This window comes from Mobula birostris, chromosome 6 (assembly GCF_030028105.1).
Source record: "Mobula birostris isolate sMobBir1 chromosome 6, sMobBir1.hap1, whole genome shotgun sequence".
Classification (NCBI taxonomy): domain Eukaryota; kingdom Metazoa; phylum Chordata; class Chondrichthyes; order Myliobatiformes; family Myliobatidae; genus Mobula; species Mobula birostris.
In genome coordinates, this window is record NC_092375.1 from 22,299,692 (window position 1) to 22,443,870 (window position 144,179).

At 43.5% G+C, this 144,179-nt stretch overlaps 1 protein-coding gene across 2 annotated transcripts; it reads left to right on the forward strand.

The window, feature by feature from the left end:
• Nucleotides 1-530: 530 nt before the first annotated feature.
• LOC140199732 (immunoglobulin superfamily member 5-like) lies at nt 531-77,151 on the forward strand. 2 transcript variants are annotated; one of them, XM_072262209.1, is made up of 9 exons: nt 531-914; nt 8,605-8,683; nt 10,390-10,704; nt 14,333-14,632; nt 19,934-20,065; nt 21,059-21,083; nt 30,682-30,779; nt 38,043-38,104; nt 75,311-77,151. In XM_072262209.1, the coding sequence occupies exons 2-9, from the start codon at nt 8,638-8,640 to the stop codon at nt 75,416-75,418; spliced, it is 1,086 nt and encodes a 361-aa protein (XP_072118310.1). In that variant the 5' UTR covers nt 531-914; nt 8,605-8,637; the 3' UTR covers nt 75,419-77,151. The 2 variants fall into 2 exon arrangements, with proteins under 2 accessions (XP_072118310.1, XP_072118311.1); XM_072262210.1 differs by having other exon boundaries at nt 19,949-20,065.
• Nucleotides 77,152-144,179: the final 67,028 nt, after the last annotated feature.

The window sequence follows — 144,179 nt, forward strand, 5'->3', positions numbered from 1 at the left end:
ATGATCACAATGAATGACAGTGCTGGCTCGAAGGGCCAAATGGCCTACTCCTGCACCTATTGTCTATTGTTTATTGTGTATCTTCTCTGGCAGCTCATTCCGGATAACCACCACTCGCTGGTGAAAACCATCTCTCAGATCTACATTAACTTTCTTCCCTCTTGCCTGAAACTTTCATTGCATTAAAGAGCAAAGCTGAGGATTTCATAACTGTTAAGGATGTTTTGATTTATCTTAAGACCAACAGTCATGTTTGAATGTAGTCATTGTGATACTGGAAGGAAGTTGTGAAGGTTGTTGACAGTAACTGAAATTTCTTTCATAATCTGTATCCTTGGCAACAGCACATTTGAAAAGCACTCAGTCCTTGGTTTTTCCTTTGTGGATTTCTAGTTAAAATTAAAGACATTATTGCATTTATCCCATTTTACAGCATTGGGAGGGGTTGCATTGACAGTCAGTAATGACGTGTGTGAGTGGATATTAAACATTAACGCACGATTGAGTTTCTGCAGACTTTGCCCTTTCACTTGGCCGTACAAATAATCCTTGGCTTATATCACGTCATGATAAGATTCAGTTTTTATACATCATCGGAGAAGCCTGCTAACCTAATACTTTAAAATTCTTTCCTGGTACAGAGTCTTGTTTGATTCCTTCTGTATGATATTTGTTTTTACGTGAAATTACCTTTGTTTATTCTGCGGGCTTCCTACTGTTGCTTTTACTTGCGAAGGTTGTTCTTTGGAAAACACAGGGCTTCTACTCAAGGTGCGTGGTTTATCATTCCTCGCTGCAAAGCCGGGAGGGCACTGGAAAGCTCTCGAATGAGTTGATGGAATTTCCTGTCCACGCTTCTTTGCAAATTGAGGAAAAGAACATTTTCTCTTCTGCTTAGGAAGACTATTAAACAGGTCAGAAGTACACTTCTCTCATGAGCTTGTCTCTGTTTGGAATATTGTTAACTCTTTAAAAAGAATGGATGGAACGTTGAGCCAGATATTTCTCGGGCCTTGGATGAATTTTGCCTGATTAACTATTGATCTGTGCCCAAAGCATCTGCTATTTTACAGCAGGCCTCAACACTACGAAGGCTTCACTTATTCACCTCTGGTTTATACTTTAATATTCAAAAAATGTGCAAATAGTAACAAGCATAAAACCAAAAGTAATTTAAATAGAGTTGTAGAGCACTATAGCACAGAAATAGCCCTTTGGCGCAGTGAGTCCATCAAATGTATAATAACAAACAACTAAACAAGGCAAAGCTCTGACCCTTTCCACTGGGGTTTGCCAATTCTTTCAAATGAATGGTTAAGTGCTTGTTAGCCAGTTTGAAAAATGAGGGGTGAATGTGTCGAACAAGAATGCTTAATCAAACTATATATATATATATATAAAACATACAACGTACATTTTATATATAATATGGATGGATCTATATATATTGTGCAATATAGATGGAACAGTCCCCGGTATTGCTCCCCAACTCTTCCTGCGCTACATTGACGACTGCATTGGTGCTGCTTCCTGCACCCATGTTGAGCTCATCAATTTCATTAACTTTGCCCCCAACTTCCATCCTGCCCTTACATTCACTTGCCCATTTCTGACACCTTCTTCTCCTTTCTTGATCTCTGTCTCCATCTCTGGAGACAAACTGTCAACCAATGTCTTTTATAAACCTGTTGATTCCCACGGTTATCTTGACTATACCTCTTCCCAACCTATCTCCTGTAAAAATGCTGCTCCCTTTTCTCAGTTCCTTTGCCTCTGCCACATCTGTTCCCAGGATGTGACCTTCCTTTCCAGGACATCTGAGAAGTCTTCCTTCTTCAAAGAGCAGGGCTTCCCTCCCTCTTGAATTGATGCCACCCTCACCTGCATCTCCTCCATTTCCCGAACATCCGTGCTCACCCCATGTTCCTGTTGCCTTGTCCTTGAGTCCCCCACATCCAACACATCATCCTCCGCAACTGCCGCCATCTCCAAAGGGATCCTAGCACTAAACGTATCTTTAGTTTACACTTCCTGCAGGGAATGCTCCTTCTGTGATTTCCTTGTCCATTCGTCCCTCCCCACAAATCTCCCTCCTGGCACTTACTCCTGCAAGCAGTCTAAATTCTACAGCTGCCCGTTCACCTCCTCCCTCGCCTCTCTTCAGGGCCCCAAACAGTCCTTCCAAGTGAGACTACGCTTCACCAGTAAAGCTCCTGGGGTCATCTATTGTATCTGGAGCTCCTGATGTGGCCTCCTTTACATTGGTGAGACCTGTCGTAAATTTTATTTAAATTCTGAGGGACTTATAGAAATGAACTTCTCTTTGACAAGGATTCCAGGCTGAACGTAACTGGTGACTTCATTTCCTCAGGCGGTGTCTCACTGAACTCCCTCCCCCACTACAGACATATCAGACTACAGACCAGAGACTGGATTGAGTTGCTTCAAACAGTCAAGTTCACCACTGCCCTTAACTTTTAGACTCTTTCCAAGGTTTAGCAGTGAGCGACAATTCCCATTTCTTCATTTCCTCAGGTGGTGAACCACCACCTGACAAAATGAAGTCACCAGTTACTCTTGGCCTGGAATTTTTGTCAGAGGGAAGGAATTAGAAACATAGAAACACAGAAAACCTACAGCACAATACAGGCCCTTTGGCCCACAAAGCTGTGCCGAACATGTCCTTACCTTAGAATTACCTAGGCTTTACCCATAGCCCTCTATTTTTCTAAGCTCCATGTACCTATCCAGGAGTCTCTTAAAAGACCCTATCGTTTCTGCCTCCACCACCGTCACTGGCAGCCCATTCCACACACTCACCATTCTGTGTAAAAAACTTACCCCTGACATTTCCTCTGTACCTATTTCTAAGCACCTTAAAACTGTGCCCTCTCGTGCTAGCCATTCCAGCCTGGGAAAAAGCCTCTGACTATCTCATGCTCAATGACTCTCATCATCTTATACACCTCTGTCAGGTCACCTCTCATCCTCCGTCGCTCCAAGGAGCAAAGGCCGAGTTCACTCAACCTATTCTCATAAGGCATGCTTCCCAATCCAGGCAACATCCTCGTAAGTCTCCTCTGCACCCTTTCTATGGTTTCCATGTCCTTCCTGTAGTGAGACGACCAGAAATGAGCACAGTACTCCAAGTGGAATCTGACCAGGCTCCTATATAGCTGCAACATTACCTCTCGGCTCTTAAACTCAATCCCACGATTGATGAAGGCCAGTGCACCATATGCCTTCTTAATCACACAGTCAACCTGCGCAGCAGCTTTGAGTGTCCTATTGACTCGGACCCCAAGATCCCTTTGATCCTGCACACTGCCAAGAGTCTTATCATTAATACTAAGTTCTGCCATCATGTTTGACCTACCAAAATGAAGCACCTCACACTTATCTGGGTTGAACTCCATCTGCCACTTCTCAGCCCAGTTTTACATCCTATCAATAACCTGCTGTAACCTCTGACAGCCCTCCACACTATCCACAACACCCACAACCTTTGTGTCATCAGCAAATTTACTAACCCATCCCTCCACTTCCTCATCCAGGTCATTTATAAAAATCACGAAAAGAAGGGGTCCCAGAACAGATCCCTGAGGCACACCACTGGTCACTGACCTCCATGTAGAATATGACCCGTCTACAACCACTTTTTGCCTTCTGTGGGCAAGCCAGTTCTAGATTCACAAAGCAATGTCCCCGTGGATCCCATGCCTCCTTTCTTTCTCAATAAGCCTTGCATGGGGTACCTTATCAAATGCCTTGCTGAAATCCATATGCACTGCATCCACAGCTCTACCTTCACCAATGTGTTTAGTCACATCCTTGAAAACTTCAATCAGGCTCGTAAGGCACGACATGTCTTTGACAAAGCCATGCTGACTATTCCTAATCATATTATACCTCTCCAAATGTTCATAAATCCTGCCACTCAGGATCTTCTCCATCAATTTACCAACCACTGAAGTAAGAGTTACTGGTCTATAATTCCTGGGCTATCCCTACTCCCTTTCTTGAACAAGGGAACAACATCCACAACCCTCCAATCCTCCGGAACCTCTCCCATCCCCATTGATGATGCAAAGATCATCGCCAGAGGCTCAGCAATCTCCTCCCTCGCCTCCCACAGTAGCCTGGGGTACATCCCGTCCGGTCCCGGTGACTTATCCAACTTGATGCTTTCCAGAAGCTCCAGCACATCCTCTTCCTTAATATCTACATGCTCAAGCTTTTCAGTCCATTGCAAGTCATCCTTACAAACGCCAATATCCTTTTCCTTAGTGAATACTGAAACAAAGTATTCATTAAGTACCTCTGCCATCTCCTCCGGTTCTATACACACTTTTCGACTGTCACTCTTGATTGGTCCTATTCTCTCATGTTGCTCTTCACATACTTATAGAATGCCTTGGTGTTTTCCTTAATCCTGTCTGCCAAGTCCTTCTCATGGCCCCTTCTGGCTCTCCTAATTTCATTCTTAAGCTCCTTCCTGCTAGTCTGATAATCTTCTAGATCTTTATCATTACCTAGTTTTTTGAACCTTTCATAAGCTCTTTTCTTCTTGACTAGATTTATAACAGCTTTTGTACACCATGATTTCTGTACGCTACTATGCTTTCCTTGTCTCATTGGAATGTATCTATGCAGAACCCCACGTAAATATCCCCCGAACATTTGGCACATTTCTTCCATACGTTTCCCTGAGAACATCTGTTTCCAATTTATGCTTCCAAGTCCCTGCCTGATAGCATCATATTTCTCCTTACTCCAATTAAATGACTTCCTAACTTGTCTGTTCCTATCCCTCTGCCATGCTATGGTAAAAGAGAAAGAATTGTGATCACTATCTCCAAAATGCTCTCCTACTGAGAGACCTGACAACTGACCAGGTTCATTTCCCAATACCAGATCATGTACAATTTCTCCTCTTGTAGGTTTATCTAAATATTGTGTTAAGAAACCTTCCTGAACACACCTAACAAACTCTACCCCATCTAAATCCCTCACTCGAGGGAAATGCCAATCAATATTTGGAAAATTAAATTCTCCCACAACAAAAACCCTGTTATTATTACTCCTTTCCAGAATCTGTCTCCCTATCTGCTCCTCGATTTCCCTGTTACTATTGGGTGGTCTATAAAAAACACCCAGTAGAGTTAATGACCCCTGCCTGTTTCTAACTTCCACCCACAGAGACTCTGTAGACAACCCCTCCATCACTTCCTCCTTTTCTGCAGCCGTGACACTATCTCTGATCAACAGTGCCATGCCCGCACCTCTTTTGTCTCCTTCACTGTCCTTCCTGAAGCATCTAAAGCCTGGCACTTGAAGTAGCCATTCCTGCCCCTGCACCATCCAAGTCTCTGTAATGGCCACAACATCATAGCTCCAAGTGCTGATCCACGCTCTAAGCTCATCCATTTTATTCATAATACTCCTCACATTAAAATAGACACATCTCAAACCATTGGTCTGAATGCGTCCCTTCTCTATCACCTGCTTATCCTCCCTCTCACACTGTCTCCAAGCTTTCTCTATTTGTGAGCCAACCTCCCTTTCCTCCGTCACTTCAGTTCGGTTCCCACCCCACCCCCAGCAATTCCAGTTTAAACTCTCCCCAATAGCCTTTGCAAACCTCCCCACCAGGATATTGGTCCCCCTCAGATTCAAGTGCAACCTATCCTTTTTGTACAGGTCACTCCTGCCCCAGAAGAGGTCCCATTCATCCAGATATCTGAATTCCTGCCTCCTGCTGCAATCCCTCAGCTACGCATTTATCCTCCACCTCATTCTATTCCTATACTCACTGTCACATGGCACAGGCAGCAATCCTGAGATTACTGCATTTGTGGTCCTGCTTCTCAACTTCCTTCCTAATTCCCTGTTGTCTGTTTGAGGACCTCCTCCCTATGTCATTGGTACCAAAATGTACCACGACCTCTGGCTGTTCTCCTTCCCACTTCAAGATATTGTGGACGCGAACAGAAACATCTCGGACCCTGACACCTGGGAGGCAAACTACCATCCGTGTTTCTTTCCTGCTTCCACAGAATCGCCTGTCTGACCCCCTAACTATAGAGTCCCCTATCACTGCTGCCATCCTCTTCCTTTCCCTACCCTTCTGAACCACAGGGCCAGACTCTGTGCCAGAGGTGCGGCCACTGTTGCTTCCCCCAGGTAGGTCGCTCCCCCCAACAGTACTCAAACAGGAGTACTTATTGTTAAGGGGGACAGCCACTGGGGTATTCTCTAGCATTTGCTTCTTGCCCTTCTCTCTCCTGACTGTTACCCACTTATCTGTCTCCTGAGGCCCCGGTGTGACGACCTGCCTATAGCTCCTCTCCATCACGTCCTCATTCTCCCTGATCGGATGAAGGTCATCGAGCTGCATCTCTAGTTCCCTTACCCGGTCCCTAAGGAGCTGCAGCTCAATGCACTTGGTGCAGATGTGGCCGTCCGGGGGTCTGGGAGTCTCCAGGACTTACCACATCTGACACCGAGCGCAGAAAACTGGCCTCACATACATACTTTCTGTCTGTATTGTAAACAGATAACTTACCTTGCCTCGACCCATTATCGCGGAAGCCCCATTGAGCCAAAGCCTTCCTACTCTGTCCCCCTCTGCTCGAATGCCGGCTCCTCTGGCATCCGCTCTGTAAAGCTGTCTTCTTTTAAAACTCTTCCCACTGTTCTCACTGGCCGATGTCCACGCACTTGCACAGTCGTGCCCCATTCAAACTGCTGAAGAAATAACCGTCACCTTTTCAATTCTGCTCGGTTTTAAACTCTTCACGCTGTTCTCACTGGCCAACCTCCATGCGCTTGCACAGTCGTGCCCCGTTCAAACCACTGAAGAATTCATCTTCTGGAAGTCCCCCAGAATTTAAATGATATTAAATACCCCTCATGATACGACAAAGTATTAAATACCCATTTACACTACACAAAGACCAGTGAGGGGGAGGGTGGTGGCCCACTAGGTCAGCAAGTCCTTCCTGGTCCATAGGTTCTGGGATTGGATATCCATGCAAGCAGGAATCGTGAGAGCAGGTGACGCCCTCAGTATGCCAGTCATCGAGTTCAAAGTTTGAGTCCTGGAATTTAGGGAATTTAGGGTAAGGAACGAGATGCCTGTAGGACACCAAATTAGATGCTTTTGTTCAAGAAGGGCAACAGGATTATGCCACTGATTGCGGGGCCAGCAAATTAAATTAATTAACTGCCTCTCATGATCACCTCTCACTCTCCTACACTCCCAAGGTATGAGCCTGTCCAGCCTCTCCCCATAACTCAGTCCTGGCAACATCCATGTAAATCTTTTCTGCACGCTTTCCACCTTTCCTACAGCAGGGTGGCCAAAACTGAACACAATTCTCCAAGAGTGGTCTCACCATCATCTTGCACAACCGTACCGTGACATCCCATCTTTTGTACCCGATGGCCTAACTGACAGTTTTCAAGAGAAATCATTATTTCTGTTAGTCTAAATGCTGCCTTACCTGCTGAACGTTTCCACTACTTTCTGTTTTACTTACGTTGATTGTGACATTATATGCTGTCAGCTACCGTGTTGGATGGGTGCCATGGTTTGGCGTTGGCTAGTGTGACGCTATTACAGATCAGTGCATTCCAGAGTTCAGGGTTCAATTCCGGCATCATCTGTAAAGAGTTTGTCTGCCCTCCCTGTGAACAGTGTGGGTTTCCCCCGGGTTCTCCACTTTCCTCCCACAGTCCAATGATTTACCGGTTAGAAAGTTAATTGGTTATTGTAAATTATCCTGTAATTAGGCAAGGGCTAAATAGGTGGGTCACTGGGTGGTACGGCTTGTTAGGCTGGAAAGGCGTGTTCCGCACTGTATTGCTAAATAAATAAATTTCCACACACTTGTTATTCCCTGTGTGGCCAAGCAGCAGAATCAATCCCTTTTCCCGTCTATTGTAAGGAGACTTGCGTCCACTGTTCCATATTTGTCTCCCACTCTATTTGTGGAGTGGCGTTTGTCCTGTCAGATTAACATTGGGTCATACGTACCCAGAACAGTTCTTGCGAGCACTTATTTATTTAGAGGTCCAGCAGGTTCAGCACGAGCCTGCACTGCCCAATTGTGTCTATGTGACCAACTAACCTGCTAACCCTTCTGGCTTTTGAATGTGGCAGGAAACTGAAGCACCCGGAGGAAACCCACACGCTCATGGGGAGAATGTACAACAGGAATTGAACCCTGGTTACTGGCGCTGTAATAGAGTTACGCTAACCATTATGCTACCCTACTGCCTATTTCAGTAAATACAAAATACTCTGCAGATGCAGGGGTCAAAGTAACACTCACAACACGCTGGAGGAACTCAGTAGGTCGGGCAGCATCCGTGGAAACAATCAGTCAATGTTTCGGGGCCGGACTTCATCAGGACTGAAGAGGGAAGGGGCAGAGGCCCTATAAAGAAGGTAGGGGGGAGGGTGGGAAGGAGAAGGCTGGTAGGTTCAAATTTTTTTCAGCTTTTTTCAGTAATATCACCAGTCAGAAATATTATGTAATTGAGCATTACTGTAAGTTACTGCAATAATTATTTTAACAATCCATATGTTTATTATTTCAGGCATCACATTTAACGTAAAATTCCTGGTACACCATGGTGGCGGTTACAACACATCTAGTACTGTTTAGCTTGTCATTAGGTGAGTATCCTGTCTATAGAGTTGTTTTCATAATACACTGCCGTAGTGAAATAGATCCCACCCACCCCTGAATGAAAAGAGTGGAGTTTTGACAACCATAGACTCAATTGGGTTTGTGCAGCGATCAAGGTTAGGAGGAGAGTGCTGGACACCAGCGTGTTGAAGGAGGAGGGGATGAATGAGAAGACATCATGGCAGAAGAGGGATCTGAGCTCTGTAGGTCAGGTGTGGGAGAAGTAGACAGAGGAATTAGGATCAGAATTAACAATGAAAGGAAATAGCTGGGTTGGGATGGAGGCAGCTTAGTGTAGCCCACAATGAATGTGACTCAATCCAGTGTTGCACTGGCGCCACCCTGTTGTTCCAGGAGTAACTAATAAAACTGGTCTACAAATGTTACTGGATCAGATCATCAGAACATTTGTGGGAGCTTGCCATGCAAAAATTGACTGCTGTAAATTTTGCCTTCATTGATCCAGTTTGCTTTGCATTTCATTGGCTGTGCTTTGGGATGACTTGAAAGTGACATGGAAATTGTCAGAATGCAACTGGATTCTTCAGAGTATCTCCTACCATCAAGTGCAGCAACACTAATCCTGTTCTTTGCTTATGACTGAGATATCATTTCCCTTCTGTTCTACATACTGGAATGCACCATTTCTTAACAGTTCTGTTTAAATTCAAAGCCATTATTTTTAAATAGAAAAATGAAGTTTAAGTTTCCCTCTTGCAACAGAACTAATGACCTAAATTGATTTGTGCAACACCCTTTCTTCAGGTGCTATTCAGACTCTAAGGATACAAAATGTCAGAAAGAAAGTCCACAAATATTGGGCAGATTATTTGCCATATTTTTCAATGGGGTAAGGACAGGCAGAAGGATTATTGTCCTGATACATGACCCAGATATTGATCTCTGAGGATCCATACAGGCAAGCCACTGTAATCCAGTCAGAGATGAAGACTTGAAGTCTAAATCACCAGCTTCTCTGGCAACACTGAGAATGAGAGAGGAGGATCATGGGAAGTGTGAGTCTTGCCCTTGAGGAGAGTGGTAGGTCTGGATTGGTTCAGAGTTCAACAGGTACATCCGAACAGCAGGAATTTGGCCACAGGCCCAATTCCAGGCCTCTGTATTTAAATAAGTCCAAAGTTCAATGTATATTTATTATTAAAGTATGTGTGCAGTATACAACCCTGAAATTTGTTTTCCCCACAGACAGTCCCAAAACAAAGAAGTTCCATGGAACTAACCCGTTCAAAGAAAAGCATCGAATGTCAAACCCCCTCCTCTCACATGCATAAAAAATGGCAACAACAAAAAAATTGAAAACACAGAATATGAAACACACAAAGCACATTTCTGTGCAGTTCAGATCAGTGTTCATTATCTGCAGGCTGCCTGATTCAAAAATCACCTAATAGTAGTAGCAAAAGTTTCTATTTTATTAGAAGTAGACAGCCATCCATCTGACATTGGCACCACTTCACAGGAGGCACACACTAGTAGAGTCAGATTCGCATTGCTTTTGAAGTCTCTATTGTATGATATCCAGATGCTGAGGAAAGCTTATTCATGCAATTGTACTGTTACAGGCTTGAAAGCCAAGAGGACATTGATTGCCAACTTTTTCCTTTCTTAAAAAATTTTTACAGCCATTTTTCTCGATGGTACATTTATGCTATATCAACTGTTTATCTTTTAGGTGTGTGTTTATCTACTACAATCATAGCAGGTCCAAAAGATGCCTTTGTTTTGCTTAACGCCGATGCTGCGTTCAACTGCACAGTGTCAGTACCTTGGAGTGTTATCATCTGGTTAATGGACTCGAGACCCATCCTTACTGTTGTAGGAGAAGGACCAATTATAACAGATCCTCAATTTGGGCAACAGAATTACTCAACTGAGACCACTTTTACTTCAGAACTTATCATCTCATCAGTGACCATGAAAGAAAACATGACCGTGAGGTGCAGTATCCAAACCGACGGATATAAAGAGGCATTTTTGTTTGTACAGGGTCAGTACTAATGCTTTAAAAATTCTGAACTTCATTCATGATTTGGAATCTGAGGTTGTTCTCTGCTGAGTAGAGATAATTAAAAGTTAAGAGACAATAGTGTAGTGGTTAACACAAGACTTTACAGAGCAGTAGAATAGGGTTGAATTCCTGTTGCTGTCTGTAAGGATTTGTTCTCCCTGTGACCATGGGGGTTTCCTCTGGGTGCTTCAGTTTCCTCCCACAGACCAAAGACGTACCAGTTGGAATATTAATTGGCCATTGTAAATTGTCCCATGATCAGGTTAGAATCAAATTGGGAGATTGCTGGGCGATGTAGGTTGAACATCTGGAAGAGCCTATTCTGTGTTATAGTTCAGTAAACGAATAAATAATAATAAATAAATATTCAACTCCCTTTGTTCAAATTGTGAGTGTCCTCAACAGGGATGATATGGAGGGCATCAATGATGACTATATTGGCGAGGGGATAGGAACAAAATGTTTATTTCGAGGCAGTGAATTGTTTGATCTGAAAAGCACCACCTGAAAGAGCTCTGGGGGAAGATTGTTGATGCAGGAGAAAATAGCACAGTAAAGGAAAATGATAAAAAGAGATAAATAAAAGACCAAAAGGTGTATTCAGAGAAGGTGTGAATGGTTAAATAAACATTGCAGTGTGTCCAGAAAGGCAGGCAAAGGTTGGAAATGTATAATTTTCTAATTTTGATGGTCAGTCCTCAACCTGAAATACTGCCTCCACATCCCTTTCCACTGAGTATATTTTCCCTTTTGTACTTCATTCTAATCTCTGTCATTTTCCTCTTTTTTGTTATTAAATACAAACATATGAATATGGAGCAGAAGATTCTCAGACTCTCCAGCCATTTTATAACATTGTGCACAGACTAACAGAAAACCACACTACGTGGGAATTCTGCATGACCAAGATTACCTTTGTGGTTTTAAAAGTACCTTTGAAACATTTTAAATGGTTTACAAAATATTCTCTCTTCCTTCAACTTACTATTAATCTCTAATACAATTTTGGTTCTTGCGTTCTTAACCCTTTATAAAATATTTTGACCTCTGCTTTAAGCCTTTGCTACATCTAATGGTTACTAGTGTCAGGATGGTTGAAAGACAATTGGCAGAATGAGCCTTGTGCCAGCCATTTGAGGTTCTGGTTTTGCGCTGTGACCAACTGCAGTCAATATTGTAAGCTGATGATCAAACCACTCTGTCATCTAATAGGATCAGAAGCTTCGAGCAGGAGATGTGGAAGGGAAGAGAGTCAAGACAGGGGTTACAAAGGCTATCTGACAGATCAAAAGAAATGCATCTTTACGGTTTTCTGTACATTTCAACTACTGGACCGAAGGCAATTCTTTCCAGTCTCGTCCTTGGTTTCTTTTCATCTTGTGTGCTTTGATTTTTGTCTGTTTCAGTTGTTCACACTCTTCAAGCATGCGAGGAAATGTTTTATCTTGCTTAGTCCTTTTTATTCACCTCTGCATAAAGTCACAATCATGCCTTTCCCAGAGGAGTAGATATGCAGTAGATATTTATGTTTCCAATGCTAGCTTGCATTGATGTATTATCTATAATGCAGCAAGGTGCTCAAGGAGCTTTGCGTGAATATTTTTAAGCACATGAACACTCAGCTGTACCAGAGTACATAAAGCTTGGTTAAGGAAATGAGCTAGTATTGAATTATGCTTGGAAATTTACTTTGATTCATTTTTCATTCATTGTAGACCTATAGTTCTCCACTATTTCTTGAAGGTTTATTACATCTTCTTTCATGAACATAAGCACAAAATGTGTTTTGGGACCAATTTTCTTATTGAATTTACTTTGTGTTATAGGTATATACACTCAGTGTTTACTTTATTAGGTACAGCTCATCGTTAATGCAAATATCTAATCAGTCAATCATGTGGCAGCAACTGAATATACAAAAGCATGCAGACATGGTCAAGAGGTTCAGTTGTTCAGACCAAATATCAGAATGGGGAGGAAATGTGATCTAAGTGACTTTGATGGTGGAATGATTGTTGGCACCAGACGCCGTGGTCGTAATATCTCAGTAACTGCTGATCTCATGGGACGTTCATGAGCAACAAGCAGACTTGAGTTTACAGAGAATGGTGGATAAACAAAAAAAAATCCAGCCAGCAGCTGTTTTAAGGGCAAAAAAAATGCCTTGTTAATGAGAGAGGTCAGAGGAGAGTGGCCAGACTGGTTCAGGCTGACATGAAGGCGACAGTAACTCAGATAACCATATATTATAAAGGTGGTGTGCAGAAGAGCATCTCTGAATGCACAACACATCGAACCTTGAAGTGGATGGTCTACAGCAGCAGAAAACCATGTATATACACTCGGTAGACACTTTGTTAGGTACCTCCTGTAACATGCGGCGGCAGGGTGGAAATATGTCTCTGCCAAAGGAGGTGTAAGGTGCTCTTTCCCTCCGTTAGCTTGAAGGCCACCCTTGGTCAAAGTGTAGCACCTGCTTAGTCACCCCATCTCCCCCCCCCCGCCCCCGATCAAGGTCACGTGAGGCCGGGGCAGCAGGTAGCGGATGGTCTGTATGAGCAGCCGGTGCATATCACAAGTCCTGGTTATGCAACCTCTGACATCAGGCAGACAATCACCGAAGAGCATTGGCAATGGTTGGGGTCACCTGTCTTGTAAGATACTACCCAGAAAGAGGCAATGGCAAACCACTTCTGTGGAAAAATTTGTCAAGAACAAACATTGCAATGGAAAGACCATGAACGCCCCACGTAATATCACATGACACATAATAATAATAATAATAATAATAATGTGTACTTTATTGATCCGGAGTGGGAAATTCTTTCATTACAGCAACAATATTTAAAACACACACTTAGCAGTGTGCAAACTTAACTAAAAATAAAGTACAAAACAATAATATACACCTCTGTCCACTTGGATGGTCTTGAAGCTGGGTATGGCAGCACTATGATGATAATGACGATGATATACCCAATAAAGCGGTCTCTGAGAGTATATAACTTATGAGTAAACTATGTATTAGTCCTTTAAGTACTGCTAGAGCTATAACAGAGAATGCGGCCATTTGACTCATCCCACAGCGCATTCCCACTGGTTCCATTCAATTATTCCTCTGCAGACTTGCACCTTATTCTTTTTCGCTTGCTTTCCAACTCCCCTTTCAGTTTTTTTTTGCCACTTTCTGTACCTACTCTCAGGGTAATTCAGCCTCCAAGTGCGCCTTTAGAACGTGGGTGGAAACTGGAATGTGTGTGGTCAAACCTCCAGACGAGAGTCAGTTTTGTTTTACACAAGGAGTGCTGGATGCATGGCGTGCACTGCTCTGCATGGTGGAAGAGGCAGATACATTAGGGACATTTAAGAGATGCTTTGATAGGCACTTGGACGAAAGAAGCATAGAAGGCTATGTGGGAGGGAAGGGTTAAATTGATCTTGGAGTAGATGAAAAAGTCTGCACGACATCCTAGGCCAAGGACGCCTGCACTGTGCTGTACTGCTCTATCTTCAGTGTTCTATATATATATTTGTTAAACTGAATGGCAAGTTCATCACTGTTAAGACAACACACAAACCAAAATCCCTGCTCTTATTCTACTCACAGTTGACGGATCTCTATATTTTGAGAAGATGATCTCATCTGTTGTGGTAAACCATGCCACGGATGTCGTCTGTAAGGCAGAAGGCTGGAATCCTGCACCGACCATTAGTTGGAAAAATAATGGAACAATGGTTGATTCGAAAATGTACAACACTACCATTCAACAGTCTTCAGAAAATCTCTACAATACCATGAGCATTTTAAACCTGACTCTTAGTGCTAATGCCAAGATCATCTGTCTGGCTGAGATCAAAGCTCTTCCTCAGCCTAAATCTGCTGAACTATCCATCACTGTGAAACCATGTAAGTATAGTGCTTTGTGCATTGGGGTGAAGAAGGGCTTATTTAATACTGTGATTTACTGTTAGTCTCAGAGATAAGAGTTATTTCAATCCTAGTCTATGGGAAGGTACTGCAGATGGATAACTGTCGTATAGGGAATGGAGTATTGCAAGGTATATCTCAACTTTGTTTCCTGGAGAATATGGTACTAGATGTATCTGCTGGTGAGAAAAAAAAACAATATTGTTTACCATACTGGCCTGGACCAAGGATGTGAAAGCCATTAATCATTCCTCGATTCTGATTAAATGTTTTGTGGGGGCACAATAAATAAAGACAGGATTAGGTTCAAACTTCCTGACATTTATCTGCTGAGTCCTCTTCTGAGGAATGGCTTCTGAAAGGGACCACTGGTAGTTCACAAGAATCCACAGAATGACTTTGGTGGCAAAGAAGATAATTGTATAAACTTATTTTTTAACTTTAGCCTTATTTATAGGGAAGCAGACTTAACCACATAATGTAGAGAATAGAACCATGTTTATTAAATGTACAATGCAGAAACGCTACTGGGTATGTAACCAGTAGTGATTTTTATCCTATGATGTTTGGTATTGATACCTTGAAGGATTCTAAAACCAATTTTTAATTGGTATAATTGGGAGCTGTGCACCACCAGAGGTGATGAAAGTCAGTTTAATCTATTGACTTTCTTTAAAATCAAGAGGTCATATAAAACTATCTATGTCACATCCCCATCAAATAACTATCTTCTTCCCCACTGAATTTATCACACAAGCAGCTCTCTCTCCAGTACAATGGCAATGGTGAACAGAGACAATTTTTCCAAGGTTCCTATGTTTATGCATTAGAAATTTGCAATATTAAGGTTTGTCCCCCCTTTTCCAAATTTAAAATCAATTAATGGCATTTAACAATTTGCTAGCTTTCCAATAGTGTTTAAAGCCAATACATTCTAATGAAATACAGTCATGGAGTCATAGAGAAGTACAGCACCAAAACAGGTTCTTTGGCTCATCTAGTCTGTGCCGAACCATTTAAACTGCTACTCCCATCGACTTGCCCCATAACCCTCCATACCCCTGCCATCTTCGTACCTATCCAAACCATAGAAACTACAGCACAGAAACAGGCCTTTTGGCCCTTCTTGGCTGTGCCGAACCTTTTTCTGCCTAGTCCCATTGACCTGCACACGGACCATATCCCTCCATACACCTCCCATCCATGTATCTGTCCAATTTATTCTTAAATGTTAAAAAAGAACCCGCATTTACCACCTCGTCTGGCAGCTCATTCCATACTCCCACCACTCTCTGTGTGAAGAAGCCCCCCCTAATGTTCCCTTTAAACTTTTCCCCCCTCACCCTTAACCCATATCCTCTGGTTTTTTTCTCCCCTTGCCTCAGTGGAAAAAGCCTGCTTGCATTCACTCTATCAATACCCATCATAATTTTATATACCTCTATCAAATCTCCCCTCTTAAATATTGAAATCAAGCTTGCATACACCACTTGTAGCTCATTCCACATTCTCATCACCCTCTGAGTGAAGAAGTTTACCCTCATATTCCCTTTAAACTTTTCACCTTTCATCCTTAACCCATGACCTCTAGTCCCACCCAACCTTAGTAGTAAAAGTCTGCTTGGATTTACCGTATCGATATCCCACATATTTTTATATACTTTTATCAAATCTCCCCTCAGTGTTCCAAGAGAAAAAGTTCTAACCTATTCAATATTTCCTTATAACTCAGGTCCTTCAGCCCTGGCAACATCCTTGTAAATTTTCTCTGTACACTTTCAACCTTATTTACAACATTCCTGTAGGAAGGTGACCAAAACTGTACACACTACTCCAAATGAAGCCTCAGTGATTCTTATACAACTTCTTCCTGTACTCAATACTTTGATTAATGAAGGCCAATATGCCAAAAGCTTTCTTTATGACCCTCTCTATCTGTGACACCACTTTCAATGAATTATAGACCTGTATTCCCAGATCCCTTTTTTTTCTACAACACTTTTCAGTGCCCTACCATTTACTGTGTAAGACCTACCTTGGTTGGTCCTACCAAAGTGCAACACCTCACTCTTGTCTGCATTAAATTCCATCTGCTATTTTTTAGCCTATTTTTCCAGCTGGTCCCAGTCCCGCTGCAAACTCTGGTAGTCTTCCTCACTGTCCTCTACACCCCCAATCTTGGTGTCATCCAAAAATTTGCTGATCCAGTTAGTCATATTATTATCCAGATCGTTGCTATAGATGACAAACAGTAATGGACCCAGTCCCGGTCCCTGCGGTACTCCACTAATCACAGGCCTCCAGTCAGAGAGGTAACCATCAATTACGCACTCTAGTTTCTTCACAAAGCCAATGTCTAATTTAATTTACTACCTCATCTTGAATGCCAAGCGACTGAACCTTTCTGACCAACCTTCAATGTGGGGCCTTGTCAAGTGCTTTACTAAAGTTCATGTACACAACATCCACTGCCTTGCCTTCATCAGCCTTCCTGGTAACTTCCTCAAAAAACTCTTAAGATTGGTTAGCCGTGACCTACCATGCACAAAGCCATGTTAACGATCCTTAATCAGTCCCTGTCAATCCAAGTACTCCTCTATCCAGTCCCTTAGAATACCTATCAATAATTTTCAGACTACAGATGTCAGGCTTACCAGCCTATAATTCTCTCGCTTATTTGTAGAGCCTTCCTTAAACAGCAGAACAATGTTAGCTATCCTCCTGTCCTCCATTACCTCACCTGTCGCTAAGGATGATTTAAATATCTCCGCTAGGTCCCGGCAATTTCTTCACTTGCCTCCCATAGGGTCCGAGGGAACTCCTTGTCAGGTCCTGGGGATTTATCCACCCTAATTTACCGCAAGAGAGCAAACACCTCCTCCTCTGTAATCTGTGTTGAGTCCATGAAGTTGATGCTGTTTTGCCTCACTTCTATAGACTTTGTGTCCATCTGAGTAAATACAGATGCAAAAAAAAAATGCATTTAAGATCTCCCCCATCTCTTTTGGCTCCATGCATGAATTACCATTCTGATTTCCAAGAGGACCAAATTGGTCCCTTGCAACTCTTTGGTCTTAACAGATCTGTAGGATCCCTTAGGATTCTTCTTTGCCTGGTCTGCTAAGGCAACCACATACCTTCTTTTAGGAGAATTTTAGGGGAAAGTCCAATATCCCTCTGATAAAAAGTTATCAACACATTTGAGAGTTAGATCAATTAATAACTTAGCCCTTTTTAAAAAATTTGCTAATGTTATAACTTACTTTGACGGACAAATCTCGATATCGTTGCCCTCTAAAGTAACAAAGATACTACAGTACACACACAAAATTCTTTAAGAACTCAGCAGGTCAGTCAGGGCAATGCACAGTCAATGTTTCGAGCTCAGACCCTACAGCAGAACTGTTCATTTCCCTCCATAGATGTTGCCTGACCTGCTGATTTCCTCGGTCATTTTGAGTGTGTTGCTGCAGATTTCCAGCATCTACAGAATCTCTTGTGTCATAGATACCACAGAATGTTTTACAGAGAGGCATATCCAGCTGTAGTTTCCAGTGACGAAAATAAAATAAGTATTATATTTGTACAATGCCTTTGAAGAATTCAGACATTTCAAAGCACTTTGTAGCTATTGTTGAAATTTAGGATATTTTGGGTGTCCATTATAAGTTATTAAACTGGATAATATTAACTCTTCCAATAGCTCAGCCTTCCTGGATTCAGTTTGATAGTCTGTGATGAGCCAACTTATGCCAGACGTGTGATAGTGAAGGTACAAGAATTGATCTTAATTTCCTTAAATGGAAAAGTGGAAACCAGTCTGGCAATTTACTAACATGAAAGCTGTGGGTGTACACTCAGTATTCATTTTATTAGGTACTCCCTATGCCTAATGAAGTGGCCACTGAGTTTACAGTATGTTCAGGGTCTTCTGCTGCTGTAGCCCATCCACTTCAGAATTTTATGTGTTGTGCATTCAGAAATGCTCTTCTACACACCACTGTTGTAATGTGTGGTTATTTGATTTACTGTTGCCTTCCTCTCAGCTTGAACCAGTCTAGCCTCTGTCCTCTGACCTTTCTCATTAGCAAGATGTTTTCGCCCACAGAACTGCCATTCACTGAATATTTTAAAAAATTTTCTCATCATTCTCTATAAACTCTAGAGACTGTTGTGTGTGAAAATCTCAGGAGATCAGCAGTTTCTGAGATACTCAAACCACCCTGTCTGGCACCAACAATCATTGCATGGCCATAGTCACTTAGATCACATTTCTTCCTCATTCTGATGTTTGGTCCAAGCAACCATTGAACCTCTTGACCATGTCTGCATGCTTTTATGCAGTGAGTTGCTGCCACATGATTGGCTGATTAGATAGTTGCATTAATGAGGTGCACAGGTGTACCTAATAAAGTGGCACTGAGTGTAGATATGTGGTGACAACAGGGCTGAATTCTACCATTGTAAACTCCAAGTCAAACAGTTTCCTAACACTTGGGCTCAGATAAAGGTGGACAAATGAGAAAGCCAGCATCTACGAACCACATCCAAGTCAGAGGCAATATTTTGGGTTAGGTAGAGAGCAAATTTGGGATTGACTTAAAGTGTATTCTCATGTTTACTGGTACTGCCTGATTATTACCCCGTTTACCCTGTTTACATTTCATCTACTTCTCTCAAAATGATTCTATAATTAGGAAATGTTCAAAGTTCAAAGTAAATTTATTATCAAAGTGTGTATATGTTACCACATACTGCCCTGAGATTCATTTTCTTGCCAGCATTTACAGTAGAACAAAAAGATACAATATAATCAATGAAAAACTACTCTCAAACAAAGACTGACAAAAGATATGCAAAAGAAGACATGTTGTGCAAATGCAAAAGAATAATAATCAATAATAAGCAAATAAATAACACTGAGAACGTGAGTTATAGAGTCCTTGAAAGTGAGTCCGCAGGCTGTGGAATTAGCCCTGTGTTGAGGTGAGTGAGACTATCCATGCTGGATCAGGAGATTGATGGTTGAAAGGTCACAACTGTTCCTGAACCTGGTAATGTGGAACCTAAGGCTCCTGAACGACCTCCCTGAAGGCAACAGTAAGTAGAGAGCAGCACACACAAAATGCTGGAGGAACTCAGCAGGCCAGGTAGCATCTATGGAAAATGGCCTGGCTAGTGGGGGTCCTTGACGATGGATGCTGCTTTCTTGTGTCTGCACTCTTTCCACGTGTGCTCAGCAGTGGGGAATGTTCTCAAATGTGTGCTAATCCTCCGCAGTTTTGACTTTTACAGCTGGTATGGATCAGACCTGGCTAATTATTGCCATTGTGGTGCCAATCGTTGTGGCCATCCTGCTTATCATACTCATCATTGTGATTGTTATCTGCATAAGGCGAAGAAAGCAAGATGGTTAGTTTCAATTTTCTCTTAGTCCTTTAGAAGATGAAGAACTTATGTATGTACAGCTTTACTTTCATTTTGTTGTGCGTGCTCTTTAGATACCAAACTTTGTACTATATTTATGAATGTGCATAGTGGATTGGTATACTGTATACCCTGGGGTCTTACTACACAGCATGCCTGATGGATTTTATCTGCGCTAGCAGAGCCTTTGACAGTCGTCCTATTCAAGTGAGCTGGAGTGATCTATATTATTTGACGTTAACATAGTAAATTAATTTCTAACAATGATAGTGACAAATGAAGGCATGGGGGAGGAAAAAGCCTTGAAGAAAGAATTCTCAATTGATCCCTTTGCTAAATAGCTACCTTGAATTAGTCAAGGACAAATAGTTGCCAATGTTAGTCATTTATTTGCAGACAATATGTTCCACATATTCACTGCTCTCTGTGTAAAATAATGAAGGGTAGATTATTGTCTGAAACCCTTGATTCCAGATAACTCAGTGATTCATATCTAGGTCTGTCAAAACATGGTTTAAACTGGGTTTCAGATGTTCTCCCAAGTTGGAGCAAAAAGGACTGAACTAACTTCTGTGTAGCACATTGACATGGTTATATTGTTCAAAAGCCTCAATAATGGACACTGGAATGCCTTCTCAGATGTGTTTTGTCCCTTTATGTGGACCTTTAGCTGAACAGGCCTTTTGGCCCTTCAAGCTACGCCGCCCAGCAATCGCCGATTTAATCAGAGCCTAATAATAGGATAATTTACAATAACCAATTAACCTACTAACCAGTGCGTCTTTGGACTGAGGGAGGAAACTGGAGTATACGGAGGAAACCCACGCAGTCAATGGGAGAACGTACAAACTCCTTACAGACAGCAGCGGGAATTGAAACTGGGTCTCATGTACTGTAAAGCATTGTGCTAACCATTACACTATCATGCCATCCAAATTAATTTGCTCCTTTATAATTGCATTTTTCTTTTCTTTTTAGAAACAAGCTACCAGAATGAGTTAAAGTAAGTAGGCGTGCATTAATTTTTTTGTATGGAATGTGCGTGGAAGGTCAGGGCTTAGAGGCCTATGGGCTGAAAGCAGGAAATTGAGACTAGCTGGGAGGGCATATGGTTAGTATGGACTTGTTGAGCCAACATGAACCCAGCCATACAAACCCTCTGAGATTGCTACTCTCCTCCCATTTAAGGTGAAAAGGGAGAGATTTCACAGGAACTTGAGGGGCAATTTTATTGCCCAGAGTGGTCAGAGGAAGTTATTGAAGCAAGAATATTCCAATCTCAGGATGAGGCTTTTCAATCCAGGACGAGGGAGATGTCCTTCTTTTTTAAAGAAAGGGGCTTCCCTTCCTCCACTATCAACCCTGCTCTCAAACGCATCTCCCCCTTTTCACGCACATCTGCTCTCACTCCATCCTCCCGCCACCCCACTAGGAATAGGGTTTCCCTGGTCCTCACCTACTACCCCACCAGCCTCCAGGTCCAACATATTATTCTCCGTAACTTCCGCCACCTCCACGGGATCCCACCACTAAGCACATCTTTCCCTCCCCACTTCTCTCTGCTTTCCGCAGGGATCGCTCCCTACGCGACTCCCTTGTCCATTCGTCCCCCCCATCCCTCCCCACTGATCTCCCTCCTGGCACTTATCCTTGTAAGCGGAACAAGTGTTACACATGCCCTTACACTTCTTCCCTTACGACCATTCAGGGCCCCAGGCAGTCCTTCTAGGTGAGGCGACACTTCACCTGTGAGTCGGCTGGGGTGATATACTGCGTTCGGTGCTCCTGATGTGGCCTTCTATATATTGGCGAGACCCGACGCAGACTGAGAGACCGCTTTGCTGAACACCTACGCTCTGTCCGCCAGAGAAAGCAGGATCTCCCAGTAGCCACACATTTTAATTCCACATCCCATTCCCATTCTGACATGTCTATCCACGGCCTCCTGTACTGTAAAGATGAAGCCACTCTCAGGTTGGAGGAACAACACCTTATATTCCGTCTGGGTAGCCTCCAACCTGATGGTATGAACATCGACTTCTCTAACTTCCGCTAATGCCCCACCTCCCCCTCGTACCCCATCCATTATTTATTTTTATACACACATTCTTTCTCTCACTCTCCTTTTTCTCCCTCTGTCCCTCTGACTATACCCCTTGCCCATCCTCTAGGTTTCCACCCCCCCCCCCACTTGTCTTTCTCCCTGGGCCTCCTGTCCCATGATCCTCTCATATCCCCTTTGCCAATCACCTGTCCAGCTCTTGGCTCCATCCCTCCCCCTCCTGTCTTCTCCTATCATTTTGGATCTCCCCCTCCCCCTCCCACTTTCAAATCTCTTACTAACTCTTCCTTCAGTTAGTCCTGACGAAGGGTCTCGGCCTGAAATGTCGACTGTACCTCTTCCTAGAGATGCTGCCTGGCCTGCTGTGTTCACCAGCAACTTTGATGTGTGTTGCAAGAATATTGACAACATTTAAAAGGTACCTGGACAGATGTATGGATAGGGAGAGTTTAGAGCAGGGGTGTCAAACTCATTTTAGGTCATGGGCCGGATTGGACAAAATGCGACCTCATGCGGGCCGGATCAGTTGTGCACGCACACTCCCACAGCTTTCGTTGCCTTCGTTTTTTCAACCTGCTCTCATGTGTCTCAGTCTCTGTTATAACTACAAAGTGTTTCACTTTACAAATTTCATTTCTTATGAAGAAGATTGCCTAGCAAGCATTATTTTTATGACTGGTAATAACTTTCAGTTGTAGGCTACAAGAAAGTTGTGATATGAGAGAAAAAACAATGCTATTTTGGCGGAGATTTTTTTGGGAGCCACACCCTTTCCATTAATAAACCGTTTGAAATCGAACATTAGCAGACATAAATGTAGACCTAACGAAACAAATTGTAAATGTAGGCTACACAACTGCACCTAATTTTTATTAGCCTGCTTCCAGCAATCAAACTCAGACAATGAACACAGTTAGCCTCTAATTTTTATTGAAGTGATCACATTTACAATAATAGAAGTCAGAAAATGAATGAATCACAATATTATGACACTCGATATTTCATCATGCATTTTGCTTACATGTTGCAGTGCATCAAACAGTGTCACTCATTGTTCACTTGCTGCTTCCAGACACCTGACATCTCTTGGCTTTAACCAGCCTGTCAACATCAGGGACCAGTTTCTGGGCAGTTGTGATTTTCATAATGTCATTTAGATGTCTGTGTGTCAGCTGAGAGCACAGTTTGGATTTTTTAATGTTCATTATGGAGAACGCCTGCTCACAGAGCTATGTTGTCCTGAACATGCAAATTATCTTTGAAGCAAAGTCTGTCATCTTGGGGTACATCGGTCCCAGGTACTTATAGTGTCACGTACCCCATGACAGGTTAAAGAACCAGCAGAGATGGAAAACACTTTGGAGTCCAGTATTGCTATTAACTAATGGTATTTATTAGTAACTACGCGATACAGTAATATAAATGCAGATAGATCAAACAGGTTAGCAATGATAATATATATATATATATATATATATATATATATATAAATGTGGAAATATAACAACTAAGCTTCTTCAAGTCTAGGGGTAAATGGATACAGTCTTACGATGATGAGTAAAGTTCAGTTCAGTTCGTGGTATTGAGTTGAGTAGTGATGGAGAGAGAGAGGTGTTTGGTTCTTCAGGTGAGCTGATGTCGTCGATCTTCCCATTGTCCTCTGAAACTTCCAAGTTTGCCAAACTTGACCAACTTAAGAGCGCCATCTTGGAGTGATAGTCTACCAACCCAGGCGAGGGTTAGACACACTAGTAGAGTCCACAGGGTCGCTCTTTCATGCACTAATAAGCACAGATAGATCCCTCGTAATCGATCCACAGCCCCACACTCGCGGGCACCTAAACAGGATAGTGGTAACTTCACCACACCCTAGTGCGTCTGCGTGTCCCATGTCCTGTGAAATAAGCAATTACGCTGATTTAAATACTGTTGTGCTGAACACCAGCTGTCAATCAAGTAGCTCCTCCCTTCTCTCTCTGTAAGAACTTAGAAGCTGCCAGTGTCCTTGCAGAAGTGTAAACATGCTGCAGAGAAACTATAACACCATCTCCAAGCAGTCTTTGCCTCTCTCTCTCTTAATAAGGAGGTGTCTGTGTTGGACACCTCTCTCTCTCTATCTTTTCAAAAAGCACAGTTCATAGGGGTAATTGTGGACCCCATCACAATAGAATGAGTCCAGACCCACAGTCTCAAATTTATATTTCAAAGCCGAGTTACACTGAATTTCAATTAGTTCCATTTGGAATTTCTCCAGCACATCTGATGCTGCGTTGACGGCAAATAGCAAGCAAAATAGTGAGAATTCCTTCTCGAGCTGAAGACTTGGAAACGATTCTGAAACTCACTTTTCAGCCGTGATACTTTGTCCTTGTACCTGTCCATGTTGTCATTATTCCCATGAGCGACATGTACAGACTGCAAAGAGGGGAAATGAGCTGGGTTGCTACGGGATAGTTGCATCTCCCACAGGCCTAATTTAACTTGAAAGGCACGAATGTTGTTATAGTATTTCGTAACAAGTTTATTGTGGCCTTGCATGTTAACATTAAGCACATTTAAGTGCTCTGTTATATCCACCAGAAATGCAAGATCATGAAGCCAGTCTGGGTCATCCAACTCTGCCACTGGCTTCCCTTTCTCGTTCATGAGTAGTCCAATTTCCGCACGTGGTTGAAAAAAACGTTTGAGCTCAACCCCTCTGCTCAACCAGCGGACTTCAGTGTGGTAGGGTAGGCTGTGTCCAATATTACTTTCGGACAAAAGAGTGTCAAATTGCCGATGGCTGAGTCCCTTGGCTCCAATAAAATTAACCGTTTTGATTACTAGATCCATGACATTGTCTATTTTCCGGCTTCTGCTACATAACACCTCTTGGTGTATAATATAATGAAAATTACAGAATTCCTGCTCTGCAGTCTCTGTCTGAACTTTCTCTCTGAGTTTCGCAACAACACTTGTCTTTTTCCTCGACCATGGACGGTGCGCCATCTGACAGCGTGACTCCAGTCAACCCCCAGTCCGTCCAAGGCCTCGACGATGCTGGAGAAAATGTTGTTCACCATTGTGGTGTTTGTCATGGGCACCATCTCCACAAACTCCTCAGTGACGGTCAAAGATGCATCAACACCACGAATAAATATTCCCAATTGAGTTACATCAGTCACGTTGGTGCTCTCATCAATTGCAATATGGAAGGCAATAAATGACTTCACTTTGCTTTTAGTTGACTGTTCAAATCTCCTGCAAGGTCCTCGATTCTCTCTGCCACAGTATTTCTTGACAAGCTAAAATTACCAAAAGCCTGTCTCTTCTCAGGGCACCCCAGCTCAGCCGCCGTCAGCATGCATGCTTTGATGAATTCCCTCTCTGAGTATGGCTTCGACGCAGCAGCTACTTTGGTGGCAATAATATAGCTGGCCTTGACAGCTCCATCATGAGCCTCTTGACTTTTGGTGAACACTGATTGCTGTTTTTTCAGAGCTGCTTCAAGCTCGTTTACCTTTTGCGTTCTGAGTCGTCCTGCGTACTTGTCATATTTTTCTCTGTGTGACGTCTCATAGTGTCGTTTGATATTGTATACTTTTGCCACAGCCACTTGTTGTGAGCATATCAGACACACAGGTTTGCAGTTGACCTCACAGAAGAAAAACGATCTTTCTAATTATCGTTGAATATCTCACATTCGATGTCAACCTTTCTTTTCCTGGAAAGCATTTTGAACCACAGCAGCAAACAGTCTCAGCCTTGCTACAGGTGTTACTTACCTGAGTACTCTGTATGGTTATACTGTGTCTGACGACGTAAGTGGAGCCCTAGTGGTCTTCAGTGCGGGGTGGTAAGTGATCATGCACAGCGGGTGGTTACCTGCTGCCTATTGTTTTCTAAGTACAGACAACAAGCTGCCAGTGCAGCAGGCGGTACAGACAGCGATGGGAGAGAGTGCGACTGCCGTGCAGATACATAACAAATGGTCGTGAGTATACTTTTTTCCCCCTCTAATCATCCCGCGGGCCGGATTGGACCCCTTCGCGGGCCGGATTGGACCCCTTCACGGGCCAGTAGTTTGACACCCCTGGTTTAGACTCCCCCTAACTTTGCTTATGCCATAGACTAATACCATTAAGCAAGAGGTCTCTGGACCTCAGGTTAGGAACCCTTTGTTTAGAGGGATATGAGGTAAGTGGGACTAGCTTAGATGGGAATCTTGGTAGGCATGGATCAGTTGGGCCGAAGGTCCTATTTTCTTGCAGCATGACTCTATAACTCTGAGTATGGTGCCTTGAGCACCCTTGAATTTAATAGCTTCAGCACTGCTGGTCATGTCTTCATGGAAAGGGAATTGCTTCAGGAAAACTCCCAAAATTCCTGCCTCTGTTATTCCTAAACTCAGCTTTTGGTCATCTTCCAAAAGATTCCCTTGTGCTTCAAAGTGGTGCTATTTAAAATTGATAACAGTCCTATGAAATGTCTTGGAATATTTTCATTATAGGAAAGGTGCTATACAAATGGAAGTACCAGTTCTTATAAAAGTTACTAATTTACTGAGATATATTACCAGCAAGATCTGCATATGGTCCCCCTTCCAAGGTAAATGGTAAGGCACTGAGGAGTGCAGTAGAACAGAGGGATCTGGGAATACAGATACAAAATTCCCTAAAAGTGTCGTCACAGGTAGATAGGGTCGTAAAGAGAGCTTTTGGTACATTGGCCTTTATAAATCAAAGTATTGAGTATAAGAGTTGGAATGTTATGGTGAGGTTTTAAAAGGCATTGGTGAGGCAGAATCTGGAATATTATGTGCAGTTTTGGTCACCAAATTACAGAAAGGGTGTTAATAAGGTTGAAAGAGTGCAGAGAAGGTTTACAAGTATGTTGCCGGGACTTGAGAAACTGAGTTACAGAGAAAGGTTAGGACTTTATTCCCTGGAGCATAGAAGAATGAGGGGAGATTTGATAGAGGTATATAAAATTATGATGGGTCTAGATATAGTGAATGTAAGCAGGCTTTTTCCACTGAGGCAAGGGGAGAAAAAAACTAGAGGACATGGGTTAAGGGTGAAGGGGGAAAAGTTTAAAGGGAACATTGGTGGGGGGGGGGTTCTTCACACAGAGAGCGGTGGGAGTGTGGAATGAGCTGCCAGATAAAGTGGTAAATGCGGGCTCACTTTTAAAATTTAAGAAAAACTTGGACAGGTACATGGATGAAAGGTGTATGGAGGGATATGGTCCAGGTGCAGTTCAGTGGGACTAGGCAGAAAAATGGTTCAGCACAGCCAAGAAGGGCCAAAAGGCCTGTTTCTGTGCTGTAATGTTCTATGGTTCCTAAATAAAACACAGAAACATAGAAAACCTACAGCACAATACAGGCCCTTCGGCCCACAAAATGGTGCTGAACATGTCCCTACCTTAGAAATTACTAGCCTTACCTATAGCCCTCTATTTTTCTAATCTCCATGTACCTATCCAAAAGTCTCTTAAAAGACCCTGTCGTATCTGCCTCCACCACTGTTGCTGGCAGCCCATTCCACGCATTCATCACTCTCTGAGTAAAAAACTTACCCCTGACATCTCCTCTGTACCTGCTCCCCAGCACCATAAACCTGTGTCCTCTTGTGGCAACCATTTCACCCTTGGGAAAAAAGCCTCTGACTATCCACACAATCAATGCCTCTCATCATCTTATACACCTCTGTCAGGTCACCTCTCATCCTCCGTCACTCCAAGGAGAAAAGGCCGAGTTCACTCAACCTATTCTCATAAGGCATGTTCCCCAATCCAGGCAACATTCTTGTAAATCTCCTCTGCACCCTTTCTATGGCTTCCACATCCTTCCTGTAGTGAGGCGACCAGAACTGACTACAGTACTCCAAGTGGGGTCTGACCAGGGTCCTATATAGCTGCAACATTACCTCTTGGCTCCTAAATTCAATTCCACGATTGATGAAGGCTAATACACCGTATGCCTTCTTAACCACAGAGTCAACCCGCGCAGCTGCTTTGAGCGTCCTATGGACTCAGACCCCAAGATCCCTCTGATCCTCCACACCGCCAAGAGTCTTACTATTAATACTATATTCTGCCATCATGTTTGACCTACCAAAATGAACCACCTCACATTTACCTGGGTTGAACTCCATCAGAATGCACTGAGTGGATTGCTCAAGGCTGGCATTATTTGTCATATGTACTTCGAAACACACAGTGATATGTGTTTGCATCAAATCAAATCAGGGAGGACTGTGCTGAGCAGTTCATAAATGTTACTACGCTTCTGGTGCCAACATAATATGCCCACAATTCACTAATCCTAACCGTGTGTATTTGGACTGTGGGAGGCAACCAGAGTAACAGGAGGAAACACACATGGTCACGGGCTGAACGTATAAACTCCTTACAAACAGAAGCAGGAATTGAACCTGATCTTACATCAGGGGCTATAAAGCAATTGTGCTAACCGTTACTCTACCATGTGGTTATATACCTCCTGGCTGGCCACTTTAAGGGGTACTGAAGAGTGGGTCTAAAATCTCCCAACCTGGGTCCACAGCCCCTTTGCTGAACGGTATTGGACAGTAGCATAAAAAGGTTGAGAATTCCTGGTCTAGAGACTCATATGGACCAGACTAGATGAGGAAAAGCAGATCTTCATCCCTCATATGGGGCTTGCTTAGACGGCCGTCTTGGTCAGCATGGATGAGATGGGCAGAAGGGCCTTTTTCATGCTGTATTGTTCTGTGAGTCTATAAGGATGGCAACTAGTTTTCTCATCATGCCTTTTAATTCCATATTTAATATCTAAATTTAAATTCCCCAGCTCCCAGGATGGGATTTGAACTCATGTCCACAGGTCAGTCATTCCCGGCTTTAAGAATGAGTATAGTAACTTAATCCAGTATTAATCTGTGATGCTCAATTTGCTGCATTTGTTCTAAATCCTAACATTCTTTGATGTATGTGTTCTATTGCAGTACACCCTCCACTACAAACTGAAAGCGAACACAACTAGAAATATTTATTATTATTGAGATACGGTGCAGAATAGGCCCTTCAGCCCTTCGAGCCGCACCACCCAGCAATCTCCCAAATTAATCCCAGTGGCAGGAACTGAACCTGGGTCACTGCTACTGCGAAGTGTTGTGCTAGCTACTACGCTGCCGTGCCACTCCTAGTAATAACTAACTAGTAATACCTGCCACCCCTGATAATAAAAAGCCATTAATAGCTCAGTTCTTCAGTTTAACTTGTATCCAACAACGATAGCTACTTGGAACAGTGCGATTATTGCCATGGAAGGAAAAAGGGCAAATAATTTCCACGAGAGGAGAAGCTAAATAGTCCGCTAATACCTTTTACTGGCTTGTTAACCCAGAGAGGAATATTGCTCAGAAGTTTTGGGAGATCTCTTGGTTCCCGTATGAATAGCGTTATGGAATGTTTTGTGCCCAGTCGATGAACGAACCAAGTGGAACAGCCTCCTCACATCAGTTGTTTAATTGTTCACCACCGTCTGTGGGTGGATATGGCAGAGCTGCAGGGCTCTGACCTGATCTGTCAGCTGCTCCAGGCAATCATGTAGAAAATAAAATACTTTGGGTGAGAAAGAATATGAAGGTTAGGAATTAGATGAAGCAACTTGAGAGAAAACTTCTGTGCAGTATAAATCCCACCACAAGATGGCTATTAATACAGTGTAAATTTATTCTCAGTGGCCACATTAGTACTTGTACACCTGCTCGTTAATGCAATCATGTGGCAGTATCTCAATGCATAAAAGCATGTGGGCATGGTCACGAGGTTCAGTTACATAAGAGATTCTGCAGATGCTGAAAATCCAGAGTAAAACATACTCAGCAGGTTGGACAGCATCAATGGAGAGGAATAAACAGTTTATGTTTTAAGCAGAGACCCTTCATCAGTTGTTCAGACCAAATGTCAGAATGGGGAAGAAATATAATGTAAGTGACTTTGACCATGGAATAATCATCGGCAGCAGGCTGGTTTGAGTATCTCAGAAACTGCTGATCTCCTGGGATTTTCATGCACAACAGTCTCTAGAGTTTACAAAGTCTAGAGTTCTGTGTATGTAAGTGCCTTGTTAATGTGAGAGGTCAGAGGAGAATGTCTAGACTGGTTCAAGCTAACAGGAAGACAACTAACCTAAATAACCACGTGTTACAACAGTAGTGTGCAGAAGAGCATCTCTGAACGCACAACATGTCAAATCTTGAAGTACCTAATAAAGTGGTCATCAACTATGTATAATCATTTAGATGGATAAATTATGAATTGAACCATGTTTTTCACCTATCTGGAATGTATAAAACTTATAAAATATTTTGATTCACCAGCTCCTTCACACTTAAGCTGTGATTTTGTACTGGTGCCATCTGCTTTCTTCCAGCTCTGAGAAAACAACAATCTTTTCCCTCACTCCCTGCCGCTCAGAAATCCACATCTACTTTTTCCAACCAAAATCCTTCACCTAGGTAGTGGCAGCATTTAGCTATTTAATAATTTCATTTTGTATTTATCATTCAAGGAAAATGTCAATGAAGCAACCCTTTGAGACGACTGCAGATGGTGTGGAAAACATGGGAATGTCAACTGAAAGTGTAAATGATTCGCAGTATCCTTCAGGTAAGCACTCATGGGATGTTACATTCACAGGTGAAAAACTGTTCCTCCCTCCTTCTCCTGCTGCCTCCAACCTTGATTTGGAGTCCTAATTTGATACTTCCAATATATTGCATGACACAGTCCAGTCAATGGTTGCCATGGCAACATCATTTAAAGAAGTGGAAAACACAAAATGGTGCCTACTTCTAACCTCAGCAGGAGTGGAAACTGGAAGGAGAGTCATGAATTATGTTAAGTGATTCCATTTGCATTCAGGTAAATAAGAGAGTAATCCTACAGTTACTAATTTAGTAAATTTTTCAAAAAGTTAGAAGACGTTTAACTAACTGGAATTCAGAAGAATGAGGGGTGACCTCATCAAAACTTTTCGAATGGAGAATGGCCCTGACAGAGTGGATGTGGAGAGGATGCTTCCTTTGGTGAGAGATTCTGAGACCAAAGGGCATAACGTCAGAATAGAGGGGTGTCCTTTTAGAATGGAGATGAGGAGGGATTTCTTTAGCTAGAGGGTGGTGAATCTGTGGAATCTGTTGCCACAGGCAGCTGTGGAGGCCAAGTCTGTATGGCAGAGGCTGATAGATTCTTGATTGGTCAGGGCATGAAGGGATATGGGGAGAAGGCAGGATATTGAGGCTGAGAGGAAAAATGGATCAGCCATGATGAAATGGTGGTGCAGACTCGATGGACCAAATAGTCTAATTCTGCTGCTATATTGTATGGTCTTATGATCTAAAAGAATGAGAGAAAAATGCATTAAGAGAAACAGATTCATTACAAAACCAAGGAAGTTTTAACAAAACTAGCACCAGCCTACCTACCATCAAGGACATACAGTTAGTTACTGCCTGTTACATCATTGTTGTGTAGGGCAGCTTTTATGCTGTTTCTGTAACCATTTTTTTTAACCAGTCAGGGTTGTTAGCCCTGAGCTGAGCCTGGAGGGCCAGTGGACCACTCTTAGTTTGACCTCTACCCTATCACGTGGGTGACCCTATCGAGAGTCACAGCACAAGGCCCTGACTCCAGCCAACATAGCTCCCCTGGTCATTGAGGTAGACTAGCCTCCAAACACTGTGACATGGCTATGGTCCTCTTGGAGGACCAGGGACATCCAGTATATACAGAAAGGTGCTGGTAAAAGGCCAGCAATATCTTGAAGAATCCTACCCACCCATCTCATGGACTGTTTGTCCCATTCCCATCACAGAAGAGACTATGCAGCATCCATTCCAGGACCACCGGACTCAAAAACAGTTACTTCCCCTAAGCCACCTGGCTGATCAACAACGCCACCCATTAACCCATCCCACCACCACTGCATTCACATCACCTAGTGTCACTTTATGTGCATACAATCGGTCTGTGCACTATCAGTGGCCACTTTATTAGGTACCTCCTGCACCTAATAAATTGGCCACTGAATGTATGTTCATGGTCTTCTGCTGCTGTAACCCATCTACTTCAAAGTTCAATGTGTTGTTCATTCAGAGATTCACTTTTGCACACCGCTGTTGTAATGTTTGGTTTATTTCAGTTACTGCCGCCTTCCTGTCAGCTAGAACCAGTCTGGTCATTCTCCTCTGACCTCTCTCATTAAGCTGTTTTCTCCCACAGAACTCGATGTTTTTTTTTGTTGTTTTTTTTTTTGCACCATTCTCTGTAAACTCGAGACTGTTATGTGTGAAAATCCCAGGAGATGACCAGTTTCTGAGATGCTCAGACACCGAAACCACCTTGTCTGGCACCAACGATCACTCCACGGACAAAGTCACTTGGATCACATTTCTTGCCCATTCTTCTGTTTGGTCTGAACGACAACTGAACCTCTTGATCATGTCTGCCTGCTTTTATACATTGAGTTGCTGCTACATGATTGGCTGATTAGATATTTGCATTAATGAGCAAGTTTACAGGTGCACCCAATAATGGAGCCACTGAGATTATGTCCGGTGGTCCTGGAATGGATGCTGCGTAGTCTCTTCTGTGATGGAAGTGGGCTAATCAGTCCATGAGAAGGGTGGGTAGGATTCTTCAAGATATTGCTGGCCTTTTATCAGCACCTTTCTATTATATACTGGATGAGCTACTCATACATTGCTTTTATATTTATATTTATTGTTCTTTTTTATTGTGTTCTTTATATATTTTTTATGCTGCTTTGGATCCAGAGTAACAAAGATTTTGTTCTCCTTTACACCCATGTACTAAAGAACGACGATGGATCTTGAATTTAAACCTTCCTTCTAAACAAAACCAAAACTGAATGCAGTGCTATAAGTGCAACTGAATAAAACTTTGGCTAGGCTGCATTTGGAGTACTGTGTTCGTTTCTGGTTGCCACAGTACAGGAAGGTTGTTGAGGACTTGGCAAGGGGGCAGAGTGCTTCACCGGGTTATTGGTTGCATTAGAGGGTGTTAGGTCGAAGGAGAAGTTGGACGGAGTTGGATTGTTCTTGCTGCAGTGTCGGTGGCTGAAGGGAGACCTGACAGAAGCTTATAAAATTATGAGAGGCAAAGGTAGGGTGGACAGTCAGAGTCACTTTCTCAGGGCAGGAACATCAAATACTGGAGATCATAGATGTAAAGTGGGGGTGGTGGGAGGGGACTAGTTGAAAGGAGATATCAAGGACAAGGGTTTTTATACCAAGAGTGGTAAGCACCTGGAATGTGCAGATGGAGGTGGTGGTAGAATCAGACATGGAAGTGGCATTTAGAGAGACACATGCACACGGAGAGATTGGGGAGATATAGATTCTGTGCAGGCCGATAGGAGTAGATTTACTTAACGTTATAGAACAAAGAACATAGAAGAGACACTTTGCCCCACAAGGTTGTGCCGACCTTAAACCTAATCTAAGATCAACATAACTCTTCCCTCCTACGTAGCCCTCCATTTTGTTCAGCACAGATATCGTGGACCGAAGGGCCCACTCCTGCTCTGCATTGTTCTATGTTCTCTGCTAAGCTACAACTCAGTCTTCCTTTGGAACTCTGCACGTTACATTTAAGGTAGAAAGTGTGTGAAGACATTAACTAAAATGGTGTCAAAGGCGAGGGTCTTCATTTGCTTGGAAACATTAGGGATTCAATTTAAAGGGCTCAATATTGTTACTTTGAGTAAGTAAGTCAAGTCAAGTTTACTGTCATTTAACTGTATACATGTATATAACCATATAACGTATATAGAAATGAGACGACGTTGCTCCAAAGGGTTAATCATTAAAGGACACAGTAATAAGGTCACAAGCTCCAGAAGTGAGATAAGAAGTAGTTACTTGTTATTATTTGGAGTACATTACTGAAAGGGTGAAGATTGTAATGACTTACAAAAGGAGTTGTATAAATATGCAAAGGGGAAGCATTACAGGAAAGGGTAGGGCTAAATATAAATAGGGCAGGTCAAGAACAAGGTGGAAGAGTAGTTAGGTTATTGTACTAGCAACCAATGACCTGAACAATGACCCAGAAACATATTCTTTAACTACAGTCTGGTATTATTAATGAAGAACTCAAACCTACTAGATTATGGTTCGTGAGTTGTGGGCATGGTATGATGGTGCTGGAAGCAATTCCTAGCTCAAAACTTGCTGATTTCATTTGACACAAACAACGTATTTCACTGTATATTTCCATGTACATGTGACAAGTATGAGGGGCGATTGATAAGTTTGTGGCCTAAGGTAGAAGGAGTCAATTTTAGAAAATCTGGCACATTTATTTTTCAACATAGTCCCCTCTTACACGTACACACTTAGTCCAGCGGTCGTGGAGCATACGGATCCCTTCTGAAGTGGTCCTCAGCAGGGGTGATTGATAAGTTCGTGGCCTAAGGTAGAAGGAAATGAGTTATTAACTTCAAATTTTCTGCATTATCACTCAATAAGTTGAACTGCACGTGCATGTAACAAGAGCATCTTGGACCTCCAGGTCCACAGCAGGGGTGATCGATAAGTTCGTGGCCGAAGGTAGAAGCAGATGAGTTATACAGCTCCCGTTACATGCACGTGCAATTAAACTCTTTGAGTGATTATGCAGAAAGCTTGAAGTTAATAACTCACCTCCTTCTACCCTAGGCCACGAACTTATCAATCACCCCTGCTGTGGACCACTTTCTGGCGGTCCAAGACGCCAACTTCTACAAAGAAGGGATCCATATGCTCCACGACTGCTGGACTAAGTGTGTAAATGTAGGAAAAATAAATGTGCTAGGTTTTCTAAAATTGACTCCTTCGACCTTAGGCCGCGAACTTATCAATCAGCCCTCGTAAAGCTCATCTGATCGCCATCATCATTGTGTGCCGAGTCATTTGACGTGGGTGATCATGGCCGTTGTTGGCAAATATTTCTACAGAAGTGGTTTCCCATTGCTGCCTCTGGGCAGAGTCTTACAAGACGGGTGACCCCAGCCATTGTTAATACTCTTCAGAGCTGTTTGCCTGGCGTCAGTGGTTGTGTAACCAGGACTTGTGATATGTGCCACCCACATCCAGGCCGAGCAGGTGCAACATCTTGTTCAAAGGTGACCTACAGGCTAGCAGAGGGAAGGAGCACCATACACCTCCTTTGATAGAGACGTATCTCCACCCCGCCACTCAACCTTATCTTAGATTGTCATGAAAAGCCTACGGGTCTATTAACATACTTATAGAGAGATCTAATCTGGCTTATGTGATTTCAGAACCAGTGGTTACTCAGAACATAGTACAGAATAGCACAGGGACAGGGCCTTTAGCCCACAATATCTGTGCAAAGCATGATGTTAAATTAAACTAAATCTATCTGCCTGCACATGATCCATCTTCCTCATTCTCTATATGTTAACCTAATACTATCCTCAAAAATCCTCAGAGTAAACCATGCAGATGAAAGGCAAATGGAGGTGGTCAATAAATAATGCCTTTGAATGAACAACATAGTAACAGATAGCTCTTCCAAAGAACAGATGTTGGTACAGTAGGAATCAAATTATCTCCTTCTCTGCTGCAATATCCTTTGACTTCATTCAATTCAATTGGCCGCTTTCCAAGATGGCAGTGATTGGGTTCAAAGAATCAAAGATTCAAAGTATATTTAGAACATAGAACATAGAACGTAGAAAATTTACACCCACAATGTTGTGCCGACCGTGAAACCTACTTTAGAAGCTGTCCAGAATTTTCCTATCGCATAGCCCTCTATTTTTCTAAGCTCCATGTACTTATCTCTTAAAAGACCCATTGTAGCTGCCTCTACCACCCGTCAGCACCGACCACTCTCTGTGTGAAAAGCTTCCCTCTGACATCCCCTTTGTACCTACTTCCAAGCACCTTAAAACTATGCCTCCTTGTGTTAGCCATTTCAGTTCTGGGAAAAAGCCTTTGTCTATATTCACGAGCAATGCCTCTCATCATCTTATAAATCAGGTCACCGCTCATCCTCCGTCGCCCCAAGGAGAAAAGGCCAAGTTCACTTAACCTGTTCTCAAAAGTATGCTCCCCAATCCAGGCAATCCTTGTAAATCTTTTCTGCACTCTCTCTATAGCATCCACATCCTTCCTGTAGTGAGGTGACTAGAACTGGTCATAGTACTCCAAGTGGGGTCTCACTAAGGTCTTATATAGCTGTAACATTACCACATGGCTCCTGAATTCAATCCCATGGTTGAAGGCCATCGTACCATACACCTTCTTAGCAACACTGTCAACCTGCACAGTAGCTTTGAGTGTCCTATGGACACAGACTCCAAGATCTCGCTGATCCTCCACACTGCCAAGAGTCTTACCATTAATATAATATTCTGTCTCCAAATTTGACCTTCCAAAATGAACCACTTCACATTTAAAAATGCAAACACGAGGAATTCTGCAGATGCTGGAAATTCAAGCAACGCACATCAAAGTTGCTGGTGAACGCAGCAGGCCAAGCAGCATCTCTAGGAAGAGGTACAGTCAACGTTTCAGGCCAAGACCCTTCATCAGGACTAACTGAAGGAAGAGCTAGTAAGAGATTTGAAAGTGGGAGTGGGAGGGGGACATCCGAAATGATAGGAGAAGACAGGAAGGGGAGGGATGGAGCCAAGAGCTGGACAGGTGATTGGCAAAAGGGATATGAGAGGATCATGGGACAGAAGGCCCAGGGAGAAAGAAGAGGGGGAGGAGGGGAAAACCCAGAGGATAGGCAAGGGGTATAGTGAGAGGGACAGAGGGAGAAAAAGGAGAGAGAGAGAAAGAATGTGTGTATATAAATAACGGATGAGGTATGAGGGGGAGGTGGGGCATTAGCAGAAGTTAGAGAAAATTAGCATGATGGCATGAACATTGACTTCTCTAACTTCCGCTAATGCCCCACCTCCCCCTCGTACCCCATCCGTTATTTATTTTTATACACACATTCTTTCTCTCACTCTCCTTTTTCTCCCTCTGTCCCTCTCACTATACCCCTTGCCCATCCTCTGGGTTTTTCCCCCCTCCCCCTTTTCTTTCTCCCTAGGCCTCCTGTCCCATGATCCTTTCATATCCTTTTTGCCAATCAAGTGTCCAGCTCTTGGCTCCATCCCGCTGCACCCCCCCCCAGTCTTCTCCTATCATTTTGGATCTCCCCCTCCCCCTCCCACTTTCAAATCTCTTACTAGCTCTTCCTTCAGTTAGTCCTGACGAAGGGTCTCGGCCTGAAACGTCAACTGTACCTCTTCCTAGAGATGCTGCCTGGCCTGCTGCGTTCACCAGCAACTTTTATGTGTGTTCCCGTATTTGACTGCTACTTTTGTCCCTTATTTGGGAGTGAGAAAGTTGGCAACCCTACTTGAATACCATCCCCTCCCCCCCCCGTCCCCCCATCGGCTGGTCCGCAAGAATATTGTCAATATTAAACCAGTCCGCGGTGCAAAAAAGGTTGGGGACCCCTGGGTTAGGCAGCATCTGTTTTGTGCTGAAGGTTGCAACATGTCCAGATGGAAGACGTGAGGCTGTTCCTCAAGCTTACATTGGGCATCATTATCGTAGTGTAGATGGCCATAGAAAGTTGGATCTGAGTGAATGGGATGGAGAACTAAAGTGGCAGGTAGCAAGGAATCATTCCTGTAGACTGATGCAGAAGGTGTTCTGCAAAGGTGGATAATTCAAACTTGGTGACAATCAATGTGCAATTGTTACAACAACTGATGATAGTCAAATAATAATTTGTATCCATTTACTACATGCATTGTAGTAACAAAGGAGAAATTTATTAAAAATGCTTGTGAAAATATAACAATGTAAGCTGTTCTTGATATTGTTTCATGGCCAGGTTTGACTTCACCCTACTGGATTAATACACGGTCTGAAGACAAGAGCAGCAATATCTTGGAGGTAGGTAATGATGACTTGATTAACATGATGCTTTCATGTATAATCAGTCGGCTAAGTATCAAAGATCATGTCACGTCTGCCTGTTGGGAAAATAACAGCAAGATTATTAAAAGATATTTGGGTAACAAAATGTGTAGGATTATTCACAAATTTGAATCATTTAGATGTTGGTTATTTGTCATCTATATCAATGATCTTGATGATAATGTGGTTAACTGGATCAGCAAATTTGCAGATGACACCAAGATTGGGGGTGTAGTGGATGGTGAGGAAGGCTATCAGAGCTTGCAGCAGGATCTGGACCAGCTGGAAAAGTGGACTGAAAAATAGCAGATGGACCTTATTGCAGACAAGTTTTGTACTTTAGTAGGACCAACCAGGGTAGGTCTTACACAGTGAATGACAGGGTACCGAGGAGTGCTACAGAACAAAGGATCTGGGAATACAGGTCCATAATTCATTGAATGTAGCATCACAGGTAGATAGGGTTGTAGAGAAAGCTTTTGGCACATTGGCTTCATAAATCAAAGTATAGGAGATAGGATGTTATGTTGAAGTTGTATAAGATGTTGGTGAGGCCTAATTTGAAGTATTGTGTGCAGTTTTGGTCACCCACAGAGAACAATGAAAATAAGGTTGAAAGAGTACAGAGAAAATTTACAAGGATATTGCTGGTACTGGAGGACCTGAGCTATAAGGAAAGATTGATAGGGTAGGACTTTGTTCCTTGGAATGTAGAAGATTAAAGGGGGATTTGATAGAGGCATACAAAATTATGAGGGGCATGGATATGGTAAATGCAAGCAGGCTTTTTCCACTGAGGATGGGTGGGACGACAAGTAGAGGTCATGGGTTAAGGGTGGAAAGTGAAAGGTTTAAGGGGAACATGAGGGGAAACCTCTTCACCCTGAGGGTCGTGAGCATATGGACAGCACAAGTGGTGCATGCAAGCTCGATTTCAATGTTTAAGAGAAGTTTGAATAGGTACATGGATGGTAGGGGTATAGAGGGCTATGGTCCCAGTGCAGGTCAATAGGAGTAGGCAGTTTAAATGGTTCAGTATGGATTAGATGGGCTGAAGTGCAGTGCTGGTGGACAATAAGGTTCAAAATCGTACGAGGTAGATTGTGAGGTCAAGATTCCATCTTATGGTGCTGAACCATTGAATAGTTTGATAACAGCAAGGAAGAAGCTGTCCTTGAGCCTGGTTCAGGCTTGTATCTTCTGCCCAGTGGGAAAGAGGAGAATACACAACATCCAGGCGGGCGGTGTCTTTGAGGTCGGGTGTGATGACTGGATGAACGGCGCTAGGATACTGAGTCACAGGGAGATTCCTCAGCCCAAATTTTTAGAGGCCTGGCAGGTCAGCTTTTGGCCTATCTGGTTTGCTCTGCCATTCCACAATGCCTGATTCATTATCCCTCTCAACCCCACTCTCCTGCTTCCTTCCTATTTGCCTTGACACTCTTACTAATCAAGAACCTATGAACCTCTGCTTTAAAGGATCAGGCTGTTTTTTTACAACACTCCAACAGTTTCATAGTTACAATGCCTGGCACTACTAATTTATTTAGCATCTATTTAATTACTGGATTCAATCTTATTTCTCCAACTCAACAGCTCATACCTCTGGATAATACTGTAATAACTTAACCACTGTGCTACAGGACCCAGTGAGTATTGGACTATTCCTTCTGCACCAAAAAGTGAAAGTCTTAATATATAGATTGATTAAATATCCTCACAAACAACAGAGGGAAAAGCCGAGAGGCAAGAGCCGTATAGTGATATAGGTTACAGCAAAGAGAATTGAATTAGAGACAGGAGTTTGAATACAACTATGGCTGGCAGAGAACTTCAATCCAAATAACCAAATTAAGCTGGTACTGAAAGAAAGGAAACCACGAATATCAACTTCTGGTAATTTTTTCCCATTCCCTTTCTCTGTTTTCCCGTTCCCCATTCCAGCTTCCCACCTCTCTTCATCTGCTCATCACCTCCCTCTGGTGCGCCTCCTCATTCCCTTTCTCCCACCATCCGCTCACATCTCCAAACAAGTTAATTCCTCTTCATACCTTTACCTCTTCCACATATTGCCTGTCAACTTCTCACTTCGTTCCCCCTCCCCTTATCTGCTTTCACCCGTCAGCTTGTATTCCTTGCCCTCCCGTCACCTTCTTAGGCAGGCTCTTTCCCCTTCCTTTCCAGTGCTGATGAAGGGCCTCAGCCCGAAATGTTGACTTTTCATTCCTTTCCCTAGATGCTTCCTGGCCTATTGAGTTCCTCCAGCATTTTTTTGTGCTTCCTGCTCTGGATTTCCACCATCTTCAGGATCTCTTGTCTTTATGAAGTTCATGAGTTGTTGGAGAACTATGCATTTCAGGAAAAGAAAATATCTTCACTGTTACAGGATTTGCGTGACTCCATCCACAAACGTGATTAACATTTAACTGCCTCCTCAGGTTAGGAACTATTAGGGATGGGTGAGAAGTGACGGCATTGCCATAATAGTTGCACTTTACAAAGTACAAAAACTGTAGGATCACAGGGATGGAGCAACTGACCTGCAAACCTTTCACAATAATGGTGCATTGTTATATCTCCTCTAAGGATCGTCACCTTGTCACGGTGGAGAGGTTTGTGAGTTCCTGACATCCTGAGAGTGATGCTGTCTCTGGTTAGGGTCATCCATGGTAGTAAGGAAAGGGGAATGTTCAAAACAAGGAGCTGTCTGACCAAGACCTCAATGGTGAGGCTGGCAAAAGATGCTGACATATCGCCATGACAGTGAAGTTGGAGGATGGCTGCAGGTTTTAAGGAGCCCCAGACATCTTGCACTTCATGCCACAGGAGCCTGACTTCGATTTTGTCAGGGACCATGTGGTGGCTGCCTCCCACATTAAACAAAGTCACGCACAGGCGTTCTCCATTAAGGAAATCCACCTAATGGTCCGGGTCCAGTATGAGCTGAAAGTCATCCAGCTGCAGCTCCAGTTCCTTAACATGGTGTCCAAAGAGCTGAAGCTCGATACACTTTGTGCTGATGTAGTTATCGGGGAAACTGGAGGTCCCTGAGAGTCCCCACATCTTGCACAAAGAACATACCACTAATCCTGGACCCATTGTCATTGCATTAGATATGTACTAATAGACAAAGAAAGAGGGAAAAAACCTTACTAGAAACTTACTTAGAACCTGTGCCTATGCTTGCGCAAGTCTATTCATGCCCAAACCTGTTCAGTTAATTCCTGAGCACTCTAACACTACTCCACTCCAACATTGGTCACTCCAACAATGGCTGCTCTGCTTACACCTTGCTTCTTTTTATTGGCCTTTACTGATGCCAGATCGATTGTTATGATCACAGGCTGCTGAAAATGAGAATTAGCAAGGAAACTTGGCACCAAGAGGATAATAAGTTGAAGAGCAAATGCTTAATCAGAGGTAACATTTAACAAAACTCTTAAGAAGCAGAGATAGAGAATCGGAGGGGGTAGGAAAAGAAATCTCATACAGGCGGGGAGGATTAGGAAGAGAATTCCAATAGCTTGAGCCTGGATAACTGAGGCGTCAGCCACCAATGAAATCCGAAAATGAAGGAACACAGAGGCCTTTGAGAGTTTTGAGGCTGGAAGAATTTATAGAGGAAGGAATAATCAAATCATGGTGCCATTTGTGTACAACACATGTGCAGGACAAATTATTGATAAATGAAGGAAGTTCAACCCAGTAGTGTACTAACATAGAACGAAGATCATTACAGCACAGTACGGTCCTTTGGCCTTACTCTAAGATCAATCCAACCCTTCCCTCCTACACACCCTCCATTTTTCAATCATCCATGTGCTTATCTAAGAATTTCTTAACTGCTTTTACTGTATCTGCCTCTACCATCACCTCTGGCAGCGCATCTACCATTCCGTGTAAAACAAAACTTACCTGATATCCCACATAAACTTTCCTCCAATCACCTTAAAATTATGCCCCTCATATTATCCATTTCCACCCTGGGAAAAAATCTCTGGCTGTTCACTCGATCTATTCCTCTTATCATCTTGTGCACTATTTTTTCTCTGACCAGTTATTTTTTATTTGAAGATACAGTGTAGTAACAGGCTCTTCTAGCCCAACGAGCCTGCGCCGCCCTCTATATCCATGTGACTGACTTTATACTTTATACTTTATTGTTGCCAAAGAACTGGTACTAGAATGTACAATCATCACAGCGATATTTGATTCTGCGCTCCACACTCCCTGGATTACAAATATTAAATATTAAAAATATTAAAAATGGTTAAAATTAGTAAATATTAAAAATTTAAATTATAAATCATAAATAGAAAATAGAAAAATGGAAAGTAAGGTAGTGCAAAAAAACCCGAGAGGCAGGTCTGGATATTTGGAGGGTACGGCCCAGATCCGGGTCAGGATCCGTTCAGCAGTCTTGTCACAGTTGGAAAGAAGCTGTTCCCAAATCTGGCTGTACAAGTCTTCAAGCTCCTGAACCTTCTCCTGGAGGGAAGAAGGACAAAAAGTGTGTTGGCTGGGTGGGTCGTGTCCTTGATTATCCTGGCAGCACTGCTCCGACAGTGTGCGGTGTAAAGTGAGTCCACGGACGGAAGATTGGTTTGTGTGATGTGCTGCGCCGTGTTCACGATCTTCTGCAGCTTCTTTCGGTCTTGGACAGGACAACTTCCATACCAGGTGTGATGCACCGTAGAAGAATGCTTTCTACAGTTCATCTATAAAAATTAGTGAGGGTTTTAGGGGACTGACCTATTAACCTGTAGATCTTCAGAATGTGGAGGAAACTGGAGCAGCGGGAGGAAACCTACAGGGAGAACATGCAAACTCCTGACAGACAGCAGCTTAATTCAGCACAGGTCCCTGTACTGTAATAGGATTCCGCTAACTGCTAACTGCTGTTTAGATTCTTATCCTCAGATAAACTAACACACCTTTTAATATTTGGCATCATGCATTTGAGTAAAGTGCTATGAGTTACTCTGACTGCCAGCAAACAGTATTTCCATTCCAACCATAAAAAAAAATTAAATTATAACTTAATAAGCAGCAGTTCTTTTAATTATTACTGTAGGCCGATGGGCCTTGAAACACTTCGGAAAATGAATTGCACTTTGCAATTGCAATGGTAATTATGTGGGAAGTGTGGGCACTGTTCCCACCAAAAGCAAATGAGATGAGCAGGCCAATATCTGCTCTGCAGCAGCATTAACGGAGGGAGGAACTTGGGCTGAGATACTGCAGGAAATCCTTGCACTTCTTTGAGCAGCATATTCAGAGAAGATGCACCAAAGCAAATAGTCTTCATGTTCCATTTTAAATGAAGGACTTGGCCACGGATTGTACTTTTGCCCAGTTAGTTCATTGACCAGCAAAACAGTTTGGTAGAGCTGAATACTTGGGTTTCTCTATCAGCTATTGCTCTTTCCTGTGCATTGTGCTTGCGGATTCCTCCCTCACGTCTTTAAGAAACTGAGTGAGTCAGTAAGTATTTGGAATATAAAAACAGGATGTGCTGGGAAACCTCAGCGGGTCACACAGCATTGGTAGGAAAATAAATAGTGTTTCATAAGTGAGAAATCAAATTAAGATGCAGAGAGGATAGGGTAGAGATGGACAGGACAAAGTGAATATCTTTAAGGTGAGCAACACACATCAAAGTTGCTGGTGAGCACAGCAGGCCAGGCAGCATCTCTAGGAAGAGGTACAGTCGACGTGTCAGGGTCTCGGCCTGAAACGTCGACTGTACCTCTTCCTAGAAATGCTGCTCGGCCCACTGCGTTCACCAGCAACTTTGATGTGTGTTGCTTGAACTTCCAGCATCTGCAGAATTCCTCGTGCTTGCATCTTTAAGGTGAGGTTGGGTTGCCTGAGGCATACTGTTCTCATTATGCTGTTCATACAGATCCACCCATTACACAGTGCATTGAAATAGAACAAAGCAGAACAAAGGGAATCTGTACGGCAGGTAAACAATAAAGTTCAAGATCAAAATGAAATCGATTGTAAGGTCAGGAGCCCATCTTATCGTACCGGGGAAGCATTTACTAGTCTTATTATAGTGGAATAGAAGTTGTCTTTGAACCTGGTGGGGGTTGCTTTCAGGATTTTGAATCTTCTGCCCGATAGGAGAGGGGAGAAGAGAGAATGATCAGGGTGAATGAGGTCTTTGATTATGCTGTCTTCTTTAATGAGGGAACAAGTGTAGTCAGAGACCATGGAGAGGACACTGATTTCTGTGGGCAGATAGAGGTAGCATGAACACGAAACCTAACATCTATCTGTCTATCTATCTATTTATCTATTTATCTATTGTGTTTGCACGGTTTATCTTTTGCACTTTGGTCATTTGCCTGTCTTGTTTATGTGTAATTTTTTTTCATTGGTTCTATTGTATTTCTTTGTTCTACTTGAATGCCTGCAAGGAAATGAATCTCAGGGTAATATGTGGTGATGTAGTCATGCTTTGATAGTAAATGCACTTTGAACTTTGAACTCTGTTTCTGTTCATATGAGGTTCCTGGTGGGCAAACTTCTGCTATCATCACCAGCACATGACATAAGGCAGTCTCTTTGATAACTGAGTATTGATGAATGTTGACGAACTGAAATTGTTTATGTTCTCATCCTCCTCTGCTCCAATTTGGAACAGGAAGTTTCCCATGGATATTCCTCCACAGGCGATGAATTTATGCAAATTATTGAGTTGCCTTCTCACCATTTGAAATTTAGATTATAATCCAGCAATCATATGGAGAGATACGGCCAGGAGGTAGACCTTCAGTGCTAATCATCAACCGTCCATTTAGACCAGACCTACATTAACTTACTTCCTTAAATTCTTCCGACACCCTCATCAACTCTCCCCAGATTTTTCCACTCACCATTAAGCCAGGGGAAATTTATAGTGATCAATAATTTAGTAGCCTGCACACCTTTGAGACGTGGGATAAAACTGAAATACCCTGAGGAAACATGCAAAGTCACAGGTAGCATCGGAGGTCAGGATTAAATCTAGCTTTCAGGCACCGTGAGGAATCAGTTATATTAGCTAGGGTGTTATATTGCTGTGGGTGTAATCCTGTATTTAACAAGAAGAGGACGACCAACCTGGGGGGGGCCAGTTTGGTTGTAGGTCAAGCAGCAAACCTTTCCTCCACTGGTGCCAAAAGCTGGAGCTTTTGTGTGCTGTTAATTCATAGAAAAGGCAAAAGCTCATTGCTCAAGGTACAGGAGCCACTTAGCAATTAAAGCATTGGCAGTGTGTCCTTGTCATATTTATTTATTTATTACTTAGAGATGCAGCATGGTAACAGACCCTTCCCCTCCATTAACTCCACAGTGCCCAATTACACCCATGTGAGCAATTAACATACTAACCTGTACGTCTTTGGAATGTGGGAGGAAACCAGAGCACCCAGAAGAAATCCACATGGTCATGGGGAGAACGTACAGACCTTACAGACGGCGAAGGGAATTGAACTGGGGTCACTGGCTCTGTAATAGTGTTACTCTGACAACTACCTCCTGTGCTAACCCTGTTACACCACTCCCTGGAACCCCCTTCTCCGATCCCAGTCTTTTCCCTGAACTGTGAGAAGAAACCATTGGTCGGCCATTCAGCCCTAAACTTGGGGCAGATTCCTCTCAGGAGTTGATAAGATCAGGCCATCTCGTTGGGGCCGGGGAGGCAGGAGTGGACACAAGGCACACTGGAGAGTGCCACCTCCCTTTCTTCAGTCTCCTCCTTGTCAGCTTTTATCACCACTGCACTGTGGAGAAAATTCTTCATGTTCTGAGCCTCTTTCCTTTGGTCAGTGCAGCAACGTCACTACAGCTGTAAGTTCAGTAAGCCACAAAGGCCCCCTTCAACACGCTGTGTCCACTTTATTAGATTCCTTCTGTATGTGGTCTTCTCTTTCTGTTGGCCATCCTCGACATGTTGTGCATTCGGAGATGCTGTTCTGCACATCACTGTTGTAATGTGTCCTTGTTTAAGCTGCTGTTGCCTTCCTGTCAGCTTGACTAGTCTGGCCATTCTCCTCTGACCTCTCTCATCAACAAGACATTTTCACCCACTGAATGGCCACTCATTGGATGTTTTTTGTTCATTTTTGCACGGTTCTCTGTAAACTCTAGAGACTGTTGTGTGTGAAAACCCCAGGAGATCAGCACTTTCTGAAGTATTCAAGCCACCCTGTCTGGCACCAACCATCGTTCCACAGCAATGTGGACCACGGTAAATAGAAAAGGTGTGTCAAAAGGGCAATGTTATGATAGTCATGGGAGATTTCAACATGCTGGTTGATTGGGAAAATTATGTTGGAAATGGATCTCAAGAGAATGAATTTGTTGAATGTCTACAAGATGGCTTTTAGTGCAGTTTGTCATTGAGCCTACAAGGGGATCAGCTATGCTGGATTGGGTGTTATGTAATGAACCAGAAGCAATCAGGGAGCTTAAGATAAAAGAACCCTAGGAGGCAGTGATCACAATACGATTGAGTTCAATTTGAAATTTGCTCAGGAGAAAGTAAAATCTGATGTAGCAGTATTTCAGTGGAGTAAGGGAAATTACAGTGGTATGAGAGAGGAGATGGCTGAAGTAAAATGGAAGGAGCTGCCGGCAGAGATGACAGCAGAGCAGCAATGGCATGAATTTCTGGGTAAAATGAGGAAGGTGCAGGATAGATGTATTCCAAAAATGAAGAAATACTCAAACAGCAAAATAGTACAACCATGACTGACAGGGGAAGTCACAGCTAATGTAAAAGCAAAAGAGAGGGTGTACAACAGAACAAAAATTAATGGGAAGATAGAGAATTGGGAAGCTATTAAAAACTTACAGAGAGCAACTAAAATAATCATTAGGAGGGAAAAGATGAAATATAAAAGCAAGCTAGCAAACGATATCAAAGTAGATAGTAAAAGCTTTTTCAAGTAGGTAAAAAATAAAAGAGAGATGAAAGTGGATATAGGACTGTTGGAAAAAATAGGCAGGAGAAATAATAATGGGGGACAAGGAGATGGAAGAAGAACTAAATGAGTATTTTGCATCAGTCTTCACTGTGGAAGACACTAGCAGTGTGCCAGATGTTGAAGGGTGTGAAGGAAGTGAGTGCAGTTACTATTACAAGGGAGAAGGTGCTCAAAAAGCTGAAAGACCTAAGGGTACATAAGTCACCCAGACCAGAAGAACTTCACCCTAGGGTTCTGAAAGAGGTAGTGGGAGAGATTGTGGAGGCATTAGTAATGATCTTTCAAAAATCATTGGACTCTGGCATGGTGCTAGAGGACTAGAAAATTGCAAATGTCACTCCACTCTTTAAGAAAAGAGGAAGGCAGCAGAAAGGAAATTATAATCCAGTTAGCCTGACCTCAGTGGTTGGGAAAATGTTAGATTCAATTGTTAAGGATGAGGTTATGGAGTATTTGGTGACACAGGACAAAATAGGACAAAGTCAGTATGGTTTCCTTAAGGGAAAATCCTGCCTGACAAACCTGCTGGAATTCTTTGAAGAGATTACAAGTAGGATAAATAAAAGGGATCCAGTGGATGTTGTATATTTGGACTTTCAGAAGGCCTTTGACAAGCTGCCACACATGAGGCTGCTTACCAAGTTAAAAGCACATGGTATTACAGGAAAGTTACTAGCATGGTTAGAGCATTGGCTGATTGGTAGGAGGCAATGAGTGGGAATAAAAGGATCCTTTTCTGGTTGGCTGCCAGTGTCTAGAGGTATTTCGCAGGGGTCGATGTTGGGACTGCATCTTTTTATGCTGTGTGTCAATGATTTGATGGCTTTGTTGCCAAGTTGGCAGATGATACACAGATTGGTGGAAGGGCAGGTAGTGTTGAGGAAACTGGTAGGCTGCAGAAGGACAGATTAGGAGAATGGGCAAGAAAGTGGCAAATGAAATACAATGTTGGAAAATACATGGTGTGTGCTTTGGTGGAAGAAATAAATGTGCAGACTATTCTCTAAATGGGGAGAACAATCCAAAAATCTGAGATGCAAAGGGACTTGGGAGTCCTTGTACAGAACATAGATAGAAACAAAGAAACATAGAAAAACTACAGCACAATACAGGCTCTCGGTCCACAAAGCTGTGTTGAACATGTCCTTACCTTAGAAATTACCTAGGGTTACCCATAGCCCGCTATTTTTCTAAGCTCCATGCACCTATCCAGGAGTCTCTTAAAAGACCCTATCATATCCAACTCCACCACCGTCACTGGCAGCCCATTCCACACACTCACCACTCTGTGTAAAAAAAAAAAAAAAAAAAAAAAACACCCCTGACATTTCCTCTGTACCTACTTCCAAGCACCTTAAAACCGTGCCCTATTGTGCTAGCTATTTCAGCCCTGGGAAAAAGCCTCTGACGAACCACATGATCAATGCCTCTCATTATCTTATACATCTCTATCAGGTCACCTCTCATCCTCCGTTGCTCCAAGGAGAAAAGGCCGAGTTCACTCAACTTATTCTCATAAGGCATGCTCTCCAATCCAGGCAACATCCTTGTAAATCTCCTCTGCACCCTTTCTATGGTTTCCACATCCTTCCTACAGTGAGGCGACCAGAACTGAGCACAGTACTCCAAGTGGGGTCTGACCCTGGTTCTATATCGCTGCAACATTACCTCTCCGCTTCTAAATTCAATCCCACAATTGATGAAAGCCAATACATCGTATGCCTTCTTAACCACAGAGTTAACCTGTGCAGCAGCTTTGAGAGTCCTATGGACTCAGACCCCCAGATCCCTCTGATCCTCCACAGTGCCAAGAGTCTTACCATTATTACTATATTCTGCCATCATATTTGACTTACCAAAATGAACCACCTCACACTTCTCTGGGTTGAACTCCATCTGCCACTTCTCAACCCAGTTTTACATCCTATTAATGTCCCACTGTAACCTCTGACAGCCCTCCACACTATCCACAACACCCCTAACCTACTAACCCATCTCTTCACTTCCTCATCCAGGTCATTTATAAAAATCATAAAGAGTAGCGGTCCCAGAACAGATCCCTGAGGCACACCACTAGTCACTGACCTCCATGCAGAATAAGACCGGTCTACAACCACTCTTTGCCTTCTGCGGGCAAGTCAATTCTAGATCCTCAAAGCAATGTCCCCTTGGATCCCATGCCTCTTTACTTTCTCAATAAGCCTTGCATGGGGTACCTTATCAAGTGTCTTGCTGAAATCCATATGCACGACATCTACTGCTTTACCTTCATCAATGTGTTTAGTCACATCCTCAAAAAATTCAGTCAGGCTCGTAAGGCACGACATGCCTTTGACAAAACCATGCTGACTATTCTTAACCATATTATACCTCTCCAAATGTTCATAAATCCTGCCTCTCAGAATCTTCTCCAGCAACTTATCAACCACTGAAGTAAGAATTACTGGTCTATAATTTCCTGGGCTATCTCTACTCCCTTTCTTGAATAAGGGAACAATATCCACAATCTTCCAATCCTCCGGTACTTCTCCCATCCCGATTGATGATGCAAAGATCATCGCCAGAGGCTTAACAATCTCCTCCCTTGTCTCCCATAGTAGACTGGGGTACATCTCGTCTGGTTCCGGTGACTTATCTAACTTGATGCTTTCCAAAAGCTCCAGCACATCCTCTTCCTTAATATCTACATGCTCAAGCTTTTCAGTCCACTGCAAGTCATCACTACAATCACCAGGATCCTTTTCAGTAGTGAATACTGAAGCAAAGTATTCATTAAAGTACCTCTTCTATCTCCTTCGGTTCCATACACACTTTTCCACTGTTACACTCGATTGGTCCTATTCTCTCACATCTTATCCTCTTGCTCTTCACATACTTGTAGAATGCCTTGGGGTTTTCCTTAATCCTGTCTGCCAAGGCCTTCTCATGGCCCCTTCTGGCTCTCCTAATTTCATTCTTAAGCTCCTTCCTGCTAGTCTTATAATCTTCTAGATCTCTATAATTACCTAGTTTTTTGAACCTTTCATAAGCTCTTTTCTTCTTGTCGAGATTTATAACAGCCTTTGTACACCACAGTTCCTGTACTCTACCATCCTTTCCCTGTACCCTACCATCCTTTCCCTGTCTGATTGGAACGTACCTAAGCAGAACTCCACGTAAATATCCCCTGAACATTTGCCACATTTCTGCCATATATTTCCCTGAGAACATCTGTTTCCAATTCATGCTTCCAAGTTCCTGCCTGATAGCATCATATTTTCCCTTACTGCAACTAAACGTTTCCTTAACTTATCTGTTCCTATCCCTCTCCAATGCTATGGTAAAGGAGATAGCATTGTGATCTCCAGAATGCTCTTTCACTGAGAGATCTCATACCTGACCAGGTTCATTTCCCAATACCAGATAAAGTACAGCCTCTCCTCTTGTAGGCTTATCTACATTTTGTGCCAAGAAGCCTTCTCGAACATATCTAATAAACTCCACCCCATTTAAACCCCTCCCTCTAGGTACATGCTGATCGATATTTGGGAAATTAAAATCTTCAACCAGAACAACCCTGTTATTATTACACCTTTCCAGGATCTGTCTTCCTATCTGCTCCTCGATGTCCCTGTTACTATTGGGTGGTCTATAAAAAACACCCAGTAGAGTTATTGATCCCTTCCTGTTCTTAGCTTCCACCCACAGAGACTCTGTAGACAATCCCTTCATGACTTCCTCCTTTTCTGCAGCCGTGACACTATCTCTGATCAACAGTGCCACGTTCCCCCCTCTTTTCCATCCCTCCTTGTCCTTTCTGAAACATCTTGGGGTCCGAGTCCATAGGACACTCAAAGCTGCTACGCAGGTTGACTCTGTGGCTAAGAAGGCATACAGTGCATTGGCCTTCATCAATCGTGGGATTGAGTTTAAGAGCCGAGAGGTAATTTTGCAGCTTTGTAGGACCCTGGTCAGACCCCACTTGGAGTACTGTGCTCAATTCTGGTTGCCTCACTATAGGAAGGACGTGGAAACCATAGAAAGGGTGCAGAGGAGATTTACAAGGATGTTGCCTGGATTGGGGAGCATGCCTTATGAGAATGGGTTGAGTGAACTCAGCCGTTTCTCCTTGGAGTGATGGAGGATGGGAGGTGACTTGATAGAGGTGTACAAGATAATGAGAGGCATTGATCGTGTGGATAGTCAGAGGGTTTTCCCCAGGGCTGAAATGGCTAACATGAGAGGTCATAGTTTTAAAGTGCTTGGAAGTAGGTACAGAGGAGATGTCAGGGGTAAGTTATTTACGCAGAGAGTGGTGGGTGCGTGGAATGGGCTGCTGGCGGCGGTGGTGGTGAAGGTGGAAACGATAGGGTCTTTTAAGAGACTCCTGGATGGCTACATGGAGCTTAGAAAAATAGAGGGCTATGGCTATAGCATAGGTAGTTCTAAGGTAGGGACATGTTCGGCACAGCTTTGTGGGCTGAAGGGCCTGTATTGTGCTGTATGTTTTCTATGTTTCTTCTAAAGCCTGGCACTCGAAGTAACCATTCCTGCATCTGAGCCATCCAAGTCTCTGTAAAGGCCACAACATCATAGGTCCAAGTACTGATCCACGCTCTAAGCTCATCGGCTTTGTTCTTAATACTCCTTGCATTAAAATAGACACATGTCAAACCATCGGTCTGAGCACGTCCCTTCTCTATCACCTGCCTATCCTCCCTCTTGAACTGTCTCTAAGCTTTTTCTATTTGTGAACCAACCGCCTCTTCCTTTGTCTCTTCAGTCGGTTCTTACCCCCCAGCAATTCTAGTTTAAACTCTCCCCAATAGCTGCAGCAAACCTTCCCGCCAGGATATTGGCACCCCTCCGATTCAAGTGCAATCTGTCCTTTTTGTATAGGTCACACCTGCCCCAAAAGAGGTCCTAATGATCCAGAAATCTGAATCCCTGTCCCCTGCTCCAATCCCTCAGCCACGAAGTTATCCACCACCTGATTGTATTCCTATACTCACTGTCACTGGAACCTGATTAGTTCCAAGGGTTAAGTGTGTCCAGGATGGATTCCTGTCACAGTATGTGGACAGGCCGACCAGAGGGAATGCCATACTAGATCTAGTACTAGGTAATGAACCGGGTCAGGTCACAGATCTCTCAGTGGGTGAGCATCTCGGGGACAGTGACCACCGCTCCCTGCACTTAGCATTATCATGGAAAAGGATAGAATCAGAGAGGACAGGAAAATTTTTAATTGGGGAAAGGCAAATTATGAGGCTATTTGGCTAGAACTTGTGGGTGTGAATTGGAATGATGATTTTGCAGGGAAATGTACTATGGACATGTGGTCGATGTTTAGAGATCTCTTGCGGGATGTTAGGGATAAATTTGTCCCAGTGAGGAAGATAAAGAATGGTAGGGTGAAGGAACCATGGGTGACAAGTGAGGTGGAAAATCTAGTCAGGTGGAAGAAGGCAGCATACATGAGATTTAGAAAGCAAGGATCAGATGGGTCTATTGAGGAATATAGGGGAGCAAGAAAGGAGCTTAAGAAGGGGCTGAGAAGAGCAAGAAGGAGGCATGAGAAGGCCTTGGCGAGTAGGGTAAAGGAAAACCCCAAGGCATCCTTCAATTATGTGAAGAAAAACAGGATGACAGGAGTGAAGGTAGGACTGATTAGAGATAAAGGTGGGAAGATGTGCCTGGAGGCTGTGGAAATGAGCGAGGTCCTCAATGAATACTTCTCTTCGGTATTCACCAGTGAGAGGGAACTTGATGATGGTGAGGACAATATGAGTGAGGTTGATGTTCTGGAGCATGTTGATATTAAGGGAGAGGAGGTGTTGGAGTTGTTAAAATACATCAGGACAGATAAGTTCCCGGGGCCTGACGGAGTATTCCCCAGGCTGCTCCACGAGGTGAGGGAAGAGATTGCTGAGCCTCTGGCTAGGATCTTTATGTCCTCGTTGTCCACGGGAATGGTACTGGAGGACTGGAGGGAGGCGAATGTTGTCCCCTTGTTCAAAAAAGGTAGTAGGGATAGTCCGGGTAATTATAGACCAATGAGCCTTACGTCTGTGGTGGGAAAGCTGTTGGAAAAGATTCTTAGAGATAGGATCGATAGGCATTTAGAGAATCATGGATCGGGGACAGTCAGCATGGCTTTGTGAAGGGCAGATTGTGTCTACCAAGCCTGATAGAGTTCTTTGAGGAGGTGACCAGGCATATAGATGAGGGTAGTGCAGTGGATGTGATCTATATGGATTTTAGTAAGGCATTTGACAAGGTTCCACATGGTAGGCTTGTTCAGAAAGTCAGAAGGCATGGGATCCAGGGAAGTCTGGCCAGGTGGATTCAGAATTGGCTTGCCTGCAGAAGGCAGAGGGTGGTGGTGGAGGGAGTACATTCAGATTGGAGGATTGTGACTAGTGGTGTCCCACAAGGATCTGTTCTGGGATCTCTACTTTTCGTGATTTTTATTAATGACCTGGATGTGGGGGTAGAAGGGTGAGTTGGCAAGTTTGCAGACGACACAAAGGTTGGTGTTGTTGTAGGTAGTGTAGAGGATTGTCAAAGATTGCAGAGAGATATTGATAGAATGCAAAAGTGGGCTGAGAAGTGGCAAATGGAGTTCAACCTGGAGAAGTGTGAGGTGGTACACTTTGGAAGGACAAACTCCAAGGTAGAGTACAAAGTAAATGGCAGGATAATTGGTAGTGTGGAGGAGCAGAGGGATCTCGGGGTACATGTCCACAGATCCCTGAAAGTTGCCTCACAGGTGGATAGGGTAGTTAAGAAAGCTTATGGAGTGTTAGCTTTCATAAGTCGAGGGATAGAGTTTAAGAGTCACGATGTAATGATGCAGCTCTATAAAACTCTGGTTAGGCCACACTTGGAGTACTGTGTCCAGTTCTGGTCACCTCACTACAGGAAGGATGTGGAAGCATTGGAAAGGGTACAGAGGATAATTATCAGGATGCTGCCTGGTTTAGAGAGTATGCATTATGATCAGAGATTAAGGGAGCTTGGGCTTTTCTCTTTGGAGAGAAGGCGGATGAGAGGAGACATGATAGAGGTGTACAAGATAATAAGAGGAATAGATAGAGTGGATACCCAGCGCCTCTTCCCCTGGGCACCACTACTCAATACAAAGGGACATGGCTTTAAGGTAAGGGGTGGGAAGTTCAAGGGGGATATTAGAGGAAGGTTTTTTACTCATAGAGTGGTTGGTGCATGGAATGCACTGCCTGAGTCAGTGGTGGAGGCAGATACACTAGTGAAGTTTAAGGGACTACTAGACAGGTATATGGAGGAATTTAAGGTGGGGGCTTATATGGGAGGCAGGGTTTGAGGGTCGGCACAACATTGTGGGCCGAAGGGCCTGTACTGTGCTGTACTATTCTATGTTCTATGTCTATGTCACATGGCACAGGCAAGTAATTCCAAGATTACTACTTTTGAGGTCCTGCTTCTCAACTTCCTTCCTAACTCCCTGTAGTCTGTTTTCAGAACCTCTTCCGTTTTCTTACCTACGTCGTTGGTACCAATATGAACCACGATCTCTGGCTGTTCTCCTTCCCACTTCAGGATATCATGGACATGATCAGAAACATCCCAGACCCTAGCACCTGGGAGGCAAACTACCATCCGTGTTTCTTTCCTGCGTCCACAGATTCGCCTGTCTGACCCCCATCCTAAAGGTTAACTTGCAGGTTGAGTCGGTGGTGAGGAAGGCAATTGCAATATTAACATTCAGTTTAAGAGGTCTAGAATACAAGAGTAGGAATGTGATGTTTGAGGCTTTATAAGGCACTGGTGAGTATTGTGAACAATTTTGGGCTTCTCATCTAAGGAAAGCTGTGCTGGCATTGGAGAGGGTTCAAAGGTGCTTCACAAGGGTGATTCTGGGAATGAAAGGATCATCATATGATGAACGTTTGGCAGCTCTGGGTCTGTACTTGCTGGAACTTAGAAGGATGAGGGGGTACCCATTGAAATCTTTCAAATATTGAAAGGCCTAGACAGAGTAGATGTGGACAGGATATTTCGCATGGTGGGGGAGTCTAGGACAAGTGGGCACAGCCTCAGGATAGAGAGGTTTCCATTTAAAACAGAGATGTGGAGAAATTCCTTTAGCCAGAGGGTGGTGAATTGTGGAATTTATTACAACAGGCAACTGTGAAGGCCAGGTCGTTGTGTGTATTTAAGGCTGAGATTGATAGGTTCTTGATTGGACACGGCATCAAAGGTTACAGGAAGAAGGCCGGGGAGTGGGGCTGAGGAAGGGGAAAAAGGATCAGCCAAGATTGAATGGTGGAGACTCGATGGGCAAAATGGCCTAATTCTGCTCCTATGTCTTATATCTCCTGGTCTAAAATCTGTCTCTTCACCTACAACTAGAACTGCCAGAAGAATTCTATCATAAACTATAGTTTTTGGCCAGGGATAATGACAGCCTGACATGTAGCAACTGGTTATTCTGTTGTCAGGATGAGCTTGATCATATTTGTCCCTATATATTGAATGAAGGGCAATTTTTGTGTATTTGTTTTACTGTTAAGAGCAGGGTTAAGCTCCTTCACATGGGATCACATTGACCTTCCTTTAGTCTACAGTGGGTTTTGTTATGTATGCAAGGAACAAGAATAATAGCGGAGCAGTACAATTAAATCTTTTTACCAAATTATGTTAGTGGCCAAGTGGTTAAGGCATTGGACTAGCGACCTGAAGGTCGTGAGTTCGAGCCCCATCCGAGGCAACGTGTTGTGTCCTTCAGCAAGGCTCTTAATCACACATTGCTCTGTGACAACACTGGTGCCAAGCTGTATGGGTCCTAATGCCCTTCCCTTGGAACATCGGTCTCGTGGAGAGGGGAGACTTGCAGCATGGGCAACTGCTGGTCTTCCATACAACCTTGCCCAGGCCTGTGCCCTGGAGAGTGAAGACTTTCCAGGCGCAGATCCATGGTCTCGCAAGACTAATGGATGCCTTTAATTTAATTTAATTTATGGGCAACATACAGTGCGGGAGCTACGAACCTGACCTGCCGAGACGAAAGCGCGCAGTCGAGAGCCCACACCAAAAGTGAGGGTCTCCTGTGTGTAGGAGGCTCAATTGATTCACATCAATTTACATCAATCAGCTGCATGTAAACTTGCTACATTCTCAGAATTGATCCAATATGGTTCAGATTTGTACCTGAATTTCAGAGCGGAGTATTTGGATTACGGTACAGGCAAAATGCTGAAATCCTGTTTTGGAAAGTGATTCACAAAATTTGCATTATATTTCAATGTATTTCAAATGGCAGTGAGTTCTGATGAATGCTGTACTTAAAATGCTGACATGCAAATTTGTCTGTGTGAGTTGTGGAGCATCTTTCCTGGTACTGCAGTTAATGAAATGAACTGCAGTCCGTGACTAGTAGATTGTAAAACTTCTCCGTGACATACTGTGCACTATAGATCCTAGCTCTTGACATGGCAATCTGAATTAGCTTTGATTCTGCTTGTAATCTTTGCAAAAACAGCAGCCTGATTTAGCCTGGTTCTGCTGATGCCTTCATTGGCAAGGGGGATTTGTTGCTTTATTTCCAGCTTTTGGGCTAGAAATTAATCTACACCTCTGAAACAAACTGCATCGTGTTGCTGAAAATCACATTAGCCTGGTTTAGAGCGATTTTTCTCACACTTCTGGTGCCTCAGTGCTTGTCAACAAGTTCTTCTTCTTTCTTTTGCCCACTTACGTTTCTTTTAGGCAAAAAATTCCACCATACAGTGCTACAGTGCAAATTACACTGTGTACTGTGCTACAGAGTGGAACATGTACAGACTAGCACATCAGGAAAACCTGCCTCCCCTCCATAGACTCTGCCTATAAGTCTCACTACCCTAATAGATAGATAGATAGATAGATAGATATACTTTATTAATCCCGAGGGGATTAAAACAGACATAACCAAAGAATCACCCCACCTTGGACTTCCTCTCTCCTCCCCCCTCTCATCGGGCAGATGAAACACAAGACCGAAAGTTCCTACAACCAGGCTCAGGTCCACCTTCTATCCTGCTGTAATAAACCCTTGAATGGACTTGGATGCAGTTAGCTGATTAGGTATTTGCATTAATGAATAGTTGTATTTGAATTTGAATTGATTTTATTTCTTACATCCTTCACATACATGAGGAGTAAAAATCTTTACGGCTCCGTCTAAATGTGCAATGTGCAATCATAGTAATTTATAATAAATAGAACAGTTAATGTAAATTAGAAATACACTCAAATCAGTGTAAGTTAATCAGTTTGATGGCCTGGTGGAAGAAGCTGTTTTGGAGCCTGTTGGTCCTGACTTTTATGCTGTGGTACCGTTTCCCGGATGGTAGCAGCTGGAATAGATTGTGGTTGGGGTGACTCGAGTCCCCAGTGATCCTTTGGGCCCTTTTTTCACACCTGTCTTTGTAAACGTCCTGAATCATGGGAAGTTCACAACTACAGATGCGCTGGGCTGTCCGCTCCACTCTCTGCAGAATCCTGCGATTAAGGGAGGTACCGTTCCCATGCCAGGCAGTGATGCAGCCAGTCAGGATGCTCTCAGTTATGCCTCTGTCAAAAGTTTTTAGGATTTGGGGGCCGGTAACAAACTTCCTCAACTGTCTGAGGTGAAAGAGGTGCTATTGTGCCTTTTTCACCAGGCAGCTGGTGTGTACAGACTACGTGAGGTCCTCGGTGATGTGGATGCCAAAGAACTTGAAGCTGTTTAACCCCTCAACCCCAGATCTATTGATGTCAATAGGGGTTAGCCCATCTCCATTCCTCCTGTAATCCACAACTAGCTCCTTTGTCTTTGTGACATTGAGGAATGCCCTTCACAATAGTGGAGGGATTGGATGCTTGTGGAAGTGGGCTGCCTTGTACTGGATGGTGTCAAGCTTCTTGAGTGTTGATGGAGCTGCACTCATCCAGGCGAGTGGCAAGTATTCCATTACACTCCTGACCTGAGCCTTGTCGATGGTGGAGTCAGGAGGTGAGTTACACACAGCAGGATTCCTAGCCTTTGACCTGCTGTGCTAGCCATGGCATTTATATGGCTAGACCAGTTCAGTTTCCTGTCAATGCTAACCCCCAGGATGTTGATAGCAGGGGATTCAGTGATGATGCTACTGAATGTCAAGGGATGATGGTTAGAGCCTCTCTTGTTGGAGATGATCATTGCCTGACACTTGCGTGGCTCGAATGTTATTTGCCACTTGTCAGCCCAGGCATGAATATTGTCCAGGTCCTTATGCATTTGGTTATAATCTGCTTCACTATCTGAAGAGTCACGAATGGTGCAGAACATTGTGTAGTCACCTGTGAACATCCCCACTTCTGACCTTATGATGGTCAATCTCAATAAATAAATAAGTAAAGTAGAAAACAAAGAGTACATGTTTATCCCAGCCTCCTGTGTTTTTCTTTCAGTTAGCTTATGGAAATACGAAACATAACAGTATGATTTAAGATGAACACTTGACTGCCCTGTCTACCTCATCATGGCTTGCACCCTATTGTCTACCTGCAGTGCACTTTCTCTGCAACTGTAACACTATGTTCTCCATTCTGTTATTGATTTTTCTTTGACTATCTCAATGTACTGATGTGATGGAATGATCTAAATAGACAGCATTCAAAGCAAAGTTTTTCACTGTACATATAACAATAAATTAATTTGCTAATTAGTATAGTCAGAGTTTGAACTTTATAGGCCTGAAAAGTGACCATCTTTAATTAGTTAAAGAATAACTGGGTTTTGCTAACCCAGCTATCTATGATACAGTCAACATTCAAACTGTATCCTTAGTGCTCCTTTCAATCTTTGTTCTCATACGGGGTCACCAAAGCTTTGCCCATGGATATCATGCTGTGGCTCAGCCTGAAGCTATTGTCGGAGCTGCTTCTGGTATCTGCCTTAAGTCACAGTGTGGTGGAGGTACAAAAGGCTGGAGTAACATGCGATCTGCTGGAGGAACTCGGTGAGTCGAGCGATGACTTTGTGGGTAAAAGAATCGTCGACTCTTGATACAGGTTTTGACCTGAAATGTTGACATTTCCTTTGCTGCCACAGATACTGAGTGACTTATTAAGTCTCTCCCACAATTTGTATCACTCTTGTATGATAAAATGGGCTCTCGAACACATGATCTACCTCAGTATGATCTTGCACTTTATTGTTTACCTGCACCGCATTTCTCTGTAGCTTTTATACTTTATTCTGTACTGTTTTCTGTACACTGTGTAATCATGTGAACTGTATTAACAATATACAAGACAAGCTTTTCACTGTATCTTGGTACATGTGGCAATAATAAACCAATTCCAATATTAGGGAGGTGACCCAGACTCTGTATTCTGGAAAAAGAGACTTGATCTTTATTTCCTTCATTTTAAGGGAGCAGACAGTATGGGCAGTCATGGATATTTCTTCTTGGACTACAGGGTTATCCTGTCATAGACACCACGAGTCTGTGGTGGCCAGTGCTAGCATGTTTGCTGTTGTGAGCTGGGGCAGCAGGCTAAGGGTAGCAGACACCAACAGACTCACCAAACTCATCCGTAAAGCCAGTGACGTTGTGGGGATGGAACTGGACTCTCTGATGGTGGTGTCTGAAAAGAGGATGCTGTCCAAGTTGCATGCCATCTTGGTCAATGTCTCCCATCCACTACATAATGTACTGGTTGGGCACAGGAGTACATTCAGCCAGAGACTCATTCCACCGGGATGCCACTCTGAGCGTCATAGGAAGTCATTCCTGCCTGTGGCCATCAAACTTTACAACTCCTCCCTTGGTGGGTCAGATACGCTGAGCCGATAGGCCGGTCCTGGACTTATTTCCTGGCATTTACATATTACTATTTAATTATTTATGGTTTTATATTGCTTTACTTATGCTCTATTCTTGGTGCAACTGTAATGAAAACCAATTTCCCTCGGGATCAATAAAATATGACTGACTATGACTATGCCTTGTAGAAACCTCCGTGCCAACCTTTTGTCCAGAGCAATTGGGCTGTGCCCCCGTGAAATTCCACACACCTCCCTTGCAGTAAGAACATTCTTCTTGTGTGAAAAATACTTCACTTGTCTGTCCACATCTCACTGCTCCCCTCTGAATCATCTCTGCCCTTCCCTGCCCCTCCCATCATTCATTCACCATTAACATGGTGAGGCTTTATAAGACACTCGCTTGGAGTATCGTGAGCAGTTTTGGGCTCCTTATCTTAGAAAATATTGGAGAGAGTTCAAAGAAGGTTCACAAAATTGATTCCAGGATTGAAAGGCTTATAATATAAAGAGTTTTTGGTGGCTTTGGGCCTGTAATCAATGGAATTCAGGAGAATAGAGGGGAGGGAATCTCATTGAAACCTATCAAATGTTGAAAGGCCTTGATAGGGTGGATGTGGAGAGGGTGTTTCCTTTGTTGGGGGAGTCTAAGACCAGAGGACACACCCTCAGAATAGAGGGGCATCCAATTAGAACAGAGATGAGGAGGAATTTCTTTAGCCAGAGAGTGGTGAATCTGTGGAATTCACTGTCACAGGTGGCTGAGGAGGCCAAGTCATTGGGTATAATTAAGGCAGAAGTTGATAGGTTCTTGATTAATCAAGACATAAAGAGTTACAGGGTGAAGGCAGGAGATTGGGGCTGAGAGGGAAATGATCAGTCATGATGAAATGGTGGAGCAGACTCGATGGGCCAAATGGCCTAATTCTGCTCCCATATGGTCTTATGGCCTTAACCGAAAGACTCTCCTTGTCATCTCCAGGATTCAGCCCCATAGTTGTTAGCACTCACTAACTATCTCACTATATCGTACCATCAGACTTGCCATGAAAGATTCCAAATAAGTGTATTAATCTGTGCCTTATGAGGCAATACAGTTGGGAAAGTAACACCCCTCTGTGCCTGGTGCCAGATTACAGCCCAGTGATGCCTTGGGTATCTCTCAGTAATACGCATCTTTATAATCCTATAGAGTTAAAGAGTTGTACAGTGCACAAATACACCCCTTGGCCCAAGTTGTCTGTGCCGAATAAATTGCCTAGCTGAGCTCGTCCCACTTACTTGCACTTGGCCCACATCCCTTTAAACCTTTTCTGTCCACGTGACTATCCAAATACCTTTTAAATGTGGTACTTGTACACACATCCACTGTCCTCTCTAGCTCTTTCCATAAACCCACCACTCTCTGCAGTACTGTGCAAAAGTGTTAGCCACATATACAATATATAGCGAGGGTATCTAAGGAGTTTGCACACTGCTGTATTTGTATATGTGAAGTGGAGGCAGGTTTGTAAATCAGGCGGGAGCAAAGGGTGCTAGGAATGGTGAGGGTGGAGTGCTGTGTGAGATGTACTTAGCAGGTGACAGAGAAGGAATGCTGAACTGGGGGTTGGCACTGGTGCAGACACACCCAGCCCTAATGCACCAGACACGGTCATTTGATTGCCGACAACAGGTTTATTACAGAATGTCCCTCTGATACTTCCTGCTCCCTCCCCTCCCCCTGCCCCCTTCCCACTCTCAGTCCACAATAGAGACCCATATCAGAGTCAGGTTTATTATCACTCACATATGTCATGAAACCTGCTTTTCTTGCAGCAGCAGTACAGTGCAATACATAAAATGACTACAGTACATTGCAAAAGTCATAGGCACTCTATATATGTGCCGAAGACTTTTGCACATTTGTGAAAAAGTTGCCCCTTGTATCCCCTTTAGGATTTTTCACCCTTAATTTTAAATCTTTGTCCTCCAATTCTGGACTCCCCTCACTCTGGGGAAAAGACTGTAGCCATTTTCCTTGTTCTATACCACTCAGTGTTTTATAAACCTCTATAAGGTTGTGTCCCTCTCCCTACATTCCAGGGAACAAATTTCTAGCTTGGCCCTTTAGTTCTACTAGCCTCCTCAAAAATCCTTTCTGCACCCTCTCCAGTTTAATGACATCCTTCCTATAGCAGGGTGACCAGAACTGTACAAAGTACCTCAAGTGTGGCCTTACTGACTGGATTGTCAGTGATGGTGCTGTCAGGTGATGCTGTATGGTGTTCGCCATCAAAGTCCTCTTAGTCTTGCTGTTCCCGTCCACCCCCTCCTCAGAATCCCATCCTCTCCCACCCTCCGCCCAGTATCCTGGCCTCTCCCACCTTTGCTCCGGCATCTCCTGCTGCCCGCTAGCTTTAGCACAGCAGCTTTCTGTGGAGTGGCCGAGAGCTGGCCTGGCCTGTTAGCCTATTGAAGCAGAGGGCTGCACCAGTGAACAGGGGCAGGACCATTTTGATAGTGAGCCAGCAATGGAGATGGTAATGGCAGCATGCACAGTAGATCAAAGGTGACATGGTAATCGACACAGACTACACCCTTTGCCTCCACGGATGCTGCTTGACTTACTGAGTTCTTACAGCATTCAATTTTCAGTTGGAACATCTCCTGGACCTCACTAACCAGAGGACCACCCTTTCTGGTCTCAGTCTTGACCACTGCCACCCCAGTTAATAATAGGGTAAAGCAGAATACCATCTCTTTTTCTCTGTCTCCCTTCTACCCCCCTCTTTCTCTCCTCCTCTCTCTGTTCCCTCTCTCTCTCTCTCACTCACACACACACACTCTCACACATACACACACACACACACACACACACACACATATACACACACACACACACACACACACACACACACACACACACACACACACACATTCTTTCTCTCCCTCTCTCTCACTACTCCTCCTCCTACTATTCCTACCTGGCCTCCATTCGCTACAGCAGGTGAGTGCCTCTGATGGGTAGTGTGCTTCTCAGGATTGCTTCCCTTCTCAGATTTGAGCACAGAATGATATCTGCAGGTGCATTATACTGGACAAGCTCCACTGGGAATAATGCTGGCCTCATTTTAGTGCATGAATGAATGTGAAAACACCCAAAATCTTTCTCAATCACGCTTTTTGTCAATTTTGTGACTTCGTTTTTAAGGTGAGGCACTTAATTGACTATTAGTGCCAAATGCTGCACCCAATTAGTACAGCAAGCCATAGAGTTATGGACTATGATACCACTGAAACAGACCATTCAGCCCATCTAATCCATACCAAAATATTATTCTGCCTCATCCCTTTGACCCATAGCCCTCCGTACCCCTCCCATCCATGTACTTATCCAAACATCTCCTTAATGTTGCAGTCAAACCCATATCCACAACTTCCGCTAGCGTCTTGCTCCATGTTCTCACCGTCTTCTGAGAGAAGTTTCCCCCTCAGGGTCTCCTCAAATATTTCACCTTTCACACTTAACCCATGTCCTCTAGTTCTAGTCTCCCCCAACCTCGGTGGAAAAAAGCCACCCCTCTATCTATGCCCCTTATCATTTTGGATACCTCTATCAAATCCCCTCTCATTCTCCTGTGCTCCAGGGAATAAAATTCTAACCTGTTCAACCTTTACTTATACCAACTAAAAGTATGAAATCTCAGCTCCTAGGCATAAGTGTCTGACGGTCAAATCTCGGCTAACACGTCAAACCAGAGTTGTGGCCCTAAAGGAGCAGAAGAGAGGAGATACAGTGATCCTCTGGTGACAGTAGACATCGAGCCATGGTTTACTCCCTGATTTGCGGGAACTGCCGTTGTTACTTGCCGATCAGGGGTTCCCAACCCAGGGTCCACAGACCATTTGCTTAATGGCATTGATCCATGGCATAAAAAAGGTTGGGAACCTGTGCATGGGGTCAAGGTGACCTTGGTACAGTAGGGTGGAAAGGTCTGGCAGATCCCAGGTTATCTGTAGGTGGTAGGCAGGGAAGGTGTGGACTTGTTTGCTCATGGCAGAGGGGATGGGTACAGATTGATGAGAAACTGTAAGTCAGACAGGGAGGAATTGGTGTACTTTACCCCAGAGAATTCATCCTTAACCCTGCATCTTAATGAGACACATTGAGACTGGCTCTAATTTTCAAACACAAAATGACCTTTTGAATTATAATACCTGATGTGACAAATGAATGCAAATAAATGGATATTACTGTGCGCTTAATTTCTGCAGCAGGACTGAGCAAATATGAATGTGACATTTAGGGAATAAACTGCGAGCAGCTTGTGGGTTTTTTTTTCACACTTGGCACACTGCTGATAGGGGAGAGTCACAAAGGGCTCTTTCAGCTGTTGTGGCAGCCCCTCCTTCCTGACCCATTCTCAGGAGAAACTCAAGCACCTCCAAATGCACGCTGCGCTGCTCCAAAAGCTGCTGCCATGGCAACGAAACTGAATGGAGTTCTCAGGGAGCGAGCGGCCTGCCCGCTGCTGTCAGCTGGTGGAATTGTAGCGGGGGTAGGAGGGGTGGCAATACGGTGGTCCCGTTGGTCGTAGGCTGGGTAGGTGGGAGGTGGGGGAGGTTGGTCAGTCAGGGCAATGGGGGTGGGGCATGAGAACATTGGGCTGAATACTGTAGAACCTTTGGATATGGGTTCATTCCAGTGGGAGGCCCTATATCACCCTCTCTCTAGGGACCATTCAATCACTGTGTTAATTAGTAATTGGTTTAACATTGTCACATGTGCCAAGTGACGAGCTTCATTTGCTTGCCATCTGGACAGATCATTCCCTACATCGAGGTACCACAAAAATTAAACAATTACAGAATACAGAAACAGGAGAAAATTTGCAGATGCTGGAAATCCGAGCAACACACACACACACACAATGCTGGAGGAAGTCAGCAGGACAGGCAGCATCCTTTTTTTTTAGGCACGTTCGTGCATGCGTGCGTGATGTTGGCGGGACGATGTCTTTTTCATGCCTTTACAAGGCGCGGAGTGAGAGAGGGAGACTGTGGCGTGCCATGCGCCATTTCACAGTATTTTACCCTTTATTTAGTTGCAATCTCGACACTCAACCCGGCACGGATGGAAAATGTACTCGGGAACAGCTCCGACTGGATTTGAACCGGAAAACCTTCATTCCGGAGTCCGGCGCTGATGTCATTGCGCCACCAGCCGGCCCCAACCAGGCAGCGTCTTATAGAAAAGAGTACAGTCGATTTTTCCGGCTGACACCCTTTGGCAGGACTCAGGTTTCAGCCCGAAACATTGACTGTACTTTTTTTTTTCCACAGCCTGCTGAGTTCCTTCAGCATTTTGTCAGAGAATGCAGACTATAGCGTGTGGTTACAAGAATAGTGCCGTGCAGGAAGACAAATAAACCCTGAGCGGGTAGACTGAGAGATCAGAAGTTCGTTTCTTGGTAGAACAGAGCAATTGTGGAATTTTACAGTGGCTCTTGAAGTGCTCTTCAGTTTTGTACCTTGGGGTCATAGAGCACTGTAGCATGGAAACAGGCCCTTCAACCCATCCTAGTTTGTGCTGAACGGTTATTCTACCAAGGTCCATTGACCCACACCCGGAACATAGCTCTCCATACCCCTCCCATCCATGTACTTACCCAAGACTTCTCTTAAGAGTTGCTATTGAACATGCATCCTCCACAGCCTCCACTGGTGGCTCATTCCACCCTCTAAATGAACAAGATCCCTATCAGATACCTCTTAAATACCTCCCATGGAAGTGGGGGGAAGAAGAGAGAAACTTCAGAGAAGGGTCTTTGATTACTGTTCTCTTGAAACAGCAGAAAGTGTAGATAAAGCCAGTGGAGTTTGACAGAGGCTAGTTTTAGTGCGGGACTAGGATGCATTTTTGTGGCCACGGGGAGCGACTAGCAGACTGGATCTCTGTCATTCCAGTGTCTGGACATGCAGGTGGTCAGGCTGTTGAGCGAAGAGTGGGTGGAGATCAGTGAAAGATGGATGGGTGTGAAAGTCATCTTAGAAAGTTACTGCTCTGCAAGGTTTGGATTCAGCTGCAGATTGTAAAGTGCTCTACTGAATGTACTAGCCATGAATTCACTGTTTAATAACAAACTATAACCCCATCTTTACTGAAGCCCCTCCAGTAATTGACTGGAGCACACACTAGAAGTGCCTCAACAGAGGGCCCTGTCCTAAGCTCTGCCCTGGGAGCTGGAGAGACTCTGAGTATCACGGGAGTTATTTTGTTCCCAGGCATCGCTATCGTCCACAGGCTAAGTGGCTGGTTTGCCCTGCAGCCTCTGAGGGGTAAGCTGGCGGAGTGAATATGCCTCTTTGTGAGGAAAAGACAGCGAGGATCCACTCTGTCGCATTAGAGGCCGGGCAATGAGGGCAAAAATCCTCTCTCCAGCTCGCTTTAGTCACAGCGCAGGCCGTCCTCAGATCAGGCAATTATAGCTTAAATGTGCTGTAACTGGGTCAATAACATGGCTACGAATATAGGTTATTCCCTTCTCCCTTGGACCTGCTAATTCTGGTGGGAGGTGGGTAATTAAGTAAGAGTGCAATGTGTCACCCCCAACACAAATGTCAGTTCTTCATGTGTGGGTTGAAACGATGGCTGTTTGTAATCCAGTATTCTCTTTCCACAGACACACTCAAACATACACACACACACACACAAACACACTCACACACATACCCATACAAACACACAAGCATACACCTACACACATGCAGACATACTGACACATGCACAGACGCACACATATGTGTATACACAGCCATACAGTGTTACACACACGAATACACATGACGCATGCACATAGGACCATAAGATATACAGTAGGAGCAGAATTAGGCCATTCAGCCCATCAAGTCTGCTCCACCATTTCATCATGGCTGATCCATTTCCCCCCCTGCTCCAATCTCCTGCCTTCTCACCATATCCCTTCATGCCCTGACTAATCAAGAATCTATTAACCTCGGTCTTAAATATACCCAATGACTTGGCCTCCACATGCGGCAACAAATTCCACAGATTCACCACTCTCTGGCTGAAGAAATCCCTCCTCATCTATTCTAAATGGACGTCCCTCTATTCTGAGGCCGTGTCCTCTGGTCTTAGATTCCCCCACCATAGGAAACATTCTCTCCACATACAGCCTATCAAGGCCTTTCAACAGTCGATAAGTTTCAATGAGGTCACTTCCCCATTCTTCTGAATTCCAGTGAGTACAGGCCCAGAGCCATCAAATGCTCCTCATATGATAAACTGTTCGGTCCCAGAATCTTTTTCATGAACCTCCTTTGAACCCTCGCCAATGTCAGCACAACCCTTCTAAGATAAGGTGCCCAAAGCTGCTCACAATACTCCAAGAGAGGCTGTGCCAGTGCTTTATGAAGTCTCAACATTACATCCTTGCTTTTATATTTTAATCCTCTAGAAATGAATGCTAAGATTGCATTTGCCGTTCCTCACCACAGACTCAAACTGCAAATGAACCTTTAGGGAATCCTATATGAGGACTTCCAATTCCCTTTGCACCTCCACATAAATACACACTGACAGACAGACACACACACAAACAGACTGGTGGACAGTACTGGTGAACAGATATTATTCTGCTTGCAGAGATGTGTATAGTTAAAGCCTCCACATGGGATTATTAGGATTGTTGCTTTTCTTGTTATTGAATTGAACTATTTCTTACATCCTTCACATATATGAGGAGTAAAAATCTTTACATTTCCATCTAAATGTGCAATATGCAAATTATAGTAATTTGTAATAAGTAGTATGTACAGTAAGATATACAACAGAACAGCCAATATAGCTTAGAAGTACAATTGTATCAGCGTGAATTAATCAGTCTGATGGCCTGGTGGAAGAAGCCGTCCTGGAGCCTGTTGGTCCTGGCTTTTATGCTGCGGTAGTGTTTCCTGGATGGTAGCAGCTGGAACAATTTGTTGTTGGGGCAACTCAGGTCCCCAGTGATCCTCTGGGCCTTGTTTACACACCTGTCTCTGTAGATGTGCTGAACAGTGGGAAGTTCACATCTACAGATGCGCTGGGCTGTCTGCACCACTCTCTACAGAGTCCTGTGACTGAGGGAAGTACAGTTCCCATACCAGGCAGTGATACAGCCAGTCAATAGATTCTAGTCAATGTAATTTCTATGAAAAGTTGGACCAGATGAAGGATGGTCACAAATTAGTTACATGTATAACATAATGTGAAGCATCTCAAAGCTCTGGGTAAGTATCACCAACGTCGCCTCTGCAAAGCCTTCCAAAATCACTGGAGGCACATGTGAACCAACAACACCATCCTCTCTTAGGCCCGCATACTCAGCATTAAGCCCCTAATTACTCTCAGTCAACTGCATGGGACAGATCACACCAGTTACCTGCCTGAGAATCAGAGTCCAGAAACAGACACTCGATTTTGAGCTCGACCCTAAGAGTTGATTACCAGTTGGCACGTGGATGATAAAAAAAAATGAGAGGCTCTGTGGGGGTGGAGGGTAAGAGCTGGACTGATCTTACAGCAGGTTAAAAGTTTGCAGCAACATCATGGGGCAAAGGGCTGTGATGTTCTATGTTCTATGTTTTAAGTGCGTAGAGGAAAAGATTCAAAGATGTGTTCAAAGCCTGCTTTGCTCAAAGCTGCTGGCTGCTGCCACAAAACAACAAATTCCACGATGTGTCAGTGCTAATAAACATGGTCTGATTCTTGCTTGGATTCCTTGAAGAAATGGAACCCCCCCAGTTAATCTTGGGAGAGTCTTGTCCATGGCTGCTCAGAGAATGGGATTGAGGACCCTGAGCCCATGTTGTGGGAGCCCCGCTTAAGCAGAAGGAGGGCTCCACCTTACAAACCACCATCTCATTAGCTCCCACCCGCCCATTTATATAAGAATCTGAATTTTGGCCTCGTTAACCACTTCTGAACCCATAAAACCAGAATGAAAATATCATCCTCATCCCAAAGGGGAAACCTAAGGGGAGAGAGATATATGTATGAAATCAATCTCTGTCCTTCACAACAGTGAGGTTATGAAACATCACTGACAGGGTCATTACTCCTCATGTTATCACCAGTAAAACAAGGAGCAGTGGGAACATTCAGCAGGTCAGGAAGCAAATGGGGAGAGAAACAGTAAATATTTCAGTTCAATGATCAAGTTCTAACCTGAAATAATTAACATTTTCTCTCTCCCAGATGCTGCCTGACCTGCTGGGGATTTCCAGCACCTTAGGTGTTTTTACCTTCAGATTTCCAGCTTCTGCAGTTTTACATTTTAATTCCATGCTTAGTAGTGTTATGTCTTGTAACTCCACATCATAAAAAACTAATTGCAAGAAAAAGCCAGGAGCCCAAGAGATGTGAATCTTAGTTTGTTCTTTGCTTTACGTGAGGCACACATGTATCACGTGGCGCTGTCATGACGTATGCCATTTACGTACTTTTACATAGAACTGGCAATGTATTAAGTAAACAACAAAGAATGCTTAACCAAACAATATAGTTACAGTATTAATCAAATATTAAATATACAACAATAAGTACCTTGAAGTATTATAAAAAGAAAGGAATATCAGAAAGCAGAATACCATGTTATGAGAAAATGCAGTGCTGGTAGACAATGGATTAAGAGATCACAAGTTCATTTTTATTGCACAAGAGATCCATTCAAGAGGCTTATAACAATAGGATAAAAGCTGTCCTTGAGCCTGGTGGTACGCATACTCAAGGTTTTATAACTTCTGCTCAGTGGGAGGGAGAGAGAGAATGACCAGGGTTGGAGGGGTTTGATTATTTTAACTGTTTTTGTGAGGCATTTATGTAGACTGAGTTAATGGAGGGAGGGCAGAGCTTTGTAATGGCCTTGACCACATTGTCAACTCTGCAATTTCTTGCGATTTTGACGAGAGACCAGTGTTTTTTTTCACCTCCCTCTCCACCTCCGATCCCTGAATGAGGACTGGCTCATAGACCCCCGGTTTCTTCCTCCTCTAATCAATAATCAGCTCTTTGCTTTTGCAGACGGTCAGTGAGAGGTTGTTGTTGTGGCACTACTTAGCCAGATTGTCAAATCTCCCTCCAATATGTTGATCCATCACCACCTTTGATTTGGCCTGCAACAGGGGAGTCATCAGCGAACATAAATATGGCTTTGAAGCTGTACTTAGCCTCACAGTTACAAGTGTAAAGCAAGTAGAGCAGGGGGCTAAGCACATAGCCTTGTGGTGCACTTGTGCTAATGGTGATTATGGAGGAGATGTTGTTGCCAATCCAAACTGACTGGGAAATTGAGGATCCAATTGATAAGAAGGGACTGAGGTCTAGGTCTTGGAGATCATTGATTCTTTATGAGGGAATGATAGTGTTGAATGCTGAGCTGTAGTCAGTGAAGAGCATCCTAATGTATGCATCTCCATTGTCCAGATGTTCCAGAGCTGAGTGAAGAGCCAATGAAATGGCATCTACTGTTGACCTGTTATGATAATAGACAAATTGGAGCAGATCCAATTTAGTCTTCAGTCAGGAGTTGATATGCTTCATGACCGACTTCATAAAGCAGCTCATCATCGTTGATATAAGAGCTAGTGGATGATAATCACTGAGGCATGCTACCATGTTCTAAATTCAGTGATCAAAACAGCAGCAGACTTCAGGGGAACAACTGGTGAAATGGGAAGACTTGGAAGTTATTTAACATGAAGTGATGGACTTCAAGGCAACCTAATGTGAAATGTACAATTTTGGACATTGGGCAAACAAATAAAGTGTGTATGAAAAATTGGCTTTGTAATTAGGGGCAGTGAAGACAAACCAAAAGACTATCATAAACTTGTAGTCAGTCCTTGCCTGTAGCATGGTGAATACATTTGGACACATCCTCCAGAAAGGATATGAGAACAAGCGCAGCAAAGATTTACCAGCAGGAAAATCAGGATGACAGGAAATTGGAGAAGTTGAGATTATTCCCCTGAGAATGAAAATATAAAGAGTAGGCCTGGTGAAGGGATTCAAAACTATGTGTACTTGATAGAGAAACTAACTCATCAGAATCGGGTTTATTGTCACTGACTTATATGATGTGAAATTTGTTGTTTTGTGGCAGCAGTACAGTAAACGTAAAGACATCAAGGAACTATAAGTTACACAATAAATAAAGAGTACATAATAAAGCAAAATCAAGATCATGTTCTTGGGTTTATGGGGCATTCAGAAATCTGATTTTGGAGCTATCACTGAATCATTGCATGTGAGTCTCCAGTCTCCTCTATGGTAGTAATGAGAAGAGGGCATGTCCCACATGGCCATTATCCTTAGTAATGGATGCCGTCTTCTTGAAACTTTGATGGTTTGGAGGGCTGTGGCCATAATGAAGTTGGCTAAGTCTACAACCTTCGGCTGTCCTATGCATTGGAGTTTCCGTACCAGGCTGTGATGCATCCAGCCAGAACGATTAACGGCATACACCTATAGAAATTTGTAAGAGCCTTTGGTGGCATCATCATCATCATCAGGTGCCGTGCCCAGTTTGAGCTTTGACTGCCATGGCCCACACACTCCTGTTTTGGGTTAAGTGGATCAATTCATTGGTATTCATTTCTAGTTCTCTGGCTTCTGTCTCCATCATCATTTGTCTTTGTCTTCCTCTTGCTTTCTTCCCTTCAATCTTTCCCATAATTACCATGTAATCTAACTGCTCTTTCCTAATCACATGTCCAATGAAGTTAGATTGCCTTTTCATGATCTCATATATTATTTCTCTTCTTGTGTTTCCTCTGTTCATGACATCCTCGTTAGATATTCGTTTTGTCCATGATATTCTTTGCATCCTCCTCAAAAACCACATCTCTGCTGCTTCAATTCATTTCCTCATGTTACTAGATATTGTCCAACATTCTGAGCCATATAACATAACTGGATAAATGTAACATTCCATTTCTTTAAGGTGGGATGTCATGCCTAGTTCAGTATTGGTCAGTATACTCTTCATTCTCGTAAAGGTGTCTTTTGCCATCCCTATTCTTCTTTTGATGTCCATGTCGCACCTGCCATCTGATGTCACCCAGCTTCCTAAGTAGCAAAAGTTCTGTACTTGTTTTATGTCTTCCCTGTTTATTCTCAGCCTGCAGATAGAATTCTCCTTCTTTTTGGACATCACCATACATTCTGTCTTTTTGCAACTGAAAGATAGACCTATTTTTGCACTTTCTTCAACAACTATATCAATTAGGTTTTATAGTTCTTCCTCCATACTTGCAATTAACACAGTGTCATCTACATATCTGAAATTATTGATGCTTTCACTGCCAACTTTGATTCCCAAGATGTCTCTTATTGTTTGTAATATTGTTTCACTGTACACAGTAAACAAATCAGGGGAGAAAACACACCCTTGTCTAACGCCTCTCTTGATTTTTGTAAACTGACTCACTTCTCCATCTATTCTTACAGCAGCAGTTTGTTCCCAGTACAGATTTCTGATTAGGCGGAGGTCTTTCGAATCTAGATCTAGAGTTTCCTGTAATATTTCAAATAACTTACTGTGCTTCACTTTATCAAATGCTTTTGTGTAGTCAATGAAACAAACAAACAAATCTGTTTGCACTTGAATAGCTCGTTCTGATAGTATCCTTAACATCAATATGCATTTCTTATACCTTTGTCTTTCACAAAACCACATTGTTCTTTACCTGTTTCAGCTTGTATCTTACTTTTAGCTCTTGTCATCAAAATTCTTCGAAGTATCTTGGTGATATGACTCATTAAACTTTATGGTCCTATGTAATTCACATTCTATTGCTCCAGGTTTCTTAGGAAGAGTGATAAATACTGATTTTTCATCTCTTCTGGCATTATTCCAGTCTCATAAATGTCATTGATTAAATCAGTAAGTTTTTTAATTCCATAATCTTCAAGGGCGATAATTTGTTCTATTACTAATTCATCAGGACCTGCTGCCTTTCCTTTCTTCATCTTATTTATTACATTACAAACTTAAGATTTTAAAGTACTTGGACCTTCAATGTTTTGTTTAATTTCTGGTTTTTCACCTCGATCGCCTTCAAACAGTTCCTGAATATACTCAGTCCATCTGTTCATAATCTTGCAACACACATCAAAGTTGCTGGTGAACGCAGCAGGCCAGGCAGCATCTCTAGGAAGAGGTACAGTCGAAGTTTCAGGCCGAGACCCTTCGTCAGAGAGTCTCGGCCTGAAACGTCGACTGTACCTCTTCCTAGAGATGCTGCCTGGCCTGCTGCGTTCACCAACAACTTTGATCTGTGTTGCTTGAATTTCCAGCATCTGCAGAATTCCTCGTGTTTGCGTGTTCATAATCTCATCTTTTTTCATAATAATGGTGCCGTCCTTTGCTTTCAAACATCCACTTGAAGAACAGCGGAGCTTTTTACCAGTGATATTCTTGATTTTGTTGATGTAACCTTGTTGGTGGCATACTTTACTAAATCCCCTCCCGTTCCTAACAAGGTTAAGCTGCTGGTGTTCCTTCTTCATTGTTGTTGATGTTCTATTGGGTGCCTTGTGGTGCATCGGGTGGTAACCTTGCCATTTATTTAGCGTTTTGTCTGGTCTTTTAAGAGGTCATGTTGCTAGCTTGAATCTCAACCCAGCACAGATGGGAAGCATGCAAGGAGCTGGCCAGGTTCCAACCTGGGATCAACCGTCTCAAAGTCCACTAGACCGCTGGCTGGCTGCGTTCCTTCTTCATGATTGCATCAATATGGACAGATCCCCCATTGTTGACACCTAAGAATTTGAAACTGCTCACCCATTCTGCCGCTAGGGATCATTCTAACTGGTTGCGTCACAGCCTGGAACAGAGCCTGCAGTGCACAGGGCTGCAGGAGGCTGCAGAGAGTTGTGAATTCAGCCATCTCCAGCGGTGATTATCAGTAAAAGAAAATCAGAGTCTGTAGGTGCTGGAAGTCTGAGAAATAAAAATAGAAAACAGTGAAAACTCTCAGCATACATGCACAAATCTACATAACATTCATTTTCCAAGAACCAATCTAATAATGTTCTGTTAATCCTTTCTAAAACAAGTCAGTGCATACTTGAGAAATTTCTCCTGCATTATAGAGTCATAGAGAAATACAGCACAGAAACAGACCCTTTGTCCCATCTAGTCCATGACGAAATCATTTAAGCTGCCCACTCCCATCCATCTGCACTGACCAAAGCCGTCCATACCCCTACTATCTATGTACCTATCTAAACTTCTCTTAAATATTGAAATCGAGCTCGCATGCATCACTTCTGCTGGCAGCTCATTCCACACTGTCACGATCCTCTGAATGAAGACGTTATCCCTCATATTCCCCTTAAATTTCTCACCTTTCACTCTTAACCTAGGACCTCTGGTTGTAGTCCCACCCAACCTCAGTGGAAAAAGCCTGTTTTCATTTACCCATCTATACCCCTTATAATTTTATGTACCTCCATCAAATCTCCTCTCAGTCTTCTGCGTTCTAAAGAATACAGTCCCAACCTATTCAATCTTTCTTTTTAACGCAGGTCCTCCAGACCCAGCAACATCCTTGTAAATTTTCTCTGCACTCTTTCAACCTTGTTTACATCTTTCTTGTACGTAGGTGACCAGAATAGCACACAATCCTTCAAATTAGGCCTCACCATTGTCTTTAGCAACTTCAACATAACATTCCATCTCCTGTACTCAATACATTGATTTATGAAGGCCAATGTGCCAAAAGCTTTTCATAACCCTTTCTCCCTGTGACACCAATGGACCTTTATTCCCAGATCCCTCTGTTCTACCACACACCTCAGTGCCCTAGCATTCACTGTGTAAGACCTACCTGGCTGGTCCTACTGAAATGCAAAACCTTGCACTTATTTACATTAAATTTTATCTGCCATTATTCAGTCCATTATTCCAGCTGATGTAGATCCATGATAGCCTTCCTCAATGTACGCTACATTCCCAAAATTGGTATCATCCACAAGTGTGCTGATCCAGTTTACCACATTATCAACCAGATCATTGATATAGATGACAAACAACAAAGGACTTCATCACCGATCCCTACAGCACACCACCAGTCAGAGAAGAAACCATCTACTACTATCCTCTGGCTTATCCCACAAAGTCAACGTCTCATCCAGTTTACTACCCCATCCTGAATGCTGAGCGACTGAACCTTCTTGACCAGCCTCCCATGTGAGACCTTGTCAAATACCTTGCTAAGGTCCAAGTGCGCAATATCCACTGCCTTGCCTTCATCCATTTTCCTTGTAACTTCCTCGAAACTCCTTGTAATATTGGTTAGACATTCTTTAATATAAATTGCCTCAAAAGCCTTAATGACTGTGTCTTCTCCCTTATCGTTATACAGACCCCTACGATTCCAGCCGATTATCGTGAAGTCCAGAAGAAAACACAAAATGAACCTACGAAATTTCCCTGGTACCCACGGAAAACCAGACATGTGACCGCTGTGTAATGAGAATGACCGTGCTTCTGAGGCGTTTTTGTATTTAATGGCTTTATTTAGGTATTTTACTGGGTATTGCAATAGAAATGAAAACTACTTTGGAAGCATTGTGAATTTGAATGTTACTGATTGGTGGAGTCACTTACTAACGGGGAAAGATTGCTTGGTGGAAACAGATGGAATCCCAGTTAGTGCAAAGTGAATCAAGCATCAATGTGCCATGCCTATTCACTTTTATCTAGAGATACAGAACGGCAACAGGCCATTTGGCCCAATGAGTCCGCACCACCCATTTACCCCCATGGGACTAATTACTTACTAACCCATACTTCCTTGGAACGTGGGAGGAAACCAGAGCATCTGGAGGAAACCCATGCGGTCACAGGGAGAATGTACAAACTCCTTACAGAGAGCGTCGGGAATTAAACCCGGGTCGCTGGCACTGTAAGGGGTTATGCTAGCCACTATGCTACCGTGCTGCCCCAGTATGATAGACATGAATCTAAACGCAAGGATGGTTGGTTCTCTCCTTTCCCACAGGGAGATTGTGCTTATGAAGGACAAAACTTGCTTCATTGTGCTTGTACTCTTTGGAGTATGAGGTATTTAAATTGCTCATGAATCACTGCGCACTGGTGCTAAGTAAAAGAGACTGATATTGACCTTAAACTTGCACTTCCAGGTCAAATTGCACGGTCCCCTTGTCCAGTCAGAATGCCCGCTTGGATTCTACCCTTGTAGAACACTGGGAGGCGGAATGTCTTCTCTGCGTAAAATCCAAACACTCTTTTTTACTGCCTACCATATCACTCCAGATCAGGTTGACTCCCTCCTTCTCTGCGTCACTCTGCCACTGACATTCAAACACCATGTTCTATTCATCGCCATGACAACAAGCCTTGATTGCTGTTATTCCACTGTCCCTTCCGTCCCTAGCAGTAACCTGATGCAGGGATTGCCTTTCTGTAAGTACCCCACTCCCCTCCCCACACTAGGTTTTCAGTCTGTTGGATCAGATTTCTAAAGAACTTCCATATATGGAGCAATTTTCACAAGCTAGGGGCATGAGCTGGTGAAGAACCATCCATTGCAATGTTGGAAATACAGCTTCAGACATGTGCATTGTGGGCACTTGCAAATAGAAACACCCCCATAGCCAGAAAGCAGGGGTAAAAATCTTTTCTTGGCTGGCATTTTTAAGTATTCTCTATGTACACTGGGTGTTATACACTGTCAAAGTTAGTGTTGTTGAAAAGAATAGGCCAAGGCATTTGGGAGAAAGTCAGACCTTGTTTCTGTACTGTATAATTCTTCATAAACCTATTGTATTCCTTTAGTTTCCTGTAAATGCCTGCAAGAAAATGAATCTCAAGGTAGTGTATGCTAATGTATACATACTTTTATAATAAAATTTACTTTGACTTCGAATGTCCTGCCTGAAAAGCAGATGACTTGACTCTTAAGATTACCCATCAGGATCTGATAAAGGAAACATATCTGCTGGGCCTCCTTCTGATTGTCAGCACTTCAACAAGTTTCCCCAAAAAAATCTCCTTTCCCGTTCTGAGATGTCGGTCCTTGGTGTCCTCTTGTACTAAGATGAGGCCACCCTCAGGGTGGAGGAGCAACACCTTATACTCTGGGTAGCCTCCAACCTGATGCATTGAATATTGACTTCTCCTTCTGAAAAAAAAATCCTTCCCCCTCCCCTCTTCTATTACCCACTTTGGCCTCTTACCACTTCTTACCTCCCTAGCACATCCCATGATCCCCTCCTCCTTGCTTTTCTCCTATAGTTTACTCTCCTCTCCTATCAGATTCCTTCCTCTCCAGCCCTTCATCTTTTCTACCCACCTGACTTCACCTGTCACCTTTGAGCTATCCTCCTTCCCCTCCGCCACCTTTTTATTCTGGTGTTTTCCCCTTTCCTTTCCAGTCCTGGAGAAGGGTCTTGGCATGAAACGTTGACTGTTTCTTCATTTCCATCGATACTGTTGACCTGCTAAGTTCCTCCAGCATTTTATGTGTGTTGCTTTGGATTTCCAGTATCTGCAAACTTTTGTGTGTTTAAAATCTCCATTACTTATCTCACTGTATTGCCTTTCCTTTTGAGTTATTGGGTAGTTAATAAATAAATTTTATATACTTGCAAACTGCTGTCGCCTGTGAACCTCCGGATGCTAATCAATTGGGCATGAATTTGATTAGCTAGCGATTTGCTGTGTTGTTGAGAGCTGAAAGTGAAGTTTATTTTTCAAGCAGTGAGGATGAGTTATTGCAGAAAGTTGCAGATACACAGATTAAATAATGGTAAGATACATAGTTGCTGTATCTGTGATTTCACGTAAAACAATTTTAACAGTTAATAAAATTCATTCATCTTTACCTTCAGAATCAGGTTTAATATCATTGGCATATGTTGTTTTGCAGTAGCAGTACAGTGCAGTACACTAAAAAACTATGATAAGAAAATAATATATATATATATATATATAATTAAATTAAGTCAGTAACACAAAAAGAGAGCAAACATGAGGTAGTTTTCATTGTGCATTCACAAATCTGATGGTGGAGGGGAAGAAACTGTTCCTAAAATGTTGGGTGTGTGTCTTCAGGCTCCTGTACTTCCTCTCTGTTGGTAGTAATGAGAAGAGGCCATGTCCGAGCTGTTGACAGTCCTTAATAATGGATTCCCCTTTACTGAGGCATTGCTTTTTGAAGGTTCCCTTGTTGCCTGGGAGGCTAGTGCCCACGATAGAGCTGGCTGGGTTTGTAAACTTCTGCAGCTTTTTCTGATCCTGTGCAGAGGTGCCTCCACACTAAACTGTGCTATAACCAGTTCGAATGCTCACCACGGTACATCTGCCAAAATCTAATAGTCTTTGGTGACAAACCAAATTTCTTCAAACTCCCAATGAAGTAAAGCTGCTGTTACATCGAATTGTTGGGGTGAGGATACATTTCCAGAGAAATAGACACCCAGGAACTTGAAAGCGCTTACCCTTACCACTGCTTCTTCAGTTAACTACTCCAAGCTCTCCTCATCTGCCAACTTTCCTGTTCTTTCATAGAATTCTCTCATTCGATCCAGGCATAAGTCCTCCTTGCTCATTATCCTTCTGTCTACTATTTTCTCAAATCCTAAAGTCTCAACCTCAAGTTCAAACCTGTCTGACCACCAGATGAACATGTTGCTAGGGCACAAAGTAGTAGCTATTGTAAATAAATCCATAGTTAATGATAAGGGATTTTGAGCTCATTGCAGACTAGGTGAGAAAGAAAAGTGACTGGTGACAGGAGCATTGTGAACATTATTGTGGAAAAGTAAAGAGTATAACTCAACACGTCCTTTGATTTCCCCAGAAAGAATGACGTTTTCTCATGTACTCATACACTATGTGTCTGTCATGCATCGCAAGTAAGTTTTTCAAATGTACCTCACCATACGTGTTCACATGCAACAAACTGGCTTGACAAGGAGCTGGGGCAGCTCTACAGACATTCGGCTGAGGATTGCTCCAGCTTCCTATGGCATTCGACAGGGAAGGCTAGAGGAAATGGAACTGGAACTGGAAGTGGTTTATTATTGTCACATGTACTGAGGTACAGTACAAAGCTGGTCATGAATAGTGTTCATACAGATCACAATGCACAGTGCGTTGAGGTAGAACAAAGTAAGACAATAACAATGCAGAAATACACACACAGAGCGCTGAAGGAACTCAGCAGGTCAAGCAGCATCTATGGAGAGGAATAAAGAGTCGATATTTCGGGCCGAGTCCTGATGTACGGTCTTGGCTCGAAGCATCGACTGCTTATTCCTCTCCATAGATGGTAACTGACTTGTTGAGTTCTTTTAGCATTTTGTGTGTGTTACTATGAATTTCCAGCATCTGCAGAACCTCTTGTGTTTACAATGCAGAATAAAGTGTAACAGCTACGTAGAAAGTTCAGTGCAGGTAAACATTAAGGTGCATGATGATAACAAGGTAGATTGTGAGGTCAAGAAAGAGTCTAACATCGTACTAAGGACACCTTCAATAGTCTTATAACAGCAGGGTAGAGACTGTCCTTGAGCCTGGGGGTACATGCTTTCAGGTTCTCCTATATTCTGCTCATGAAGAGGAGAGAGGAGAGAACGTCTGGGGTGGGTGGGGTCTTTGATAATGCTGGCTGCTTTACTGAGGCAGTGAGAAGTATAGACAGAGTCCATGGAAAGAACGCTGGTTCCTCAAATGTGCTGAGCTGTGTCCACAACTCCCTACAGTTTCTTTCAGTCAAGTGCAGAGCACGGCATTGACGCATTATTAAGAACTGGTAAGGGCCATTTCTCCTTCATGTGAGCAGCCCATTCTGGGAGCAGTCAGCAGTCAGCAGGCGTAACAGCATTCGTGAGGATATGAGCAAGTCGAGGACCCTTCATCAAAAATGCAAAAGTGAGGAGGCTTGTGCATTTTACGTTGCAGAGAGGAGGTGTTGGAGATAACATAGGAAACTCTGAGACTGGCTGTGGAACAAAGTGATTAAAAACAGCAACTGCTTTAAAACAAAATGAAAAAGAAAACATATTAGAAGGAAATACTGTTCTCGTGTGTGAGAAAACATTAAAATCAGTACGAGTTGTAATGCACTGGACCTAATCAGAAGATGTAGTCTTCTTCAAACTTTCCTTAGGTGTCATTGGAAGCAAAAGACAGAGAGGTCAGAGCAGGAGAGTGACAGAGTATAAAAATTATGAGCAGCTAGAAGCTCAGGGTCACCCTTATGAAATGAAGGATTATTTCCCCATGATCGTTTGCCCATGTTTTACAAGGCATACCTTTACTTCTGTCTACCACTGTCCACTTTTGAGGAATGCGCAGCAGAACATAGAAGTTGCAAGTTTATTTCAATGAATTTTTATGCACACGGTATACGCTTTTCTCTTTCTCCTCTCACTTTCTGGTGATCTTGTATCTAACTGACTGCTGACAACCAGACAGTACTGTCTGCAATGCTCACTGAATGTGTGCACGCTCTTGGAAGTAGCTTCGGTGGTCTCTGAAATACACTTACTCAATTCCTCCAACTCTGCACCTCCCCCTCGTCCTTTAAGAGATTTCTTAAAACCAATGAATCAAACGCTTTCAGCCTTTGGTTATTTGTTGCAGCTTTACACTGTAACTGGAGTATTGCAGTCGATTCTGGTCACCCCAATTTAGGAAGGATATGGAGATTCTGGAGACGGTGAAGGAAGGTTTGCCAGGATGCTATCTAGATTGGAGGGCATGTGTTATAATGAGACATTGGACAAACCTGGTTTGTTTTCTCTGGGGCAATAGAGGCTGTGGGGAGACCTGACAGAAGTTTATAAGATTATGAGAGACTAGATAGACTAGACAACTAATGTCCAATACCAGCTGGCATGCACTTAAGGTTAAGGTTAACACAAGTTCAAAGGAGAAGTGCTGGGCATTTTTTTTACACAGGGAGATGTAGTAGTGGACTCAAGCATGACAGAGATGTTTAAGAGTCCCTCGGGTAGGTACGCAAATGTGCAGAGAATGGACGGATATGGACGTTGTGTAGGCAGAATTGATTAGTTAAGGACTTAATCACTTGTTTATCTCCCTCCATCACCTCCAGTTTTCCTCCAAGATCTATTGTCCTCTCCTATCAGTTTCCTTCTTCTTCAGCCTTTACTTCTTCCACCTATCACCACCCAGCTTCTTACTTCATCCCACCTCCCAACCCTGGCCCTTGCCTAGTCTCACCTATAATCTGCCAGCATGTACTCCTTTCCCAACCCTCACCTTTTAAATCTGACTTCCTTTCCAGTCCTGATGAAAGGTCTCAGCCTGAAACATTTTACAATTTATATAAATTACTTGGATGTAGAGGTTTATAGATTAACTAGACAAAGATCAGGTAATGGAAGGTGAAAAAATATTGAATTATCCACTTTCACAGTGAAAATAAATAAAATTAGGTATTTTTAAATGGTGAAAGAACGCAGAGCTGTGAGTTGCAGAGGGTTCAAGTGTTCCTGTCTAATATTTGCAGTTAGTTGTTGGGAAAGCTAGCAGAAGGTTACTGCCTGTTGCCAGGGGAAATGAATACAAAAATAAGGAGTGACTTTTTTCATTTAAATTAGACATCGGTGAGACCGCAACTGAAGTACCGTGCACAGCACAGATTTCCTTATTTGATATGGATATTAGTATGTTGGACATAATTCAGGGTGAGTCATGACTAATGATTGGAATATGCAGGTTATTTTATGAGAAGAGGTTGGACGGGCAAGACATTAGCATTGGTTTGGTTTACTATTGTCACATGCATTCAGTGGCTACTCTATTAGTTACCTCTTGTACCTGATGAGGTGGCCCCTGAGTTTATGTTCATGGTCTTCTGCTGCCATAGCCCGTCCACTACAAGGCTTGTTGTGTCGTGCATTCAGTGAAGCTCTTCTGCACCCCACAGTTGTAATATGTGGTTATTTGATTTACTGTCACCTTCCTGTCATCTTGAACCAGTTTAACTATTCTCCTCTGACCTCTCTCATTAACAAGACATTTCCACCCACAGAACTGCTGCTCAATGGATTTTTTTTTTTTTGTTTTTTTTTTTGGCACCATTCTCAATAAACTCTACAGACTGTTGTGCAAACCCCCCCCCCCCCTAGGAAATCAGCAGTTTCAGAAATATTCAAACCACTCCATCTGGCACCAATAATCATTCCACAGTCAAAATCACTTAGATCACATTTCTTCCCCATTCTGAAGTTTGGTCTGAACAACAACTGAATCTCTTGACCATGTCTGCATGCTTTTATGCATTGACTTGCTGTCAGATGATTGGCTGATTAGTTAACTGTGTTAGCCAGCAGACGTACAGGTGGCCACTGAGTGCATTCCGAAATGCTTTAGTTTGCATGCCATCCAGGCAGTTCATAGTTACACTGAGGTAGTAAAAAGAAAAACACAAAATGTGGAATATAATATTGCAGTTACAGAGAAAGTGCACTGTAGATTGACAAGTAAAGTGCAAGGGCCTCGATGAGATCAGAATTCAAGAAGTCATCTTTGAGCATGTGAGAGTCTGACAACAGCGGTTCAGAAGCTGTCCTTGAGGCTGGTGGTTTGCACCCTCAGCCTGACGGGAGAGAAGGAAAGAGAGAACGACCAGACCGGGAGAGGTCCTTGATTTAGTTTTCAGCTTTCCTCAGGCAGAGACAAGTGTAGATTTTTCACAAGGTTCTTTGGAGGTCATGAATGAGATGCACATTTCAGAAAGAAAGACAGTACCGTGCGATAAACAATGAGAGAGGTTTTAAACAGATGCAGATGCTGGAAATCCAAAGCAGCACACACAAAATGCTGGAGGAAATCAGCAGGTCAGGCAGCATCTATGGAAATGAATAAACAACTGACATTTCAGGTCGAGACCCTTCACCAGGACTGGAAAGGAAGGGGGAAGGAACGAAGAATAAGAAGGTGGGTGTGTTCATAATAAAGAATTAACAGTAGAGCACCGTGAGCTGGTAACAAAGCGGCAGCGAACTAACTCTAACAGTAACCTGCTCACTCTGACAACGACTCTGCCTCATGGTCTGTCTTTATATTGAAAATTGGTTCAACCCTGACCAATTAGGGGACTTCTCTGATAAGAACAGCCTTTGAGAAAACTTGGACAGTCTTGATTTACTTGGTCATGACATCTCAAGCTTATAGATATAGAAACTACAAAAGTACAGAACCAACTATACTAAATTACTGAAAATTCACTGAACATTTGTGGACAAAATGTGGATGTGGACTGAACACTTGTGGACAAAATGTGGGTGTGGGAGATAAGGAGTGGTTGTGTGCTTGTGGCTCCAGACCAGCATCCTGTGCATCATCATTCTCCGTGCCATGCCACTCAGAGATTTGTGCTAATATTATTTTGTGACTGTATGTGTTATTGTACGTAGCTACTGTGAACTGTGTGTGCCTGCATGCACTGTGTTTTGCACTTTGACCTCAGAAGAACGATATTTTGTTTAGCTCTATACATCTGCATGGTGAATGACCATAAGATCATAAGAGATAGGAGCAGAATTAGGCCATTCAGCTCATAGAGTCTGTTCTGCCATTTCATCATGGCTGATCTATTTTTCCTTCTCCACCCCATTCTCCTGTCTTCTCCTTGTAATCTTTCACTCCCTGAATAATCAAGAACCTATTAGCCTCTGGCTTAAATATACCCAATGAACTGGCCTCCACAGCTGCCTGTGGCAACAAATTCCACAGATTCACCACTTTCTGGTTAATGAAATTCCTCTTCATCATTCTTATCATTCTAAATGGGTGTCCCCCTATTCTGAGGCAGGATACCCGAATCTTTGACTCCACCACTACAGAAAACATTCTCTTCATATCCACTCTATCAAGGCCTTTCAACATTCAATAGGTTTCAATGAGATCCCCCATACTCTTCTAAATTCCAGTGGTACAGGCTCAGAGCCATCAAACGCTCTTCATACAATAACCCCTTCAATTCCAGAATCATTCTCATGAACTGCCTCTGAACCCTCTGTGATGCAGGATATCCTTTCTTAGCTAAGGGGACCAAAATTGCTCACAATACTGCACGTGAGACCTCACCATTACCTTATAAAACCTCAGCATTACATCTTTGCTTTTATATTCTAGTCCTCTTGAAATGAATGCTAACATTACATTTGCCTGCCTCGCTGCTGACTCAACCTGCAAGTTAACCTTTAGGGAAACCAATCAATGACTCCCAAGTCACTTTGCAAATCAGATTTTTGAATTTCCTCCCCATTTAGAAAATACTCTATGCTTTTATTCCTCATACCAAAGTGCATGACCATACTTTTCCTGACACTATATTCCATCTGCTACTTCTTTGGCCATTCTCCTAATCTGTCTAAGTCCTTTTGCAACCTCCCTGCTTCCTCAACACCTCCTGCCCCTCTACCTATCAACTGAACCTGAACTTGAAATTTGAAGAAAAATAACACTTTAGACCCTAATCCACCAAAGTTGTCAGTGATGGGGAATCTAGTTTTTGAGATGGACTGGACTGTGTTCACAACTTCCTCGTTGTCTTGGGCAGCTCTCGGCTATTATTCTTTGGAATTTGGAAAGATGAGAAGACACTAGACTGAAATATATAAGATCCTGAGATATCTAGACAGGATAGATTTGATTATTATAAGACCATAAGACGTAGGAGCAGAATTAGGCCATTTGGCCCATTGGGTCTACTCCACCATTGAATCATGGCTGATCCCTTTCTCCCCTCCTCAGCATTGCTCTCCGGCCTTCTCCCCGTAACCTTTGATGTCATGTCCAATCAAGAACCTATTAAGCTCTGCCTTAAATACACCAATGGCCTGGCCTCCACAGCTGCCTGTGGTAACAAATTCCACAAATTCACCATCCTCTGGTAAAAGAAATTTCTCTGTATCTCTGTTTTAAATGGATCCCCCTCTATCCTGAGGCTGTGCCCTCTTGTCCTAAACTTCCCCACCATGGGAAACATCCTTTTTACATCTACTCCGTAAGGGCCTTTCAACATTTGAAAAGTTTCAATGTGTTCTCTGATATGTTCCCTGTTAAGGGAGAAATTATAACTATTGAATGATAAACAGTTGCTCTTCTGCATCTACATAATTTAAGTGCTTGTCTCTACACTTCTGAAGTGTTGTTAGTGGCTCTGCTTCCACCACTTTCTCTGTTAGTGGATTTCACTCTACAGATGGAAGAGGTCCTCCTTTGAGTCCCAATTTAGGGAAACCTAGTAAACTGTTATTCATTGTTTATCTGTTTTTATAATTTGTTTTAATTACTTATATTTTGTTAATTGCTTAACATTATGTTAGATTAACACAAGAGATTCTGCAGATGCTGGAAATCTAGAGCCTTGTTGTTCTTCTTGGGGAGAGCACCTCCGCTCCGTCCGCCACAGCGGACGGGATCCCCCAGTAGTCATCCAGTTCAACTCTGCTTCCCACTCCCATTCAGATATGTCCATACATGGCCTCCTCTACTGCCATGATGAGGCTAAACTCAGGTTGGAGGAGCAACACCTCATATACTGTCTAGGTAGTCTCCAGCCCCTTGGTATGAACACAGAATTCTCCAACTTCTGGTAATTCCCTCCCCCTCCCTTCCCCTATTCCTATGTCACTCTGCCCCCTCCCCCAGCTGCCCATCACCTCCCTCATGGTTCCACCTCCTTCTGCTACCCATTGTGTTTTCCCCTATTCCTTCCTCACCTTTCCTGCCTATCACCTCCCTGCTTCCCCTACCCCACCCCTTTATCTTTCCCCTTACTGGTTTTTCACCTGGAACCTACCGGCCTTTTTCCTTCCCTTCCTCCCCCCACCTTCTTTATAGGGCCTCTGCCCCTTCCCTCTTCAGTCCTGACGAAGGGTTCTGGCCGGAAACATCGACTGATCGTTTCCACGGATGCTGCCCGACCTGCTGAGTTCCTCCAGCTGGTTGTGAGTGTTGCTTTGACCCCAGCATCTGCAGATTATTTTGTGTTCTGTTCTTTTTGGGGCCTTAGTTCCCAGGGGAGTATAGGCCATTGATGACCTCCTGTCTCCAGAATCGGAATCAGGTTTATTATCACCGGCATGTGACGTGAAATTTTTTAACTTAGCAGCAGCAGTTCAATGCAACACATAATCTAGCAGAGAGAGAGAAAAATAATAATAAATAAAATAAAACATAATAGTAACAACTAAATCAATTACAGTACATATATTAAATAGATTCTTTTAAATGTGCAAAAACAGAAATACTGTATATTAAAAAGGCGAGGTAGCGTCCAGAGCTTCAATGTCCATTTAGGAATTGGATGGCAGGGGGAAGAAGCTGCTCCTGAATCGCTGAGTGTGTGCCTTCAGGCTTCTGTACCTCCTACCTGATGGTAACAGGAGAAAAAGGTATGCCCTGGGTGCTGGAGGTCCTTAACAATGGACACTGCCTTTCTGAGACACCGCTCCCTAAAGATGTCCTGGGTACTTTGTAGGCTAGTACCCAAGATGGAGCTGACTAGATTTACAACCCTCTGCAGCTTCTTTCAGTCCTTTGCAGTAGCCCCTCCATACCAGACAGTGATGCAGCCTGTCGGAATGCTCTTCACGGTACTGTACAGCTATAGAAGTTTTTGAGTGTATTTGTTGACATGCCAATTCTCTTCAAACTCCTAATAAAGTATAGCTGCTGTTTTGCCTTCTTTATGACTACATCGATATGTTGGGACCAGGTTAGATCCTCAGAGATCTTGACACAGAGGAACTTGAAGCTGCTCCCTCTCTCCATTTCTGATCCAAGACACTTTATCAGAATTATTTATTCCTTTCCATAGATGCTGCCCAAGCTGTTGAAAAACATTTACAGTTTTTATTGCATTGGACATTTGACTAAGGAAGTGTGTTGCTGAGCCAGTGGTCAAAGCTTTTGCAGTTAGAATTGGAATGGAATTGATGTATTATTGCTGCTTATTAATGAGCCTTGATGAGATTGTATTATATTGGGTAAGACCAGCCATGACATTGAGGAATGCGCCAGGTAATTTCACAACATTGGAATTGCTAGATGAGCACTGAATTCCAGGCATGGAAGGCTACAGACCAGCTATTGGTAAATGGGATTAGAGTGGATGGGTGCGGGATGGTTGGCCTGAACACAATGGGTGCATTTCTGAGCTGACAATTTTATGGCTCAATCAAGAGAAATGAGGTGGAGTGAAGAGAACAAAAGGAAAACTCTGTGATAGGGTGGAGATAGAGAAAAGAGGGGAAAAAACCTGAATTAAATTCAAATGATTTTTTTTAATACAGCATTGAGTTCTGAAGGTTGTAATACACCTAGATAGAAACTGAGAAGCTTCTCCTTGAACTTTTGTTCAGTTTCACTCTAGCAGATTAGGAAGCTGAAGACACAGTGACCAGAGAGAAGGAGGGATGGCGAAAGATCGGACAATAGGAAGCTTGGATTCACACCTACAGACAGGAGGAGATGGTTTTCACAACACGAGCTAAGCACATTGTGAGCACCAATATGAGTGCTATATCACACAAAGTTGTTTCATCTGAGAAGGATTTTCAAAAACCTGCTCAGCCGGAAGGGAGAAGGACTTTTTTTTTGCATTACCTATGATTTTCAGTGGAAGGCGTAGTGAGTGATGATGGCGATGGAAATGTGTGTCAGTTCATCCTGGAGGGAGCAGGTCCTTCAGAAGGGGGAGGGCAGAGCAAGGGAGGGAAGGTGAGGGGAGGTTATGTTGTAAGGGGAAAGGAGATAAATATAAGTTTAGTGATGGAATTACATTGAAGTCATTGGAAATTATGGACGATGACCCATTGAATAAAGGTTAGTTGGGTGGAAGGTGATCAAAGTGGGGAAGGTGGCGGGAGGAGAAGATGGCAGCGTGATGCAGCGTGCGCAGCCTCTCCGGTGAAATGATATTGTATTTGTTAAATAGGGGCCGTGCACAATTCTGATTTGATGGAGACAGACGTGAGAAGCACAGAGGAACATCTAGAGAAACCTCTGAAATGCCTGGTTTGCTGTCGCTGCTACTGTGCGATCGAGAATCTCCGGAGGGAAGGCCCCAAATCGTTGGCTTTGCCTGTTGCTGGTGGCTGGGGCTGGGGTCGAAACGCTCGGCAGAGATGGTGCTCGGTGCTCGGTGTCGGAGGGCTGATCGGAGGCTCGAAGTTTTCAGACGACTCAGAGTCGGACTGTGGTCGGGTGCTTCCAGGATGCTGCATCGGCAAGTTTGCGGCGCTGGAAGCTCATGGCAGGGAGAGTTTTCTTCCTTCTCCCGTCTGCGTGAGATGTTGGGACTTTCGAGAGACTTTGAAATTTTTTTTACAGTGCCCATGGCCTGTTCATCAAGTTACAGTATTGCTTGCACTGTTGTAACTATATGATATAATTATGTGGTTTTTGTCAGTTTTTCAGTCTTGGTCTGTCTTGTGTTTCTGGTATATCACACCGGAGGAACATTGTACCATTTGTTAATTCATGCATTACTAAATGACAATAAAAGAGGACTGCGTGTCCTCATAATCTAATCTAATCTAACTCTAATCATGTTCTGAATGGGAAGAGGAGGGTGAGTATAGAAGTGTGTGAAATGGAACAGAATAATTGAATGACTCTCAGTCAGGTAGCCATTGCTGGTGCTAATCATACTTAATTCCCTTATAATTACTTGAAGCTAATGGATGAGTGATTTTTATGCTAGCTCTATTCTGGCAATGGCATTTTGAGTGAATTCCCCAGAGCTGGTGCCAGGGAGCTGAGAAGATCTTGGGTTCAGTTGATGAATCGATGAGGTTTAGGTCTTGTGCATTTGAGCATACACTCAGTGGCCACTTTATAAGGGACACCTGTTCATTAGTGCAAATATCTAATCAGCCAATCATGTGGTAGCATCTCAATGCATAAAAGCATGCAGACATTGTCAAGAGGTTCAGAACAAACAGAATGGGGAAGAAATGTGATCTAAGTGACTTTGACCATGGTTTTCATGCACAACAACCTCTAGAGTTTGCAGAGAATGGTGAAAAAAGCAAAAAAAAACACCAAGAGAGTGGCTGTTCTGTGGGTGAAAATACCATGCTAATGAGAGAGATCAGAAGAGAATGGCCAAATTGGTAACGCTTTCAGGAAGACGACAGCAAATCAAATAACCATGCGCTACAGCAGTGGTGAGCAGAAAAGCAAATCTGAATGAACAACATGTTGAACTTTGAAGTGGTTGGACTACAGCAGGAGAAGATCATGAGCAGCAGGTACCTAATGAAGTGGCCACCAAGTGTTTGTCTCCAGTAATCCCAGAGAGTTGCTGGCATTGATCTACAAAATCTATTCTAATGTGCTACCATACGTATCTGCAAGGTTTTGTTACAAAAACAGTGCTGTTACTATTTATAATGTCTTCAGATCTCAGATTGTGTTATTAAAGAGAACACTGTAACAGATTTGTACAGACTTGAAAATGCATATAACACTTACTATAATTTATCATTATCAGATGGATGACATAGGCACAAATAAAACTAGTTTCAGCCCAGCCATCTCTCTGCTCAAATGGGACAAGTAAGTAATTAAAAATAGCCTGCTTTAACTAATTGAACAGGTCAGCACAGTCGCTGGGCTGAGGATACGCTGAGATCGCTGTTGGCACTGGGATTTGGCTGTGAATCTGAGGCAGACTGCGTCAGTCAGATCTGTGCCTGGCTTACATCGTTGCACTTTACCCAAAGGGTGCTGTAGGGCAGTCACCCACAATCTGCAGCAAAATGGATTAAATTAGCATTTCATTCTCAGAATATGTAAAAAAAATAATTCTCATCTCTGTTCTGAATGGTTGATCCCTTATTTTGAGAGCCTGGCCTGTGGCCTGGCTGCTCCAACATGGGAAGCATCAAATCTATCCTGGAAAAAATCACTTGGTGCTCATTTCTCACCGTTCCTAATCCTCATTATGCTGATTATTTCGCCACTCCGCTCTCAGTCTTGATGCAGGGCTCTGATCCAGAAAGTTGACAACTTCTCTCCTCCTCGGTTCACTGCTGAACCTGCTGAGATCACCCAGCAGATTGCTGGTCAAGGTTCCAGCATCTGCCATCTCTCATATCCTGGTCAACTTTACCGTCTCTGATGGGGGATGGCCCAGCAGCTGCCAGGCTAGTGGGACTGCGGCCGGCTCTGAGGCGCGACAGGGCAGGGTAAAGTCAGGCATTGTGGTAGTTATAGGGGACTCGACAGTTAAGGGGGGCAGAACAGATATTTTTTGACTGCAAACGAAACACCAGGAATGGTGTGTTTCCTCCTGGGTGCTAGGGTCCATGACATATTGGAATGGTTGCAGGTTGTCGTGATGGGAGATTTTAACTTCCCAAATACTGATTGGCATCTCCCGAGAGCAAGGGGTTTGGATGGGGTGGAGTGTTTTAGGTGTGTTCAGGAAGGTTTTCTGACACAATATGTAGATAAGCCGAGAAGAGGAGAGGCTGTACTTGATCTGGTATTGGGAAATGAACCTGGTCAGGTGCCAGGTCTCTCAGTGGGAGAGCATTTTGGAGATGGTGATCACAATTCTATTTCCTTTACCATAGCATTGGAGAAGGATAGGAACAGACAAGTTAGGAAAGCGTTTAATTGGAGTAAACGGAAATATGAAGCTATCAGGCAGGAACTTGGAAGCATAAATTAGTAACGGATGTTCTCAGGAAAATATATGGCAGAAATGTGGCAAATGTTCAGGGGATATTTGCGTGGAGTTCTGCATAGGTACGTTCCAATGAGAGAGGGAAAGGATGGTAAGATATGAGAACTGTGGTGTACAAAGGCTGTTGAAAATCTAGTCAAGAAGAAAAGAAAAGCTTATGAAAGGTTCAAAAAACTAGGTAATGATAGAGATCTAGAAGATTATAATGCTAGCAAGAAGGAGTTTAAGAATGAAATTAGGAGAGCCAGAAGGGGCCATGAGAAGGCCTTGGCGGGCAGGATTAAAGAAAATCCCAAGGCAGTCTACAAGTATGTGAAGAGCAAGAGGATAAGAGGAGAGAGAATAGGACCAATCAAGTGTGACAGTGGGAAAATGTGTATGGAACCAGAAGACACACATCAAAGTTGCTGGTGAACGCAGCAGGCCAGGCAGCATCTCTAGGAAGAGGTGCAGTCGACGTTTCAGGCCGAGACCCTTCGTCAGGACTAACTGAAGGAAGAGTGAGTAAGGGATTTGAAAGTTGGAGGGGGAGGGGGAGATCCAAAATGATAGGAGAAAACAGGAGGGGGAGGGATAGAGCCAAGAGCTGGACAGGTGATAGGCAAAAGGGGATACGAGAGGATCATGGGACAGGAGGTCCGGGAAGAAAGACAAGGAGGGGGGGGGACCCAGAGGATGGGCAAGAGGTATATTCAGAGGACAGAGGGAGAAAAAGGAGAGTGAGAGAAAGAACGTGTGCATAAAAATAAGTAACAGATGGGGTACGAGGGGGAGGTGGGACCTTAGCGGAAGTTAGAGAAGACTCTATCCCTCCCCCTCCTGCCTTCTCCTATCATTTTGGATCTCCCCCTCCCCCTCTCAAATCCCTTACTCACTCTTCCTTCAGTTAGTCCTGACGAAGGGTCTCGGCCTGAAACGTCGACTGCACTTCTTCCTACAGATGCTGCCTGGCCTGCTGCGTTCACCAGCAACTTTGATGTGTGTTGCTTGAATTTCCAGCATCTACAGAATTCCTGTTGTTTATGGAACCAGAAGAGATAGCCGAGGTATTTAATGAATACTTTGCTTCAGTATTCACTATGGAAAAGGATCTTGGTGATTGTAGGGATGACTTACAGCAGACTGAAAAGCTTGAGCATGTAGATATTAAGAAAGAGGATGTGCTGGAGCTTTTGGAAAGCATCAAGTTGGATAAGTCTCCGGAACTGGATGAGATGTACCCCAGGCTACTGTGGGAGGCGAGGGAGGAGATTGCTGAGCCTCTGGTGATGATTTTTGCATCATCAATGGGGATGGGAGAGGTTCCGGAGGATTGGAGGGTTGCAGATGTTGTTCCCGTATTCAAGAAAGTGAGTAGAGATAACCTAGGAAATTATAGACCAGTGAGTCTTACTTCAGTTGTTGGTAAGTTGATGGAGAAGATCCTGAGAGGCAGGATTTATGAACATTTGGAGAGGTATAATATGATTAGGAGTAGTTAGCATGGCTTTGTCAAAGGCAGGTCCTGCCTTACAAACCTGGTTGAATTTTTTGAGGATGTGACTAAAAGCATTGATGAAGGTGAAGTAGTAGATATAGTGTATATGGATTTCAGCTAGGCATTTGATAATGTATGCCATGCAAAGCTCATTGAGAAAGTAAGGAAGCATGGGATCCAAGAGGACCTTGCTTTGTGGATCCAGAATTGGCTTGCCCCACAGAAGGCAAAGAGCGGTTGTAGACGGGTCTTATTCTGCATGGAGGTCGGTGACCAGTGGTGTGTCTCAGAGATCTGTTCTGCGACCCCTTCTCTTCATGATTTTTATAAATGACCTGGGTGAGGAAGTGGAGGGATGGGTTAGTAAATTTGCTGATGACACAAAGGTTGGGGGTGTTGTGGATAGTGTGGAGGGCTGTCAGAGGTTACAGCGGGACATGGATAGGATGCAAAACTGGGCAGAGATGTGGCAACCCAGATAAGTGTGAGGTGGTTCATTTTGGTAGGTCAAATATGATGACAGAATATAGTATGAATGGTAATACTCTTGGCAGTATGGAGGATCAGAGGGATCTTGGGGTCCGAGTCCATAGGACACTCAAAGCTGCTACACAGGTTGACTCTGTGGTTAAGAAAGCATATGGTGTATTGGCCTTCATCAACTGTGGGATTGAGTTCAAGAGCTGAGAGGTAATGTTGCAGTTATATAGGACCCTGGTCAGACCCCACTTGGAGTACTGTGCTCAGTTCTGGTAGGCTCACTACAGGAAGGATGTGGAAACCATAGAAAGGGTGCAAAGGAGACTTACAAGGATGTTGCCTGGATTGGGGAGCATGTCTTCCGAGAATAGGTTGAGTGAACTTGGCCTTTTCTCCTTGGAGCGATGGAGGATGAGAAGTGACCTGATAGAGGTGTATAAGATGATGAGAGGTATTGATCATGTGGCTAGTCAGAGGCTTTTTCCCAGGGCAGAAATGGCTAGCACGAGAGGGCACAGTTTTAATGTGCTTGGAAGTAGGTACAGAGGAGATGTCAGGGGTAAGTTTTTTACGCAGAGAGTGGTGAGTGTGTGGAATGGGCTGCCGGTGATGTGGTGGAGGCGGATACAATAGGGTCTTTAAAAAGACTCCTGATAGGTACATGGAGCTTAGAAAAATAGGGGGCTATGGGTCACCCTAGGTAATTTCTAAAGTAAGTACATGTTCGGCACAGCATTGTGGGCCGAAGGGCCTGTTTTATGCTGTAGTTTTTCTTTGTTTCTATATTCTCAAATGGGAGGGGGTACAGCCAGAGGTAGTGGTGCACGTTGGCACCAATGACATCGGCAGAAAAGGCAAAGAGGTCCCTCACAGTGAAAATATAAAGTTGGGAAAGAGGCTGAAGAGAAGTACCTCCACGGTTATAATCTCCAGCATACTCTCTGTACCAGGGGCTAGTGCCGTTAGGAATGGGGCGACAGCACAGATAAATGAGTGACTGTTGAGATCGTTCAGGACACAGGGTTTCAAGTTCTGAGACCATTGGAACATTTTTTAGGGAAGGGGTGACCTGTACAAGTAGGGCAGGTTACACCTGAACTGCAGGGGGACTAATATCCTGGCGAGAAGGTTTGTCGATGCTACTTGGGATAGTTTAAACTAGTTTTCCAGGGGGCTGGGAATCGAAGCCACAGGTACAATTAGGGAAGGATGAGACCAGAAGGTTGATGTTAGAGAAAGTATTAAAAGGCAGAATGAAAATAACAAGTATGCTGTGCTGGGTAATTTGAAGTGTGTATATTTTAATGCTAAGAGTATTATGGGTAAGGGTGATGAACTTAGAGCATGGATCAGTACATGGAAATACAATGTTGTAGCCATCGGTTGAGAGAGGGGCAGGAATGGGTGATTAATAGACCAGGTTTTCAGAGTTTTAGAAAAGATAGAGGAAGAGGTAAAAGGGGGGTGAGCGGAGATGTACTACTAATCAGGGACAATATCACAGCTGCTCTCAGGGGAGACATAATGGAGGAGTCAGACACTGAGTCCATTTGGGTGGAACTCAGGAATAAGAAGGGTGCAATCACACTGATGGGATTGTACTACAGACCCCAAATAGCCACTGGAACATTGAGGAATAGATAAGTAATTAGATTAAGGAAATGTATAAAGGAGGGAGGGAGGGAGGAGAAGATGGCGGCGCGATGCAGCGCGCGTGTCCTCTCCGGTGAATTATAACAGTATTTGTAAGTAGGATGCCGTGCACAATTCTGATTTGATGGAGACAGATGTGAGAAGCGCAGAGGAACATCTGGAGAAACTTCTGAAATGCCCGGTTCGCTGCCGCTGCTACTGTGCGATCGAGAATCTCCGGAGGGGAAGGCCCCAAATCCTTGGCTTTGCCTGTTGCCTGTTTCCGGGGCTGGGGTCGAAGCACTTGGCAGAGATGGTGCTCAGTGCTCGGTGTCGGAGGGCTGGTCGGAGACTTGAAGTCTTCGGACGGACTCAGAGTCGGACTGTGGTCGGGGTGCTTCCAGGGTGCTGCATCAGCAAGTTTGCGGCACTGGAAGCTCATGGCAGGGAGAGTTTTCTTCCTTCTACCGTCTGCGTGAGATGATGGGACTTTCAAGAGACTTAGAGACTTTTTTTTACCGTGCCCATGTTCTGTTCTTTATCAAATTATGGTATTACTTGCACTGTTGTAACTATATGTTATAATTATGTGGTTTTTGTCAGTTTTTCAGTGTTGATCTGTCTTGTGTTTCTGTGATATCATTCTGGAGGAACATTGTATCATTCCTTAATGCATGCATTACTAAATGACAATAAAAGCATGTCCTCATGATCTAATCTAATCTAAAATAACAGGGTTGTTGTCAAGGGGAATTTCAACTTCCCTAATATAAACCTTCTTGGTGTAAGGAGTTCAGATGGGGCTGAATTTGTTAAGTGTATCCAGGGAGGTTTCTTAAAACAGTATGTGGATGGTCCAATGAGAGGAGGGGCCATATTGGATCTGGTGTTGGGGATTGAGTCAGGCTAGGTGACTAATATTTTAGTAGGTGAACAATTAAGGTACAGTGACCACAACTCCTTAACTTTCAGGATAGCAATAGATAAGGATAGGTATGATCCTTGTGGGAGAGTTTTAAATTGGAGTTGGGTAAATTATGAGGGCATTAGGCAGGATCTAAGAAGTGTTAATTGGGAACACCTTCTCTCTGGCAAGTCCACATCAGACATGTGGAGGGTGTTTAAAGAACAGATGCACAGAGTACAGGAAAGGTATGTTCCTGCTGAAGAAAAGACGGGGATGGAAAGATAAGAGAACCTTGGACTTGGATATCCTGAGAGGTGATGAATTTAGTCCAGAAGAAAAAGGAAAAGTATGTAAAGCTTTGGAAGTTAAGATCAAATGAAGCACATGAGGAGTAAATGCCAGAAAAGAACTAAAGAAGGGAAGTAGGAAAGCCAGGAGGGGCCATGAAAAGTCCTTGGAAAATAGAATTAAGGTGAATCCCAAGGCTTTCTATACATACATGAAGAGTAAGAGGATAACAAGGGAGAGGGTAGGACCACTCAAGGTAAAAGGGGGGAACATTTGCTTGGATGCAGAGAATGTGACTGAAGTACTTAATAAGTACCTTGCTTCAGTATTTACCAAGGAAAAGGATATGGAGGACCAGGAGGTCAGTGCTGAGTGTAAAAATACTTTAGAATGTTTACAGGTCAAGCAGGAGGAAGCGTTGGGCCTCCTAATAAGTATTTAGGTGGATAGATCCCCAGGGCCTGATGGAATTTTCCCCAGCTTATGGAAGGAAACCAGAGACGAGATTGCTGGGCCTTTGACCAGTATCTTTGTGTCCTCTCTACCCACAGGCAAGGTCCCGGAGAACTGGCAAGTGGCTAATGTTGTACCTCTATTTAAGAAGGGAACATGGGAAAATCCTAGGAACTACAGACCAGTGAGTCTCACGTCAGCTGTAGGGAAATAGCCGGAGAAAGTTCTTAGGGATAGGATACATGAACATCTGGAAACCCAGAGCCATCGTCGCTTTGTCTGTGGCAGATCTTGCCTTACCAACTTGACTGAGTTTTTCGACAAGGTGATGAGAGAGATTGATGAGGATAGGGGAGTGAATTTGCCCACATGATTTTTAGTAAGGTGTTTGACAAAGTCCGTCATGGGAGGCTAATCCAGAAGATTAAGGTGCATGGGGTGTGTGGTGAATTGGCTGCTTGGATTACAGCTTGTGCTTAGAAGACAGATGGTAGTGGTTGAAGGGACTTACTCGAGCTGGAGTTTCACAAGTATCTGTGCTGTGCCTGGTTTAGCGAGCATGTGCTATCACGAGAGGCTGGATAAACTTGGATTGCTTTCTCTGGAATGTCTGAGGCTGAGGGGTGATCTGATAGAGGTTTACATTATTTAGGGGGACAGATAGAGTGGACAGAGAGTATCTGTTTCCCACAGTTGAAATGTCTAATACCAGTGCCATAGGGGGCTGCTGGTGGTGGACCCAGTTGCAAGACACAGACACTGAAGTACTAGTAACAGGACTAGGTGTGTCAAGAAAACAAAGGAAGTGGGGAAGAAACGACGCTGGACAAGACACAGGCCCTGGACGAGGCTAGGATACAGGGCCTAGGGTAGGACTAGACTAGGAAAGCAGGACCTGGACGAGGAACAGGAAACTTGGAACCTGGACAAGCACTCCGAGCCAGAGACTGGACAGAGACCCGGAACCTGGGACTTGACTTGGGCTCAGACCCTGGATCTAGGTGAGGACAAGATGTGGCTACAGGAATGGATGCAGCTAAGCTACGGGACTGGACATGGAACTCCTGCACAGGACAAGAACACAAAGCCTTGGCTTGGACTAGATGAGGTTCTTAGATGTGGCTTGGACGAGACGAGGTACTTGGACGTGGCTTGGACTAGACGAGGTACTCCTGGGCGGGGCAAGGCACAAGGACAGGACGAGACCCCGAAGCTTTGACTTGGTCTTGGGAAACAGGAACTCAGAACACAGAGCCTTAGTCTTGGGAGACAGGACATAGGGCCGGGACTCATACACAGAACACAAAGACAGTTCCCAACACAAAGTAGTGGCAAACGGCCAGACCTACCTAGCGAAGGTGTGGACGCAGAGACGGTTCTCAACACAAGGTAGCGGCAAATGGCCGGACCTACCTAGTGAAAACGTGGACATAGAGACAGTTCCAAACAATGATAGACAGTTCCTTATCTAGACACAGCAAGGCTCCGGTCTTGCTCCGGCAGTAGAACTTGACAGCAATACAGGCAAGGATGCAAGCAGAGGTTGCAGGCAAGGCTTCAGGCAAGGCTTCAGGAGGAAGGTGAAGGGAAGGGAGCAGTCCAGCAACTGAAGCGGAACCCAGGAGCTGTTTAAGTAGCCAGCCCAATATGAGAATCATATGCCTTAATTAAGGCACACAACAGGACAAGGGAAAACTGGAAAACCTGGAATATGGATCGATGGACGAGACCATGAACCAGAATGCAGACTTCACAGACCGGACCATGACAACCAGAGGGTATGCATTGAAGGTGCGAGGGGGTAGGTTCAAGGGGGGTGTGAGGGGTAAGTTTTTTACTCAAAGTGGTGGATGCCGGGAATGCACTGCCTGGTATGGTGGCAGAGGCAAATACGTTACAGGTTTTAAAGAGAAATTTGTATAGGTACATCCAAAGGAAGATGTAAGGAAGATGGATGGATATGGGCATTGTGTAGGTTGGAGTGATTAGTGTTTGGGTGTTTTTGATTTACTTTTTAGCTAGTTTGGCACAGCATTGTGGGCCAAATAGCCTGTTCTTGTGCTCTACTTTATAGTGTTCTATGTTCTAATAATAGCATTGGAGATAGTAGGTTTAAGGAGTTAGGTGGCTTATTGCCACTCCTACTTCATAAGCTTTATTTCTTTCCAAGTAACAGATACAAAATGCTGGAGAAACTCAGCAGGTCAGGCAGAATCACTGGAATGAATAAATAGTTGATGTTTCCGGTCAAGACCCTTCATCAGGACTGGAAAGTAAGGGGGAAGAAGCCAGAATAAGAAGGTAGAGGAGGGGAAGGAGAACAAGCTGGAAGATGATAGGAGAAGCTGGGAGGGGGAGTCGGGATGAGGTGAAAAGCTGAGAGGTGATAGGTGGAATATGTACAGGGTTGGAGAAGAAGGATCTGATAGAGGAGAGTGGACCATGGGAGAAGGGGAATGAGAAAGGGTCCTATGGGTAGGTGAGGAGAAGGGAAGAGGTAAGAGGGGAGTTAGAGTGGGGAATAGAAGAAGAGGGATTGGGGAGGGGAAAATTTACAAGAAGTTAGAGAACTTGATGTTCATGTCATCAGGTTGGAGGCTACTCAGGCAGAATGTAAAGTGTTGCTGCTTCAACTGAGAGTGGCTTCACCATGACGGTAGAGAAGGCCATGGACTGATAAGTCTGAATGGGAATGGGGATTAGAATTAAAATAGTTGGGCACTGTAAAATCCTGATTTCTGTGGATACAGTGAAGGTGATGGACAAAGTGGTCCCCCAATCTTCGCCTGGTCTCACCAATGTAGAGGAGGCCACATCAGGAGCACCGGATGCAGTAGACAATCGCAACAGATTTGCAGGTGAAGTATTGCCTCACATGGAAGGACTATTTGGGGCCCTGAATGGAGGTGAGAAGGAGGTAAATAGACAGATGCAGGAATAAATGCCAGGAGGGAGATTAGTGGGGAGGGACGAATGTGCCAGGGAATCATGGAGCATTCCCTGTAGAAAACAGAGAGTGAGGGGAAGGTAAGATGGGTTTGGTGGTAGAATCCCATTGAAGGTGGCGGAAGTTGCAGAGAACGATGTGATGGATGTGGAGGCTCATGGGGTGGTAGATGAAGACAAGAGGAACTGTATCCCTGTTAAAGCAGTAGGAAGATGGGGTGAGGGTGGATACCTGGGAAATGGAGGAGATTTAGTTGAAGGCAGCATCAATGGTGATAGTAAGAAACCCCATTCTTTGAAAAAGGAAGACATCTCTGATATTCTGGAAAAGAGGCAAATACCTGAGAACAGATGTGACAGAGATGAAGGAACTGAGAAAAGGGAATGGCATTTTTACAGAAGACAGGGTGGGAAGAGGTATATTCAAGATGCTTGTTGCAGTCGATAGGTTTATAAAAGCTTTCGGTAGTTTATCTCCAGAGATGGAGAAAGGGAGATCGAGGAAGCTGAGGGAGGTGTCAGAAATTGACCGAGTGAAGTTAAAGGCAGGGTACAAGTTGAAGGCAAAGCTGATGGAATTGACGAGCTCAGCATTGGTGCATGAAGCAGCAGCAACGCGGTTGTCGTTATAGCAGAGGAAGAGTGGGGAACGTTAGCAGGGAAGACTTGGAACATGGACTATAACATGTAGCCAACAAAAAGGCAGGCATAGCTGGGGCCAATGTGGATATTGATGGCTACACTTTGAGTTTGGAGAAGTGGGAGGAGCTAAAAGAGAAATGGCCGAGTGCGAGAGCCAGTTCCACCAAACTGAGGGTGGTGGTGATGGAAGGGAACTGGTCAGGTCTGTTGTCGAGAAAGAAGCTGGTCCTGCTGAAGGGTCTCGGCCTGAAACGTTGGTTGTCCTCTTCCATAGATGCTGCCTGACCTGCTGAGTTCCTGCAGCATTTTGTGTGTCTTGTTTGGATTTCCAGCATCTGCAGATCTTCCCTTGTTTGCAAAGAGCCAGGGAAGTGAAAGTTTTTAAGGAGATCGAGAGCATGTGGAATGTCATGGATGTTGGTGGGAAGAGGCTGAACCAAGGGTGATAAAACAGTCAAGGAATGCAGAAACGAGTTCACTGAGGCGGAAACAATGATCCTACCTGCTTAGTCAGGAATGTGGATCTTGGGCAGGAGGTAGAAAAGAGCAGTGTGGGGTAAGGGAACTATGACGTTGGTGGCAGTGGAGGGGAGATTCTTCCGAAGTTAAGTTTAAGAAATGTACCACATTAACAGAAAGAGCTAGTTGTCATTTTGCAGCATTGCACTGAAATATTGAACCTTGCTGCTTGTGTCACAGAGGAACTCTGAGCTGATCACTGCTGGATTCCATTCCAAACCTTCGTCATCCTAACAGTACGGTCAGTTTTAAGTTTCAGTGTAAACCTGTTCTGTTTGACATGCTGTGGAGATGTATCTTGTGACTAAACTCAATATTTTCATATTTTCAATAGCACTGAACAAGGAAGAATTTGGCAAGACATAATTGGATTTCTTGGTTACTTTTCAACAAATTAACCCCAATATTCCATTCTGCTGAATACAGTAGACAATAGACAATAGGTGCAGGAGTAGGCCATTCAGCCCCTTGAGCCAGAACCACCATTCACTGTGATCATGGCTGATCATCCACAATCAGTACCCTGTTCCTGCCTTCTCCCCATATCCTTTCACTCCGCTATCTTTAAGAGCTCTATCTAACTCTTTCTTGAAAGAATCCAGGGAATTGGCCTCCACTGCCTTCTGAGGCAGAGCATTTCACAGAACCACAACCCTCTGTGTGAAAAAGTTTTTCCTCAACTCCGTTCTAAATTGTCTACCCTTTACTCTTAAACTGTGGCCTCTGGTTCTGGACTCCCCCAACATCGGGAACATGTTTCCAGCCCCCGGCGTGTCCAATCCCTTAATAATCTTATATGTTTCAATCAGATCCCCTCTCATCCTTCTAAATTCCAGTGTATACAACCCCAGTTGTATAACAGTAACTGAGAAATATTAAAATACGGCAGTAATAGGCCATTCAGCCTTTCAAACCTGCTTCTATTTTTTCAGAAGATCATGCAAGATCCTAGATATTGAGGCCATATTCCTGCCTTTTTCCATATCAATTGATAACTCTTTCTTTTGGCTTGAAAATTATTACCTTCTTAAATATATCTTCCACAGCCATCTCAGTATGGATCATATTTGAACCAAATCCTGAGATCGTGACTTCTTGTTCTAGAACACACAGCCTCTTAAGTACTTTCAAACTTTTGAATCCAATCTTCCCTCATTCATTGAAACTTTAGTGTACACAGGCCAGGTAGAGCCAATCTCTCCTCATATGATAGCGCCTGCCATCCTGGAAGTTGGCTTGGTGAAACTTTACTGGACATTTCTATGGCAACATATACTTCCTTGGATAGGAGATCCAAACTAGTCATAACACTCCAGGCGTAGACTCACTGACGCTCTGTAAAATTGTAGTAACACATCCTTGGATATCCTATTGAATATTAAAAGGGGTAGATAGTGTGGACATTGAGAGAATATTTCCAGTAATAGGGGTGTCTTGGACCAGAGGGCACAGCCTAAGACTGCAAGAATGTCCTTTTAGAACAGAATTAAGGAGGAATTTCCCTAGCTAGAGAGTGGTGATTCTGTGGAATTATTGCCACAGAAGGCTGTGGAGGTCAAGTCATTGGCTATATTTAAAGTGGAGGTTGATAGGCTCTTGATTAGTCAGGGCATCGAAGGTTACAGGAAGAAGATAAGGGAATGAGTTTGAGAGGGATAATAAATCAGCCATGATAAAATGGCGGAGCAGGCTAATTCTGCTCAGTGCTTTATGGTCCTGATTTGGTACTCAAAATCTCTTGTAATAGAAATTGACAAACCCTTTGACTTTAATTTCTCTTGCACTTGCAGTGATTGATGTTCAAGGACACCTAGACCTCTTTGTACCTTGACATTTCCCAACCTATCACCATTTAAATAATATTTTATTTTTATTACCACATATATCCATCTCACACTGCATCTGCTGTGTATTTGCCCACCCAATCAACTTGCCTACATGGCTTTGAGGAATCGAATGTAATATTTTGAAAATTCTCAATGAATTTAATCTGGATGAGATCATCCTTTCACCCTTCTCAAAGTTTATAATTTCTCCCAGATTAAATTGATTGATAAATTTAGAAATATAACATTTGATTCCACATGGACATATATTTTCACTTGCTGGGCCCCAACATTAATTTGTGCAGTACCTCTCAAACCCCATTGCCATCCCTACCACGACCTATTTATTCCTCATCTCTCTTTCCCATCTATAACAAACCTTTAGTCTAGGCCAGTATCTGAGCCCAACAGTAACACGTACAAAATGTATGGACGGAAATGAACAATTGATGTTCCAGACTGAGGCCCTGCACTAGGACTTTGATGAAGCATCTCAGCTCGAAACACCAACTGTTCATTTCCCTCCATCAATGCTGCCTGACCTATCGAGTTCCTCCCTCATTTTGTTGTGAATCTCTTGTGTCTCCATTTTATCCAAATACAAGTCATTTCTTATATGGGACCTTTGCTGCATGCCTTCTGAAAATCCAAAAAAAACCCCACCAGATCCACAGCCCTCACATCTATTCAAATTAGTAAATTTATCAAACATAATTTCTCTTCCATAAAGCTATATTGGTATTGTCTAATCCAGTTGATAGTTTTTAAATGTCTTAGGGTAGCATTTTCTCCTTCCTAGAGTTGCTATTTTTTCTGATGAATTTATTTATCAGCTTCCTATAGCGCAGGGGTTCTCAACCTTTTTTATACCATGGACCTCTACCATTAACTGAGGGGTCTGTGGACCCAGTTTGGAAACCCCTCATACAGAGTAATTTGATGAAGTTTGCTCATAATCCAGAGCTTCAGCAAAGATCCTTTTGCACTTGCAAGTAAATATTTTAAGTGCCTTAAGTTATTTCAGCTATGATGGAGCAAGAGTGGAGAAGTCATTGTAACCCGATAGCCCACACAGGTTTTCTTCAGGATCTGCTGGTTGATGACTAGCACTGGGAACCATGGCTTATTCTTCCCCAAATTGCCTAGCCTGTCGAATCAGGATCAGCTTCTTAACTTGGTTTGCAACTAAGTGGCACACACAAAATGGTGGAGGACCTCAAGAGGCCGGGCAGCGTCTATGGTAAAGGGTATTGTCGACATTCGGGCCCAGACGTCAACGACACTCTTTTCCATAGATGCTGCCAGGCCTGCTGAGTTCCTCCAGCATTTTGTGTGCATGCCCTGGATTTCCAGCATCTGCAGATTTTCTCTTGTTTACAACTATGTGCACTGAGTTTAGTTATCTTTGTGGTAATGTCCATTAGAGAGCACTGCATTTTTAAACCAAGCCACCTCCAGCTCTGCTACTTAGTGAATGCTGTGGGTTTCACAGCAAACTTGTCAGAATAACTTGGCCTATCCTCTGTCATACAACAAATGTTCCTTCAATCCACACAGTGTTATTTTTCACTTCATGCATTAGCATCAAGAATGGAAGGGAAGCTGTATTATGCATGATTATGGGATAGGAGCAATGCATCAAAGTTTGAATTTGACATAAGCAGCTAAATAATGAATGAGAATTCCACTCCAAGACAAACGTTGAAAGTACATCCTGAAAAGACGAGCAATTCTATCAAACAATAACTCTCTTGATAATAATATGTGCCTCCTGGTGAGAAGAGTTACACTGAAATTTCACGGTCAAAGTCCAGATATGACTGACCGTGTGTTGCATTAGTGTACCAATATTTTAACAATTCTTGCTGTTTTAATAAAGGTGTTAATTAGTTTGTGAGTTAATGTCTATATTGGGAGACAGCTGATAAACAGATAATAATCATTTGCGGCTTTTCTTAGCTCTTGCTTTTAGCTAAAGCAGTGGATTAGAAGCACGGTTTACAGTTTAAGTTGCCCACTCCAGAAAGGTTAATGTACTTTTAACAATTACATATACTTTACTAGCAGACTGATTTGCTTGTTTTGGAGACAGTTACACATTCCCTAATGAAAAAAGCTCTAACATACAAAAATGTTTTCAGAATGGGCTATTGGAGCAATTGTTCATGTAGTTTTACATTACACTCATGAACATCCCTGCTCTTCACCAAGATACACCATGCATCAGCTTGAACGCTTACAAACAGAATCGGTAGATACTGAGTAGCTTTCATGCGAAAGAGTCATCATAGGAAATAACAACAACACATACAAAATGCTGGAGGAACTCAGCAGGTCAGGCAGCATCTATGGAAATGAATAGATAGTCGACGTTTTGGGCCAAGACCCTTCTTCGGGGATCAACATGCAGGTTAACTATGGCCTTTTGAGTAAGGTTGGAGAAGCAACACCTCATATTCTGTCTTGGAAGCCTTCAACCTGATGGCATGAACATTGATCTCACTAACTTCCAGTAGATTCTCAAAACCAGTTTAGACAGCTAATGATCAGGTCATTATCAGCATTAAAGAGGCAATCAAGCATTTTTTTCCCACTATTATCTTAATACTTGCATGCCTACTGTAGCTAAGCTTAGCTCCTGTTATTGGGGAGGGCAAGTGGTCTTTGTCCTCCTCGGAACCATTCCTTCATCCAGTTCATTCAGGCAGCTGTTAGAATATAGAACGTAGAACAATACACAACAGTACCGGCCCTTTGACTGATGATGATGTGCTGACTTTTTAACCTGCCCCAAGAATAGTCTAGCCTTCCCTCCTACATATCCCACCACTTTTCCATCATCCATATGCCTATCTAAGAGTCTCTTAAATCTCCCTAATGTACTACTAGCAGTCCTCGCAGAACATTCTGCACACCCACTACTCTGCGTGAAAATAACAACTGCCTCTGATATCCCCCCCGTACTTTCCTCTAAACAGTTTTGCACCCTTAAATGAGCCATTTCTGCCCTGAGGGAAGAAGTTTCTGGCAGTCCACTCTGTTTTGCCTCTTATCTTGTACACCTCTATTAAGTCACCTCCCATCCTCCTTCACTCCAAAGAGAAAAAGGCCTAGCTTATTCAACTTTAGATTCGTATTGATGTCAATACCTGGGATTAGGAACATTTTTTCCTCCACCCAGAGTAAGCAAGCTTACTAAAATGGATATTTAATGTTCAATTTAATATTTGAGATGGTACCACCAATGGCATAGCCAGCATCAGCTATTAAAAGATAGAGCCTAGAACATCATAGCACAGTACCAGCCTTTTGGCCCACGATATTGTGCCAATCTTTTCATCTAATTCAAGATTAATCCAATATTTCCCTTCTACATTGCCCTCAATTTTTCTTTCATCCATGTGCCTATCTAAAATATCTAAGATCGATCTCCCTTTACCAACACACCCGACAGTACATTCGATGTACTTACCATTCTCTGTGTAAGAATCTTTCCTCTGACATACTTCCCTCCAACCATCTTTAAATTATGCCCTTTTGTATTACCATTGCTGCCCTGGAGAAAAAAGGCAATGGCTGTCTATTCTATTTATGCCTCATATCATCTAATACACCTCTATCAAATAACCTCTCGTATTCCTTTGCTCTAAAGAGAAAAGCTATGGCTCGCTCAACATTTCAAAGTCTGCTTCAGGATTCTTCAAGGGTGTTCCCCTGGGAACATTGCATTCACCACTGTGAGCACAGGCAATTGAAAACCTTTCCTGCTTAACGAAAGATTCGGTCTCTTCATGTGGGTGCCTGTGGGGATGTGAGAACAGTCGGTGGCTGTGTGAACTTGTGGAGAGCCAGCAGTCACAATGCTTGGGATGCCACCTGCTAGGTGACATGTCACCTGATGCTGTGGTGAACGGCAAATTGGGAAACATTGCAAAATACGGCTAAAGGGTGCGCAGTACCATGACTGATTTAGATTAACTTGAACAGCTCTCTGCTGGAGGAACTCAGTGGGTGAGGAAAGAATGACTGATGTTTGGTAGGGTTTTAATTTGAACATCGACAGTCCCTCCCCTCCCCCCCGCCCCCCACAGATGCTGCCTGACCCATTCGCTTCTTTCAGCGGATTGTTTGGTGCTCTAGATTCCAGCATCTCTTGTGCTTCTACACGTTTGTAAATGCTTGAACCAAGCTCTTCAGACTTCCTGTCAGGTACAGGCTTTCACACAGGATGAAGTGGTAATCAAGTAGTCCCACAGCACCAGGTTCAGGAACAGCTATTTCCCTTCAACCATTCTGTTCTTGAACCAACCTGCGCAATTCTAATCACTACGTTAGTATTAGTGTTACTATGACCACTTTGCACTATAATGGACTTTGATTATTTTTGTGTTCTATTGTATTCTTCTGTGTATAATTTAGTACAATTTATGTTTATTTTACATGTTTTTATGAATGTTGTGTTTCTATTGCTATGTGCTTCTGCAAATAAGATTCCTAATCCACCTGTGTGTATATGTACCTGGGCAAATGGCAATAAACTCGACTTAGATTTTGACTTTGCTATTAAAATATCTGGGGTAAAAGCAGCAAAGTCTGTCCCCTAGAAATTCATCCTCTGACTGCAGCTCTATGTATGTGTCCTAATGCGCCAGAGCATATTACGTCCCATTTCTTAAATTCAGTCCCATTGATTGCATTCCAAATGCACCTGTCATTTCTTCTAGGGACACATTTCTGGGCACAGAATCAAGGGTTAAGTTAAGATACTGTAACCAGATAATTAGGATCCCTTTCAACATGGGATGGGTGAAGGGATAAGGGGAGAGGGCATGAGATTGGGGCTGAGAGGGAAAATGGATCAGCCATGATGTAATGACAGAGCAGACTCAATGGGCCAAATGGCCTAATTCTGCTTCTTTACATGATGGTCTGATGGGTGAAGAAGTAAATAATCAACATTTATGAGCTCACAGAATTTGGAGAGTGATGTAGAGGCATCAATACTATTTTTTTTCTAATTTTCAGTAACCATGTCTCTCTGTTCCCTCCCTCTTTGATTTCCCTTATCCTTCTGGCCCCTCTCCTCCTCCTGCCCTCATGACCTGCCTCTTCACCCACTCCTCCCTCTGGTTCCCTTCTTCCTTCCCTTTATTCCACAATAATTGACATTTCCTATCAAACCTCTTCTTTATTTTTGTCTCTTCTGCCCATTCAGCTCCCAGCTTCTCACAATATTCTGCTTTTCTACCCTCCCCACAGTTTCCTACATTCCCTCCTCACCTGGATTTATCTATCACCTGCTAGCTTGTGCTCTATCCCCCCTCCCATCCTTTTATTCTGACTTCTGCCCTCCGTCTTTCTAGTCCCGATGAAGAGTTTCGGCTTGAAACATTGACTGTTCATTTCCTTCCTTAGATGCTGCCCAACCAGCTGACTTTCTCCAGGATTTTGAGTGTTGAGGTAGAGGCATTTGATGAGTTTTCTTCCTGAATGCTCAATGATCAAAAAGTGATCATTAAGAGGAGCCAACACCAATGAGGAAGTCTATTAGTACCTCTGTTAATTTAATTTAATGTCCCCAATATCAAATGACTGGTGTAGAACACAAGGTTCACGGGGACACATACAGGATTGTTCCATCTAAGCTTTCAGAGGGAGTAGTGATCCATCTTTTCTTCTGCTCCCCTACCCATCTATCCAATGGCCAATCTGCTCTTTGCCCCTTTCGCAGTTATCTGGTGTGTGCTTTTGAATCGTAAACACAAAATATTCTGCAGATGCTGGAGTCAAACCAACACTCACAATAAGCTGGAGGAACTCAGCAGGTCGGGCAGCATCCGTGGAAACGATCAGTCAATGTTTCGGGCCGGAACCCTTCATCGATGGGTTGACGTTTCCACGGATGCTGCCCGACCTGCTGAGTTCCTCCAGCTTGTTGTGAGTGTGCTTTTGAAGCTGTATCCTGATTGGCCCCTGAAATGCTGGATCCATGTCACAGATTTCTCCGTTGTCCTGGAAACATGAACATTTGTGTATTGAAAACATTGGATAAATTACAAGACAATTAACAGATAACCATACTATTAAAGAAGGGGAAAATATCACAATTTTGATTATTAAAAATAGAACATTTAAATTCACTACAAGCACTAAGAGCAATTAAATATGTTCAAGTAATTTAAATCAGCAATTACATTAATTTGAGTTAATACAATAGAGCTAAAAAAAATACTTGAAAGTCTTCTGAGAGTGGTTCCTTTCCATTGATGTCGCAGAGCAGCTGAACCTGTGCCAGGGGTAACATTGCAAAGGTTCAGGGTCAGAATTCGCCGGATAACCTGGGAAAATGGAGGAACTTGACCGTCTGCTGTTATGCTTCTGAATTACTTTATTTCAGCAGGAGTGCAACAAGCATTCCAGATCTATGTGAAAGCATCATCCACCATCAATGACCTTCACAATCCAAATGATGCCCTCTTCTCACTACTACCACCAGACGGGAGCTACAGAAGACTTTGGTTCCAAACCAGGAACAGATATTAGCCTATAAATATCAGGCTTCTGAATCAGCATGGATAACTTCAATCGCTGATTCTACAACCTACAGACTACCTTTTAAGGACTATTCACAAATCATGTTCTTAGTCTTATATTTCATTTGCACAATTTGTCTTCATTTGCACATTGGTTGTTTGCCAGTCTTTTATTTTTCAAATTCTATTATATTTCTATTTTTCCTCTAAATGTTTGCAAGAACATGAATCTCAAGGTAGTGTAATAGTAATATATATGAGGGGTGATTGACAAGTTCGTGGCCTAAGGTAGAAGGAGTCAATTTTAGAAAACCTAGCACATTTATTTTTCAACATAGTCCCCTCCTACATTTACACACTTAGTCCAGTGGTCGTGGAGCATATGGATCCCTTCTTTGTAGAAGTCGGCGTCTTGGACCTCCAGAAAGTGGTCCACAGATGGGTGATTGATAAGTTTGTGGCCTAAGGTAGATGGAGATGAGTTTTACAGCTCTCATTACGTGCACATGCAGGTCAACTCTTTGAGTGATTATGCAGAAAGTTTGAAGTTAATAACTCATCTCCTTCTACCTTAGACCATGAACCTATCAATCACCCCACTGTGGAACACTTTCTGGAGGTCTAAGACGCCGACTTCTACAAAGAAGGGATCCGTATGCTCCGCAACCACTGGACTAAGTTTGTAAATGTAGGAGGGGACTATGTTGAAAAATAAATGTGCTAGGTTTTCTAAAACTGACTCCTTCTACCTTAGGCCACAAACTTATCAATCACCTCTCGTATATACTTTGATAATAAATTTGCTAAATTTTTTTTCACCAATTGCAGTTCTGAGCATTACCTTTGGTTCTAGTTGCCTCTTTGTAGGAAGGCTGTGGAAGCTTTAGAGAAGGTGCAGAATAGATTTACCAGGATGTTGTCTGGTTCAAAGAGCAGTTTTATGAGGACAGTCTAAATGAGCTAGGGCTTTTCTCTTTGGAATGAAGGAGGATGAGACATGACTTGCTAAAGTGTTTAAGATAATGAGAGGCATTGACAGAGCGGGCAACCAGCACCTTTACTCAGGGCTGCAGGGGCCAATATCAGCAGACTTCCATTTAAGGTGAGTGGAGGAAAGTTTAAGGAAGATATCAGTGATAGGTTTTTTACACAAAGCAGTAGGTTCTGGAACGTAATGAACGGAACATGGAGTGATATGGACTACCTGTCCTAGCGGAAGGATTAGACTGATTGTGGAGTAAGTTTGTATTGATTGCTACATCATAGGCTGTATGTTTTATGTGTGGCACAGCAGTATAGCAGTGAGCTCAGTGCTTTACAGCACCAGTGATCACCGATCGGGGTTCAATTCTCGTTGCTGCCAGTAAGGAGTTTGTACATTATCCCAGTTTCTTTTGTGGGTTTCTTCCAGGTGCTCCAGCTTCCTCCCACATTCCAAGGATGCATAGTTAGAGTTAGTGAGCTGTAGGCATGGTCAGCATAATCCTCGCTGACTGGACTTGATGCAAATGACACATTTCACTGTTTGTTTCAATGTTTCAATCTACATGCAACAAATAAAGCTAACCGTTCTCTTTCTCTAACACCACCCAGCAATGCTGAAAGGAAGCCTAGCATGCACTACCTTGCATTCACACAAAATATTTTACTATTAACTCTCATTTGGCATTCTCATCCGGGAATCAAAGGTTGATGGTCAGGTTCCAGAGCAGAGCTTCTCTCTGAGCTGTTCCATGTACATTCAGCGGCCACGTAATAAGTACCTCCTGTACCTTATAAAGTGGCCATTGAGTGTATGTTTGTGGTCTTCTGCTGCTGTAGCCCATCCACTTCAAGATTCAACACATTGTGCATTCAGAGATGCTCTTCTGCACACCACTGTTGTAACGTGTGGTTATTTGAGTTACTGTCGCCTTCCTGTCAGCTTGAATCAGCTTGGCCATTCTCCTCTGACCTCACTCATTAACAAGGTGTATTTGCCCATAGGACTTCCACTCACTGGATGTTTTTTGTTTCTTGAACCATTCTCTGTGAACTCTAGAGGCTGTTGTTCATGAAAGTCCCAGAAGATCAGTAGTTTTTGAGATACTCAAATCACCCTGTCTGGCACCAATAATCATTCCATGGTTAAAGTAATTTAGGTTACATTTCTTCCCCATTCTGAAGTTTGGTCTAATCAACAACAACCTCTTGACCACACCAACATGTTTTTAGGCATTGAGTTGTTGCTACATGATTGGCTGATAAGTTATTTACATTATCGAGTGGGTGTGTAGAAATGGTCACTACGAGTATAAATACAATTCTTTCTCTTTCTGCTTTGTTCATGGGTGTAACCAGGAACTGAATTAAACAACCAAAATTAGGTCTCTCCTATGAAGCTACAAGTCTGATACCTTCCACTAAGAGAGACCATGTTACTTCTATTTCTCTAACACTATCTGCATCATTAATGTAATTGCTTCTTATGTAATTTTTATATTAAAATGACTTGTGGCCTTTTTTCAGTTGTTTTTGTTGCACATTAGGTGCATATTTTTATTTTGACTGGTGGTGTATGATTTTATGACTGATTTGGAAATTAAGTTCCATCTGAGCTTTATTATCATTTTAAATAATGTGTTCTGCAATTTAATTGTAATCAGCACAATCAATTTCACCTTTAGTACGATAAACACTCGAGAACCTTTCAACAGTTGTGGTTGTGAATGTTGCCACCCATGGAAACCTGCACTTCCGAGAACTCACAGGAAATATTTTTCTCCTTAACTCTCCCATTTGTGGCCTTCATGTTTTCTTAGAAACCTAGTTGCCAGGAGGAATCGAGAATTAAAGGTTGACCTCTAGTACATTACTGCATTAATTGGTATGATGGCTTAGTGATCCAGCTATTGGAGTTGCGACCGTTTGAATCGCATCCTTCCAGTGAGGGATTTTAAAGTCAAGTAAATAAATAAATGAAGAATATATTTTTAGTATTGGTGACTGTAAATCTACCACATTGTTGTAATAACCTATTTGTTTCACTGAGGTTCTTCAGGGAAGGAAATGTGTATTTGTACTTGTTTTGCTTATAGATTCGGCTTCCGACTCAATTATCACACGTACATTGAAAACTACAGTGAAATGCGTTGTTTGCGTTAACAACTAACACAATCTGAGGATGTGCTGGAGGCAGCCTGCAAGTATCACCTCACATTCTGATGTCAACATAACATGCCCAACATGTTCACAAGAGCAAGCAACAAAAACGATAGCATGGCAGGCTGATCTGGAAGGTTAGGTCACATGGGATTCAGGGGGAGCTAGTGAGGTGCATTTAGAAATGGATCGACGATAGGAGGCTGAGGTGATGGTTGAAGATCAGTTCTCCAAAAGGAGGCTTGTGACCTGTGAGGTGCTAAGGGGTCAGTATTGGAACCTCTGTTATTCATTATTTATGTAAGTGATTTGGATGTGAATTGTCATGGCATGATTTGTAAGTTTTCTGATTACTAAATTCTGAATACTAAATTATGGGGTCTTGATGGTGAAGCAGGTTACAATGAATAACAAAAGTACTTTAATTAACTAGAGAGTTGGGCTGAGGAATGGCAAATGGATTTCAACTTAGATAAGCATAAGGTGGTGCAATTTGGAAGGTCAAATCACAGTAAAGCCCATGCAGTGGGTGGCAGGGCACTGACAAGTGATGTGGAACAGGGGGACCTGGAGTGTATGTGTACACTGAAAGCAGCCATACAAGTAGACATTTAGTTCACTTGCTTTCATTAGTCAGAACATCAAGGTTAGGAGAAGGTCATTATGTTGCAGTTATACACGTAAGTTACTGGTGAGATCATGCTCGAAGTATTGTATACAAATTTGGTCACCCTGTTATAGTCAAGCTACAGAGGGTGCAGAAAAGATCTGTGGGGATGTTGCCTGGACTAGAGTTGCTAACTTATATGGACTGAATGCAGGCATCTAATACTAGCTTGGAAAATGCAATGGTCAGCATGGACCGGCTGGGTTGAAGGTCCTGTCTCCATGCTGTATTATTTTATAACTCTATGACTCTAATGGGGGAACCAATGTCAGAAAATGTTGGAGATCACATGGTGAAACATCTTAGATGGTTAGCATTAGCAGACCCTGAACCGATTGAGTCAAAGGGCTTGTTTCTATGCTGTGTTACTCTTTGTCAGTCCATGGCCCCCTCTACTGCCGCTATGAGGCCACACTCAGGTTGGAGGGACAACAGCTTATATTCCGTCTGGGTAGCCTCCAGCTTGATGGCACGAACATCGATTTCTCAAACTTCCAGTAATCGCCCCCTCTTTCACCATGCCCCATTCCCATTTCCCTCTCTCTCCTTATCTCCTCAGCTGCCCATCACCTCCCTCTGGTGCTCCTCCCCCTTCCCTTTCTTCCATGGCCTTCTGTCCTCTCCTATCAGATTCCCCCTTCTCCAGTCCTTTATCTCTTTCACCAATCGACTTCCCAGCTCTTTTCTTCACCCCTCCCCCGGTTTCACCTGTCACCTCCAAACTCGTACTTCTTCCTCCCCCTCCCCACCTTCTTGCTCTGACCTCATCTTTTTTCTCCAGTCCTGATAAAGGATCTCTGCTTGAAACAATGATTGTTTACTCTTTTCCATAGATGCTGCCTGATCTGCTGAGCTCCCCCAGAATTTTGATGAAACATCTCAGACCGCTAGAGTTAGCAATCCTTGCATTGAGGTGGGCTATGTATTGGAATTTCATTGGGCTGGTCTATACCAACTGTACAAAATGATCTTCTTTCTCATAAACTGTTGTGTTATATTTTATATATTTTCCTTTTTGTATGAATCTGTACATTCCCATGATACTCCAGTTAAGGCATTTGGTTGCAGCTTTTATTGAAACTCTGCTGCTCGCTAGAAATTCCTGGGAAGCTCAAACTCATTTCTCCTCCTGCATTCACATCTTCTCTTAGGAGAGGCTGCTAGATCATGGAAAGGTGTCAAGGTCAACCTGGTTACACCACCAGTGCTACATCAGCAGTTCCTATACAGCAGATGGCAGCTAATTTTCTGCTCCCTAACTAAGGAGCAGATAAATAGATACTTGAGAACAGTAATCACACTCTCAAGGTAACTCATTATCTATAGAGTGCATCCTGATCTTTTGAATGATGCAATAAACAGTTAAGGAGGTTTCTTGCTGGACCATTCTGAGAGCTGAGCATATTTGTTATCCTTACCTGTTACGGGCTATTGTGATTCTAGGTGTAACTAAACCTTTTGCAACTGCACAAAAAGTCATCCACTTCAGAGGTGCAATAAGTGCAGTGACATCCATACCCCGTGGATGAATAAATAATTTTATAAAAGAGGATGATTCTCTAATATATTTTGATTCAATAATTCCTGTTTTTATGCTGCCACTGTGATTTGGAGGAGTTGGTGTGCATTAACTGAAGTGGTGTGCGCACAACACAGCAGTCCCGGTCATCTCATTTCTCAGTCACATGGAACAACATTTATCTCTTTTTAATAGTTGTTACTGCAGCAACGCTGGATATTAAGAATTGATGAAGACTGACAGGCTCATTGTTTATGCATAACAGTAGTTCTCACACTGTAATTGCATTTTTTTTAATGCTGTAGTGTGTTGGATTTAAAAAAGAAATGTAAAAGACTTAGATCTCACGGTATGGTCTGATGATTCCAGTTCATTATGAAATACAGTGTACGACTGCTTAACATTTTTTTATAGCCTAAGGATTTGATTTATACAAAGTTATACATTGAATTTGCTGACATTTTGGGGTTAAAAATGTTTTTGAAGATATACCTTGCAGATGTTAATTTGCACTTTGAATAGATCGAAAGTTTTAATTGCTGAATTTTAGACCGTGTTCACATATGTTTGACTGGATATTTATTGAACACCTTGGACCCTTTTTCCTGCACATAATAATAGGAGGTACTGAGAATCAAGTGTGTGGTTGTAGGTCTGGGAGAAATGTCTTTACATGGAGAGCAGTTAGAATGTAGAATTTGCTGTCACATGGTGTTGCTGTGGCAAATAACTTTGATACACTTAGAGAAATGTTAGAAAAACATGCAAAAGAGAAAGGAACTGCAGGATATCGTGACAGTATCTCCTTCCTCAGAATTTTTAATTGCTGGCGGTGGGATCATTATGGCTTCCAGTTTAGTAGCTGAGTAAAGCAATCAACTTTAGTTGATTAGAGAAGGTCCTCAGTTTATTAAAAGTTTTTTTAAATTCAGTTGAAACCTTTGAAAGTTCAGGCTCTGGAGCTGCAATGAATCCATCCTGGCAAGTTCTCCTTCCATCTTCTTATTCTGGCTTCTGTCCCCCTCCTTTACAGTCCTGATGAAGGGTTTCGGCCCAAAACATTCACTGTTTATACCCCTCCATAGATGCTGACTGACCTGTGGAGTTCCTCCAGCATCTTGTATGTTACTCAAATTTTAGCAGCATGTCGATGCTCCTGAAAATGCAAATGATTGGATAAGTATTTAGATCATAACAATGGCATCTAGCACTGGTGAATGTGTGTTAATCTGGCAAGGTTAGGGTAAGGTGGTGCTAACTTTGGAACTAGGCAACATGCAGCTGTGGAGGGGGCGGGTCTGAGGGGTGAAGTTGGAGCAATAGAAATGGTATCAGTTGCCCATGGGTGAGCTTTAGTGAAATTAGGGATGGAAGACATCGGGTGATTTTGAGAAATGCACGCAATGTGCTGGAGGAGCTCAGCAGGTCAGGCAGCATCTGTGGACACTTCAGGCTGAGACCCTTCATCAGGACTGAAAAGGAAGGGGAAAGAAGTGAAAATAAGAAAGCAGGGGGAGGGGAGGAAGTACAAGATGGTAGGTGATAGGTGAAACTGGGAGAAGGGAGGGGGTGAAGTAGAGAGCTAGGATGTTGATTGGTGAAAGAGAAAAAGAGCTCGAGAAGAGGATATCTGGTAGGAGAGGACAGAAGATCATGGATGAAATGGAAGGGGGAGGAGCACCAGAGGGAGGAGATGGGCAGGTACGAAGAGAAGATGTGAGAGGGAAACAAGAGTGGGGAATGGTGAAGGAGAGGAGGGGACACAATTACTGGAAGTTTGAGAAATAGATTTTCATGCCATCAGGTTGGAGGCTACCCAGATGGAATATAAGCTGTTGTCCCTCCAACCTGCGAGTGGCCTCACCGAGGCAGAAGAAATGCCTTATTTGTCAACAATGAACTTGGTGACTGGTGTTTAGAGAAACCCTATTAGGTCATCACAATGGAGGAAAAAGTTTGCTAGGGAACTTGTTAGCTAGAGTGGACAGATTTCAAGGATATTGTCAAGAAAAAACAAAATGGAATTCCACTGATGTTTTCTATATATAGTGAGCTTTGAACTGAACCGTTGAGAAAAGGATGGAAGCAGGATCAATCACAAATGGGAATTCAAAATTCAAGATCCATGATTGAAGTTTATTTATCATGTCTACATGAAACATACAGTGAAATGCATTACAATGTTAATAACCAACACACCCAAGGGTGTGCTGGGGCAGCCCTCATTTGTTGCCACACATTCCGACGCCAACATAACTTGCCCATAATGCTCGGCAGAACACAGAACAAGCAACAAAACGACAACAGCAAAACAAGCCCTGTCCTTCCTCCCACCCACGCACGTACACAATCCCCTAATCACCAGGCAGTCCGTAGTTGTTGGCCTCCAGCCTCCAGCCTCCAGCAGACTTGATTCAGATGTGGACATGCAGACACTGGGCCTTCAACTATCCCAGCAGACTGGCAGAGATCCATAGACCTGAGGATCTGGCCAACAGGCCTAGACTTCCGATTCAACCATCGGATCTCTCCTCTTGGCATCGACCACAGGACCTGCCGATCACCAAACACAAGACCTCAAATTCTAGACTTGCTGACGACAGGACTCCAGATACTAGGGGTTGAAATCTAGTCTCACTGATTTGCAAACCAGACCTCATTCTTCCTGCCCGCATGTAACTCCGACTCTGGAACCTACTGACGACTCGCTGACCCTGGTGAGCCAGAAGCCTCCTTCCACACCAATCTGCAAGGTGGACATCCTGGCCCAGTCAACAGATATCCCATGCTCGCGTTGCTGTCTGTCGAACGCGGAGAGGAGAATTAAGACTCCAATCTGTCCTCCAACTCCCCTATGCCCCTCACATTCTTGACCCTAAAACCCTAATATGACCCCTAACTCCCACCTCTTGCTCCAAAATCATCCCCACAATCCTAAACAATCACTAAGAAAAAACTGAGGAGCCACCTCAATAGTAGTTGCAGCTAGGCGTCACATTGAGCAAACCATACATCTTTTGAGGATATGGTTGAAAATATTTTACAGAACTGGGTGCAACAGCAGGAAATGGGGCTAATTTGGGCTTTATTTCATTTACAGGAGCTTTTTGCCATTCCTAATATCTTCAATTGGATGGCAGGGTGAAGATACATCTCTATCAAAGGAGGTGTAAGGTGTAGCACCTGCCTAGCCCCCTCATCAAGGTCATGTGAAGGCATGGGAGCAGGTGGTGAATGTTTGTATGAGCAGCCGGTGCGTATAATAAGTCCTGGTTATACGACCACTGACGCTAGGCAGAGAGACACTTTTAAAGACACTGCCCAGTAGAAGGCAATGGGAAACCACTTCTGTAGAAAAAAAATTTTTTTTTTTAAATTTCAATTTGCCAAGGACAATCATGGTCATGGAAAGACCATGATTCCCTACGTCATACGACATGCCACATCATTAATGAATGAAGTGTCTTCAAGGTGGTGGCAATCAACTGGATTAACTGCCACACCACCCTGATGAAGGTTAAAGAGTGGTTGCTGAAGGAAGGTATTGTCACAGCATTTAAAACACTATCCAGATAAACTCCGGAATCTATGAGTTTGGTAAAGAGATGGTAAGTAGGATTAGTGTGGATGTGTTCTATGGCCATGATGGGCTGAAGGGCCTCTGTGCTTTATAGCTCAATGGCCTCCCTTAATGTCGCACACCTTTAAGTTTCTACAGATCCCTGCCGATTCGGTTCACTTCGGCTTAGCTACCGAGATTTTTAGTCAGATTTTTACAGCATGGAACAACTGGTCCATTCTTGGCTGGAATAAGGCAGTAGCTGCTCCTCTAACTGTACGTTTTACTGCTGTATTAAACGTGCTATATACGCCTTGTGCTGTGTGTGACGGTTGCTACTGTGTTTTGCACCTTGTCTGAGGAGGAACATGGATATGGATGTTCATGGATATTCAAGTATGGCTGAATGCTAATTAATCTTGAACTTCTGAAATGATTTAATTCAATATGAAGACCGCTCTGGATTATTCACATAGGCAGCACACAGCCACTTTGGGCAGTTCAGAGGAAAAAACAATTCTAGGCTTTAACTTAACCATTGATGCAGCACGTCTGCAAGTGGCAGAGACACAATTTATGTTGATTTTTATTTTTATCTGGCTGTGGTTTGCTTTCTGACACTGAATTGTTTCATTGAATTCATTCTTGTTCAAATGCAGCACTTCAACCTGGCATGCACCAAGTAAAAAAAAATGCACTGGCTGGCTGACTGCCTGTATCATGCAGCATTTTAGACCTCATCCATGTACAATGTGGATTGGCTGGATGTTTTACTGAGTGTCTTGGTCCCATTTTCCTTCACTTAATCTATAATTATGGGAGAAACCAAAACCAAGAATCTAGTGTGACAGATATGACGATGTAGAGTGTCTAAGAGAAACATGTTTACATGAGAGCTGTTAGAATGTGGAACTTACTTTCACAGAGTGTAGTGGTGGCAAATTAGGTTAGATCAGATTAGATTATGACGACATGCAGTCCTCTTTTATTGTCATTTAGTAATGCATGCATTAAGAAATGATACAATGTTCCTCCAGAATGATATCACAGAAATACAAGACAAACCAAAACTAAAAAAACTGACAAAAACCACATAATTATAACATATAGTTACAACAGTGCAAGCAATACCGTAATTTGATAGAAGAACAGACCGTAGGCACGGTAAAAAGTCTTAAAGTCTCTCGAAAGTCACATCATCTCACACAGACGGAGCCTCCAGCGCCGCAAACTTGCCGATGCAGCATCCTGGAAGCACCCGACCACAGTCCGACTCCGAGTCTGTCCGAAAACTTCAAGCCTCCGACCAGCTCTCCGACACCGAGCACCGAGCACCGAGCACCATCTCTGCCAAGCACTTCGACCCCGTCCCCGGCAACAGGCAATAGGCAAAGCCGAGGATTTGGGGCCTTCCCCTCCAGAGATTTCGGATCACATGGTAGCAGCAGCAGCAAAGCAGGCATTTCAGAAGCTTCTCCAGATGTTCCTCCATGCTTCTTCACGTCTGTCTCCTTCAAATCAGGATTGTGCACGGCCCCTATTTTAACAAATACGATATCATTCGAAGCGTACTCCTCCCCCTCTCCCCAGCTTCTTCTTCTGGGTTTTTCTTCCCCTTCCTTCCTTCTGATGAAGAGTCTCGACTTGAAATGCCAACTCTTTATTCCTTCCCATAGATGCTGCCTGATCTGCTGAGCTCCTCCAGTATTTTCTGTGTGTTATTGCTTCCCCAGAGTATAATAGTTTCTCTATCTCCATCTCCTGAGAGCAATGCATGATTGGAATTTGGAGATGATTCGAGAAGCATAAATAATGGTGCAGACCAAATGGCATTCATGTTATAATTGGTTTATATATCTGATGTTGATATGTTGAGTTCTAAAGAGTGTGAAACAAGCATTGATACAAGAATTTTTTTTATCCTTTTTAGTCTTTAATGTTTGTTTTCCCCCTTTTTGTGTTTCTTCATTATGGTCACCCTATCACCCTTTTTCCCCTCCCCCTCCTTCATGATCTCCCTCTGGTTCCCTATTCCATTTTCTACTGTCCTATCAGATTCCTTCTTCTTCAGACCTTTACCATAACCATAAAACAATTACAGCATCTCGGCCCTTCTAGTCTGTGCCGAACTTTTACTCCCACCTAGTCCCACTGACCTGCACTCAGCCCATAACCCTCCATTCCTTGCCTGTCCATATATCTATCCAATTTAACTTTAAATGACAACATCCAACCTGCCTCAACCACTTCTGCTGGAAGCTCGTTCCACACAGCTACCACTCTCTGAGTAAAGAAGTTCCCCCTCAAGTTACCCCTAAACTTTTGCCCTTTAACTCTTAACTCAAGTCTTCTACCTCTTCACCTCCCAGCTTCTCTCATCAGTCCCGTTCATCCGCCTCTACCTCCCATCTACTTTCCCATTCACTTGGACTCTCCTATCACCACTTGTGCTCCTCCTTCTCCCCACCTTTTTACTCTGACTTCTGCCTCTTTCCTTCCAATTCTGATGAAGTATCTTGGCCAGAAACATCAAATGTTCATTTCCCTCCTTCGGTAATGTCTTGACCTGCTGAGCTCCCCCACCATTTTATGAACGTTTGTTATTCCTTAGTCTATATCGATCGACATGTGACTGCAGCTGATGAACTAGTATTCCCCTAAGGCCTCAGGATGTCAGATTTTCCACTGTTTGGTGAACTACAGTCTGCCTGAGTGTCACATAAGCCTGAGATGACTCCCGCCCATATGGACCTGACCAGAACTCAAGGACTTGCAATTTTCTTTTTGTATACAGCTGGGGCTCATGAGAATGAGGTTGGATAGCCAGGATCTTGTAGTGAATGGGCGTCGCTGGGCCATGGTATGTGGGGCTGCCACTAACCTGGTCGGGGTGGTACAGTAGTGGAGTGATTAGTGTGACCCTATTACAGTGCCAGACACCTGGATTCAGTTTTGCCATGGTATGTAAGGAGTTAGGCATTCTCCTCATGACCTTGTGGGATTCCTTTGGGTGCTCTAGTTTCCTCCCACTTTCCAAAGAGGCTAATTGATGTAATTGGGCAGTATGGGCTCATTGGTCTAGAGGGCCTGTTGCCATGCTGTGTCTCTAAGTAAGTTCGTACATAACCCACAGTAAATGCACAGTCTGGACATGTTCACCAGCAACAGGGCAGCTACTGCTCCCCACAACTTTGTTGCCATGCGAATGGGGCTGGGGTTGAGCCAGTCTCCTTTGCAATGGGAGCCCAGACCTGAACACTCATTTTCCACCTGTCAGCCTGCAATCTGCGTGTTATTTGGGCCTGGCCATGGCTCAGGGCCCGTCCTTGTGATCCATTCACAGACACGCAGCACCAGACCCTGCTGTCTGGACTGGAAATAGGAAGAAATAGGGGGAAGAGCAGACCGAAATGATTGGCCCTGCCTGTGGATCTTGGGTAGATGGTAGAGGTGGGCTGTGTGAGGCTGGGGCACCAAAAAGTTGGATGCTGCCTAAAGAAGACCTGCCACGGAAATGAGATCCATGAAACAATGTCCTGATATTCGACAGTGGGGTCAAGGCCCAGAGGGATGAATGAAGATGAGCCTGAGAGCTGACACTTGGCCTATGAAAGATAGAAATTAGTTCACCAGCAGGCAACAATACCACCCTTCTTGGTAGGTTGATGACTCTATCAGTATTGTTTCCTAGTGAGTGGAATTCTGCAAGTTCAGAGGTTGTTAGTTCAGAGCGAGTGGAAGAATGTGATCAGTGTAAGAGGGAACAACATCTTGATGTTCCATCAGCACTTAATAAGGAATAGATCTAGAGGAGGTAAGAGGATAGAGGGAGAACGGATTGGTGTTTCTGGAGGTTAGAAGCAGGATCTGCCATCTTGATTGAAGGCTACTAGTCAAAGATCAACATCAAGCTATACTCAGAGTTAGTTTAAGTTGGAGGGGTGAAGCTGAGCCCTTTGCTGAGGACTAACTGTTTAGCATCAGAGAGGGGCAAGTTGTAAAAGATGGTTTTGAACCCGACAGAGGAAGGCATGGAGAGAGATGGGGATCAGAGGAAAGTGATGGGGGAGTATTGGAATCCACAAGCAATCTTTGATATCTGAAAGAAAGGGAACAAGTCTAATGCAGTACTGAATGTGGCAGTGACAACCTTGAGATAGTTAGAATTAAAGCTGTGAAAAGAGAGGTCACGAGCAGGCATGTGCCAACACTTGGCTTTAAGTGCAGATCTCAGTGTGTGCTGAAAACCTTGCCTGAAGAAGTGCTGGGTAGACCATAAGAACGTTAGACATGGGAGCAGAATTAGGCCATTTGGTCCATCAAGTCTGTTACGCCATTCTATTAAGGCTGATTTATTATCTCTCTCAACGCCATTTGCCTGCCTTCTAACCATAAACTTGGATGCCCTTACTAAGAACCTATCAACCTCTACTTTAAATATATCCAATGACTTGTCCTCCACAGCTGTCTTGGCAACGAATTCCATAGATTCACCTCCTTCTTGGTAAAGAAATTCTTTTTCACCTCTGTTCTAAAGGGATGCCTTTCTATTCTGAGGCTGTGCCCTCTGGTCCTAGACTCCGCCAGGTAGGAAACATCCTCTCCACATCCACTCTATCTAGACCCTTCACAGGGTAGTTCAAACATTCTGTGATCCATTGTAATGTGTCATAGGGTAGGTAGTAGTAGCTGGGAATGGAAGAGCAAACCAGTATTTGTCTAGTTTTGTAGCTTGCTTTGAAAAGCAGTTGTAGGAGATCTTCTCAGTCTGTAAATGGAGACAAGGCACTGCTTGCATAGTAACTACAGTTTTTATTTGATTTTAGAAAATGCCTCTCACATGCCTAGGATAGGTACAGTGTATACAGCATTCAAAGATTCGAAGTACATTTATTAACAAAGTATATATACAGAATACAACTCCGAGACTGATCCTCCCACAGGCAGCCATGAAACAAAGAAACACCATGGAACCCGTTCAAGAAAACATCATACACGCAATGCGCGTAAAAAGAACAAATTGAGAAAACAGCAAAAAGTGAGTGAACAACACATTGAGCATCAAACATCAAACCAGGGGACCACTATCATTCAGTTTGGTTCAGTTCAGTATCACACCGTTAGCGCACTGCAGGCTGCAGGGCAAGGTATTCTTCGCCGAAGTGCTCAGACCACATTGATCACCTTGATCAGACCGCTCTCAAAAAAAAAGAGTAACCAGAATCCAGGAACACATGCAATATGAACCCCAAAATGAGTCCACAGCGTCTTCAATTATTCCTTGCAACACGGATCCCAAGACTCCTGCAATTTCCTCTGACAGCAGGTAGTGAAAGGGAGAAGAAAACTGGTCAAACGCAGGCAGACATCGCCCATCCTCCACTTCTAGCCTCGTCGACTTCAAACTTGCTCAAAGTCTCAATTGGAGAGGAGCGATGGAGTCAATCATGGGCTCGCGCCTTGTCTCCAGGCTGCACAGTCTATTCCAAACCTCACTGAACTCTTTCGGAAACAGCAAAGCGCCAGTTCACAACACATAATCATTGCATTCAGAGTACGTAGAGGCAAGAATATTTTGGATTTCAGATTTTTTGGATTTTAGAATACTTGCATCTATATAATGAGATACCTTTGGGATAGGACCCATGTCTAAACATGAAATCTATTTCCATTACATATACCCTAAAGATAGTTTTATGTGATATTTTTAATAATGGGTAATCTCCAACCTGATGGCATGAACATCAATTTCTCAAATATCTGGTGATTGACCCCCTCTTCTCCTCCATCATTCCCCATTCTTGTTTCCTTCCTATCACCTACCACCTTGTACTTCTTCCTCCCCTCCCCCCACCTTCTTATTCTGACTTCTCCCGTTTCGTTCCAGTCCTGATGAAAGGTCTCAGCCTGAAACATCGACTCTTACTCTTTTTCGTAAATGTTGCCTGACTTGCTCTGTTCCTCCAGCATTTTGTGTGTGTTGCTTTGGCTTTCCAGCATCTGTACATTTTCCTATTTTTGATTTCGTGTATTTATTTATTTTTTATTTATTTAGAGATGCCGTGTGGAAGAGGCCCTTCTGACCCCTGGAGCCCTGCCACCGGCAACACACTGATTTAACGCTGGCCTAATCATGGGATAATTTACAATGACTTGCTAACTGGTACATCTTTGGACTGTAGGAGAAAACCAGAGCACCCAAAGGAAACCCACGCATTCACAGAGAGGAAGTACAAACTCCTTACAGTTGACCTTGGAACTGAACTCTGAACTCTGATGCCCTGAATTGTAATAGCGTTGTGCTAACCGCTATGGTATCGTGGGGCCCAATGGTTGGCTCTTTGTTCATTCAGAAATCCAGAGGTGGAGAATTAAAGTGTGTGTCTCAGGTTCCTGTGCCTTTGCCCTGATGGTAGTAACAAGAAGAGAGCATGCGTTGGCTGATGGGTTAATGATAGACGCTGCCTTTTTAAGGTGCTGCTTTTTGAAGATATCCTCGATACTGGGGAGCCTAGTGACCATGATGGAGCTAGCCGAGCTTGCGACCTTCTATAGCTATTTCTGATCCCATGCAATGTCCCCTCCATACCATACGGTAATCCAACCATTAGAATGCTCTCCATGGCACATCTGCAAAGTTTGCTAGTCTTTGGTCATATTCCAAATTTCCTCAAACTCCTAATGGAATATAACCACTGGCCTGCCTTCTTTGTAATTGCATCAATATGTTGGGCTCAGGATAGACCTTCAAAGATTTTGATGTTTTGTTCTTTATACCTGCACCTCGCATGATCAACTGCACACTCCCTCAAGGACAGAAGCATTGCCTTCCATCACTAAGCTTACTGTTGGATCATTAGTCGCCTGAAAAATATGGTAATCACCAGAGTTATCTGTCAGTCCAATCTCTGCCTTTGAAGTTCCTCCAGACATCTTGCTGTTGTAGTACATCGACAGACAGGGAATGTCAAGAATGCCTTCTTCAGCATTAGCAGTTTCATCTATCACTATGACAACACAATCAATGGACTGCCTGGATCTGGTACATATTGCAGGCCAGCCAGGCAGCTAGACACTGTGAAGCGTTTATACTTTAAAAGTGCCATGTGTATCAGATTGACTCCCAATTATCTCTTCCGTTCTGGTTTACATATTTTATGGAGAAGGATGCTAACTAAATACTTCAGCTAACTCAATCAGTTTTCTCCTTCGCTCTCTCTCTTCCTTTTTCTGTCTTTCTCTTTCGCTCTCTCTCACACACACATAAATACTTCTTTCATTCTCACTCTCTGCTCCCTCCTGTCTCTCTTCTCTCTCTCCTCTGTTTCTCTTCTCTTTCTCTTTCTCACACACATGCACCTACAAAATTCCCCTTTTCATTCTCATTCCCTCTTTTTCACTCTCCTCTCTTCCTCTCTCCGCTCTCTTTTTCTCTCTCTTCTCTCTCTCTCCCTCTTTATCTATCCCTCACACACAAACACACACTCACTCTCTCTCCTTCACCTTCTCTGTTTTCAGTAGGTGACATACTGTGACTCGTTGCTTGATTGTTCCGCATTCCCCACTGTTTGTCCTTGTGTGGGATTTCCAAAAGGTATTTGAATGGATAATAATGTCCTTTGAACAGGCTGGGCTGGTACCTCAACATACAATGACTGAAAAGTTGGTTTCACCTATTTTCAGGGCACCAGTCCATCTATTTTATGCCATTTTATTGAAATCCATACAAAAGTCATGGAATTGGTCAAAAAGACATTTTAAAGGGAAGTTAGTATCAAGAAAGATGATTAAAAGTGATTTGTACGGTTCCTGATGAGACAGGATTTGGCTGAATGCAGCTTCTGACAACCTGCTGGGTACTAATCAGAGAAGAGAATCTTCTCTTAAAAGCACATTCCCCATGGTGTCTAGATAACGATAACACACACTCCAGCTGCTGTGGTGGTGAGTGAGGCTACAGAGGGCGGGGGAGTGCTTCCACAATCACTCTTAGGGATATCTTCTGTGAGGATTGCCATCTTGCCGTAGTGGATCCTGAGAGTAACGCTGTCTGAACTTCAGCCAGCTGGCACTTAGCTCCTCACTCATGCCTATCAGGTCAAGGGGTAGGGTCCAGTCGAAGAGCAATCCAATGGTGGAGCTGGTGGGGAGATGATGGTGAAGGTGGAGAAAGGCTGCAGCAATGAATAGTTATTTCAGGTGGACATAAGGGATCAAATGTTGTCATTAAGCAGAACATCATGGAAATTCTTCACAGTGTCTCGGACCTTAATCAGTGTGACGAGAATACACATAGATAAGATGTTAGCTGTCCTGGGTGATCAGCAGTTGGTCTGCCACCTGTCTTCAAGAGAGAGATAAGGAACACAATGAAACAACATCTGGAGATGTGTAATGAAGGGACGGGAGAGAGAGCTGTCTGGAGCGGCTGCCCCTTTGAACCCTGAACTATTTGAAGTGATGGACAGGCGATACCCCAGCAGGGGGATAAAAAGGGACAGGTTCGCTAAGGCAGGACACACGACACTCGAGGTAACGAGACCCTGGAAGCGGTGCGCCTCTCAGGAGTCAGTGGGAAGTACCGGACCTTAAACGCACAGGGTGGAAAGGTACGATCAGCGGGAACCCGGTGTGTGTCCACCCTCGCTTGGGTGCCGGGTTCACTGCAGAGGATCGACCGCATCTGGAGGAGGGGTCACAGTCGGTGACCTCAGGTGACATCACAAAGGACCTGCCCGAAAGCTGCTTGTGAGCAATATCGCCGGTCTGTGAGTGGAAGCTGTTTCTGAATGATCAGTCGTTCTCGTTCTCTCTCTCCCTCCCCCCACGTTGTCCATCGCCATGGCAACGATTACTGCGAACTGAACTACTAAATTGGACTGAACTTTGTGTCACTTTGAAATTGGTCATTTATCAGTAGACAACGATAGAGCTTGATTGATGCTGTTATCTTAATTCTGTGCACGTGTGTGTTTATCATTGCTGAACTGTTGCATTTATTATCCTTTCGATTACTGTGTTGCTTGTTTCTTTAATAAAACTTTCTTAGTTCTAGTAATCCAACTGAGTGATCCATTTCTGCTGGTTTGGCAACCCAGTTACAGGGTACGTAACATCAGCATCAGTGAAAAGACAGGTTGTGATCATGATCGTTGCTGCTTGTGAACATTTCTTAAGTGTTGCACCACACGGTATTAGCAATGACTGACATTCATTCATTTGACCCGCCTTTCCACTATCCATTAGACAGAAGTTTCAAGTTCAAAGAAAATTTATTATCAAAGTAAGTTTATGTAAATGTAGGGTTCTCAGTAATGTTAACTGCTAAGGCTAATGAAATGGCTTCTCTGTAGAGTTATAATAAAATAGCTTCTCTGTAATGTAAACTGATGAGGTCATGTTTCTCTGTAGCTACAATGTTTGGGTTGAGGTTACAGATAACGGGGAACTAACCAATGATGACCTGTTATGCTATCTTGTATGGTGGGACTGAGAGAGAGTTTGTGGTCTTTTTGGCGAGGCAAGTGAAGAGAAAGGGCGAGTGTGGGAGCAGCTGGCAGTTCCCGGATGGCGGGTACCGGAATTTGATGGTTCGGATGCTGTCGGAGGTTCGGAGGTTGATTGTGGATTGCTTGGGAAGGCGTGAGCTCCAACGAATTATATTTTGTGCACAAGACTGATAAACTTACTGAGTAGCGCCTTTGTGTTATTTGTTTCTACTAATCACACCATCTAAAGAGTTATAAAGTGTAATCATTTAATTGTACATTGTGTACTGTCTGATATTTTATGTTGTGGGTTTGTACTGGGGTGCATTACACAGCATCCATGCAAACATAGAAACAGTTTGGCGGGCAGATGGCAGTTTCCCCTAGACAAATGTGAGTTAATAGAGCTGAGTGTTACATAAAATAAAACAGATGAAATCCATAAGACCATAAGACCATAAGACAAAGGAGCAGAAGTAGGCTACTCAGCCCATCGAGTCTGCCCTGCCATTTTATCATGAGCTGATCCATTTTCTCCTATTTAGTCCCACTCCCCCGCCTTCTCGCCATAACCTTTGATGCCCTGGCTACTCAGATACCTATCAATCTCTGCCTTAAATACACCCAATGACTTGGCCTCCACTGCTGCCCATGGCAACAAATTCCATAGATTCACCACCCTCTGACTTAAAAAATTTCTTCGCATTTCTGTTCTGAAAGGGCGCCCTTCAATCCTTAAGTCATGCCCTCTCGTACTAGACTCCCCCATCATGGGAAACAACTTTGCCACATCCACTCTGTCCATGCCTTTTAACATTCGAAATGTTTCTATGAGGTCTCCCCTCATTCTTCTAAACTCCAAGGAATACAGTCCAAGAGCGGACAACGTTCCTCATATGTTAACCCTCTCATTCCCGGAATCATTCTAGTGAATCTTCTCTGTACCCTTTCCAACGTCAGCACATCCTTTCTTAAATAAGGAGACCAAAACTGCCCACTGTACTCCAAGTGAGGTCTCACCAGTGCTTTATAGAGCCTCAACATCACATCCCTGCTCCTATACTCTATTCCTCTAGAAATGAATGCCAACATTGCATTCGCCTTCTTCACTACTGACTCAACCTGGAGGTTAACTTTAAGGGTATCCTGTACGAGGACTCCCAAGTCCCGTTGCATCTCAGAACTTTGAATTCTTTTCCCATTTAAATAATAGTCTGCCCATTTATTTTTTCTGCCAAAGAGCATAACCATACACTTTCCAACATTGTACTTCATTTGTCACTTCTCTGTCCATTCTTCCAATCTATCCAAGTCTTTCTGCAGACTCTCCGTTTCCTCAGCACTACCGGCCCCTCCACCTATGATACCTATCGTCAGCAAACTTAGCTACAAAGCCATCTATTCCATAATCCAAATCATTGATGTACAATGTAAAAAGAAGCGGCCCCAACACTGATCCCTGTGGAACACCACTGGTAACCGGCAGCCAACCAGAATAGGATCCCTTTATTCCTACTCTCTGTTTCCTGCCAATCAGCCAATGCTCTATCCACATATGTAACTTTCCCGTAATTCCATGGGCTCTTATCTTGTTAAGTAGCCTCATGTGTGGCACCTTGTCAAAGGCCTTCTGAAAATCCAAATATACAACATCCACTGCATCTCCCTTGTCTAGCCTACTGGTAATTTCCTCAAAAAATTGTAATAGGTTTGTCAGGCAGGATTTTCCTTTAAGGAATCCATGCTGAGTTCTGCCTATCTTGTCATATGCCTCCAGGTACTCTGTAACCTCATCTTTGACAATCGACTCCAACAACTTCCCAACCACCGATGTCAAGCTAACAGGTCTATAATTTCCTTTTTGCTTCCTTGCCCCCTTCTTAAATAGCGGAGTGACATTTGCAATCTTCCAGTCCTCCGGAACCATGCCAGAATCTATTGACTTTTGAAAGATCATCGCTAATGCCTCCGCAATCTCCACAGCTACCTCCTTCAGAACACGAGGGTGCATTCCATCTGGTCCAGGAGATTTATCGACCTTTAGCCTATTCAGCTTCCTGAGTACTTACTCTGTCGTAATTTTGACTGCGCACACTTCTCTTCCCTGCCACCCTTGAGTGTCCGGTATACTGCTGATGTATTCCTCAGTAAAGACTGATGCAAAATATTCATTCAGTTCCTCCGCCATCTCCTTATCTCCCATTACAATTTCTCCAACATCATTTTCTATCGGTCCTATATCTACTCTCACCTGTCTTTTACTCTTTATATACTTGAAAAAGCTCTTAGTATCCTCTTCGATATTATTTGCTAGCTTCCTTTCATAGTTAATCTTTTCTCTCTTAATGACCTTCTTGGTTTCCTTTCGTAAGGTTTTAAAAACTTCCCAATCCTCTCTCTTCCCACTAATTTTTGCTTCCTTGTATGCCCTCTCTTTTGCTTTAACTTTGGCTTTGACTTCTCTTGTCAACCACGGTTACATCCTTTTTCCACTCGAAAATTTCTTCTTTTTTGGAATATACCTGTCTTGCACATTCCTCATTTCTTGCATAAACTCCAGCCACTGCTGCTCTGCTGTCTTTCCCGCCAGTGTCTCTTTCCAGTCAACTTTGGCCAGTTCCTCTCTCATGCCACTGTAATTTCCTTTACTCCACTGAAATACCGACACATCAGATTTCGGCTTCTCTTTTTCTAATTTCACAGTGAACTCAATCATGTTATGATCACTGCCTCCTAAGGGTTCCTTCACCTCAATCTCTCCAATCACCTCCGGTTCATTACACAATACCCAATCCAGTACAGCCGATCCCCTAGTAGGCTCAACAACAAGCTGTTCTAAAAAGCCATCTCGCAGACATTCTACAAATTCTCTCTCTTGAGATCCAGTGCTGACCTGATTTTCCCAATCTACTCGCATGTTAAAATTCCCCACAATTATCATAACACTGCCCTCTGACAAGCCTTTTCTATTTCCAGTTGTAATTTGTAGTCCACATCCCTGCAGCTGTTTGGAGGCCTATAAATAACTGCCATCAGGGTCCTTTTACCCCTGCTATTCCTTAGCTCAACCCATAAAGATTCTGCACCTTCCGATCCCATGGCATTACAGGAAAGATACTGGCATGGATAGAGGAATGGCTGACAGGCAGGAGACAGTTAATGGGAATAAAGGGGACCTTTTCTTATTGGCTGCCAGTGACTAGTGGCATTCCTCAGGGGTTAGTATTGGGACCACTACTTTTCACATTGTTTGCCAACGATTCAGATAGTGTAATTGATGATTTTGTGGCAAAGTTTGCTGATGATACAAAGATAGGTGGAGGGGTAGGTAGTGCTGAGGAAACAATGTGATTACAGCAGGACTTAGACAAATTAGAAGAATGAGCAAAAAAGGTGGCAGATGGAATGCAGTGTTGGGAAATGTATGATAGTGCATTTTGGTAAAAGGAACAATGTTGTTTAAATGGGGAGAAAATTGAAACATCAGAGGTTCAAAGGGGACTTAGAAGTCCTCACGCAAGACTCCCAGAGGTTAATTTACAGGTTGAGTCTGTGGTAAAGAAGGCAAATGCAATGTTGGTATTCATTTCAAGGGGAATAGAATATAAAAGATACTAGTTAGGCCATACTTGGAGTATTGTCAACAGTTTTGGATCCCATATCTCAGAAAGGAAGTGTTGTCATTGGAGAGAGTCCAGAGGAGATTCTCAAGGATGATTCCGGGAATGAAGGGGTTAACATACGTGAAGCATTTGGCAGCTTTGGGCCTGTACTCACTGGAATTTAGAAGAATGCAGGGACCTCATTGAAACCTGCTGAATGTTGAAAGGGCTAGATAGGGTGGATGTGGAGAGCATGTTTCCTGTGGTAGAGGTGTCCAGAACTAGAGGGCACAGCCTCAAAACTGAGGGGCGACATTTTAGAACAGAGTTGAGGAAGAATTTTTTTTAGCCAGAGAGTAATGAATCTGTGGAATGCTCTGCCATAGGCTGTGGTGGAGGCCAAGTCTGTGGGTGTATTTAAGGCAGAAGTTGATAGTTTTCTGATCGGTCAGGGCATCAAAGGATATGGCGAGAAGGTAGGTGTATGGGGACCAGGATCAGCCATCATGGAATGGCTGAACAGACTCAATGGGCTGAAATGGCTTTATTCTGCTTCTATGTCTTATGGTCTTATGTCACCATATACTACCTTGAGATTTATTTTCTTGCAAACATTCACAGTAGGATAGAGAAATAAAATAGAATATTTGAAAACCTATAACAACCAATGTGCAAAAGAAGGCAAACTGTGCAAATAAAAAAAGCAAATAGATAACACTGAGAACCTGAGTTGTAGAGTCCTTAAAAGTGAGTCCATAGGTTGTGGAATCAGTTCAGTGCTGAGGTGAGTGAAGTTATCCACGCTGGTTCAGGAGCCTGATGGTTGAAGGGTAATAACTGTTCCCGAATCTGGTGGTCTGAGACCCACGGTTCCTGTACCTCCTTCCTGATGGCAGCAGCGAGAAGACAGCATGGTCAGGGTGGTGGGGGTCCTTGAAGATGGATGCTGCTTCCTTACTGCGCTCCTTGCAGACATGCTCAGTGGTGTGGAGGGCTGTGCCTGTGATGGACTGGGCTGCGTCTGTTCATAGGCATTGGAGTTGATATGCTTCAGTCGGGCAGGTAATGGAATGCTCTCCATTTTGTTTGGGTGAGTGTATTGTCAGAACTTTCTGGAAGCTTAACATTGTCCAGGATAAAATGGTTTGATTGCTACACCATCCAATACTCTGAACAATCATCCTTCCCACCCCTCCAGCAATCATCCTCCCCACCCCTCTGAACAATCAGTCTCCCAACCCCTCTGAACAATCATTCTCCTCATCCCTCCGAACAATCATTGTCAAGTCAGATTTCTTTTTCTTCTTTGAACATGTGCAGCTTCCCCACTTGAAAGGGATTGAATGCGTCTGCACAAGGGTTTTTTAACTGGATTCCACTCAATGACCAAACAACTTTTCCTTATTCCTCCTTTTATTTTTCGCAAGTGCGGCAGTTTGATAGTTCCATTAGTTCCATCAGTTCCATCAACCATTAACCATTAGCCATTAGCCATTAGTTATTAGTCATTAGACATTAGTCACTAGTCACTAGTCACTAGTAACTAGGTGAAAAACTGGCTACTTCTGCGGACTTTGTAGACAGATTCAACCTGCACCTCTCCGCAGCACTCAGGCAGCGGGTTCCATCCAGTCTATCAGTGGATTCTTGCTATTACTTTTAAATGTTATTTTCTTTTGCCTCTAGGTCCCAATACTTTCTAGAAACTCTAGTTTGACTTGACACCTCCCACTCGATCTTCCCATGGAAACATTGGGGAGATCGCCAGCTTCAAAGGCAAACTTGGTGGTCCCAGTTCGGTGTTCTTATGATGTATTGTTGACTTGACTTACCATCTGTTCCTCAGCAGGTAGTAAGACAACCAGCCGCCTGATGTCCCTGTGAAGGATGGTGGCTTGGATCCTGTTTTTTTTCCCATCAGAGATTGGATGCCTTGTTGTTACTTTCAGAGCTTTTGTCACAGGAACACTATAGCTTGGGAAGATCCTGACGTTGACGTCCCTCACGATGCCTTTGCTGTCTGGGTTAGTATTGACGACTCTGCCAAGCTTGAAATGTCCTCTCAGTTCATTTTGGTCGCCTAACCAGACGATGTTCCCAACAGTGGCATTCCTCTGTGCAGTATGCCACTTGCTCCTGACAAACAAATTAGGACCAGCGAGTTGGCTCCAGCACCTCCTGAACTTGATCACCTCTGACTGCATTGCTCGGGGTCCTTTGTAGGGGTAGCTGGAAAAGTGAAAGATTTTGAAATCCCCGCTTTGAGATGCTTGACCGAGTAGAAGAGTGTTGGGTGTGACATACTGAATACAGTCTTCCCAGCTCTGTAGCCTGGTGTCAATTGGGCACTCATTGGCAAGGTTGGCTGCTATGTGAAGAGTTGTCTGGAACTCACTGTAACTGAGCCCAGACTCCTTCCCAAGACTCTGGAGTGCTCTCTTTACAATGCGTACAGCGGCTTCTGCAGCACCATTTCTGTGTGGAGAATCAGGTGGATGGATTTTCCACATCCACTCCGTTCCATTTTTTGCCGCGGTCTCCTGCAGGCCTGCTTCATTCAGGCCATCCAAGAATCTGTACAGCTCCTCCAAGACTGGTTTTGCTCCAATGAAATTGGTGCCTGGATCTGACCAGATCTTTCTTGGATGTCCCCTGATTGCTGTGAACATTTGATAGGCCATCAGGAGTCCTTCAGTTGATAGGGTGTTTACCAACTCTGTGTGGATGGCTCTGCTGGCCATGCAGCAAAAGACCACTCCCCAGACTTTCAGTGTTACTCTTTTCTTGACGTCATCTTTTACTTGGTAGGGTCCGAAGAGGTCCACCGTTGTGAACTGTAATGGTGCAGCAGGTTCAGTTCTTTCTGGTGGCAAGTCACCCGTTACTTGTTGACATTTCCTTGCTTTTGACTTCCTGCAGAGCATGCAGCCATCAACAACTTTTTGGGCAATTTTCCTTCCCCTTAGGACCCATGCCTTTCTTCTCATCTTGAGCAAGGTTCCGGCCACTCATCATGACTCTCACTGTGGGCCTCCTGAGTTAACAGTGTGGACACCCAGGCATCATAGGGCAAGATGGGGACACCAACTTGATCTCCTTTGAAGATTTGCACTCGACCACCACAAACCAACAGCCCAGAGTCTTGGTTTTTGTAGACTACCAGCCTGTCTGTAGTGGTGCTTGGGAAGGTTGCGCCCTCTTGTGCTGCTAGAAAAATGTCTCTTAGAGTCTCGTTCCCTTACTGAGATGAATCCTGACAAAGAAACCGCCTCCGACTTTGGACTGTCCACGGCTTGATTTTGTCCAGTGAAATTTTTTGCTGCTCTCCAGATCCAAGCAACTGTTTTGACTAGTTGAATTCGAACACTGAACCGCTTGATGTCCACAAGGCTTTGGATGGCTGACGCTGCAGGCGGCCTCCATTGTTCTGTTTTGACCTGGTACTGTTTTTGTGCTGGTTCTTGTTTCTTTGCCCTGGCCACAAATGCCTTCTTTTGCAACTTGTTGATGCTTTCCCTGGCAGTGGCTGCTAGTTCTTTGGCTGATTTCATCGGCCACTCATTCACTGGCAAACTCGAAAACTTTGGCCCATTTTGCCATTCTGAGTCTTCATCCAGGTCTTGAGGTCTGGCTCCTCTGGTGATTACATCAGTGATATTTTGCGGACCAGGAGTCCACCGCCAGTCCTGGATCCCTGTGCTGTTTTGAATCTATCCGATCCTATTTGCAAAGAATGTTTGATAGCCATAGCTTTCTCGCTGTACTGCACCAAGGACTGTTTGGCTATCAACGAAATGGTACCACCTCCCAACTTGGATTCGGCTATGCAGCTCAAAGTACTTTCTCAGGCATGAGGCAAAAACTGCTCCACACATCTCTGTTTTGACAGCATCACCTTTGTGATCCAAGGGAGTTAATTTGGTTTTAGATTCCACCAGCCTGACGATTGAGCCCTGGTCCGAGTTCCACCTTAGGTACATCACTGCTCCATAGGTGTGCTTGTTTCCATCAGAGTACGTGATTGCCCAGGGTTCCTCAGTGAAGCATGGGGGGGTCAGTGCCCTGGTGAACTTTACCTTGCTAAGTTGATGTACTCCTCGAAGAGCTTGATTGCATCCTCCCTAGGGCCATCTGATAGTGCTATGTCCCATGTGTCTTTGACTGGACACTTTTCACCCTTTGCCTCTTGGAACAGCCTTCGTACCAGAATAGCTCCCTCCTGCTTAGCAGGAGTTACCAGGCCAACTGGGTCATACAGCCCTGATACTTGGCTGAGCAGTTCTCTTCATGTCAGGGGGTTTGGCGTCTGGTCTCTGATTTGCTCTTGTGGAAGGTCTTGGCCAAGTCTCATTTTTTTCTTTCTCTTCGAGAAATTGATTGCAATCATGACATGGAGCTTGTTCTCCTTTACTATGTAGCCCAGGCCAAGTGCCTTGTTGTCATCATCACGCATTTCGTTTGGCAAGACCATGGATTCTGCCTTGGACTTCTCCAGCTTGTCATTGTACCCTTTCCTCCCACTTTGCCCAGAAAAGACCCAAGGCTTGAACTCGAAACCTCCGGCCTTCAGGATCTGCTTCACGTTTGCTGTGATGGATTCCAGCTGGTCAAGGTTGTTGTGGGATGTGAGAATATCATCAACATAGCTGTCGTGTTGGAGCACCTGCCGCTCCTCTTTGAGGTGGGTGAAAGGAGGGAGGTTAGCAGTTTCTCACATTGCTAGCTGCACAATGCACCCTGCTGGTTTATCTCCGATGTTCACTTTTGTGATTGCATATTCCCCCAGCTCCTCATCCTCGGAGTCTCGCCAGAGGAATCTATGCAGGTGCACTTCTCGGTCTTCCAACCAACCCGAATTGTACATCTTTTTTATGTCACCCAGAGCAGCGTATACTCCACCCCTGAATCTGAGTAGGACAGTGCGAATCTGGTTGAGGATATCTGGACCTTTCATTAGCAGGTCGTTCAAGCTCATGCCTTTGAACTTTTGGCTGCTGTTCCACTCGAGTCTCACTGGGGTCGTGACAGAGTGCGGGTTCGGAGCAATAAGGTGACTCACGTACCAGACTGGCCCGTTCTAGCTGATGACCGTGTCTTTGGACAATCTCATTGCAGCCCTTCGATGGACCGTGTCATGCACTTGAGCAGTGTAGGCAGCTTTCCACTCCGGTTCTTTGGCTAGTTGCTTTTCCATCCTGAGAAATGTCGCCTCAACTGTTCTTTTATTGTTTGGCAAGGAAGCTGGATCTTCTAACCAAGGAGATCTGGCGTGCCAATGTGGTTCCTTGCTGTGGCGGTCACCTGTGACATAGGTGAGGCCTCTTCTTACAACTTCAAGTTCCCTCTCCTCAGCAAGAGTCATTCCTTTGCCGCTGGGCTGGCAGTTTCCACAGCGGCAACCCCTGCATTTTGGCTCGTATGTTGCACCAATACTATCCCACTTCCACCACTCTAGGAAGTCCTGGTTGGTGCTTGAAGTACCTGACTCCTGGAGCTTGATGCCATCCTATTTGTTTGGTGGAAGTTGCTCTGGGACTCTGCTGGTGAGCTCCTCATACTTTACAGCAGCCGCTCTCATTGACCTTGCAAAATGTGTCTTGGACATGTGGGCTGACACAGACAGCTCCTCAAAAAGATCAGGGTGTGCTTCTCCGACCGTCTTCTCCAGTGGTCCGTCCCACAGCACGAGGTCTCCAACAGCTCTGGTTCTCTGAGGCGCTAGCTGACCTTCTCTATGGCTTATGAGTAAATTTATTTTTCTGGCTCTCACAAGTTCAACAACCTGTATGTCTGGGAAGAACTTCTGCAGTTGCTTCGGTGTCACATATTTGTGGACATTTGCAATGTTGTCTAGTCCATAACAAACCAATTGGTGTGATTTGAGAGTGGCTTTGGGAGTGTTTACTTTGATTTTTAGAAGGTACTGCTTTGTCTCCACCTGAACCTTCATCCCCCCAACTCCATGGATGACGAGAGTGATTCCTCACTTCTGAGGTTCAGTCTGCTTGCAGCCTTCTGGGTTATATAATTGGTGTCTGAAGCCAAGTCAATTAACGTCCCGATTTTTTGCCCAGCATTAGCTGTGACCTTGAGAAGCATTATAATCACTGGCAGCTCTTGCAATGCACTTTCCACCAGAAGGCCCGGTTTATCTTTCACAGATCTGAAGGCTCTGGATGCAGTGTTTGAAAATACATCATGACATTGTTTGGCCAATTCTAGTGAAAGTTTGCTGAAGAACTCCTCTTGATCCTTTGTATATTTCTTCCTGCCTTTATCTTCCTCTGGACCAAATCTGCTCTCTTTCTGACCTGCATTGCTTTTCTTTATTTCAGCATTGGGGCACAGATAGTAATGATGCTCAGGTGTATGCTCATCCTTGCAGTCTTGGTTTTTACACAGATAGGCGGGTTTGCCATATGAACTGTCATCATGAACCTCGAGACACCTCTTACATGCCCCCAACTTTCTTACTGCAGCATTTTTCTCTGGTAGCTTTAGCGCTCGAAACTGTTTGCAAAAGTAGAGCTTCCTTTTGTGCTTTCCATCACCACAGACTGCACACCCTGCATGGTCTTCGCCTGACTTGGTAGACTTGGTTCTGGCATGCCTTGGCTCAGCCCTGGCTCTTCATCCCTCAGTTGCTCGAGCTGCTCATATATGCTTTCTTGCCCTTTGAAGAATTCCAAGAGACTGTCAAACTGATTATCTGGTGTCACAGCACTTTTCCTGTCAGTGACATAGTCCAGCCATTCCTTTTCGCGAGTTTCTGGAAGTTTACTTTCAATTGATTTTGTCACCAGCGGATTTTTGATAGCACCCGTGTCTCCAAGGTCACTCAAGTCTTGAAGTGCTTTATCTGCAGCTTGAATTAATTCTACTATTTTCCGTGACTGATGACTTCTGACAGCTGGCATTTTCTGCAACTCTTCCGCTATTTCAATAGCAATGCACGTTTGATTTCCACAGCGGTTTTCTAGAACATGGAAGATGTCATCTGCAGTGTTATAAGTAGTGAGGAGAAGGTCTCTTCTGATTTTGTCGTCAAGACTGTCCAGCATTTGAACCTCCTTCACCTCTCTTGAACCAGTCGGCTCTCCCTGCCTCTGGAGTGCTTCCCAGTCCTTTCTCCACCTGTGAAAATCACGTTTGCTGCCAGTAAACTTGGGAAGGGCCGTCGGTTTCAATCTGATGGCTGGCGTGGGAAAATTGGAGGAAAAGTACAACGCCGTTGGTATTAGTCTTTCAGCATCCTCCTTTCTCCTTGCCCATATGAAGTGGCCCTTCTTGGAAACCAACTTGGGGATGTGGATTTCGAGCACCTTTAGGTGACTCTGAAGGTCCTTCTGGTCCCTTGGCAGGATCCATCGTTTCCACCAACCATGCACCTCCTTCGCTGTCCTTACCAGTCCTTGCAGGTGGTTAAGCATGAAGTCATATGCCTCCTGGTGGCCATTGGGTTGTACAGCAGTGACATTTTTACATTCACCCTCTGCTGCTTGTAGTGCTGTGAGCAATTCAATATTTCCAAAGTTGGTCCAAAGAGTCTCCTGGATTAGGCTTCTGACCTCCTTTAGTTTCAACTCACACTCATTTGCTGTCTTTGCCAGGTCGGCTTTTTGCTGTTTGGTTAACACAGCTACTTCCTCTGTGTTCAGCTCCACCTCCAGTTCTGCAATGAGTCCAGACTCCACATCATCATTGGCTTCCCTGACTTTCTTGGCTTCTATTGTGAGTTTATTGAAACTGACTCTGAGCTCCTCTTCAGACATGTCCTCATAGGTCCTTGTAATACTGTTGACCAGTCGAGATAATAATCTTCTTGCTGTCGTTTCTCTACCTTGAGTTGCTCAGCTGATCTCCCAATAGCTTGATCAGCCATGTTTGATTTCCTCTGCAGGCTGTCCACAGGTGAGAAGGTAAGTACAACTTTTTAATGATGCTTTGATGTTGTTTTATCTTAACTTGATTTTCTTCCTTTTTCAGGATTCCAAGTCATTGCTCCTGTTGTTCCAGCTCAAAGCTCCCAGATTTCTGTTTCCTGGTCCTCCAGTTTCCCGGTCAACCAGTTTTTCATTGTCGAGTCGGATTTCCTTTTGTTCTTTGAACATGTGCAGCTTCCCCACTTGAAAGGGATTGAATGTGTCTACCCGAAGGTTTTTTAACTGGATTCCACTCAATGACCAAACAATTTTTCCTTTTTCCTCCTTTTATTTTTCGCAAGTGCGGCAGTTTGATAGTTCCATTAGTTCCATCAACCATTAGCTATTAGTCATTTGACATTAGACGTTAGTCACCAGGTGAAAAACTGGCTGCCTCTCTGGACTTTGTAGACGGATTCGACCCGCACCTCTCCGCTCCCTCATAGACTGTTATGTTTTAAAACCGGGCGACCCTTCCCGAAGGTTCCTGAGCTCTTCTTAAACTTCGCGCCATTTTCCAGAAGCGCCTGTGCGCGATGACCCCCGTGACGTGAAATAGCGCTAACCCAAAACGCAGTGACAGCAGTGCTCTCTTCCATGAAACAGTCTCTCAAGTTATTTAAAGTTCAGCATCTTACCGCAGATTCCAATGCTGTTCCCGGACTGCCGCTGTGATGCTGCCTGGTCCTCCCAATGTTCTGGGCAGAAGCAGCGCTCAGGCAGCGGGTTCCATCCGGTCTGTCAGTGGATTCTTGCTATTACTTTTAAATTTTATTTTCTTTTGCCTCTAGGTCCCAATACTTTCTAGAAACTCTAGTTTGACTTGACAATCATCCTCCCCACCCCTCCAAACAATCATCCTCCCCACCCCTCTGAACAATCACTCTCCCCACCCCTCTGAACAACTATCTTCCCCACCCCACTGAACAATGTTTCTCCCCTCCCCTCTGAACACTCATTCTCCAAACAGCAGCTTACGCTGGTTGAATTGGAAATGCACTGCATTTATTCACATTGGATATTTAGAAAGCAACTTCTTAAACCAGTGACCTTTACTATTGAGGACAAGGTCACCACGGACATGAGAAATTTACCATCTTTAGACTCTCATCCAAGTCATACACCATCTTGACTTATAATATGTCACGGGTCATTCATTAATTATTACTGAGACTAAACTGGGAGCATTCTTCCCAGCAACACTGTGAAGGGTTTTTCATCAATGGCTACAAAAGCCCGAACACCACCAGCTTCTCAAAGGATGTGTAATAAATGCTGGCATTACCAGATTACCAAAATGATTAACATTAAACAAATGTGACAAGCAATGAGATACTGTGGATAGGATGTAGAAGGCGGTTCTGCTGAAAGAGTAGTTTTATTTACCTATTAAGAGATAGAGTGTGGAACAGTCCCTTTTGGCCCAGCAAGTCATACTGCTCAGACCTACCTGTTGAACGCTAGCCTACTCAAAGGAAAACTTACAATGACCAATTAACCTACTAACTGGTATGTCTTTGAGGGAGGAAACTGGAGCACCTGGAAGAACCATGTGGTCATGGGGAGAATGTGCAGACTCGTTACTGAAGGTGCCAGAACTGAACTCTGTGCTCGGGAACACCCCGAGCAGGAGTATCATTGCACTAACCACTAAGCTCCCTTGGCACATAGTACGAACAGTCTGGGTCCAAGTGAAAAAGGTAGAACCAGAATGGAATTAATATCTGAATATTGTCTGAGCTAGGTGCAAATCAGCATAGGGTCAATGAAGTCAGAGAGTTGAACTTGTGGTCAAAGATTGATATGGAATCTTTGAACTTGTGGTCAAAGATTGATGCGGAAGAAATGAATCTTAGTTTAAAATGTACTGGATCCTGCACTATGGAAAGAGGGAGACACAACAGACGGCAATTGCTTGAATCTGGAGCAAGAAAAAATGGCTATGTCCATTTCCCTACATAGATGTTGCCTCACAGATAGATGCTTCAGGTTTCTGGATCATTGGGTTCCCTTCTGGGGGAAGGTATGACCTGTATAAAAAGGACAGGTTACACCTGAATGCAAGGGGGACCAATATCCTTGCAGACAAGTTTACTAGAACTGTTGGGGAGGGTTTAAACTAAATTGGCAGGGGATGGGGACCGGAGGGATAGGGCTGAGGATGGGGCTGTTGATACACAAGTTGATATAGTGTGTAGTGGATGATCACAGCGTGACTGAGTTTCTCATACAAATGGAGGGTGCAATAGTTTGATCTAAAACCAGTGTATTATGCTTTAACAATGGAGATGACAACGGGATGAGGGAGAATTTGGCAATTGTAGACTGGGAACACAGGCTATATGGTGGGACGGTTGAGAAACAGTGGAAGACTTTCAAAGAGATTTTTCACAGTGCTCAAAAAAAGTATATTCCAGTTAAAAAAAGTACAGTAAGGGTAGGGAAAGCCAGCCCTGGATAACTAAGGAAATAAAAGAAGGCAACAAACTAAAAGCTTGTGCATACAAAGTTGCCAAGAGTAGTGGGAAACTGAAAAATTGGGAAAACTTTAAAAAGCAACAAAAAAACACTAAGTAAGCGATAAAGAAAGGGAAACTACAAGCTTTTTAGATTATGAAAATAAACTAACACAAAATATGAAAACAGATAGTAAGAGTTTTTATAATTATATAAAGCAGAAAAGGGTGGCTAAAGTGGACATAGATCCATTGGAGGATGAGAAGGGGGAATTGATATTGGGTAATGAGGAAATGGCAGAGGATTTGAATGACTATTTTATGTCGATCTTCATGGTGGAGGACACGTCTAGCATGGCAAAGAGAGATGTTATGGATGTGATTGGAGGTGAGGATCTCGATACAATAGCTATCACTAAAGAGGTAGTGCTGAGCAAACTTGTGGACCTGAAGATAGATAAGTCCCCTGGTCCTGATGGAATGCATCCCAGGGTACTGAAAGAAATGGCAAGTTTATAGTAGAGACTTTGATAATAATTTACCATAATTTTCTGGACTCTGGGCAGGTCCCGGCAGATTGGAAGATGGTCATGCCACTGTTCAAAAAAGAATGTAGGCAAAAGGCAGGTGACTATAGGCCAGTTAGTTTAAACTCTGTAGTTTGAAAATGCTTGAAGCTATCATTGAAGAAGAAATAGCAAGGCATCTGGAAAGAAATGGATCCATCAGGCAGACGCAGCATGGATTCAGCAAAGGCAGGTCCTGTTTGACAAACTTACTGCAGTTCTTCGAGGATATAATGAGCGCAGTGGATAGAGGGCAAAAGATGGACATTATTTACTTGGATTTCCAGAAGGCATTCGATAAGGTGCCACATAAAAGACTTATCCATAAGATAAGGATGCATAGAGTTGGGGGTGATGTATTAGAATGGATTGGTTAACTAATAGAAAGCAGAAAGTTGGGATACGTGGATGTTACTCTGGTTGACAATCAGTGGTGAGCGGTGTGCCACAGGGGTCGGTGCTGGGCCCGCAACTGTTCATGATATACATTAATGATCAGGAAGAGTGAACTGAGTGTATTGTATCTAAGTTTGCTGATCATACAAAATTGAGTGGAAAAGCAAATTGTGCAGAACATACACAGAGTCTGCAGAGAGATATAGCTAGGTTAAGTGAGTGGGCAAGGGTCTGGCAGATGGAGTACAATGTTGGTAAATGTGAGGCCATCCACTTTGGAAGGGAAAATGAAGGAGCAGATTATCATTTAAGTGGTAAGAGATTGCAGCATGCTTTTGTGCAGAGGAACTTGGGAGTGTTTGTGCATGAATCACAAAAGGTTGGTTTGCAGGTGCAGCAGGCTATCAAGAAGGCAAATGGAGTGTTGGCCATTGCTGGAGGGATTGAATTTAAGAGCAGGGAGGTTATGCTGCAACTGTACAGGGTTCTGGTGAGGCTGCATCTGGAGTACTGTGTGCAGTTCTGGTCTCCTTACTTGAAGAAGGATATACTGGCTTTGGAGGCAGTGCAGAGGAGGTTCACCAGGTTGATTCCAGAGATGAGGAGTTAGACTATGAGGAGAGACTGAGTCACCTGGGACTGTATTTGCTGGAATTCAGAAGAATGAGAGGAGATCTTAAAGAAACATATAGAATTATGAAAGGCATAGATAAGATAGAGGCAGGAAAGTTGTTTCCACTGGAAGGTGAGACTAGAACCAGGGGACATAGCCTCAAGATTTGGGGGAGTAGATTTAGGAAGGAGATGAGGAGGAACTGCTTTTCCCAGAGAGTGGTGAATCTGTGGAATTCTCTGCCCAATGAAGCAGTGGAGACTACCTCAGTAAATATATTTAAGACAAAGTTGGATAGATTTTTGTATAGTAGGGGAATTAAGGGTTATAGGGAAAAGGCAGGTAGGTGGAGATGAGTCCATGGCCAGAGTAGCCATGATCTTATCGAATGGCAGAGCAGTCTCAATGGGCCAGATGGCCTACTCCTGCTCCTATTTCTTATGTTCTAATGTAGTGAGACTGTGAGGAAGGACAGGCAGATGATAGGGCAAATTTGTAGTCAATGGGATAAGGTGACATGCAACATGGGGGCAAAATCAGAAAGGCTGATGAACACAGGACTGAAGGTGTTATATTTGAATGCATACAGTATACAGAATAAGGTAGATCTTGTAGCACAGTTAGAGATTAGCAGATATAATGTTGTGGGCATCACTGAGTCATGGCTGGAAAAAGGTCTTAGTTGGGAACTGAACCTCCAAGGACACTCATTGCATTGAAAAGACAGGCAGGTAGGCAGAGGGGATGGGGTGGCTCTGTGGGTAAAAATGAAATCAATTCCTTAGAAAGAAGGTGACATAGGATCAGGAGATGTAGAATCCTTGTGGCTGCAGTTAAGAGACTGATGGGTGTTATATACAGGCCTCAGAACAGTAGCCAGGAGATGGGATACAAATTTCAATGAGAAGTAGAAAAGTCATGTAATAAGGGCAATGTTGCAATAGTCATGGGGAATTTCAATATGCAGGTAGATTGGGAAAATCAGGTTGGTGTTGGATCCTAAGAGCGGGAATTGGTAGAATACCATGAGATGGCCTTTTAGAGCAACTTGTTGTTGATCCAACTAGGGGAAAGGCAATTTTGGATAGGGTGTTATGTATTGAGCCAGATTTGATTAGGGAGCTTGTAAAGGAACTCTTGGGAGGCAGTGATCATAATGTGATGGAATTCACCCTATAGTTTGAGAGGGATAAGATAAAGTCAGATATAGCAGTACTACAGTGAAATAAAGGGAATTACAGAAGCATGAGAGAGAAACTGGCTGAGGTTTATTGTAAGAGGACATTAGCCAAGAAGATGGCAGAACAGCAATGACTAGAGTTTCTGGGGGTAACTTGGAAGGAACAGGAAAGATACTTCCCAAAGATGAAAAAGTATTCTAAAGGGAGGATGGGGCAACCTTCGCTAACAAGGGAAATCAAAGACAACATAAGAGCAAAAGAGAAAACATAAAATATAGCAAAAATTAGAGGAAAGCCTGAGGATTCAAAAGCTTTTAAAAATCGTCAGAAAGTAACTAAAAAGACTACAAAGGGAGGAAAGATGAAATATGAAGGTAAGCTAGCCAATAACATCAAAGAAGATACCAAAAGTTGTTTTCCCAGATACATAAAGAGTAAAAGAGAGATGACAGTAGATATTGAACCACTGGAAAATGATGCTGGAGAGGTAGTAATGGGGGACAAAGAAATGGCAGACAAACTTGATAAAATAAGCTCAAGTCAGAATGGTTTCCTAAAGGGGAAATATTGCCTGAAAAATCTGTTAGAACTCTGTGGAAATAACAGGCAGGATAGATAGTCAATGGACGTTGTTTACTTGAAGGCTTTTGACAAGGTGCTGCTCAAGAGGATGCTTAACATTATAAGAGCCCATGGTATTACAGGAAAGAT

Bases quoted from the DNA above. Each gene is read 5' to 3' on its own strand.
- LOC140199732 (XM_072262209.1), top strand. From the start codon at position 8,638: ATGGTGGCGGTTACAACACATCTAGTACTGTTTAGCTTGTCATTAG. The intron at 8,684-10,389 runs GTGAGTATCCTG...TTTATCTTTTAG, and splicing joins ACTGTTTAGCTTGTCATTAG to GTGTGTGTTTATCTACTACA. The intron at 10,705-14,332 runs GTCAGTACTAAT...TTCTACTCACAG, and splicing joins GGCATTTTTGTTTGTACAGG to TTGACGGATCTCTATATTTT.